Source organism: Mya arenaria, chromosome 5 (assembly GCF_026914265.1).
Source record: "Mya arenaria isolate MELC-2E11 chromosome 5, ASM2691426v1".
NCBI lineage: Eukaryota > Metazoa > Mollusca > Bivalvia > Myida > Myidae > Mya > Mya arenaria.
Genome location: NC_069126.1, coordinates 52,202,686 through 52,332,997, shown reverse-complemented (window position 1 = coordinate 52,332,997; position 130,312 = coordinate 52,202,686). Strand labels below are relative to the sequence as shown.

The following is a 130,312-nucleotide window of genomic DNA, read 5'->3' as shown; positions in this document are numbered from 1 at the left end:
CACTTCACCTGTTTTCGGTAAGTCTTCTTTTTTGCAGAAAATTAAAAAAAAGCTACTGGGATTCCTTCTTGAAACATGACCTACACTATGTAGGCTTATGTATAAACTTCCAGTAGTTATATTACAAATAGATACGTTTTAATCCTCCAGTAACAGAGAGCATAACATATTTACAAGTAGAATATAAAACACATATAAACAAATAATATGTACATAACAAACGTTAATTTCGTTCATTAATTAATTAATTTATTTATTGATTCATTCATTCATTCATTCATTCATTCATTCATTCATTCATTCATTCATTCATTCATTCATTCATTCATTCATTCATTCATTCATTCATTCATTCATTCATTCATTCATTCATTCATTCATTCATTCATTCATACATACATACAATCAATCAAACATTCAGGCAATCAAGCATGTATTCGATTGAACAATCTATGATAAATCCAATCAATTATCAAACCATCAATATATTATTGGTTTACTAAGTTCCCCGATTTTAGCTACCAATAAATCATCCATTTATACAATTTCACAAGTTTAATTTTACAATGAATGTTTAACAATGAACAATTGAAAACAATGCAAATGTAAAATTATTCTTTTAAATTCAAACAATTAAAAACAGTATCTTGTGTTCCTTTACCCCTCTAGTATATTTTGTACCTCACATCTGTGAAATCACCAGTCAGACCTATCTCACAAACTTTCAGACATGCTGACAATTTCTTCCAAGTTCAAACACCTGTCGTGGAACCTTGTATTACATATATCACAGCTGTACCAATATACCCTATCCTTTTCATGGTGAATGCTTCCTCTCTGTCCGCAAACACCGCGCTCATACTGTTCAGCTATTATTTTTAAAATATCCCTTTTGTCTAGTCTGTTTTTCCTTATTTCTCCCATTTCCTTTTTTCTGCGGCGTTTCGTTTCCTTTCTTCGGCTTTTATTCTCCTCTCCACTGTCTCTTTCTTTGCAGTTTCCTCTCGGCCATGTCCTGTTTTCTTTTTTCTTTCTCCTCCAGGAGGCGTTTTTGTTCAAGTTTCCTTTCCTTCCAAATCAAACGGTTCATATTAATAATTTGCGTATATGTTCGTACATAGAACAAAAATGAATTCAAATAATTATTTTATATTATTTTAAATATTTCTTCTAAACACTACTGTTATTAAGTACATGAACAGCATATATGCCGTCATAATTTTATATACTTGTTTATCAAAAATCGACTTAAAGTACTAAATAATTTTACCTTGAGCTCATCAACATTTCCTCCCCTGTCAGTATGCGTGCTGACCTCATGGCCTAGCTTTTCTGCCATTTTGCCTACATCGGTGGCATTCTACGGGGCACGAGGATGTGTCCTAACAATTCGGGTAATAGCCACTGCGCCACCGGATTTACCGGAAATGCTCCAAAAGTTAGACACGTCTCCGCCGCTGTCCCAGTTACACCTGCTAAATGAAAGGCTTTATTTATACTACTCTGTCTTTGAAACAATGTTTTTTGACAAAGAAAACTATATTTTATGTGAGTCATGCCAAAATATACTAAACATGATTGTAAACGGTTGGTAAAAGTATTAGACATTTGTTATCTTGGTTGAAAAATGGTTCTTCTAGTTGAGACTTATCGATTCTATTGATAGGGCACAAACCACTAAGACTGAACGCTTTTTTGATTGATGCAGGGCTGGCCTCGTTAATTGCATGGTGTAAATTTTTTGGAAACTTTGCCTTGCCCAAAGTGACAGTACTAGCCGTGTGCCCAATATTCATAATAACACCACATCATTCCTTATGGCGGCATTGATCGTGTGTAAATTTACATGGGCATCGTGATTGTCCATGATCAATAGGACTGGCCGTACGCTCCCACAGTTTGGCAAGAATATTTTCATGAACAATTGATGGAAGATGTCTGTGTTAATTAAAACAGACTCGCTGACCCCGAACAACAAAAAGTCGGGAATCCCGTCCTGATAGTGTCAATGTGGATCTGACCCCTTTAAATAATACTATATTAAAGTATAAAACAGTGAATACGTCATGATATATAAATATGCATTTTTTGTCGCGTATTATAGCTACAAAATAACACACACGTTCTATTGTGTTGCATGTGGACCCATAACAATTCACTGTGCATGTAACAACGTACACAGATAATAAAGACATTCGTACCGGAAATATAAACAAAGGCGGTAACATTCGGCCACTTGCAGACACACATAGATGCGTGGTTTTATGCCGATGCACCATTGTCTGCTGTCTGTAGGTATGCGCAATCAGTTGGGCCTATTACTTTCTGTTTCACGACCAGTCCAGCCCGCCTAATCGCATTTGAATATCTAAAGCGATCAAGTTTATGTGTACACTCTGAAATATTTATAATACGTCGAGGTGCGTTTTAAAATTCACATTTATTTGAAACTTTAGCAGAAACATGACTTAAATGTGTTAGACATACAACATAATTATGTCACCTGCTCCGACCTATCGCGAGTATCGTAATCGACCAACAGTTGCCCATACATATCGAACATAGTCATCAATAGTCTGTTAGGTTGACATCGACTTTCTCGCCTTGTCCAGAATCTCTGCCCTCTTTTTCCGTTATGTCTGGATGCCGTGCAAACATCTGTCGGAAGGACTTGTCCGATGGGCCATCCTTTATTTTGAACAATGTAGCCCGGCCTTAATAAAAAAAAAACACGCGTAATTTAAATTTCAAGTGTGCATACATGCAACTAAAATATTCGTTCTTAAGAAAACGTGTTCGCAAAGCAAGTTACTGTTTTACATGTACAGTGCATCGTTATACATGCGATGTTGGTCAAATAAAAGCATTATTCATAGTTAATTAAACTTTCGACCACTGTTATGTTCCTGAATCAACAATGATGTCCCGTACGTAACACTAAGCAATGTCTCGTGTATGCGGTAGACACTGGTTAGCAATACACATCAGGTACGTAACCAGAGCCCGCTCTTCGACATCAGGAAGCATTCTATTTTGACCGGTTTGCGTTCCATTTTTCTTTTGATCAACGCCATCCCTGAGTGTAGATCTTGGAACAACGTACTGTACTGCTGCCGCCCTCTGAATTAATACATTTCGACGCACGGCCGAAATAGCCTGAGCAAGTGCTTCGTGACTGTAGTGTTTGTAAGGTATTCTAAAACAATGTTCAATCAAACTAACGTTTGAAAATTCAACCACTCCGCACGTTATTAATTATTCATCTTGCCAGCCGCACAAATAAGTTAAAAGCCCATTAGAACATTTAAGAGAGACAATTCATGTACGTACAAAAATATAAAAATAAATTCAAATTTGAATTGTCTCCCGTTTTTACCATTTTCTTAACTTCCCGGTTTTCAGGTTTCACCATTTTCTTGTAGTTGAACTTAAAATACACATATTTAAGGTATTTAAATAATGTATCACCGATTTTTTACTTTATAATAACAATTCAATAATGTCGTCTGATACATACCCAAATCTATTGACCTAGGTTTTCTACTTTTCCTTTGGAAAACTTGGTTAAAAATAATTATCTATTAAAATACATTGTCATATATTATGCAATGGAAATGATTAGTCGAGGTGACTTGAAAAATAACTCACAAAATTATAAAGTTTTTGCAATTAAATTTAGAAATTTAGACAAGTAATAGAAAACTACAGCGACCATCCTTACAATGACTACACGATTGGCCTTGGTAGCCATCTAAGTTCCGGTAGAGAATTTACAAAAATACCTACACTGTACTGTAAACCATTTCGGCACCAAATATGTCACAGAAAATTCCACACAGCGTCAGATTTATTTCAGGCTGTCCCAGAATTAAAGCTGCACTCTCACAGATTGAACGTTTTGACATTCTTTTCATTTTTTTTTTATTGAAACGAGCAATATTTTGCAAAAATACATGGAAACAAATGATATAAGACTGCTGACTAAAATTAAAACGCAGATTTTTATATTGCAGTTCGAAAATTAATGTTTTATGCAGTTTTCTTAAACCGTTAGTAGCCATAATATATTAATTTTTGAACGGAAATATGCAAATCTGCGATCTGATCTTTTATCATTTGTTTGCAGATATTTACGCAAAAATTTTCTGTTTCCAAGACAAGAAATAAACAAGTTGTAAAAACGGTAAATCTGTGAGAGTCCAGCTTTAACGCCTACCTTTTTTAAATTTGTATATTTCCCTTATTTATTGAGCTATCTTGTTCAAATTTTTCTTTTTGGAACCATTTCCGATGGCCCGTTTATTGGTTAAAATAATATATATAATCCGTCTGATATATACATTGCAACACAAAGGTTATGGATATCAAATCGGAGTACATTTAAGACAGTAAGTATCAAAACTGTTTGTGTTTGTGTCTTGAAATAAAACATACTGTCGTTTATATTAATTAACAATATATTGCTATTTAAATCGATCGATTAAGGAAATTTTTAAGGTATCAAAATAAGGCAAAACCAAAGAAACAAAAAAAACAACAACAAAAAACAACAACAATACCAACAAAACAAATACTCATTTTAGAAGGAAATCTATATCAACATAGAAGTCCTTAATGAGTATGATATCTACTGAAATTATGGGAGTTCTCACGATGTCTACTTTCAAAAGCGAAATAGTAGATACAATCGAAACGAAAAAACAAAAACAACAGAAGATAATTAAGAAAAAACAACAATAAAAACGACAACACTATTTTACTACAAACGTTTAAGCTTTTCGAAAAAAAATAAATATCATATTATGATTTTCATTATTTTTGTGCAAGTAAAAAACAAGCGTCTCTAAACTCGCCTTAAGAATGTTAATTATGCTTATATTTGTACTGCGTCTATTACTCATCATATATGATTTATATATTGCAAATCCAATGTAGGCTAGCAGTATATTGATATCATTATATTCTTCACTGTATACTTTGTATCCTATAACAATATATTTAAGTGATTTAAATGAATGTTCAAAATTACAACTCTTGAATATACCAGTTATAACATTCCAGAAATGTTCTACATATCTACATTGAATAAAAAAGTGATCGAAATCTTCCATTTCATTACACACGGAACACATTGGATTAGATCTTATTTTCCAGGTGTATAGGTTTTTATTAGTAGCTGTTATTCTATGAATCAATTTGAACTTAAATTGTTTGATTCGATTATCAAATATTTTTTTATTCAACACAAAATAAACCGAATTCCATGCAATATGAGTATCATCAAATTCTGTTTCCCATGACCTGTGTGTGTATGGTTTTGTGAATTTCTTGCCAATAAAGAGTTGTTTTATGCATTTGTTAGTGCTATTCATGAGCTTAATTTTGTTCGGTAATACTATAGTACAGTCTGTTCTTATTGAATGATGCGTGTTTAATGTTTGTTTCCAAGTTGTTGGAATAGCTTTTTAAGCGGTGTATTTCAGATATCCAATTAGATTTTGATTTTAATCTATTTAATATAAATGCTTCATTGATCTTTCTATCTTTGAATATATCTTTAACATATATAAAATTAGATTCGATCCAGTTATTAAATACAAGGGATTTCCCCTTCTCTTTAACAAAGCGATTACTCCATACGATTTGCTTTCTTATTTCTGTAAAGGATGTTGGAAGATTAACAAAAGCAGGATTTTTTAGTTCAATAAAAGCGTCCAAAACACGTTTATAAAAAAGTGGTAGTTCTAATTTTTGACAGAGATTTTAGGCTGTCTATATTCATATTAAATATGATTAAGTTCTTGCCGTATTGATTTAGATATAATTGCGGTATTATTTTCCAGGTTGCTATTTCTGGTTTCTTAAGTGTTTTAACCCATTTAATTTGAAGAGTTTTGTAGAATGTAAAAATATCAACCATTTCTAGTCCCCCATCTAATTTATTACCGATTAGTGTTGTTCTTTTGATTTTCTCACTTTTATTGGACCAGCGAAATTAAAAAAAATAATGTGTTTAATTCTTCAAGTACCTTCTTTGGTGTGAAAAGGGATTGCATTATATATGATATTTTAGATATAAGAAGTGATTTTATTACCGTTAATTTACCATAAAATGTCAGTGTTCTTTTACTCCAATGATTAATTTTTACTTTGATTTTTTCTATCTTGTCATTCCAATTCAGTTCTTGCATCTGGCTTAGATTCGTACCGAAGTAAACACCTAGTGCTTTGATATATGTTTTTAATTGGATACCAGAAACGTTTTCAGTTTTACATCCTCTAAGTTTACCTATCCATATTGCCTCGGTTTTGGATTTATTCAAATACAAACCGGAAACGCGACTAAAATCATTAATTATTTTTAAAATAACAGAGATTTCATTTTCATTTTTTTGCAAATATTGTAGTGTCATCTGCAAGTTTTGTTATCTTAATGTATGCATTCTTTGACACTTTAATGCCTTTTATATTTTCGCTAGCCTTGATTTTTAACGAGAGAATTTCGACAACAATTATGAATAACAAAGCAGAGATTGGACATCCCTGTTTAATGCCTCTACTTAACTTAAAATATATAGATTGCCATCCGTAATTAGTAACGCGTGAATTAATGTTTTTATAGATAAGTTTTACCCATTGTTTAAAATTTTCTTTAAACCCAAATTTATCCAAACAAATCATCATGAAAGGCCATTCAACCGTATCAAATGATTTTTTAAAATCTAGAAATATTATTGCCCCTTCCAAATTGGTCTGTTCAGCATACTCTATAATATCCTGTATTTGTCTGATGTTGTTTCCAATAAATCTATTTTTAATGTACCCTTGTTGGTCTTTGCTGATATTTTTTTGTAAGACTTTTTGAAGTCGGGCTGCTAATGTTTTTGCAAGAATTTTATAGTCCATATTTAATAATGATATTGGTCTCCAATTTTCCATACTCTCCGGGTCTCCCTTTTTGTTCAGAAGTGAAAATATAGATTGTTTTTGGGAGTATGTAAGTTCTTCTTTCTCAAAACATTCATTAAAAGTATCCGTTAAAAAATTACCAATTGTATACCAGAAATGTTTATAAAATTCCGCAGTAAGTCCGTCGAGGCCAGGACTTTTGTTTAATTTCATATCATTAAGGGCGTCTGTGCACTCGTTCAGAGTGACATTGCCTTCACATAAGTCGGCATCAGTTTCTGTGAGTTTTGGCCTTATTTCAATATTTTCAAAATAATGTTCTACGTTTTTCGACACTGCTTGAGCCGAGTATAGATTTATATAAAAATTAACCTCTGCTTTAAGAATTTCATTTCAACCAGTAATTGTTTTACCGTTTATATTTAATGAAGTGACCATTTTCCTGGTTTGACGAGACTTTTCTAAATTAAGAAAATAACTTGAATTAGTTTCACCTTCTTCAATATATTCTACTCAAGATCGAATTTGAGCACCTTTTTGTTCAAATTTAGACAAGTAATAAAAAACACAAACATATATACAAAACACACTTTTATTTCTTTTGTTCTGCAAATACTGATTGTGTCAACTTTTATACATAGCAAAAGAATATTCGGGAAAATACAAAAAATATGCAATAGTTCTTTCATATACAAAAAAACGATAAGCATAAATATTTACACTTGAATTATTTACATATATAAAAACACATGAACATCTAAAAATCTACAAACATTTATTCTCAACACAAAGTGTGATTAATACTTTTTTCTTATCACACAGTCTGACACATTTTTTTTTGTTGACTAATACTCGTATTTACAAAATATTAACAGTTCCGCTTGTTTGATGTTTTTGTGTGAATGGTTAAACTCATGGGATGGCATGAAGCACATAGAAATATCGGTCAGGTTAATTATTAGCGTCATCCTTCAGTCCACGAACATTGGCTCATCGGCGACCAATGCCTCCACCTTGAACAACCACGCCCTCGGTGCCTCATGGGAATAATCTAAAATTTTAATAAGCAATAATATATATAAATGTTCATTGTAGTATAATGTAGTATGCATTACTGAACAGTTTGATAATAACACAAGAAAAGAATGGAAGATGAAGGAATACCAGTGATGCTCGTTTCTTAGCCGAACTTTGTTTTTCTATGAATGTAAATGCATTGCATATGAATTAAATAAACACTGTAGCAAAAAAAAAAAAAAAACGAACATGCATGAATCCTTAGATGTATATTTTTGAAGGAAGAAAATACTACAAAAATAATCAACAAAGAAGTTAAAAATACACACCTGAAGTTTCTGACTGGAACGGTATAGTTGACCGATTGGAAACTGTCTTTTCACTTAACGTTCTTCCGAATTCCCGTCAGACATGTCCGAATCATATTCAAACTGTGGATAATCACTGTCATTCACGATGAAATTCAGCACTTCTTGCCCTGTATATATTCGTTTACTTTTAGCGGGAGCAAAATTCAAACAAACATATCTGTTTAAAATTTAACCAAACTTTAAAGGTGGTAAAATTTTCATGTGTTCACGTATTTTTCAAGAATCAGGAAGTGATTTATGATATCATTGTTTCATTTAGCCGGCGTTTAGTCTCGATCATATAGACGCTAGACGTTCATTGCCATCCATGTTGACGAATTATCTCTAATCAGAGCGGCTGAATGATTTGGACTAGCCGATGTTTTGATAATTGCTACGATCGAAAAACGCGGTTATGTATAAGGGAAAAGGCTACAATCCACTAAACAAACTAGCGCTCGTAAAAAAACCCTCATTTTTAGATGGTGCGGGCGCAAGTGATAAAAAAAATAATGTGCTGGAAATCCGATGAACAAGTGATTAATTTGGTGAGGCCTAAAAGATTTACTGTCTTAAGTAAATTATTTGTTTTCTTTAAATGTATTAGTTCATGTTTACGACAAATGAATAAAAATGACACTTTTTAATAATGGAAACAAACCAGTTTCCTACCTTTAATAGCACTTTTGGGGGACATAAAGTTTTAATATTTTTCCCTGCCTAATCGGACGTTGCCCTTTCAACGGGTCTTGGAACCTTTCGCATTAAACAAATATCGGCTTCTCTGTTTTGAATGCCAACAATAAATCAACCGAAACGTACGAGCATTGATTACATTTAAAGTGGTCTGGTTCAGGAAACGTGCACATTTATAAACACAATAAAGGCGCATTCTTACTCAATAAAAAAGCAGTTCACAATAAAAATGTTTCAGCTAGAAGAAATTGTAGCATTATGCCATTCTCTGTTTATTTTATAATCATTGTTTACCATTCGTTAAATCCAGTATGAAGCAGGTGTGACATACTCTGCAATATTGCTTATGTTTCATAATTAACAACACAGGTATAATACAAATTTAAATTGTAGCTGCGTCTTTAACGCGTCTTATGTCATTCTGGTTGGTCACAGTCTTGCCAGTTAAATAGGTAAATAAGTACATCACCTGTTTAATCTTCCTACTCGCATGTTCAGATTACTTAGAATGTTATAGAAACGTAGAATACTCGCCACTAACAATGACTTTTTTCCTCCTCAAGGTTAAATATTAAATATACACTTACCCTTACAAAAAGGCTTCATAACGATTCTTTCTTAGATGTTATCTAAGTATTACACTTTTACTTCCTATAGTTTCTTCTTTCTATCTCACAGATGTACTTGTCAGTCAGTATGTGGATATCCCTCATTCTTGGCGTCGTTCGATCACTTGTATTAAATGTCTATTGAATTAGGAACGTTTCAAATGTGGGTTGTTTCTTCTGCTACTATCAATCTCTTGTTAAGGGAATCAAATGCCTGGCTCACTTCGAACTACTTTGTTTGAAGGTAATGCTTCTACTCTGTTCTGAAGACGTTCATGAACATCTTGGCACCACAAATTCTCCATCTCCCTCCTTTTCTTCCCAGCTGCTGACGTTACTGGATACCTGTATATCGTCCATTACAATGTTCTTCAGTAGTATACACTTTCTGAGTCTTTCATTTTCTCGTCTCTTCAAAATATATTGCTTTCGGTTGTGGTGTAGGCAAACCATCTCGAATAGTGAGTCCGTTATCACTTCCCAGTCGTCTATTGTGTCTTACGGTTTGATTTAACCTTAGGTTCATCATTTAAGCAACAATTTTGGAAATTCTTTAAAAAGTGATTATGCAGAACTTTTGACTTGCAGTCTTGAGTGCATACAGATATCAACATCAAGCCGGGCGGTTCAAATTTATAATCATTCAAGATTGAAACTCAAGATTTGTCAGGATTTCTATTAATTTATTCACGTTCTCTAGTCAATTACTTATTACATGAGTCAGCAATGGAACCAGTAGTCAGTTTTGTATTTTAATTGTTTAAGTATGCTAGTAGTATTTTTGTAGGTATATATGTAGTTAATTAAGGTATTAAATATAGTTAGAATTTTATATAATGTAGAAATTACCAGCAAAGCTCTTTTTCATGGCTGGTTTAGTTAAGTGTAGGTTACTCTGATGACTGACTACAGACGAGTGACTACTGACAACTGACAACTGACAACTGACTCCATCGCAAAAATTCATCACCTTATATAGTGGTTGCTGATGCTGGCGTTGCTGGCAACCAATCAGAATTGGGTATTTTCACCAGCAACGCTGGCTGAGTAATGCGGCTCATATTTTGTATGAAACATAAATAATATAATATTCACTTAAAAGGTGAATATAAGGTCTTGAAGTAGAGAAATTAACATATACTCTTTAACAATACAATGCAGCATTAACTTCTTTGAAGTAAAACAGTGATGCTAATAAGAAAAGTGGGCCCAGCATTACACCAGCATTCCGCAAGAACAATAGTAAAATATTGCTCTCCAGCATTAGAGATCTGGGGTGATACCTTAAATAACACACAACATATTAATATGAATTTAAAACAATACAATAAATCATACATAAATACAATATAACATCACATTTAAATGTTAGAAATGACTCGATTTACTGATTTGAATAATTTACTACGCTGTAACCTACAAAATGCAAATGGCGGACAAGTTTGACGAGTGCACAGCGTTGACTCAATGCTGGCACTCAAAACTTCGAGTTAATCTAGTAGAGGTATGGAGAAAGCATTTGCTAGACCTTTCATACAATTACTAAGGATTATAATAATGTGATGCAGCAGTGGAAATTCCATCTACTTACTTCAAACAGGTATATTGATTTATGAGTTACATAAATTTCGGACATGCATTTCGGACAAATGACAAACCATACTATTACAATATATACCGATATTTTCACTAACCATTTCATGACTTTGTGTAAGACCTGCATAAATATTAAGACTGTTATAATTCGTTATAGTAAACCCATGGGGTTCACAACGAAATCTGAAAATCTTTTCGACAAAGGCGATGCGCTTACAGAAAACGAAAACGCATAAACACAAATAGTGCATATATAATCAAAATCGCGATCGAGTAAACGATTTTGTTCGAACTTCCAAGCAGTCACATTATTCAAGGCTGGCTACAAGACTCAAGGAAAGAACCATTGTCATTACCGACTTTTCACATAAAGAACCTCGCTACACTGACATTCTCGTCTAAGAAAATCCCTCTACTTGAAGGACCTATATACGAATCAGATACGGAGTAATGACTACTTGCTATCTCAGGTTCTACTAAATGGCATTTCCTTTTTCCATTAACACTGAGACTTCGAAACTAGAGGAGATGTAATTTCCTTTAAGATGTATTGATTCAATAAGAGTTCTCAAAACCGGCAAGGCAACATGACCAGACTTAGTAAAAAGCTATGTTCTGAAACTTCTTACCGACTTCGTGATCTTTTAAATAGCTTACCTCGTTTCGTTAAAGTACAAAATAAGTACAAACTGGCTAATGTCTTCGCAATTTATAAGAAATCCGATGCTTGAATTTTCGTTCTATATCCCTTTTAACTGTTGTATGTAGGGTTCTTGAAAGAAATTTGCGTAAGTACATGTTCACTTTTAGCGTCAAAACGACTATCTAACAACATTTTAATATATATTTTTTCCTTCGGATATCACTGATAAATAGCTCTTATCGATCTATCTTTTCTTTTGCCATGCTCTAGATGAAGGTGAAGAAGTTAGAGCAGTATTTTGTGAAGCCTATTCGAAAGCGTTTATTATATTCATATACTTCGTTAAAGTGGTTACCGGTTCGTTATTGTTATGGCGTTGTGATTATCTCAAAAAACGTAAACAAAGATTTTTCTGGTCTGTTTCAATGTATGATACAGTTACAAAATCAGCTGGTTTACCTCAAGGCTCAATTCTTAAACCACTGCTCTTTCTTATCTACATCAATGACATTGTGTGCGATTTACAACTACAAATACAACTCTTCGCAGATATCACTACCTTGTACTTCATTTTCTATGACCCTGTGGTTGCTGAAAGTAACTTGCTGATGACCTTAACATTCGTATGTGGGCTATAGCTAGCTTCTTTCATCCAATTATGCGAACATCAAATCGTCACCCTTTTCTAAAAAAATAGTCATTTGCACCCCTCAATATTCATAATTAATACCCAAATATCAGAAGTTACCACTCGTACACATTTGGGAGCCACACTCACTAGCAGCTGCTTATGACACGATATATATATATAGTATTTATGCACTGTGCTGTTTGTAGAGTTGTGTGCTGTTCTATGCTTCTTGTTTGTGAATTTGTGTTCTATGTCTTTGGCGTTTGCCCATTGCCACTAAACCGGGTTTATGTTTAAACGTTTTGCTACTGAGCATGTTTCTGTAGCTTTTTGCATATATACTGACAGCAATTTCACTTTAGGTTCTCAAATGAGTTAAAAAATAATTTATTTACGTTACAGATTCCTCGAGTATTTGATGTATTGATGATAAAGAATCATTAATATGGCAGGGTGTTATTGCAGTAGTTCATACTACAGAGCTAAAACGTAAAAGGTTTTGTTATTTGTTTAGCTGTTGATTATACTTTGGGTGATTTCGATATACCTACCATTTGAATATTAGAGTATCTTAAATTGTGTAAATCTACGTTTAAAGGTATGTTTCATATTTAGCTCAAAACCCGCAATAATATTACCTCACATATGCTATTTGTTAAGTTTTAAGTATTTCATGAATACAATGTTATTGGGAGTTTCACTGACTTTAATTGTTTTGTATCCTTGCATCATTTCTAACAGAGGAGCGTTTGTATCCGTTATCTGTTTTATTTTCAGGCAAACAATATTCTTAATTCATTTTCTTGTCATGTACTGCAGTGTTCTTGGTGTGCAAAATATGGATAATACGACCTCAAAATTTGACATTTAAGTGTTATAAAACTAACCAGTGTTATATGTTTACAGAAAATGTTTTTATTTATTAGAAATACACAAATCATGCACTGAACTAAACACACATGTTAATTTGAGATATGTTGTAGTTTTGTTGCATTTAAAAGTTTTTGTGCATTTCTTTTAAGCATTCAGAAAATGAATGTTTTTTATTTAAACGTACATTTTCGTTTTATTTGATCGTAATATTTTTTTCTAGAGCGCTTTGTTTTTTACCATTTAAAAATATAATGGGTGTTTGGTGTTAGCTTTGACGGAATATGTTGTTTTGAAAAATATAATCTTGTTAAAATGAGTCAAAGAAAATATTTATATTGTTTTCGTATTATCTTCGTTTATTGTTTGTTTTTTCATGGTTGTATTTGCTTTCTGACTGCTATCGTAGCCTTATTATTCCCTACCCCATCCCCACCCCACTTGTCTGTTTTGAAGACCAAAAAAAAACACCAGAAAATTTATTCCATTAATTACAATGGCTAATTTCGATGGTTATCTTGGTATTAAAATGATTTTGTGAAGAGAAAAAAAATATTCCAAGCATATAAAACACATGTTGTTTACCATTTTTGAAAAAAAAAATACAAAAAAGATAAAATCCCAACCCATTCTAGTTGTAAAAAAAGATTTTAATTCGATTATAACCATTTATTTTACAAATAAGTTATCAGTTAACAATACCTTTTCTTTTGATACCAAATTTATACATCATCAAAGTTTAACAATATGGCCAGTAGCTCTTTTTAAGAAGATATTATTTGTATATCGGATACCTTCGATGTATTCCTATTTAGAAGTATATTAACATATCTGTCGAACTTATGGAATGTTTTAACATTTTCATTTCAATATTTTTTGCTCACTATTGTTGTATTTTAAATTCGATATGATTAATTGAAACAAAAAGAGAATATAGATCTTGTGAAGGAACGAGAACGATACTCATGATGCTTTAACACGTATATTTGATTTTCTGATTGATTTTAATATGAACTTTGGCGCTGCCTCTACGGGCTTGAAGTGCTATTGCTGTTAAATTAAAACTGAAACATGTGTTTACCGGTTCGTTATTGTTATGGCGTTGTGATTATCTCAAAAAACGTAAACAAAGATTTTTCTGGTCTGTTTCAATGTATGATACAGTTACAAAATCAGCTGGTTTACCTCAAGGCTCAATTCTTAAACCACTGCTCTTTCTTATCTACATCAATGACATTGTGTGCGATTTACAACTACAAATACAACTCTTCGCAGATATCACTACCTTGTACTTCATTTTCTATGACCCTGTGGTTGCTGAAAGTAACTTGCTGATGACCTTAACATTCGTATGTGGGCTATAGCTAGCTTCTTTCATCCAATTATGCGAACATCAAATCGTCACCCTTTTCTAAAAAAATAGTCATTTGCACCCCTCAATATTCATAATTAATACCCAAATATCAGAAGTTACCACTCGTACACATTTGGGAGCCACACTCACTAGCAGCTGCTTATGACACGATATATATATATAGTATTTATGCACTGTGCTGTTTGTAGAGTTGTGTGCTGTTCTATGCTTCTTGTTTGTGAATTTGTGTTCTATGTCTTTGGCGTTTGCCCATTGCCACTAAACCGGGTTTATGTTTAAACGTTTTGCTACTGAGCATGTTTCTGTAGCTTTTTGCATATATACTGACAGCAATTTCACTTTAGGTTCTCAAATGAGTTAAAAAATAATTTATTTACGTTACAGATTCCTCGAGTATTTGATGTATTGATGATAAAGAATCATTAATATGGCAGGGTGTTATTGCAGTAGTTCATACTACAGAGCTAAAACGTAAAAGGTTTTGTTATTTGTTTAGCTGTTGATTATACTTTGGGTGATTTCGATATACCTACCATTTGAATATTAGAGTATCTTAAATTGTGTAAATCTACGTTTAAAGGTATGTTTCATATTTAGCTCAAAACCCGCAATAATATTACCTCACATATGCTATTTGTTAAGTTTTAAGTATTTCATGAATACAATGTTATTGGGAGTTTCACTGACTTTAATTGTTTTGTATCCTTGCATCATTTCTAACAGAGGAGCGTTTGTATCCGTTATCTGTTTTATTTTCAGGCAAACAATATTCTTAATTCATTTTCTTGTCATGTACTGCAGTGTTCTTGGTGTGCAAAATATGGATAATACGACCTCAAAATTTGACATTTAAGTGTTATAAAACTAACCAGTGTTATATGTTTACAGAAAATGTTTTTATTTATTAGAAATACACAAATCATGCACTGAACTAAACACACATGTTAATTTGAGATATGTTGTAGTTTTGTTGCATTTAAAAGTTTTTGTGCATTTCTTTTAAGCATTCAGAAAATGAATGTTTTTTATTTAAACGTACATTTTCGTTTTATTTGATCGTAATATTTTTTTCTAGAGCGCTTTGTTTTTTACCATTTAAAAATATAATGGGTGTTTGGTGTTAGCTTTGACGGAATATGTTGTTTTGAAAAATATAATCTTGTTAAAATGAGTCAAAGAAAATATTTATATTGTTTTCGTATTATCTTCGTTTATTGTTTGTTTTTTCATGGTTGTATTTGCTTTCTGACTGCTATCGTAGCCTTATTATTCCCTACCCCATCCCCACCCCACTTGTCTGTTTTGAAGACCAAAAAAAAACACCAGAAAATTTATTCCATTAATTACAATGGCTAATTTCGATGGTTATCTTGGTATTAAAATGATTTTGTGAAGAGAAAAAAAATATTCCAAGCATATAAAACACATGTTGTTTACCATTTTTGAAAAAAAAAATACAAAAAAGATAAAATCCCAACCCATTCTAGTTGTAAAAAAAGATTTTAATTCGATTATAACCATTTATTTTACAAATAAGTTATCAGTTAACAATACCTTTTCTTTTGATACCAAATTTATACATCATCAAAGTTTAACAATATGGCCAGTAGCTCTTTTTAAGAAGATATTATTTGTATATCGGATACCTTCGATGTATTCCTATTTAGAAGTATATTAACATATCTGTCGAACTTATGGAATGTTTTAACATTTTCATTTCAATATTTTTTGCTCACTATTGTTGTATTTTAAATTCGATATGATTAATTGAAACAAAAAGAGAATATAGATCTTGTGAAGGAACGAGAACGATACTCATGATGCTTTAACACGTATATTTGATTTTCTGATTGATTTTAATATGAACTTTGGCGCTGCCTCTACGGGCTTGAAGTGCTATTGCTGTTAAATTAAAACTGAAACATGTGTTTACCGGTTCGTTATTGTTATGGCGTTGTGATTATCTCAAAAAACGTAAACAAAGATTTTTCTGGTCTGTTTCAATGTATGATACAGTTACAAAATCAGCTGGTTTACCTCAAGGCTCAATTCTTAAACCACTGCTCTTTCTTATCTACATCAATGACATTGTGTGCGATTTACAACTACAAATACAACTCTTCGCAGATATCACTACCTTGTACTTCATTTTCTATGACCCTGTGGTTGCTGAAAGTAACTTGCTGATGACCTTAACATTCGTATGTGGGCTATAGCTAGCTTCTTTCATCCAATTATGCGAACATCAAATCGTCACCCTTTTCTAAAAAAATAGTCATTTGCACCCCTCAATATTCATAATTAATACCCAAATATCAGAAGTTACCACTCGTACACATTTGGGAGCCACACTCACTAGCAGCTGCTTATGACACGATATATATATATAGTATTTATGCACTGTGCTGTTTGTAGAGTTGTGTGCTGTTCTATGCTTCTTGTTTGTGAATTTGTGTTCTATGTCTTTGGCGTTTGCCCATTGCCACTAAACCGGGTTTATGTTTAAACGTTTTGCTACTGAGCATGTTTCTGTAGCTTTTTGCATATATACTGACAGCAATTTCACTTTAGGTTCTCAAATGAGTTAAAAAATAATTTATTTACGTTACAGATTCCTCGAGTATTTGATGTATTGATGATAAAGAATCATTAATATGGCAGGGTGTTATTGCAGTAGTTCATACTACAGAGCTAAAACGTAAAAGGTTTTGTTATTTGTTTAGCTGTTGATTATACTTTGGGTGATTTCGATATACCTACCATTTGAATATTAGAGTATCTTAAATTGTGTAAATCTACGTTTAAAGGTATGTTTCATATTTAGCTCAAAACCCGCAATAATATTACCTCACATATGCTATTTGTTAAGTTTTAAGTATTTCATGAATACAATGTTATTGGGAGTTTCACTGACTTTAATTGTTTTGTATCCTTGCATCATTTCTAACAGAGGAGCGTTTGTATCCGTTATCTGTTTTATTTTCAGGCAAACAATATTCTTAATTCATTTTCTTGTCATGTACTGCAGTGTTCTTGGTGTGCAAAATATGGATAATACGACCTCAAAATTTGACATTTAAGTGTTATAAAACTAACCAGTGTTATATGTTTACAGAAAATGTTTTTATTTATTAGAAATACACAAATCATGCACTGAACTAAACACACATGTTAATTTGAGATATGTTGTAGTTTTGTTGCATTTAAAAGTTTTTGTGCATTTCTTTTAAGCATTCAGAAAATGAATGTTTTTTATTTAAACGTACATTTTCGTTTTATTTGATCGTAATATTTTTTTCTAGAGCGCTTTGTTTTTTACCATTTAAAAATATAATGGGTGTTTGGTGTTAGCTTTGACGGAATATGTTGTTTTGAAAAATATAATCTTGTTAAAATGAGTCAAAGAAAATATTTATATTGTTTTCGTATTATCTTCGTTTATTGTTTGTTTTTTCATGGTTGTATTTGCTTTCTGACTGCTATCGTAGCCTTATTATTCCCTACCCCATCCCCACCCCACTTGTCTGTTTTGAAGACCAAAAAAAAACACCAGAAAATTTATTCCATTAATTACAATGGCTAATTTCGATGGTTATCTTGGTATTAAAATGATTTTGTGAAGAGAAAAAAAATATTCCAAGCATATAAAACACATGTTGTTTACCATTTTTGAAAAAAAAAATACAAAAAAGATAAAATCCCAACCCATTCTAGTTGTAAAAAAAGATTTTAATTCGATTATAACCATTTATTTTACAAATAAGTTATCAGTTAACAATACCTTTTCTTTTGATACCAAATTTATACATCATCAAAGTTTAACAATATGGCCAGTAGCTCTTTTTAAGAAGATATTATTTGTATATCGGATACCTTCGATGTATTCCTATTTAGAAGTATATTAACATATCTGTCGAACTTATGGAATGTTTTAACATTTTCATTTCAATATTTTTTGCTCACTATTGTTGTATTTTAAATTCGATATGATTAATTGAAACAAAAAGAGAATATAGATCTTGTGAAGGAACGAGAACGATACTCATGATGCTTTAACACGTATATTTGATTTTCTGATTGATTTTAATATGAACTTTGGCGCTGCCTCTACGGGCTTGAAGTGCTATTGCTGTTAAATTAAAACTGAAACATACTAGGAGAAAAAGGGAAATGTTTTTCATAAATGTTAATGAAACTTGAAAGTTTTTCACCCTATTTTAAATAACAAGCAGTTCTGCTTCCGTTTAGCAAGAACGTAGTAATTGTAAATGAACTATTTTTAGCCAAGCAACATCAGCAAAACATATAAGTGAGAATACAGAATATATTCTGATTGGTTTGTTACATAAAAACATATCCCCAAACAAACTGATGCAAAATGTCAAATATAAAAACATATGTTTTGTTTTGATTTTAAATGCACATTTGTGTTTAGAGTGACAAATGAATTTGACAATAATCATGTTTGATAATCAAAATTACTATATGTCAATTCATTCATATTTAAAACAGCTTTGCTAAAATCAGGTTTATACTAAAATACATCTCTTTTAGACATTTGACTGTTAAATATGCATATACATATATATTATTTACAAATTTAAATCACCAAAAAAAAAACCTTTTTGTCTTGCCTTTTAAAAAATAAAGGTTTATTTTTACATCTGACGTGAAATACATTGTATGAATAAGCTCATGTTGAAAAGTTCTATAGTTTAAAGACCTAATATGTTTACGTAATGTGTTTTTATCATTATGGTATATCTCAAAGACCTCTCTTAACACTATTGACATCATTTAACCCCAAGTAAGAAAAAATGGATTAATTGAAATGACAATTATGCAGAACAACTGAAAGTATATTCTGAATGCAGCACCGAAAAAGTCCATATCATGGGACTTTCTTAAACACCCAGTATGTTTGAGAAGTTTAAACTTATCAAGGCGTAATTATATAAAAATGACTTTCCGTAACTCTCACAAAATATCTTAACAGACACGATGATAAAAGCAATGATAAATTGCAATATCAATCAACATTCAACAGAGCGAAAAGTATATTATAAATTTAGTATATACTAAAAATATAAAGTCCGTGATATTGCTGGACATTTCCATACATTACTTTTTAATAAAGCACAGAGTGGACATAGGGGTTTTATCCGACATTATCTGAGTTCAAATGCATACTAAAGTATGAACCTGATTTCCTATCAAATTATAACCCAGTCAAATATCTCAACTGATAGCTGAGCTTATTTAGCACTATTTTATTTGTTGAGTGTACCAGCAAATCTAGCAAGCCCCATTTCCTTTCCAAAACAATTCATATATGAAAGCAATTCAAACAGTTTAAACGGTTGGGGTATATTATTTACACAAACTGCCTTAGAGCACACTTATGTTCATTTTCAACCTAAATGCAACACACTTTAGAGTTTGACAAGAGTCTATTTAATACGTAGAGGTTGAGACAATATAAGAAGGGGTAGTATTGTCATGAAAAACAGTAAAAGGTCATTCAGCCAAGTGAAAAGCTACTTTTCTAGTCCAGTCATATATATATAAATATTTAACAGACGTGAATCTTGGATTCATTGACAGTCAAAACACCATACTTACTATATGCTGAACTGATTGCTACTCGAACAAATTGTGCAACAAAAAAACCCGAACGAAAACAGCAAAAACTGAAAGTATCGTGTTTTAAACATAAATTTAGCACAACATTAAAAGAACGGCATTGTCTATTTGTTGCTCATTTATTTCAAATTTGTTGGCAATGTCACACTTTGAATAATTTACACACATACAAGTTTGACAGGGGTTACTAACATCTTCATTCTTTTGAAATATGGGATTTTGTGCTGCATCAACTTTCAGTTTCAGAGTGTTTGACCACTTCAGGCTGCTGGCACATCAAAATCTGCAAATTACTTGCAATGCTTTTTACAGAATAAAACTACTGTCTACTACAGTGAAGGTATGCAAATTAACAATTAACAATCATTTGAGGCTTTCACAACTCTATAAGAAGTATTAAATTTGATATAATATAGATTTCATGTACTCAAACATCAAGACAAAAATGATGAAATATATTACCGGTAAGTTTGGATATTTTGAAATGAGTATTTAACAACTTCCTGATAAGACCCCACTAATTGACTACAAAGAAGCATCTTGGAGGAGTCAGAACTACACATGCTTAGAATCTCTTTTTACTTGAAGAAAATTTCGGCCCTCTGAATGCAGTATGGAATTCCAGACATGACTATTTTTGAGCAGCATTTTAAGGTCATCTTGTGCTTCAGCAACCAGGTGGCTATAAAAAGAAAGAATACGGCTGTGTTTAAGCAGACTGTTTAAATGTATTAAGAAGTAATGAGGGATTAGTAAAAAACCTTGTGGTAACCGGCAGACTTTTTATCCCATTTGCCTTAATATATTTAAAGTTACATAATTTAAAACACTGAATGAATTATTGAATATGAATTAGAGAGGTAAACTGAGTGAGTTGTAGTTTTTCTCTAAAATAGGAATTTATTTTTAAAATGTTGCCATGATTGTTGAAATAGATGTTTTTCTTCTCCAAAAGCTTAAATCAAATGTACACGAAATTAATCAATAATGAAGGTTTTTTAACTGCTAATTGAATTTGTTCTTAATGTTATGCTAAAAAACCCCACACAAAATAGTTTCACAAAACAGACACTCACTAAGAGGTTGTTGTGTCATTACAAAATAAAAAAAGAAAAGATAAACTTAAAGAATCAAGACCACTGAAACAATGCCTCAGTTTGGATACATTTTCATATAGTGATTGTGAAATACTTAAAAAATATTACCGCATGATGTCTACTCCAAATAAAGTTTGGCTCTCGGGTCAGTCATCATCTCCGTCTCCAACCTGTCGCAAACAATAACAAAGTAATATTAAGTTTTAACGGAACTGGATTACTAAATAGATGCACTATACTGGGTTGATGAAATTACTCAAACACTTATTTTCATTAGGACATTCACAACATGCTTCGTGTGGGGTTGGTGGAGCCGGGGTTTATACTAAGTTGTGTTGGGGGATGGATATGAAATGTGGGGCAGACCTTTGTTTAAAACCATCATTGAGCAATTTCGTATATATATATATTATACCAAACAAACATTGGGCAGACTCGTATATATATTATACCAAACCATCATTCGGTCGTCTCGATATATACATTTATAGTGTACAATGATAAGCAACACAACTAGTTCTCTGTTTAGATTTTAACATTAAACTGGCCGAAATATTTACAATTTTAAAGACATTTTCCAAATAACAGATTATATTTTTAAAAATAAAATCCCGAAAAACAATTATATTTGGCAAAAAATTATACAGTTCTACAATCTCCATGGTCCGCTTACGGAGTGGAACAGCGGGTTTGTTTCATTAAGAGCTTTCGTCGTTCTTGGACTACAATGTAGTTTCAGTTTATAAGTTGTACACACTTTTAGTAAAATCAACGGGCTCCAATCTGTGAAGTTCCTATAGATTTCCTATACCCGATCTCTTTTGGTACGAAGATGTTATCTGACACTCGGCCTACACGATGCAAGTAAATGACCAAGCAATAAAAATTATGGAACACAAATATCTAGCGGTGGCAATTACGTGGACATGTTAAGTTCGAAGATGTCGTTAACATCCATATGGCGTGTACCACGCCCCCGGAGTTTTATGCACTTTGCGGATGAAAGGGTTGCGTGTCTTTTCTTATAAAAAATATACTTTAATGAGACATAAAATATATACTGAAAATGTTATGTGACTTATATGTTTTTCCCTTTAAAACAACAACATCATATGAAAAACGTTGTACATTAAATGTTTATTTTTTTGATACCTTGTTATGCTGATGGTACATATTATTCCATCGACGTTGATACAATTTTCGTTGTTAACCCGCCAATTATCCAATGCTTCCCATTGCGGGTGTTCTCTCCATCGTTATAAATACATCTGACACAGTTAATATTCCTCCCAACAACATTGATCATGGTGCTGTTACAGCAGGTCTTATTATAGAAACGTATACATAGCGTATGGAATTAATCACGTCCTTAGTAGCATATCACTTACCCATATATAACTTATGATAATGTATCATGACTACACATATCTCATTCGGTTTATTTTCTTTAATAATCTCTTTATTTCCACAGGAGGATGATTTCAACATATACAATATTTGAAAAAAAATCACAATTTTACAGTTCATTCAATAGAAACAAGTCATGAGAAGCTATGTATAAATGCAATTCATGTGTTACAAATATATTTATATCTGGTAGCGTAAGCAAAAATATGGTAAAATATGATAACAAGGAATTTAATGTACAATTTGACTAGGAAAAAGCGAGATGATATCATTAGCATTACCGTATTTCCAGGACTATAAGGCGATCCGCTTATATGACGACCCCCTAACTTTGCCTAGGCGTTTTCTCTAGACTCGTTTATAACTTCAATTTTTAAAACAAATTTTAAATGTTTTTTTCATTTTTTGTTAGTAAATATATAACATACGGTAGAGACTGACCGATGTGAATACAAACCATTGCCATGAGCCTTTGTTTATTACACAGCGTTGTGCTGTGACGTCACAATTTGTACCGTTTGATCCGCAACCGACAAACACGATACATTCCAATACATGTTTTAATAAGTAAAAAAATTCGCCGTGTTTGTTTTAATTGCAGTTGACTAAATTAGGAGAAATAAAAAAACAGTGATGATTGCGGATAAATAAATGTAACGATTAATGAAATGAGTATTGAAACCTGTCAGTTAGTCTGCACGATATATGCAAAGCCTAATCGTAAGAAAAAAGTTTTATTTCGGACATGGAAAAATAACACGGTGAACAATATCCAAAATGTTTTTATTATAAAGGCAGCAAAATGTGTCTCCTGTGAGAAGTGTTTGCAAATTAGAAGATATTGAGTGTTTATCGTAGCAAAACAAAGCAGATTGTCGTCTTAATTCGATGAATGTGATCTTGTCATTTTTATTGGGGTGTCATCAACAGATAATAAATCGGTCCGCCGAATACTGTATGTTGAAGAATTCTGATTCTGACCTTATTCTTTCTTAGCTTCGTATAGTCTCGCCTATAGGTCCCATACATTCAACAGCCATTTGTATAAACATATGTACCCAGGGTTATATTTTACTGGCGGTAATCTTTATGGTAAAAATGGCGGTAAGCAATTGTATAAAACAGAATAAAGATTTAACCGAGCTATTTACCGCGGTAAATTTAGGTGGGTAAAATGATTTACCGTCTCAGTTACCGGAATCAAGATGGCCGACCAGATATAAACAACGCTCGATTTACAACTCATTTCGTTGATTTTAGAGACATATTGAAACTACGTGTATGAAAACTTTTCCATTTTATCAATTTTAATAAAAGACAGGAATACAGAGTAGGAAATCGCCATTTACCACTTTGTGAACAAATTTATGCTTTGGAATATTCAACGGAACCAATTCCTCGTAGAAAAACAGTGACCAAAAGGAATTGCGGTTTAAGAATGTAATTACTTTGTTTCGCGTTAAAATAATTCAAACATCTTTAAAATTTAGTGCAATGGTTCGAGGCCAACACTTGATTGTAGGTCTCGACCTTACTGTGCACCATTATATCCCGACATAATTTGAGTAGTTCTGTACATATTTACAATCAAATCTAACCTCTCTGTAAACATAAATGGCAGCAATGACGTCATTTTCACTCCATAGTCTATTTCTTAATTTTTCTATTTATATAGAGGCATCCATTGGGGTGATTGATTATTGTACTAGATATTGTACAATACCTTGATAAATTATATAAGGGAAATGAAGAAAAGATCAAGTAAACTTAAATATGTCTATATTGATCGATAAAGAATAAGTGGTGTAATCTTGCTTAATGATACATATATTCTCAATTTCACCAGTAATTGAGGTCAAAATATAACAAAGGAATATTTAGTACCAGCTAATACATCAAATACTTAAACAATGGCACACATTTATAATTAGAATTAAAGAATAAATTATTGATCATTGCAATAAGTTTCAATTATATGAAACTCAGTGCATAATTTCTACGACAAGTTGAAACTGACTATAAATTCATTAATAGTGAAAAACAGCTAAATGGACGATATCAATAAATTTTATTCTAAGAGAGTCTCTGTATTTTGGTTTAGCTGGTAAAATGTCAAGTTACAATTGTTTTCGGAGTAATTCGGATATATTGTGCCATTATTACTAGCATATCATTGCAATGATGCTTGCATTTTCCTGTGGTATTCGTTGACTGTTTTGTATGAGGTAAAGAGCCACACCCCTGAATTGAGAAAGAACCTACTTCTGGAAGTGTTGCATGTGTTTTATTGATCAGCCATGGAAGAAGCTTATAAATATTTTGTACTATTTTGTTGAATATTCACCATGAAACTTGTTGGACCGATTTAATGAAGTTTGTCGATAAATCTACTTTTGCAAAGAATTTTATGAAAATGAAATGTGGAAGTACATTTTAAAAAATAAAAGTGATACCTCCATTCTGACAGCTGTGCGTGAAAATAACGTCACTATATTGCTTTATGGGAAAGTTTGGTAAAATTTACCAAAGGTAAACTATTACCAATACCTTTTAAATTTACCGTTTTGGTAATTTCTTTTATACAACGCATTTACTGGCTTGGTAAAATTACCATGGAAATTACCGATGTTTTTATTTACCTTGGTAATTTTTTACCATTGTTCATACAATTGGCTGCTGGTCAAAATAGGGGCCCAATTTTCACTTCGCATAGTCGAGGAAAGACGGTTCTTGCAGCCGAGGTCACCGGAGACAACAGTGCAGAAAATTTAAATGTGTTACATACCTATATTTAAAGGAGTGATAATGTTAAAAATAGCAAAGTTATTTTCGTCAAAAGTGTAATTGCATAGTGTTTGACTTGTTCACTTATTCTGGGAGAAGGATTGTTATCGGTCCTTGGTTCATTTGAGCTCTTTTGATGTATCTTTGTCTGTAGTTTTTTTATGCGTATATTGTTCTCACAGTGTCCAAAAGTTACCAAGTATTATAATTGTATGTAACTTATGTATTTTATATCATATATTTAATATTAAGGCCAAACAAATAAAGGTCTTGCTTCTGGTCATAGGACTTTAAAGTACACCTTTGGATAGGAATGTCGAATGTTTTGTTTGCCAGCATTTGATAGCACATTTAATATAACCAATTATTAATTCAATGCTATTTGACACAACCTAAGACTTGTTTATTGTAAAAATAAACGCTGGTAATGCATTTATTAAATGCACAGCAACATGAATAATCTAGTTTGCAAATACTATGATGTAGAAATTTATGAATAGCGGGAAAATACCTTCTATTACTAAAAATAGCAACATCCCGTACTGGCGACAGAATAACATTAGATGTTTGTAGAGAATTGTAACGGAAAGTGGCGATATACGACTTTGTTGTCGGAGTGGTACTGGTAAGTGTTGAGTTAAACAGGAATCTGCATGTATTTATTGTTCTGTAATCCAACGCATTCTTGTCAAAATCCAATATGAGATGATGTTTTTCTCAGCTTCACTTTCAAACTAATATTCTTCCAAATAAACAAATACACAAAAAAGTTTCTATTGCCAATAACCCTATATTTTCCTTTTATAAAAAAGGCAAGCAATCAAAATGTTATTGAATAGAATTTAACTGTAGATAAACCCCTATTTACGAAAAACAGTTCTCCTTTCACTTCCATTAAAATTGACGGAAAGTAAACGTTTTCACCTCTTTGCCGTTATTTATTCATAAATAAAATAGAATTGAAATATCATTCCAATTTTTGATATTAAATCATTGTTGTTCGTACATGTAGTAAGCTAAAACTGCCGTAGGGATCTGCCAATTTACAGACACATAACATTTAGTTTAATTGCTGCTAATATACACAGTTGATTGTAAATCACTTGCCACTTAGGGCGTTTATTGCTCTTGACATGTGTTGTATATATGCTTTTATTGTGAATGAATAGACAAACATACAACCATTTTGATTTTCAGATTTCGGACTACCGACTCTTGCATTGAAATTCTCCTGGGTCATAATTTACGCGAACTTCTGGTCATAATTGACTTCTCACGGGAGCTCAGGTCAAAAGAAAGCCCTATTTGGGAAAAAAATATTTTCTGTTTCTAATTGGTTTCCCCAGGGTGAAACACATTGATATTGAGGCAAAACAAGTATGGTCGGTCGGTTGACCAGAAACAAGATCTTTCTGTTGGGCTAATCTGTAATGAGCTCTTTAATTGCTGTTTGTTGATATTATCATGGTTTTGTATGGAAATGTTCCGATCCGGCCATTCTATTATAATCGAAATTTTAAAGACAGCCGAATGATTTCTTGACCGGTACAGAAACTTCCGGACCGGAAAGTCTTTAATACTAAACCTTACATATTAGTCTTAGATTATAAACGTTTAAAACGTAATTCTTCTTATCCCTGAAAGTCTCAGCGTGTTGGTGTAAAACTGACAAGTTGTTAATATTTGCAGGGTTTGGCATGATTTCCACGGAAGAGCCACGGAAGAGCATATCAAAGAGAACTATCTGCTGGAGTATGGTTGTGGTGAAGAGGTTGACTGAGGAGGAAGTAGAGAGTCGTCAGATCGATATGAAGAGAACAAGACATTCTATTATTCTAACGATGGGCAAAAACTGTGGTATGTTTATTGGCCTTTGCACAAATAATACTCTATATTGATAAATACAGGGCCCATTTTATTTAAACCAACATAATTCCTGATACTATTATGCAACGGTCAATTGTAACAAGGGGCCAAAAGGTCCAGGAGTTTACCGGGTATACCGAGGGATATGGGCCGTTTTTGACCTTCGAGGTGGCTCACAGTGCCGAGTGAATGTGTTGGTTTCGCTTTCGCGCCAATATAGTGGGGAACAGCCCTAGGATGTCCCCAATGTTCGGGGACATTTGGCGGGGATTTTACAAGCAATTTGGCCACGCAGGGCAGGGATTGTACCCAACATCCCTGGAATTGGCTTGAATGAAATGCAAAGTCCTTGCTATTCCCAATACCTGGGGGTCGGTGGTTGCAATTGATTGATGCATTATATGCAGAGTGTATCTCAAAAGCTGACATGAAATGAAGGAATGGCTAATGAGAATGATATTATGGAACTTGTCATGTTATTAACTGTTTATTAAGTACTATTCTTTTGTTAAACAAATATTTTCGGGGCTACTTACTCTTAAATTTACTCTACCTGAATAATATTACTCGACCTGTTTTTTGCACGGTAAAAATATAGGCTTATTAATGAGATAGTTTGCAGTCACTCAAAGATATTACCAATCCAAAAGTTATAAGCAATAATTATCCTCTGCCAAACCAGTTCGGAAGGGGATATTGTGTTGGCGTTGTCCATCAATATTTCATTCCGTTCTTCCTTCTGTCTGTCATGTCTGTCAGGTCGGTCATTGTTTGTCTCTCTTGAACTATTTGTTTGGTAGACATAGGTCATAAAACTTAGAAATGGGTCATATGGGTCAAAACAAAGGTCATTAAACCCCTTGTGACCTTTGAGTTACTTAGGAAATTTTGTTTTATATATCTTTATATCTTTATAGTATTAAAAACAGTTGTCATATTGTATCTAAACTTGTTGTAGCTCGTTGTAAATAATTTCAATGATTTTTCAGGGTCTAACATGGTTTGGAGTTTTGGGCAAGGTCACTGATACCAGAAACTGATGTAATTGAAACACTGACTTCTCAAATTATTAGATTGATTTAAGAAATACTCAATGTCTCATTTACATTATATTATTGTACCTAAAATTTCATAATACAGATGCACTTCATTTGACTCTCTGATTATCAATTCATTTTAAATTATTCAACAGCATTCTTTTTATTTTCTAGTCTGAAGAAACCACGCCTGTTGAGATCATTGCTATGCCTAAAATGACAGATTCGACAAAAATGGTGTCGGAACAGGTGGGAGTACGAGCTGAATATTTGCATTATTGTTTGAATTTAGATTTCTTGGAGTGTTATTGTCAGCCTGAATCAGAAACAAAAAGCAGTCAGCCTTTTAAAATTTTAAAATGTATAATTTTGAAAATATATGTGTCTACCTAATTCTTTGTTTGTATATTGATAAGTAAAACATATGTTTTGTTTTATAGTCTGAAGAAACCTCCTCCGTTGAGGTCATTGCTGTGCCCAAGATGCCAGATTTGGCAGAGATGGAGTCTGAACAGGTATAAATATAAGTTGATTATTTGCATCATTGTTATAAATATACAATTCAGAAGTTGATTGTTATGTCTGAATCAATTATAAAATGGCAGTCTGCTTAAATCTTCAAATGCATAGTGTTGGAAATTTATGTGTCTACCTGTTATTTGTATTGTAAATTAATAAGTAAAAACATGTATATCTAGGAACGAGGTGTGAACGAAGAGATTAACATTCACATGATTCTTAGAGGCATCAAACAACCTTGATTAAAACTAGCAGCCAATGTTACAAATATGTGTGTATTTTACTACCTGGTAGCATAATACATATACATTTTGCACTTTGAAAAATTGAATTAACATTGTATGCTTCCAATGAATGCTGATGTAGGTTTTAAAACTTGCTCTTGTTTCAAGTCAAGGTCCGTGTTGTCATTCATGTCATTCATGTCATTACATTAATATAGGTCTAAAACATGTAAAAAAAATAGTATCTAAATACTCTTATTTCAGGCAAGAATGGTTTGGAGATTTTCCTAAAGTTAGGTTGTGCTACTCCTCATTCTCGGTTTTGGGGATTTCGTTTTCACTCAGATGATAGATTACAGCATATAATCTTTTTATGGACACATCAGTTATGACATGTTTCTCTGAAATTGACCATTTTTGAATTACTTAATCTCTGATATAAAAATAACACTATTTATCTTGTTCTGAGTCGCAAACAGTGTGAATGAAGTATTTTTATACATGAGAAAGCTATAGCTTCCTTTGTAAAAATAATGTTCAACTACATAAATTTGTTATGTTTAACAATATTTAATATTTCAACTGATTGATTGTTATATAATAAGTAACATGGGTCCTGTTTCATTAAGAATTTGTTTGTTTTTACAATGTCCATCAGTTTATCAATTTATGTACAAAAGCTGCATTCAAACAAATGGCCATTTTGAGACCATTTTATTTCCTGCCTTGAAATTAGCGGATTCATGTGAAAATGTCTGACACTGAGCGTTCTAAGATTGGTGATTAAATATAAGATGGCGGTTTTTCTTATTTACTTCAGAAATTTATGTTTTATGGCTAAAAGTTTTCTAACTTTCTAAGATTTTTTTTTCGGCCGTTTTCCGAACAATTGAGCTATATTCTTTTGTGAAATATTTTTATGACTGATTTGAAAGCATTGATGCTCAAATCAGCTGATACTGCGACAACAAAATAAAACAAAACTGTCTATATGTAAGAGCTTTAAACGAGATGGAAGACACGGTTTTTTTTTTAAAACTTAATAAACAATGCTTTCGTTTCTTGTCTGTATGATACTGCATTTGCTCATATCCATGTACCATACAAGCAAGGGAGTAAGAAATCCTGCAAATAAAATATCGCCAAAAGGCAGTGTCAACCGCTGCATGGCTTAACACATTAATTTATTTTTGTAGCAAAATATATTTATGATTGAAAAAGGGTATATATTTGTAACGAATTGCATATGTGGAATCACAAGCAGATTTAGACGGGGCGTCTATCTTTAATCTCGGTATCTTGGGTCTCCAATTGTGTTGACTAAATACAGCCGCTTGTAGTTGCATGACTTGTGAGACCATGAACATCAGGAGTTCTAGCTTCTGTTCATTCGTCAGTTCATTGTTAATCAAGTGCGAAAAATAGGAAATGTGATGCTCCTTGATCTGAGATCAAAGATAAAACCGACTTCATTGAAAACCCATCACACTTTAAAAAATAATTATAATATAGGCAGGCATTTTCTTGGTTGATCGGTCTAAAATCACTTTGCTTCTACATATTTTGCTTAATGTCAAACATAACTGTGTAACGTTCTTCATGGACGTATAGAGTAAATTTGTCCGTGGCATCATAAAGGTTAGTTTGATTTAGTTTTGTAAAGCTTGATATTTTTATAAATTGCGAAACCGTTTAAGTCGTGCAAGCTATTCGACATTGCTATGACTATTTGTGTAGAAGTAATACAATTATATGGCATGAATATACTTGTTGCACAAGGATCTTACGCCTTACCCGTCATGGTATAGTTTTAGACTCGCAAGAATATTCCCAACAATGTCGAATTACTGGCTTTTCATAACGTGCCGAATACGAATGTGACTTACATAAGCAAGATAATGATATACCTTTGAGATTGTTTTTATATAAAGAGTGGACGTACGATTTTACCGTTCATGTGATATTTACCGTGACTTATATTATACCATATATCACGTGCACTCGCACGGAAATAATATTGCGTACAACTACAAATGAATTAACTTCATAAAGTTTCGTGTTAGCCGCAAAGTTGTTGTATCAATGGTAAAAATTACAAAGTCGGAGGGTCACAATTTGTTCGACATGTAACTGGATTAATAACACAATGACATAATCGTTATTAACGGAGTGATATCGATGTCTAATGGCGCTGTCACACACTATAACGTATCGTTATAATGTTTGCCTCGACGTATGATACATACATGATATAACCTTTATAGCCATGACATGCACACCGAACCAAGGATGACACAACAAAGAGAAATGTTTTATTTATTGTGGTCCTTTGTGAATGTTACCAATATGTTGGTGAACGTTTATAAACATTACGGGTATGTTTAATATAACATGGTTTATACTCTTAAAACACGCTTATATAGCATGGTAGAGTTGTGTTATGCTGTGGCACAAAATGTTTGGGCATATGCCGACGTCAACTTTACTTACGTTATTATAAATACGTTAGCCATACGCTTAGTACGTTAGAGGTAGGTTATTCATACGTCGAGTTACCTTGGCATCAAGGTGTATCGTACAGCTAACCTATTGATGATCTAAGAGTAACTAAATTCTTACCTATATCTGACGTAAATGCAAAGCTTAATGACGTATTTAGACGTATGCCTGAAGATGGAGTAACCTATTGAACTTGTTTATTCCGTAAAACTAGCGTATTGTTTACCGTATTTTGCGGCACCTGTATACAATGGAAAATGTAAGTTACTCACCGTCACTTCTCCACCCTTCATCAATGTACATTCTCATTCATCAAGTTTGACAATGATAAATCAACGTTGTTGGCAAAGCGTCACCGCTCTGGTGTACGAGAATGTCAATGTAGAAATCGGCGCCGTATGTATGCAGACTGTCACGAGATTGTCGACAACACGCCGAGTTGGCTGCGCATAGGTTTCTCACAAGTTACTCCTACGTTTTGCTAGGTCAAGAACGCTTGAAATACGCTGGTCATACGCTGCCGCAACGCTATCATAAGTTATATACGATGTGAATTTGTCCATACCTAGGTATACGTTTCTCTAATACGTCATGATGTCGATTGGCAATCAACTGTGCCAGGTGTATTTATAACGATGATGAGATGGGAAATTGCCAACAACGGCAATGGGAAAATGGAATAATTGGCGGGTTGACAACTAAAATGTTATCAACGTTTTTTGTCATACCATGTTGTTTAAAAAGGGTAAGAGCATATAAGTCACATGTCATTTTAAATATATAATTTATTTTATTTTAAAGTATTTTTATTCTGAGAAAAGACACTCCACCCTGAAAAACCGCAAAATGCTTGAAACTCCGGGGGCATTCGCCCCCCCCCCCCTTTCTGTTGACCCATAGCCTAGCCTGGCCTGCGTCCTGAAACAACCAGGGCCCTAGCGGCTGCACGACTTATACTTTTATCACAAGATCTTATTCTCAGGATTAAAATTATAGTCGTAGAAAACCACTAGTACCAATTGTTACATTATGTTAGTAACATAATAAGTGAAAGAAAAGCAAAATGGGAATGGGAAATGAGCTAACACCATTATTATTATCATAATCGCATCCAGTTTGGACACATTCAAGAAAATACAATGAAACCAATCAGATGAAACCTTTAATGTTCACATAATTGCCACCGCTAGAAATTTGTGTGACTTTAATTTCCCAATCCTGATTTGAAGTTTGTGAAAGAGTGCTCTCGCATATTGAGTAAAGTACTGCTTGGTTCAAAGTCTTGGAGCGTGAGACGGGATGTGACTTACACCAATTTATAATAGAATATGTAGACTATTAGTACTTCAATTTCATCTTGTAGGCCGAGTATCAGACTACATCTACCTGCCAAAAGGTGATTTTTACTAGGAAATCTTAAATGTATAGGAACCTCAAAGATTGGAACACGTTAGTTTTGCCAATTGCGTGTTCAACTTATCTACTGAAACTACATGGTTGTTCAAGTTACGACTCGCCCAAACGAGGCTAAACATGTCGGACGTGTTTTTTCGAAGCTCCGAGATTGAAAATTGAAAATAAGATGTGTTTATTTGGATAACTAAGGACATTTATGTTGTATGGTGTGTTAAATAATTGCATTATCCAATAGAATCACCATGTCAAAGGCTCAAAACAAGCACAAAAAAAACAATAAAAAGAAAGAAAAAAACTGGCGCCAAACTGAACAATAGACTTGAAGCCGAAAGTGGATCGCAACCATTCAGAGGCGGTAATCACGTGGTACACTGTTTTGATACCAAGCACTAAATATGCTACGCCCAGTGAGACGGTATGTATTTTGTTTTATTTTCTCTCCATAATTAAACAATTAAATTTCCTAACATCAACCATGTTCAAGCGCCCAATTTTCCCCGTAATATGGTACCTTCATTTTGTCAGACAGTTCTGTAGTTTACTTGGAATGCGTGTCACAAGTTTTCAGTCGAGGCAAAATATGTTGCGGAAATCTTTGAACCAAGCATGAACTGTCCATTTTTTTTACATTTCGTCATTTATATACGCAATTTCAATTACAGAGCAATTTGAACATTGCATGTAGCCCTATCGATATGCCCTAAGTAAAGTTACAATAGCAACGTACGCATTTTGCGGTAATAACGCTACAACCGTTTTTCGAAACAAGCACTTACGAAATATTATTCGAACCAAGCACTATGTAATTTTTATATTGTTGCAGGGTATGTTATGCCGACATTGTGGGAAATCACACAAGACCAAAGGCGCATTAAGTATACATATAGTATTAAAGAAAACATACAGGCTCAGCACCATACAGATGCTGTGAGCTTATGTTCTTTAGCCAAAGCCACTAAAAACGCCACAGGTAAACTATCCATTTAAGATTGCCATATATCGAAGTCGTTACATTAATGTTATGCATTTAAAATATTAACTTAAATATAAATAAATATTTTAAATGTTACAATTTGCAAATACAGGATACAAATATTCTTAAAATAGTTATTAAATCATATTTCAGAGGTTGTGTCCATAGGGAGGAAATGCAGACACAGTGCACCGACTGTGACAAAGCGTTCGCCTCAAATGGGGAGTTGTTTTACCATCGGGGAATGGTACATACAGACGCCCAGATCGAATGTGAAATTTGTGGTTCTAAATACCACATTCGACGAGATCTGGTGGTGCATCTGTTATCCCACCGAGGGGAGGAAATGTAGCTGTGGTAAAGAATACGCTTCACGTTCCGGCCTGAGCTACTATAGAAGCGTCCAGAAGTGCGCAAATAAGTGATTGAGTGAACTGTTTTTTATATTTTTTAAACAGACTATTTTTACCATCTGCTTGCGATGATCGGTTTTAACCCAAATGAAAGTTATATCAATTTGTGATAATCTTCAGTTTATGTTTGCGATTTGTAATTACTATGTTAAAGATACAGTTCTCGATTTTTGTTAAATTGCTGTAATATGTTTATGGTTGTATGTATTTGCATAAGTCAAAAGTATAACTATTGTCCTTTCCGATAACTCGGTTACTTCCCCTGATTTCTAAGGGAGGCTACTCCATTTCCTACTTCCGGGAAATACATTTTGCAAGATGGCCGATGTAGACAATGAGATCACTGGATCGTGTATGAATAACAATGAGTTGACACCATTTAAGGTCGTCGATTTGAAAATATACCTTGCGAACGGGAAATTGAATGTATCAGGTCTTAAATGCGAATTGGTTGAGAGGATAAAAGGCGCATATAGTCTTTCTATAACTGAAATACGCGTGCTGAAGGAGAGAGATCGGGAAGAAAGAGAGTGATAAGCAACCGAACGCTTTATCCCACATGTGGCGAGGGTGTTCCACCGCCATCAACACTGAAGGCATGGAAGTCCACTATTGATCTGTTTCCTGCTGTAGAGGAAAAGCATATATACAACTATATTGTACTGAAAAGAGACTCGAAACGTCAATTGAAGGCGAGGACTTATTATGCGGACGGACATGTACAGAAAGTTAAGGTATGTCAAATAATGAGTTTATAATAAGTCTGAGGCTGTTTTTTCTGCCATGTTTACTTCATCCAGTTATATAATTAGCTCAAAGGGACTATTTTGACTTGGACATAAAAATAATTTGGTGTGAAAAATTTACTCAACATTTTTATGTAGGCGGGGCTAGCCACAATTAAGGGAGGGGGGTGGAGGCAAGCACATGTATGTTTCGAACCACACCGAATATATACTTATATTAATTTTTAAAAAAACAACAACGTATTTTGTACACTTTTCATATGTTCTATGATGTATGTTGTTTATTTAATGTCATTTAAATTAAAATATTATTTATAATTTATTCATCAAGTCCATCTCATAAGCGAAGAGTGCAGCCACTGTTATGTTCAAGCTTCCGTGCTGCCATCATTTTCAACTGCAGACAAAAGAAAGTCACTAGAGTACCAACCCTGGATCCTTCTGTCGAAAGTGACTGGCTGCATACACTCTGCGTTCTGCAACTGTCCAGCTGGGTAAGTTGAATTAATTTGTGATAAATCGAAGTCTCTGATCTTCATTGATGAAAGGTGTCCAACTCACATACGCTAGGCTATTTTGTCATTATTATCAAATACTTGAACTTGGGGCATTCTTCAAAACTGTTTCATATCTTCTTATCAAACTTGGTACTCTTGTTACAAGAGACAAAAATGCACATGTTATAACTGTCATAATTTTGGCTTTCATTGTTAGCTAAGTTTTGCTAAAAAAATTCTTAATGAAAGAACAGGCGAGCTTATGTATTGATTCAATGAACTTCCTTCACCGTGTTTACTTCTGGCACTGTTTATGTTTTGTATGTTCATGGTCTACCAGGAAATACTAATTGTAAATTACTATATATTCACCTCCATTTTCAAACTTTAATGTTTTGGGATATACATGTATGTAAGTATCAAGTAAAAAGGCAGACATGTAAATGATTTTTTTTTTTATTTTAATCTAGTGAAGGTGAATGCTGCAACCATATTGGGGCCCTGCTGTATGGAATTGAAGACCTGACGCGTAAGAAAACCCTTGCTCCAACATCCAAACCCTGTGCCTGGAACAACTTTAGCATGCTTTCTGCACCACGGAAACGTAAGGTGTCGCCTAGGAAATCTGAAGATCTTATGTTCTCAACGAAGAAACTGTACAACGTGTCAGTGCGTAAAGTTTCTGTAAACAAAAACCATGAACTGAACTCAATCAATGGATGCACTGTTAACATTGACAGATTTAGGCAGAAACTGGTTGGTTCGAAGTTGAATGTAGGCTGGTTAAAAACTTTGAAATTGAAACAACTGAAAATGAACCAGATCTCCCTGTGTTACATTCTGTGCAATTCAACTACCATGATAGTGTAAACTTGAGGGACAGTTCTAGTAAGAGAGTGTTTTTGGATCATTTTGACTCTTTGAAGCAAAGCGCTGAAGAAATTCAATTAACTGAAATCTTAACAAGGGGCCAAAAAGGTGGGAAATGGCAAGAGGCCAGAACATAACGCCTAGCAGCTTCAAACTTTGGCAGCATCTGTCGTAGGAAAGAATCAACTGAACCTGACGGACTCCTGCAGCAGATGTTGTATTCCAATTTCACAAGCAAGTACACAAAATATGGAATTAAACATGAGAAGGCTGCAAAGAGAATGTATGCGAAAGCAATGCAAACTGACCACAAAGGACTACCAGTTAAAGACAGTGGTCTTGTTGTATGTGCCGACAGACCCTACCTTGGTGCCAGTCCAGATGGGCTTGTGTTCTGTTCACATTGTACAGAAAGTGTGGGTCTGGTTGAGATTAAGTGTCCTGCCTCTAAAAAATGGAGAATGCAAACGCCTGAGGAATGCTGTGAAGACAATGATTTTTTTTTGTCAGTTAGAGAATGGCCAGGTGTTACTCAAGGAAACACAAAAATATTATGACCATGTCCAAGGGCAAATGGGAATCACCGGGAGGAAATGGTGTGATTTTGTAGTTTGGACATGTGTAGGTCTTTCTATACAGAGAATTGTATTTTGTGAATCATTTTGGCTGAAAATGTTGTGTCAACTTGACAGATTTTGCCTTGTATCATACATTCCTGAACTGTACGCACAACGTGTTATAAGGGGAATGAGTCTGTTCAATTGATTTGTACATCGTCTAGTTATGTGTTGTTCATACATGTACATTTGAATGATCAATAATGACAATTTATGTGAATATCTTATTTGCTTTCAGTTATTTTCATAACTATATTCAAAATGAAAATCCAAAATGACTGTATTGTTACTATGAATTTGAAACCATGAATAGAAAAGTTGTAGAATAGAAAAGTTGTAAATCTAAATAAATGACAGTATTTTGAAATTATGTGTACTTTTTGTCAATTATGTGATGCTGTAAATCTACTTCAATTTCTTTCTTGTTTTATGTTTGACCTTTTCTACTTTTCATTTCCATTTATCTAGTTTGCAGGGATGTATTTCTGAGCTTAATAAATAGACATATGTTTAACGTTTCAAGTGTGTTATTATTGCATTTTGTGTGCAGGATTGTGATAGCGTTTATATCACCTTGTTTAAAAAAGTAGCTGATTTTTACTCAAAAACAATTGAAGATGTTCATTTGAATATTGGTTTGCATTTAGCTACTGCACGGCCCATAACTCAAGACTGTCGAGTTGTTCTCCTTCTGACTTGCTAATTAAAAACAACAAATGAGTGTTACTTTCTTATGTTTGCATGGTGCAAAACTTAAAGCGGCTATACACTGTGTGATGAAATAGCGAAAAAAAAAGAAACTTGTCAAAAACTGACATAACGTTGGTATCAATGTGTACAATGCATTGAAACTAACTAACAGAAGTACCATATAGTATACAATTAATTTATGTTCGCATTTTTGTCCATATTTCTCCATTAAATTCTTTTTAATGGGTATGTATACCTAGTAGAATTCATTCTTATGCGTGATTTGCTAGTTGATGATATCATGGGATATAACCAAGTTAGGTATATTAGCTTAAACATTCATATGGTTTCGGGTAAGCCTTCGTAGCAAAGTGGATACAACACTGGACAACTATTTTGGTGACACTGGTTCGAACCATAGCTCAATTTTCTTTTACATTTTGGTATTTCTTTACAATTATGATATCAGAAGAGTAAAACATTTTATTAAATAGTTTGTCCTGAGATTTGTTACAGAAAAAAACTTTATTGGTGCCAATCTGGTGTACAGTCCCTTTAAACATTGGGACATATTTAGCATGGGGCTAGTTTTTTAATCTAATGTATCTTAAAGTTAACATTTGTCGGGCATTTCAGTTTGATCTATGGCACTCTTGCCTACTCTTATTTCCACTTAGTTCAATGATGAAACTGATATGAAAATTGTTCATGCTGAAGAATCCTTTAAGATATAAGCAATTCAATACTCATGATTTGAAGAATGTGGTAGATCAATTACACATGGCAAATACAAAAACCTCATTACAGAGCCAAACTTTATAAGTGATCTTTGACTTTTATTTTTAGAAATATTACAAATAATAAAACCACAAAATACAAAGCAGATGTTTCACAAACAAAAATTATATCAATAAATTGATCACTTAATGCATGTTTCAAATCAAATCTTGAAATCCATTCACATGAGCATATTTCCTTATCCATTTTTGTCAAACCTGAATCAAATCTGTCATCTCATAATTATATCATATAACTTGCTCGAAAAATTGATTTAAAAACAAAATTAGAATTTCATTAGAAAAAAGATCAACAAGTTGTTCTAGTTAGAAGTAAACAAGTTTTTATCCCTAAATCTAATGCTTGATATATACAAACGCTTTCATTGACACAGGAATTATTATTAAACAAGTGGTGGCCATAGATTTGTCAAATATGTGCATATTTTGAACACTTTAGAAATTCTCCTTGACTGTGTTACAGGAATATTGCCATGCGATATTCGAAAGTTCTTCCATTTGCCTTTCAACATGTATTCGTAAACTTGCAATGTCTTTTGTAAGGAGAACCTCACGTTTAGAGAATTGTTTTCCTTTCTGTTTAAATGGTGGAATAATGAGATGAATGCCTCTTGGAGTAGTAAGGTCTGTAATAATGAAACCCTTATCAACCATTATGGCGTCTCCTGCTTCAAGCAAGTCCAAGAGTCTACATTTTCCTGTGAGTTTCTTGTCACTGGTAAAGCCCACCCAACAGTCAGAAACAAAAGTTAAAACACCATTTGGGCTTATACCCACCAAAACCTTATGAGTCATGTGAGACTTGTAATCACTGTACATTAAACTTTTTAAAGAAAGAAAACTGGATGTTTCACTGTAAATTTCAGTGCAGTCGATAATAACTCTAGTGTTAAAATATTTCTCTTTTAATTGTTCAGGCATGTTATTTTATCACTACCTCACGAGATGGCCATTGAACAAGAAAGGATTATTGTACATGTAAATAGTTGATCCATCTTTCAACAATGTCACTACATTGTGAAGTGGATATGCAAAACCTAGTACCTAGATCTTCAAATAACAGACCTAGACGTAGGCGCATCAGCACCATGAAAAATTCATCCAGAACACTTAGCGTTCTTGGCCTTCCTCCATCTGAATCTTTATAGTTAAGTTAAGTTTCCGCCTTGAGGTCCGCACTTCAGTTTCATCCTTGATTTCATCAAACAAAGTTCAAACACAACTCGATTAGGGATTCCGGTGTAAAAACTGACCAAATCGTAATTGTATTTTACGTCATCATATGTGAGCATAGGTAGCTGACATTTTACACCAAGGTCTCTAGTAGAATGTTCTGTTTGTGAACTGAAGTCTGCTGTTTTTCCCAGGAAACTTTCTTCAGTTTGTACTTCCATCACTGCACAGTTGTTCGCGGTCTGTGTGTCACAACATCTGAAACATATACAAATTGATCATGTACCCATTTACCACATCTTACACGTACAGTCTGGTAACCCGAACCAAATGTTTTTTTTTTTTTGCCTTAAACATTTTGTTAAAGAATGAAGAAAAATGATCAGAAGTAATTAACTAATCAGATCGATTTTATAGCACAACAAGCAATATATATATATATTGAACAATACCTAAAGGACTGATTCTGTGGCTGTAGTACTGGTCCGATGCAGTGATCATGCAGGTGGACCGAGGTATCAATGGCATGTCCGGAGGGGGATACAAATGACAGTTGTGGCTGTATTATATCATCATTTGACAGATCTAGGTCTAAATCGTCATTGACCGTATCACCATCACCATCATCTCCTACGTCTTCATCAAGGAGCTGAAATTGCAAAAGAAACTGTATAAGATAAATGTTTGGGTACAAAATCTGCCAGGCTATATGGTACACATTTTTCCAGGCTGTTTTTGAAAACAATTCTTTAATTATTTCTAAAGTTACAAAATTTACAAATAAGTGCAGTGACATTGTTTTTTTTGCACCGTTGATATATCATAAATCATTTTGAGGTGCATGTAAGGAAGAACTTAAAATAATATAAGAAATAAAAAATACCGTTGGCTGGAATGTTTTGGTAGCACCAGTCTCAGTTGGAAACATAGATGGAAGTGTATGCTGGGAAGAAGGTCCTCTGAAACCAACAAAATGCTCACTACACAATCGTCTGTGTTCATTCCACTGGAACGATCTCATGACCGTTTTACATCGCTGCACCCACACACGTTTTAAACGTTTGTTCTGAGGAAAACGGTGCAATGACACTTTTCTCCTTTTAATAACCTTCCCTCTGTAAATTCCTTTACAAATACAACAGTACTTAGGGGTTTTCCTGCCCGTTTTCTTTATTAGTTTTGAATCTTTACTTTCCATTTTCACTTGTTGCTGTTTACTTCCAGGTTTGTGTAGTCCCCGGAAGTAAATTTCCGCTTTCTGCGCATGCCCACTTGAAGAGTATTCAGGGAAAGATAATCGAGTTATCGGAAAGGACAATACAATATTAATTACATGAATATAGCATATTCATGTTAACAATGGTTTATACACATTCTATACATACAATCATACTGTTACGTTAGTTATGTGTGTTGTTTTCACACTGCATTGTTTTGTCTTAAAAATAATGAAAATAATAAACATTAATTCGATTTGATTATTTTTTCCTCAGCCATTTCCCGAAACTAATACAATTTAGCGGAAAGTTAACCGTTAATTGACATAGTTTTGATGTTATAAAATACAATATTTTAAGGTATGCAGATCAATAAGAGACAATTCGACAGACGCATACAATGTTAAGAGCTTAAATGTATAGCAACATATATTATCTTGGTTTATTTTAAACGTTAAAATATGCGAGAATATTGTACTCAGTAGAGAAACAATGTACAGTGATGTTCAGTGCACTTCACAAAGAATAAATACTATGGTAAATCGTTATTTATTCCAAGCCTATCCGCTTTGTAGTAACCATTTTCGAGGCATTTCTACTGGCTTTCTCCCAACGCACACCCAGATTGCCCTTTAGCGAGGCGTTTTTATCTGTTGATCTGTCGTATATTTTCCGGCCTGGTAACCTTTTCCGTGCTGATAAGTCAAATGCATGATACCTGTTAATTGAAAATACATGAGTTTAGTTATGAGTTAAAATAAACGATCACAACAAAATCGTACTTAGGAATGAATTGTTGTGACGTATACAAAGAAATGGCCATTATATTGTGTGAATTAATGTATAGACGAAAATAAAATACCGCCAACATGGTGCTATCATTGCAGAAACATTTCCTGATATATTTTTAATATAACTTCAAATCCATATCTTCGATGAATGTTTTAATAGATCATGATTTTCAAATAACTCTGAGCGGAGAAATTGTGTTATATTGTTTTTAAATAAGAGTTTTACCATCAAATTAACGATGCTGGGACTGTTCAATAAAATTATTCTTGAAATTAAATGGTATAGTACATTATAAGAATACATATATAACCTTTGTAGTACTATGCTTCAGGAGTAGTGTGCGTTTCCAGCTGTTGAACGGCTTGTTTATCAGCCTGAAAAAGAAGTACATTAAGCGTATAAAATGATGAAGTGCTTGGTTCGAATAATATTTCGTAAGTGCTTCGTTCGAAAAATGGTTGTAGCGTTATTACCGCAAAATGCGTACGTTGCTATGGAAACATAACTAAGGACATATCGATAGGAGTTCGGTCAATGTTTATGAATAGTTATGTAAACGAAATTGCTTATATTACGGACGAAATTTTGAAAAAAATGGACAGTTCATGCTTGGTTCTAAGATTTCTGCAGCTATTGGCCTTGATTGAAAACTTGTAACACGCATTCCAAGTAAACTACAGAGCTGTCTGACAAAATGAAGGTACAATATTACAGGGAAAATTGGGCGCTGGAACATGGTTGATGTTAGGAAATTTAATTGTTTAAAAATGGAGAGAAAATAAACAAAAATACATACCGTCTCACTGGGCGCAGCATTTTAGTGCTTGGTATCAAAACAATGTACCACGTGATTAACGCCTCTGCCATGGCCACATTTTATGACACTCATTGTAACAATGTAGCAAGTAGCCAAACTTACCAGACAACAAGTGATTTTTCCACGAATAAAACCCAGAATGAACGGCATCCACCGATGATGACACAGTGCCTTGTCAAAACCCCAACCCCCACCACCAGACAAATAGTTGGATTTCTACAAATATAAGACTAAAAAGACACCCACCGCCGATGATGCAGTGCCCTGGTACCACCACAACCCCCATCCACCAGATCCCTGCCCATGGACTACCCGCAAAATTTTCATCAAATATGGTGTCAACTGTAAACATTAATACACACCGAGACTACGATACTAGTGCGCTGGGTGCATACGGCAACCGAACTCAGCGTGCTCAACATGACCAGTACAACACTCAATACAACACTCACCTGGGCACCGGAAGACAGCCATTATCCCCCGCACGTGACCAACCACCCCAGATAACGCCACCAGGATTCGGTCCACCCCATTTTGCCCCACCAACATACCAGCAATACCAGCAATACATCCATAGTCGGCCGCAGATGCCCCCACAGAATGACACAATCATGATTATCTCCCTAATCAACAATCCTGACAGTAAACTCTAGTCAATTAACATTGTTGTGTCGAAACTTGATTCAATGCAGGCTGAAATAAAGCACGTAAAATTCGATGTTGCTTTTCTAAGGACAGACAATACATTAATCCACTCCAAGATGAACGAGATGGAATCGCACTGCCAATACGTGAGTGATGTAGTGGACGACTTCCGGTCGCACAAAACTAATAGTTACTAGGAAATAAATGATCTTAGGCTACACAACCAGAATATGCGCCATGAAATTAAAATTATTCAATCATCCAATGCTGTCTTGCAGGAAAATGTAACAGATCTTCAATGCCGCAGTATGCGCGACAACTTAGTATTTACTGGTATCCCCGAAAATTTGCAAATTCCACGCGAAACCAATTCCAATACGAATTTTGCCACATGTGAACAAACATTGCGCAAGTTCTTAACCGAACACCTAGAAAACGACCCTACTATAAATCAAAACAGTGATATACATGTTGCCGATATTCAGTTTGCCAGAGTCCATCGCAATCTAGAAGGCCCCAACCGAACCGGCAAAACTAGAAAAATGATAGCAAAATTTAAAAAAAATACAGTGACAGAGAAATTATCCGCAAGTCCGGAATTATGTTAAATCAGAAAAGGTCTGGCCACTTTATCAACGAACACTTTCCCCCGGAAATAGACGAACGGCGCCGCAAGCTGATCCCTATTCTAAGACAGTTCAGAGACGGCACCTTTATCAAAGCTTAATGTATTTTAGTCCGTGATCAGTTATACGTAGGGAACGGAATATATTACCTTGATACAGACCGGTAAGAATACCCTAGGCCTCGGACATCACCTCGCACAGCATATGAACCACGACCGCCATCACGCCAGAACAACTAGGCGCGTGATTCTGACCGGCGGTCGCCGCAGCAAACACACATGCTAGACTTTCGAACACCAAACAGATTTGCGACTCTTGGTGACGAGCAACAAACCGATAACCCCCGCACAGAAGACCTGTATACGAACTATCCCGACGATCCCACCCTAGACAACACGGAGTTAAAACGCATCCGTGACGAAAATGAAACTCCCATCATTTCTCACAGTGAGGACGGGCATCAAAAAATATTATGGATTTAACCCAGTCTGGTCCTGATCAGTCAGCCAACAGTCCTCGTGGACAAACACAACAGGACGTACATGAAGAGCACTTAACCGTGAATAGTAACCTAAATGATACTATATACCACAGTGAAAATGTGTGTTTACAGCGTCATGGTCTCGAATTTATTTCACTGAATGTTTGCGGCTTAAAATCAAAACATATCGATCCGGAGTTTTGTAGTTTTATTGATAATTATGATATCATTGGCTTTCAGGAAACAAAACGTGATAGCTTAGACATTATAGAATTTAAAAATTTCAATTTACATTTCAAACATAGGAAAACTATTGCGTCTAGAAGATCAGGCGGTTATGCTAAGCTGTTTAAGACATTTAGATACTTTTGTTTCTGTAATTGATACACCCAGTAGATATATATAATGATTTAAACTACATAAAAAATTAACAAAGTGTGGTGATGTTTTATATGGCGTAGTCTACCTGCCGCCAGAGGGCATTATTCATTATAACGACGATGCATTTATTGAAATTCAGAATGAAATTGACTCGTTATCTCATAAAATTTCAAATGTTTGTTTGTTTGGTGACTGGAACTCGAGGACAAAACAACTACAAGACTATGTTAGGTCAGACTATGATATTGGCCGTGAAAATAATATTTTAGACGTTTATGACGAATTAATTAGTGATGAACATTTATTCTTTGAAGCTGGATTAAACTTGCAAAGAAATAATCGTGATAACATGACTTACAATCACGGCTATAAGCTGATAGCCTTTTGAATCAAAATAGATTATAATTTATATACTTAACGACAGAGTTAAAGGAGATAACTCTGGTAATGTAACATGTAAAGGTAGCAGCACAGTGGACTATTTTATGTGTTTGCCGTCTTTATTTCATAATGTTATCAGCTTAAAAGTTTTAGATTTTTGTTCACTTATTTCAGATGTACATTGCCCTATCAAAGTTGAGTTTGATTTTGGAAGAGTCATTAATACGCATTTGAACGTAAATATCCCCAAAGTGAACTACTGGGATGAAGGGAAAGGAAATATATTTGTTTCAAATACTGATGTAGACGAAATGAACGACATTTACAATAATGTATGTGCCTTAGATAAAACTAATATGTACTCAGTTGAAGCTGTTGATAGTATTGTAGAAAGTATTTGTGATGTATATCATGCGAGTTGCAATAAAAGTTTTGCTGTTAGGAAAACAAAATGTGTATATAGTGATAATAGTCAAAAGGTGCCAAAGTGGTTTAATAAGAACTGAAGTCATGCACGAAAACATTTGCATAAGGCAAAATATCTATACAAGTTACGAAAATGTGATGAGAACAAAAATGTGTTAAAACAAGCAAGCAAATGTTACAAAAAGTCACAAATAAGTTTTTACAAAACGTTTCGAATTATAATGTTACAAAGTTACACATATTGAATTGTGATATTTCCGAAGGAGAAATTCGAAATGCTGTAAAATCTTTTAAAAAGAAAGAAGCTAGGGGAATTGATAATATTTTTAATGAGCATATTAAACATTCATTGCCACTTATGAAAGATATTTATGTAAAACTTTTTAATATTGTTTTTAAGTCTGGTCTTGCGCCTCGAAATTGGACTATTGGTGTTATTAACCCTATATACAAAAATAAAGGATCAATACATAATCCTACGAATTAGAGATTAATTACTTTACTAAGCTGTATAGAAAAACTTTTTACCTCCGTCTTAAATTCGAGACTACAGATAATCAGTATCAGACTTAAGTATTTACCCTGCATTGTCAGCCAATCAGGGGCGCTAGAATTTAAAAAAAAATCAGTTTCTTTTTTGTGAAGAATCGTTACTTATTGCCGAAGACGACTCTTTATGAATAAGTGAATTGCACAGGGGAGCGAATGCAGTGTCAACGCTTATGTAAATGACATCACAATAGTTTGCAGTGAATGACAAGTTTTTTGACAGGCGCACGGAATAATTGTACAGCTGATTCAGTTTTGGAGGGACTAACACTCAATCGGTTAGACTTTATTGAGTAATCTCTTTGTGAATAAAAAAACACGGTTGCCTCACTGCGCTCCGCTCCCTTAGGTTACTTATTCGCGAAGAAAATACTTAATAAACTCTAACCTATACTCGTAACCTATATAACCTATAACCTATACTGATTCGTAAGATACAAACGTACACTCGTTGTTTATCCTATACATACTTAAATTGCTGTAAACGAGACTCGCGATGCACTAGAGTATCGATTTCGTTTGTCTGTTAACCCACTACTTAAATATGTTTGTTCAATGTTTATCGTGTGTTAAATATTTATATTTGTGAAGCCGTTGTAAATACATCCGCATTCGAAGTGTGGTATTTAGATGATTCATTTCACAAAATGAACAAACACGGAAGTTGTTGGATATTTATGATTTTAGTCAAATCAGGCAAGTCTTTTATTATAAATTGAATACAAAATAAATATTGCGTAGGCTTAACAATATAGAATAAATATTTATCAGTTTTTTAATCATTACAATTGCTCAGACCAACGCTATTATACAGCATAAGTTTCCAAGTGCTTTTTTGTTTCGTATGAAAACATGGTTATAAAACATAATGTGGTGGCAAATGCCAACGATTTGGCCTTGTCGAATTTAAAGTGACACTCTTATTCAAAATTAATACATACACATGTATAACAAACATAAATTTTGAGTGATAAATCTTTAACTACATATACTTACTAAATAATGCGTTTTTGGAAAATATTAATTACTTATACCAAGATTGTAACCGTGTATTTAATAGTTGAAAACTCAAAAATATTAAATGATTGGTGAATGCTAAAATATTTGCAATTATATATTATTGTCTCATAAGGTAGAAATACCGTGTTTTCTGCACATGTCTTTCCAATAAAACTCTCGGGGTGCTTTATAAAAACCATTGTTTTCGATATTTAATTATCCAATCTGGTATATCTAAACAATTGTATACATTGTGGTAAACTTATTTGGGAGTAAATGTGCATCTTCAAAGTTTTATCCTTATATCATTTATCTTATAACGCATACAATAAGTGTTCTACAAATTAATAAGGATTTCCTTTGACTATGATATTTGATAAGAAAGCATACATTTTAGACGGTACGCACCTCCCCAAGGTGCCCTACACTTTTGTTAACTTTGATCAAACTCTAATTTATTGTAACGAGGTTATATCTGAGACTCGAGTTATTGTTATGAAACTCATATTGTTTAACTTTGACCTCCATGTTTTACTTGAGCTTTTTTAATATATTATTTTATATAGGGGGTGCATGGTAATTGAATTCATGCTATAAATATTTATATGAAAAACTAAAGAATCAAGCTCAGTAGCCGAAAGATTAAACATGGATGGCAAAAAACATCCTTTCCGGTAGCATATATGTATTATTTCTATGTACATCATATTCTGCAAGCAGTGCCGTAGCTACACTGGGGAGCTGCCTTGGTGTTTTTTGGGGCATATAACAATTTCTATAGCTCTTAATATAATCTTTACGACTTACTTCATTTGCCTCAATGTACAAAAACCATTGACTAAGGATACTCCAGAATGTAGGAAATCGCTTCTTGCAAAAAACAATCAAGAGAGGGGGGGGTGCCCCCGGACCCCTCTAGACGGTTCTGCCTCGGTGTTTTTTTAAGTTTGGCTTCGGCACTGGCAAGCATTACATACCACAGACTACACTTTATAATATTCCTTCTAGTACAATACGTCTGTATTCCACTTGACCGACGTTATGTCGTTAAGAGTATCCTTGCGGGAGGTTCAAATGACGTCAACAACCAAAACGGTCCTTCATTAAAATATACTTTATTTCTGAGTCTTGCCATGTCATGCTAATTTATTATCAATGAAAAGGTTTTAACAATGTTAATGGTAAGAATTGCTTCCATTTAAATACAAAAATAGGATAATTATGACCAAGTGGTTAAGGTATTTGCTTGTAATCTTAAGTATCTTCTCCATTGCCCAAGCTAACCCTTAAGATTTTTCAAAGTTGAGGCCAAACTTGAGTAAAAAGGCGTACTTAAATCATTATTTGAGTAAATTACATACGACCCTGTGGTCTTATCAAAGAAGCTCAACTTTAGGCATTTTCCTTAAATGCAAACATTTTCTTGACAACTGACTTATTCCAATGGTAAGATAGTTATGCCTTATAAATGTGCTTTGGGTAAAATATTGATATTATTTTGAAAATGACAATCCAAAACATTACATATTAGTTAACAAGTTTTAATCAAATGTATGGCCCGTAGTACTGGATAAATATGGACTCGTTGGAAACAAAATGGCAAAATATTTCAATATATCTATAACAAGCGTATGTCATTGTTTCTCATATTCATCCGTCGTCCGTGTAGTTCACGCTGGATATTAAAACTGTATCGGGCAGGCCTTTTATAATCAGATGATAGCAAAGAGTGGTAGGTAGCTGGAGAAAGGTTTTTTACTGACCTAAATATATTCGTTACAGTACTAGTGCAAAGCTGCCCAAGTGCTTCTCCATACTTCTTCCGACGTCCTGGAGATCAGGTGGAAATCAAACTTACAACAACTATAAACACAAATAAAGTTAAAACTTATCAGATTTGGAACGGGAATACCCGTTACGTCTCAGTTCCATTTTATAACGGATTTATTTACGACGAAACGGAGGTTAACTGTCCTATGACAAATTGTGAGCTATCTGGAAATGTCAGCAACGGAATCTTTATCATCACCCTATTGGATCTACAGGCAACAACAGCGGGAACATTCCAATTAAAGGAAATCAACGACAACGTCATTGCATCATGCTCAACATTATTCATTATTGGTAAGAATATAAGTGTTTCCTTGTTGCACATATGTTGTATTGCGGTCGTTTATTATTACATCTATTTTTGAAGAGTTACATCAAGCAAGTGTGTTAGAAGGGTGAGATTAAATCGACACTAACAACACAAGTTGATTGAATCGTAGACATGGTATAATTGTATGTAAGTTGGTTTGTAGAAATGGTTTACAGTGTTGTGTGAACGTTCTTATATGAGGGATTCATTGTTTTATACGACTACCAAGTCCTCAAACAATTTCGTCAAGCAATGGCCCTTTCATCGGTTCGACTTTATTTGTGAAACATAGAGTAGAAGCTTTATGAACCAGTGGCATAAATATGTTTTGTATGTGATGCAATATGATAAGTTCTTTATATGTATGACAGCCACGTTTCATTTTATATCCGCTTTGCTTTTATATGTTGTAATAATTGTAATAGTGTGTTGTTTGAAAGTTCTCCACTACAGACCCCACTATATCAAAATTTCTGTTTATATTTTTTTTAAATATAAGTTTAATTTTGTAGGACCACTACACCACATACGACATAAGTATGGTTGCGTATATGTTGCAGCATGATAAATTCATTTATGTATGTCTGTCACACCCCAAACAACATGAAAAGGAAAGCATGTATGATGTAATATGATAAATGCTATGTACCACAACAGCCCCTACAACGTATGTATGGTGAACTATGATAGGTTGATTGCTTGACGGTTACAACTTCTACCACATGTACATGGTTGTGTGCAAGTTTAAATATGATAACTGCAGTGTGCGGCTGTGTGTATGACCGCCAAATCCCCTACGTCTCGTGCATTGTGGGCTTTTGATGTAATATGAACACTTAGTTGTTTGGAGGACGGCCACATCTTGTAGCACCTGTTTATGATTGTGTATGTTGCGTTATGATAAATCAGTTCTTTGTAGGGCGCCATATCTCCTACCACATGTAAATAATTTGTGTATGATTTAATATGATAAATTCAATGTTTGTTAGATCACCAAAACTCCTACCAGCTGCCAATTGTATAAACAATGGTAAATAATTACCTCGGTAAGTAAAACCACCAGTAAAGTGCGTGGTTATATTACCATGGCTTTAAATTCTTTGTATAAAAGAAATTACCAAGGCGGTAAATTTACCAGGGTAAATTTTACCAAAATGTCCCATAATGCAATAGAGTGACGTCATTTTCCCGCACAGCTGTCAGATTGGAGGTATCTTTTTATAAAAAAATGAACGTCCACATTCCATTTTTATATATTTTTTTTTCTAAAAGGCAGGTTTAATGACAAAATTCATTAAATCGGTCCAACAAGTTACATGGTAAATATTCAACAAAACAGTACAACTTATTTATTAGCTACTCCAGTGGCTGATCAATAAAACACATGCAACACTGTAAGGGGTAGGTTTATTCTGAATTCAGGGGTGTTTCTCTTTACTTCATACAAAACGGACAACGAATACCGCAGGAAAATGCGAACATAATTGCAATGATATGCAAGTCATAATGACACAATATATCTGAATAATTTAAAATCAGAAATAACTGACAAGAAATTATACTTGCTTAACAAAATGTCTTTGAAATTATTTTAATGGCATCGTCCGTTTTTCTCACGCTGACACCTAAGGAATTTATAGTCTGTTTCAACGTGTCATATAAATGATGCACTGAGTTTCATAGAATTGATTCTCATTTAAGTGATCAATAATTCATATCTTTAATCTAATATGTACCATTGTTCAGTATTCCATGTATTTGTTAATTAAAGCTGGGGGTCTATTCTTATATTTTAAACTTAATTATTGCTGAAATTAAGAATATATGTAAGCAAACACCACTGATTATTTTAGTGTCAATACAGACACATTTTATAACTCTACTTGATCTTTTCTATATCTCCATGTGAAATGTCATTTCTTGAAGAATTCCATTTATTAAATGCTGCATCCAACCACTTTGCAAATTCATAAGATTATTAAACTACATGCGGCATTTGTATAAAATATCAGTTATGTTAATTATCAATGACCAATTGATCTTGAATCTTTTTCTTTGATCTTGTTTGTAACATAGATATGTTTGTATGCTTATGTTCCTACCCATAGGCTGGCAGTAACCTCAACTTGGCACTAAAAGTGCAATCATGTATAATTAACTTAATGAAATTATTTTTGGTGTCTGCTTATTTATTTCATCATTGTTTTGTTTAAAAAAGAATGAAACATGATCTCTTCAGTTATTATCTTATCAGCACTAGTTAATAATGTTGTTTAGCTATTTGAAATCATTGTGGATGCCAAATTTAAGTGTTAGAACTACTTACACATATAGTCACCATATTTTCATTTTACATGAATATACATGGAGTGTAACTTTTATTATCTATTTTCATTAAACTATAAATGGTCTTAAATTCAAAATCAAAGTCAGTTTATATGTAGATACCATTAACCAGAATCAGCAATGTTAAACAGCATATATAATACACTAGCGGCTCCATGAAGTTCATTTTGTGATGTGGTCTTGACGGCACATTTGTCATATAACCTTGGTCCTCCATTGGCAGCAATCTAAAGAAAAGTAAAATTATTTTGTAATCATTAAAATTATATGTGGTCTGTGAAAATCAGCTTCATATCTTAAATGGCTGATTAATGAATATTTGGCGCGGATATGGAAATATGCCTTTGAGGGGGTTGGGGGAAACAAACCAGTTATACATTACACTATATCATTATCACAATTATGAAATGGTTGTGTACAATTGAACATAAACGTGTTAATCACTGTATATGTAACAGTATAATTTATAAACATTTTAACAAACTTAAAAATTCATGCTTGGGTATGTTTTCATAACACTGCTGTTGTTTTTATCAAATATACAGTAAACTTTTATATTATCAAGGCACTCTACAGTATTTGGTTAGCAACCACCCCATTGTGTGCCTCTATATAAAAGAAAACTGTAGAAATAGACTATAGACTGAGGAATTTTTCATAGAAAATGACGTCATATCTGTCATTTATTGTTCAATGTTTACAGGCGGTTCAATTTAATCGAGACCTGCAATCGAGTGTTGGTCTCGAACCATTGCATTGGTTTGAAAGATTTTGGAAATATTTAAACGCGAAACAAGGTAAACATTCTAAAACTTCAGATTTCTTGTGTCACTGTTTTTGTACATGTTTTTAATGCATTAAATTGTTCACACAGTGGTTATTGGCGAGTTCTTACCTCTGTAGTTCTGTCTATTATTGATATGGATGTAATGGAAGAGTTTTCTATTCAAGAAGTTTCAATTTGTCTTTAAAATCGACAAAATGAGTTGTAAATCGAGCGTTTGTTTATGCCTGTTTGTTTATGTCTGGTCGGCCATCTTGATTCCGGTAACTGAGACGGCAAATCAATTTACCCACCTTTTGGAGGATGCTAAATATTACCGCGGTAAATAGCTTGGTAAAATCATAATTTTGTTTTATACAATTGCTTACCACCAATTTACCAGAAAAATTAACGCCGGTAAAATATTACCCTGGGTAAATCCGTTTATACAATTGGCTGCAGTTGTGCATATTTGTCTAAATGTTGTTATGGGTTAGTTACATCACATGCACGATCGGAACACCTCCTTTCACATGACTGTATATATGTTGTAAAGCTATATGTTTAATATTTTAGGACAACCGCACCCCCTACAACATATGAAGTGTTGCATATATGCTGAAATAAGATGATTTCTTTGTTTGAAGACCGTCGTTTGAAGTACCACAATCACCTTCGCATGGTTGCGTATGTGATGTGATATAATGATTTTGTCGGCCGTAGGACCGCCATTCTCCCGAGCATATGTGAATGGTTGCGTTCATTATGTAATATGATAAGTTCGTTGTTTGTATGATGCCAAACCTCAAAATGTACATGGTTGCAAATATGCTTTTACATCAGAAATCGTTGTTTGTAGAACCACCACATCTCAAAGCATTTATATGAAGTTTTTATTTACTGTTATATGAAAACTTTGTTGATCTTTGTTGACCGTAACACCTCCTACCACATATTACGTTTGTGTATATGCGACGCTATGATTAGTTTGTTGTGTATTGCACAATCAAAATCCATATAGATTCCATGGTTGCATATAATATGATGAAATGAGGTAAATTAATTGTTTGCAGGGTCGTTTATACCTCCATCACATGTACATGATTTCGTATTTAACGTACTTGTAATATGACAACCTCGGCTTTTGTAGGACATCCACATTCATTTGAAGCTTGCTTGAAGACAACCACAGTCCTAACCTGGCAACAATTTCTCGAAACTTCTCAAGCTTAACAGGCTTATGTTGCTTATTTCAATTATCCAAAATACATACTTATAGTGCTATTTTATAAATGGAAAATGGTTTATTGTGATAATCATAACGATAGTTTCTATCTTAAGTATTAAAACAATTAAAGGAGTATATTAAACGCAAATTATTGAAAAAAGTGGGTTTAGCTTAACCCTGTTATAAGAGACCTATGGAGGTTCGAAAAATTAGGGCCAGGTGTATAAGGTTACGCTTATATCGTAATATAATAATTTCTTTATTTATTTTACATCTTACCATTTCATCAGCAAAAGTTCCATTTTCACACGACATACCGGAAACAGTTTGAGTTATTTACAAGTGCATTGCTGTATAAATGTTGTAACATTGCTTTGTTATGAATAGGACCTCCAAACACGCCTACTATTTCGTCAAACAAAGACCCATTCGTCGGTGAGACTGTCACTGTTACTTGCAAAAGCACATCCACAACCACACCATCTAACCACGGGCTTCGTATGTTATACAACTGGACAATATCTGGTCAGATTAACCCTGTCGAACCCCGTTACACATACTCTGCTTCCAGAAACCAAATCGATATCTCTAATGTGCGGAAGACGGATAATGTCATGGTCATGAAATGTTCGGCAACTGAAGATGTAAATGATGGATATACTTCTGAAACTTCTTCGTTCACGCTAAATGTCGTTTGTAAGAATGTAATTCTGTTAAAATTTGAAGTTATCTTTTATCTGTAGAATATACAAATGAAATGGGCATAATATATACGTTGCAAACGAATATAGAACTGTACGAACGTACTAACTCTTATAATTACACTTGTTTAATTTCCAAATTTAAGCATAGATAGTGTTGAAGACCTTGGTAGACCAGCAAATATATGTTTGAAGTGAAAACTGAAGCGTTTTATCTTGTTTGCGAAATGTATAAATAAATGTTTTAAAATAATATATATCTATTTGCTTAAACGCTTATATGATATTAGAAATGTAAATAACATTTCATAGATTCAGAAAATTGTTTCTGTTTAAAGTTTTCAAACAATTTAAATCTTTTAAGCTATCAACTTTAATCATTAACCTGATTTACATCGGTTCAGAAATAGATTTAATACATTCATGATTTTCTTTTATAGATGGTCCAGATGTTACAATGATAAATGCCACATCACCTTTTATCGTAACTGAAGGTTTCACGACTTCAGACGTTGCTTGCACGTCTGACTGCTGGCCTGAATGTACAAATAAGTGGTACAATGACACTAGCAATGTCATAATTACAAATAAAGGCAGGCTGTCTTTGGGTAGACCCAATAGAAGTCAAGCTGGAAATTACACATGCGTTGCTGAGAATACCATTGCACAAAACAACAAACACACGAGTGCTACGTTAGAAATAGTTGTACATTGTAATAGCCTTATTTATAACATACTAGTATTATTCTGCACGCTAAAATATCCTGTATTCGTCTGATAAAATGACATGCTTTTTAAATACATGTTTTTAACGTTTTGTGGTTATTAGCATTTCAAATCACGTATTTATTGATTATTTAGATCCACCTGATGTTCATGTTGACTCAGAGAACGCTACATCAGATGACAAAGTCATATTTCTAAAGTGCATTGCAAAAGGAGTACCCAACCATTACACCTATAACAACTGGGAACAGCGGTGGATAGGCTCAAACTTAGTTAGGAACTGGCCATCGAAAGGTTTATCCGTGTTGAATCTGAAAGATCTAACATATGAACATTCAGGAGTGTATACGTGCTCAGCAAGTAACGGTGTTCCTGGTTCTCCGAATGCAATTACAGATATGCAAGCATCAGCTTACATCTTTATTAAAGGTTGGTTCTAAAAACTTATGTTTGTTTGATAAAAAACTACAAAAACGACCAGCAAAAGTATTAGTACAGTTGCTTTAATAATTCCCTATAAAATTGTTATAAAATGGATAGATTTGCGAGGACATATTAAATTCAAAATACGTTGCACTTTTTGTTTACATAACCAGCCACAATATCAATAAAACAACCCATCTTTTCGTTTATAACAAACATAACCTAAACATTCTTGTATATAACCATTTTGGTCGAATATCCCGGATTACCCAAAAAGCCACTTTAAAAATCACGGCTTTACAGAGGAGTTCTCAGTACTTGATTATATAAGGTTGACTGTGATCGTGTATTGACCCCTTATATCGGGCAGAAAAAGAACCTGAATATTAACTTAATTAGAAGCTATTGTATTCAACTATATTTTACTCTCTTCTGTTGTGTGGGCTGTTTAGCATCAACTTAACCCATTGCAAATAAGATCTTGCCAGATAAACGTGCCTGTCAAACACCAATTGTTTTTGTAGCTCAATCACTTGTCAAATAACAGCTTTGAGAGACTACGGAATACCAATCATGTGGTACATTTTGATATCCTCACTGACTGTTGGGATTACTTATTTTAAAAATATAATACAGGGACAATTCTAAATTTGAATAAGGCCTATCTAAAGGGCTGGCACAGAGTTAATACCCTAATATGCAAAATCTTTTAAGAATCATCGTAATCATGTTTTAATTGAAGATAAAAATATGTCTTAAAAGTATGTGCTTGCTTAAGTGAATTACGTTAACTTACATTAAAATATCACTTGCTCGGTATAACTTCTATTAATGATTATTAAATACAAGGCATGAATTGAGGTTTGAACGACTGCAAACTTATTGTGTAAGGTATAACACATTATTCAAAACCTACTCATTGTTGACATTTATTTACTTACGATCCAAGTGGATAGGGTATTTCAAGCACCCATTAGTAAGTAAGAAGAGTTCGGCCTTATACTATTTATGAGAATAATTAAAAAGTATTTCAGAATATTAAGATGTCATTTAAAAATAACCTTATAAAAGACGCTTGTTAAATTGTTTCTGAACATATTTCATTTCTACATGAAGTAAAGATAATCATTGTGTTAGAAAGAAGAGAAAATAAATATAGCTTTATTAATGCAATTTGAAATGAGGTTATTTTCAATATTTGACCTTGACAAGGACGTGTCCTAAATCTTATCCTGTTGTAAAATTAAACACACGCTTTTTTTACTATATTATAAAAAGATGTAATATAATATAATATATAAAACAATATCAACTTTAGGTTCAAAATTTGTACATTTTTGGTATAATTAAAAGATTGGATACAATTAGGTTGGCTAAATTGGAAAGACCGTCAAGTCTCATTTGTGAAAGGAAAGTTAATACGTCGTTTCATAACACAAACATTTGCGTTTTTTTCAGAATTCATTCTATATCTCAAACAAAATATATTCAGTAAGCTGTACACATGCTCGAAAATTCATAACAGAAACTTCAAAATTAAGAAAGGTAAAAAAGGTACATTAAAGGTAATCCAAGCATATCATTGAAATTTTGTTTTTAAAGCTGTACACATGGACAAAAAGTAATTGCTGCACCTGAAAAAAGAGATTCATCCAACAACAACATTGTTATTTGTTTACAAAATTGTGAACATGGCCAAACTTTCTGCCCAGTAGTTTAAAAGATAAGACAGTAGGTCAAAAAGGGTGGGACCGAATTTGATCAAAGGGGCGTAATTTGCACAATCTTGGTAGATGACCACTATATGATGAACAAATTATTAAAGGTCTGGGCTTAGCGGTGTCAGACGTGAAGATTTTCGATCACAGGAAACTTCATGGCATAGCAAGTTTTGACCCCCTGATCATAATTTGTATTTCACAAGCAATAGTGTTAGACACACGAACGACGGACAGCGCACAATCCATTAAAATATATAACTGCTATAAACTATGATGATTTAACAAAACTACACAATGAACAACTTTCAGATTATTAAGTTCATCATAACGGCCAAGAATGATTTTTTTCTAGAAAATAAAGAGATATAATATTTCCTAACCTATAAAAAGAACAAATATAACCCTAATGTGACTAATTTGAAGAATTTATAAAATATAACATATAATCCCTTGTTATTAAAAATAGAAAAATAGAAAAATAAACAATGCATACTTCAACGGAAAGGGAGACCACAAAGCAAGATTTGTTGCCCTTGATTGAAGCGTAAACTTTAGATAACTATCAAGATTTTAACAAAATGTATCTATAGTGAACTTGTTACCTACAAAGTGAGGCCAATTTTGACCCCAGGGGCATAAGTTTGAACAAACTTGATAGACAACTGCAAGACAATGTTACACACCAAAAATCTAAGCTCTATGCCCCATGGTTTTTGTCAAGAAAAGTTTTGTAGTTTTTCTACCTAGAATTCATTTCTTTGAACAATTCTGAAAGAGCAGCAACCAAGGATCATTCCTATGAAGTTTCATTAAGATTGTCCTAGTGGTTAAGGAGAACATGACATTTATTATTAATTGTTGACATTGGACGACGGATTGCATACGACGGATTGCATACGACGGAGGACAGACACCGGACATGTTTGCCCAGTGCCATTAAACCGGGTTTATGTTTAAACTTTTTGCTACTGAGCTTGTTTGTGTAGCTTTTTTGCAAAAATATAGACCAATCACATTAGTTCACTTTGCGCACTCTGTGCTTGGGTTATTTAAGAACATATACAAATCATAAACATGACAAATAATGAACAAGATAATCATCATATACAACTATTTCATCTTAAAACATTGCATATTTATGAGATATTTTTTAACAGATTAACAGAATCCGGATTAAGTCTGTTTTTTTTAACAGATTATATTATAAGCTTCTTTTAAATTTCAAAAAGCACATTATTTTTGAATAATCATAAGGTCGGCATTTAATAATGCACATACTATAGCAAAGTTCTGCCTTCTTCCAGACAAAAAAGTATGATTTGAAAAAACAGTAACCTATTTGAGATAGTATATTGTTGATAATATTATACTCTTTGTATTCAATCTTATATTCAGTTATAACTATTTCGAGGCTTTTCATCTGTTTTTGTATATTTCAATGATTAAAGGTGTCATTTAACTTCGACCAAAAACGAGAAGGTACGGTTATTTAATAAGTAGTCATAGTCTTCGACTTGGTTGCAATGATTACAAACAGGTCTTGTCCAGTAATTTTGCATTTTACTGACCGTTCCAATGCGGTACCTAACAAACATTGATAAACATACCTAGTTTTTTCTTTACAGTATGTATGCACTGTACTGCTTGTGGAGTTTTTTGCTGTTTTTCCATGCTTCTTGTTTGTGATTTTTGGACGGTACTGCGAAGCAGTGCCATTCATAGGTATCATGCTACTTTTCGACAGGCATGCATCATTTGGTCCCCGGCTTCATACCTCAAACAGAAGCGTCTAGGAACCAGTTTTAAACGGAAGTGCACGGCCAAATAAAATAGACCTTTTGTCCGCTATTCATAAGTACGCGAGTCAAGTAGCGCCCAAAGGCGGCTGATTCATATAGTAAAATATATTCTTCGACTGAATTCCACAATATTTAACAGTGCATTGTTAAATAAAAACACAATGGTTACACATGAGTTGTTGGTAGATTATACCTTTCTTTTATGACACTAGTGTTTCATGAAAAACTTATTCAGATCGGCTTCTTTCAAGAAAACATCGCCATTTTGGAAATATCTCAGCAGGTCCGCGTTGTCTTTTGCTAAAAGGCTGACCCGAGAGCTGACCATATAAATGAAGAGGGAAAACGCTGACCAGAAAAATGGAAATTGAGTTATATCTGTTGAATTAATTTTAATGAGTTATTTTGATTTCCTTGTAATATTGAATGTGTATTATAACTGATTTATTATAAATATGTATAATTTATAAGAGCGTTTAGTTAAAGATAGATGACTTTTTTATCATTTGTAGATATAGAAGTATCAATCTACATCTAGGCCACACCAAGTACATTAATTAATTTCAAAACTCGGCAAACCATAAAACTTTAAAAAATATATCAAAATATTTTCATTCATTTTTTTTGGTCATCCTTTTCCTCTACTGTATATCTATTGTTCAGCCCTTAGGTCAGCCTTTTAGTATCTCTCCGTTCTCTTGCGAACTTAGCGCTGGGATCTGTCATTCTTGGCTAGGAAAACAACAAGTGGGATATAGACGCGGCTATCGCGTCAAGATAATTGACTTTCATACATAATTCGCAAACAAGTACGTAACTATGATTTTCAAGGAATTTGATTGATATGTTTCAAATGATGTATGAATACACATCGTTCCAAGCATCGTCCAATCATTGGCCGGCAAATTTCGGTGAGTGACTACTTACAATAGAATTTTCGAACGAATTTAATTTGTTCTTTATTTTGAATTTCGCTGATTTTGGTATCCTGTTCTGATATTTTGAAAATATTATGTAGAAGCACATACAGTTGAAAAATTATTTCGGTCAGTTATTAAGCTATATTATGCTATAAATATCTTAATTTGTAGTAAATTCGAAATTTTGTTGCTGTTATTATTTTCGTTCAGTCACGAAGATTTACAGAACAAATCAAGGACTATGCAAGCGACTGACTTCAACGTATATGTGTATAGTGAGTATTATTATTGCCATCTAAACGTGAAATTATTGTGCAACAGCTTTGCATAGCCTGTCGGTCTGTATTCAACTGCATTTAAACAAAATTGTGCAATATACTCGTTGTTTGCTTAATTTAACATCCATGTCTAAAAATAGACGTAGAAAGTAGGTTAAAGCATAGGTTGGGTTACGCAATAGACTGCGTAACTATTACAGTTAATTTAGGTTTGCATGGTGTTGCAGGTATTGAGTGTGTCATTATGTACCAGTCAATTGTAACCAGTTAGATGTTTTTGTGTATCAATGACTAGGTAAAGCCCTGGGGCTGTATTTATTAAGCAACTTTGATTGAAGATTATTATAAGTAAAGCAAGTGGTCGAAAATAGCACCAGCCCACAAGCCCTGCACTGGTAAAATGACTTCCGGGCTTGCTCAAATTCTGAATTTTAAATAACACGGCTTATCAAAAATATGATTCCATGCAATAGTATAAGAATTCAGGCTTGTTCATCCAAAAGTCTTATTTCAATGACAAGGATAAGGCTAAGATCAATACTGAATACTGGCCCTGGTCTCAACATTTATCAATGTATACATAGCAACACTATTAATTCAACCGTTACTTTATCATTTTGAATTATCATTTTGAATTATTGATTGAAGTTGTTTTAAAAAAAATCCAGCATCTGTAGCACAGTATTGACGCACTACAAATGAACCTGATTCTTCAATTTCCATAAAAAAAAATCAATTGATAAAATAGACGTTGCCATTTTAAAATGAAACATATGTATTTGCAGATGAATTCCATCAATGAAGCCTTTGAAAAAAGCGGGCCATACCCCAGTCTTTGCATGTGGGAATGTGGTGTACCACAGGAGGTCAGATGGCATTCCATGATGGAATAAATCTCTTACCAAATATTCAGCAGGTCAAAAATGCTCTTTACCATCCACAGACAGTATTTGGCAAACTAGGAACAAGAAATTCCACTTAATGTAATAGCGGTTTGGTTGTGCATGAACAGCAAATGTATCCGGTGCTGGTTTGTTAACATGCAGGGGCTGCCACTATCTTCCTTTAGGATAACAAGGATGTCAGTTTCCAGCAAAATAATCCAGGTATGGAATCTTTCATATATCAATTGATACATTTTTTCAATCCATTTTACCTTCAAAATATAAATTTAACTACTGAAAAATATCTAACTATCAACTTGCTGATATATCAGTTTCTAAGAGTTTGCTCTAATCTCTTTCACACTGACACAGCCACGAGTTACATGTAATAAAATTAACTTTGCTTTTGTATAGTGCTAGTACATATTTTTTTTCTCTGTTAATGTAAATCACTGTCACTGTCTGAGTTTATTAAGCATTTTCTTCTTGTCTTCTAATGCAGGAAGACACCCAGGTCTTACTGTGAAGGAACGCAATGAGGTTGTGACCATAAGGCTCAAAGCTGTGGAGAAAGATGTCTGGCCAGGAGACATACTGATGTTATGCTTTACTGATGTTGTTGCCAACACCTACAAACCATTCACTACAACTACCACAATGAACAATGTACTGATAATGCAGGTGAATATAATTCTAGAATAACCATCAGATATCTAGAAAATTTCAGCTGAGTGTCATTCATTTGGTCCAAAAGCCTATGATCTTTTGTCAGATCATACCTAAAACAACAAGCATCAATGCTGTTTGAAAACTTTTTTTCATTTTTGTTTCATTCAGCTTAAGATTTGTGTTTGTCTAGATGATACATCATGACAAATGCCCATAATTAAAGAAAAAAACAACACTTGTTTCCAAATACAATACATTCTTTATTTTGTCTCTAATTTCAGCTGTATTTCTTATTTATTGATTCAAATATGTTTGTTGATTTGGTATTTTATAGTATTTAAGGTTTGAATTTATAATTAGCGTATGTGAACATTTGCAGAAAATCTGAGCTACCTTTGTGAAAGAGGCCAAGAGAAGATTGGATGGTGGAGTTTCAGATGACACAATGCCGACTGTTTCCACCCAGCTGATTTTGCTTCCTACTGGCAGCAGAAGGAAGTCTTCACTTTTATTTCAAACAATTCAGTTTTAATGCCACCATTTTGTCAAGATAACATGTAACTGAACAGATTGAAATTACACCACCTTCCTTCATTAACACAAACCATCTGTGTACCTTGACCATCAGCTTGAACAGTATACTACTTCAACTACCATTTCCTCATATTCAAGCATTACTAGAAAGGTCTGAAAGGCAATCATGCTATCTTCAGTGATAAATGAAGAATGATAAACTCCTCTGTAATAAATTCTGCTGCAACTTGAGATCACCAGTATGTACAGACATTGCCAAATTTATTGCATTTATTACTTGTGTCTTATCAGTGCTCTATGCATAGATATTGTACTTGAAGTTAACTATGATTTTATTAAGAAACGATTTTTCACTCTGTATTGATGTTCACATACTTCCTACAATAATTTCTGTTGCTATACCAGTGCCACTAACAGATAATCTAGATGAATTTGTTTTTATTTATTTCTACTACTGTTGTCTATGATCATTTTCATATCATATAGTTAGTACACTTCATTATATACAAGGCAGTCAATGTCTTATTTCCTATAATAACTCGGCAAATAAGCCTTTTGACATTTGTGCTTTCAATTTTCTATATAGTTTTCATTAACATTTCTAACATTGAAGTCTGATCACTGTTAAAAACAGGCTCTACTTCATGGATGCCTAGAAATGTCTTCCAAATTGATAATTAATTAAAATAACAATAACCTAATGCCCTTATGGAAACATATTTCAAACATTTCTCAACGGCTATGAAATTATTTTTGGACAAACCTTTTTGCAGTTTACAGCCTTTAAAAAATTAAGATTTTATCCCAACCAAATGCACTGCTTAACCTATAAATAAATTATTTTTGACATATTGTAATCATTTTTGCATGTTTTTTCTGCTACAATGTTATCACGTTTTTATGTGTATCATTTAGATTCATTGTTTTCACATTATTACTTCACTCATGATTCATTGCTAATCTCATTTTATGTAAATTTCTTCTTGTTCAATTGTAAATAATGACAAATGCTGCTCAAAAGAGTGTGATAATGGATATACTCTTCCTGTCATTCATGTTATTTGATAATTGTCAGCTGCGGCATCTTCCATGAATTGCATTAATTTCACTATCACTTGTACATTATCATTTCGCATTTCATTATAGATTCATATAACACTACAGACTGGTTAATTGTAATGGTAAACTATTTTTAAAAGAAATCCATCCTTTGATATAGCCTTCATCTTACACCATTATTTCCTAGAGCTTTACCTTGCATTTCTGTCATTCAGGCATGGTTGAAATACATTTCAAGGGACTAGACACCAGATGATACCATTGCAAGATGAAAAAAACCTGTCCAAAACTTTAATGGAATTTATATCTTAGTGTACATTTTAATTGAGTTTTTGGACGAGTACATCCCAGTTATTTTAAAAAATAGCTTGTGTGTCTTGTAAAAAAACACAAGACCCCCACATGCTATTCTTTAGTGTATACACACAGCTGAGACAGGGATATAAATATTTATTTTTACATTTAAAAAATTGCATTTTTGACCTCATACTAGCCCTAATTCATAAGTTCAGTCTTGTTTTAAAGAAAAATTGAACTTGCTGATTTTGGTACTTTTGGTTCATCCCCAATTGATCCAATAAAATAATGATAATTATGGAGAAATAAAGACATACTTTATATGTAATGTTAATTGGGCTCAATTTCAGACCTATTCAGATTATGAAATAAAATACTGCATTATAACTTTTATTAAATCATAGCAACTATAAAAACACACAAAAGAGAATGTTCCTTTTCATATAGCTTGTTCTTATTTATCTGAAATTGAACTGCTGGTGTTTAGGCATTGGTCTATGACAGGTGTGGTTGACTGTTGATATGTAAATTTAACCAGCTACGATAACAACATCATATGCATACACCACTGTCAGCATTTTAACTGCTACAGCTAATGAAGAACCTCCAATAGCTATACTCTTATATTAGCTGCCATTTATAAATAATATTTAAATCTATTTTGTATTACAGTTTTCCTTTGAGATTCATAAAAAACATTTACAACCTATCAATAAAATTTATATCCGTATGTACTTCAGTGTTCATGTTTTGTGGTTTCCTTCTTACCAAAGCCAAAATAGTTGTTATCATAGCCTATTAGTTGTTACTCAATTTTTTTAACATTGCCATGCTTGAGCTAGGCCTGCTTCCATTTTCCGACTCCTTGCTGCTGTATTACTATTACCCACTGTGCCCTTTTGTTAGGCAGAGCTTCCATCAATAATTATGAATTCTATTTGATATTCAAAATCATTTTTAAATGTCAATTCCAAAAAAGTTTAAAAATAATACAGAAACATAATTGTGATACTTATTTGAGATAAAAGCAACCCTTACCATTTGTGTTGGTATTGAGAGTAGTTACAACACATGCACAATAATATTTGAACATTGACCCTTGCAAATGCCCCATTAGCGCTCTTTCAATGCACATCAAAAGATCACAGTCTGACCTTGCACCCTGCCCTTTTAAATCATAGCTCGGGTCCTGAATTTCTACTTAAGAAACTTTCTTCTACAAAAAAAAAACAGACTAGGAGAGTTGTACTGTCTGATTCAATCTCCTCTTTCCACACATCTGACATTCATACAACCAGATGTAACTCTCCTGCTGCCAGCTTTAAGCAGTACCGTCCCTCAGCACTTTCAGTGCTTTGATTGTTATATGTCGTTGTCGTTGGCGTTAACCAAGTGCGTATGGAGTTTATTTCCTATTAAAGTTGTTCGCTTAATTTTATCTCTTTTGTCATTCCAAATGAAATTAAAGATTTAATATATACTGTTTTAATAACATGATTGGGAGTTAAAATAATTTGCGCTAGATACGTACGTTTGGGCAGCAGCAATGCTTTTATAACAGAAATTTTGCCAAAAAGGCAAGTTTCGTTTCTTCTTGCTTATTTGCGTTTGACATTTATCATTTTTAAAGCCAATATTAGATTAATGCATTCAGTTTAATTGTTACCAAAATAAATGCCTATGGATTGTATATATTTTAACGTGAAATTGATATTGTACATTTTATCCATGCCATTGTTTTAAAGTACCTATAGACCTTGTGTTTAAGTATGTTGAGCTTCAGCCCGGAAAAAATTGCCGAATCTATCAATAATCTCCTGAGCTAATTGGATTTTAGCTTCATTTTTAAAAAAATGGGTTGTGTCGTCTGCGTCATTTTAAAATGAGTATTATCTACATTCAGAGCTTTAATTAATCAGCATTGAACGTATTACTTATTACAGAGCTCATTTTTCAATTATATGGGTAAGAGTTTTTGAAAACACAACCACAACCTTTATAATACATTTAAAAAATCAAGAACATCGGAATCCATCAGAAGGTTGTACACATAATGTCGAGATATATTTGTTTTGTAATTTGTAAAAAAGCTTATATTAAGCTTTGTTATTAATAATGTAAATACGTTTTATTTCAAAGTATATAACTATGTGGTTCTTTTATTCAGATGTGCCAGTGGTGTTGTCACCTCCTCTATCAAAAGAAAGAGTATATGTAGTTCCAAGTAAACTTGGCGATACAATATCTGTAAACATAACGGTATTTTCCAATGATGGTGGCATTGAAGTTTCTGTTGAAAGAAATGATGACAGTGTTAATCCTAAACCTATAAGAGCAGTGGTCTCGGAGACAAAAGTGATGCTTCCAGTGTTTGGTAAATTGATTGAAGAAGATGGTTATTCAATCCATGTTATCCTTTTCACAGAAAACGCAAATGATATGTCCGATTACACAGTACGAATTAAAAATGATTTCAAACAAACAATGCTGCTCATTGATGTTAAACCTGAAGGTTGGTATTACTTATTCTTAATTTCAAAAGCAATAATCATGCAAAACTAATCAGTAATACCGTGTGTTCGTTTGTTAACGTAATACAAATGATTTATAATCTTAGCATAAATTATTACAACATAAAGTTTATCTTCTGAATGATAGAAGTTAAATAATTTTTGTCTTAATTATGACAAAGTTATATAATACAATTGGGCATGACGTTTTTAAGGAAAGGGGGGGGGGGCGCGATTGTATAGGAGGCACTTTATGTTTGCACGTTTGGTTTGTGAATCAAACTGCTCCCAAAATGTAATAAATATAATTCTGAAAATTGGTGTAATAACAAGCAAAATGTGTTGTATTGCTGTCTCACTCAAACTCATATTAGAGCTTCGAGCTTTTCAAAATGAAACGTTACCATTTCGGTTATGTTGAAATCCTTGGAGCTAACTACTCTCACATCTCTTGGTTGATATAACACGTTTTTTTCATGTGCAATAGTAAAGTTATGTTCATACACATTGAAATGATTTTATGCTTTTTGTACAAAATGAGATGTATGTGTTGATTTGATTTTACGGAATCATTATGCAATTCATTTTAGGGCCGCCGACCATTCCGACTCAATTTGCACTCAATAATGTCGATCAGAATGCCATAGAAGCTTCATGGTTAGCAGAGTTTAATGGAGGATTTCGACAAACCTTTGTGATACAGATAAGCATTGATGAAATTCACTGGAGTAACGCATCAATTCGAACTGAAGACACCGATAGGTCAAACGATATATACAGGCTAACAATAAGCAACCTCGACCACTCAACAACGTATTTTCTTCGACTGTATGCCTTTAATGAGCTGGGCCTCAGTGGTTTCACTAGTGTTTTACAAGCCACAACCAGTGACACTCAAGGTTTGTCTTAATAATATTAATATATTCTGTCCTGAAATATTGGTATCTTTCTAAACCTTGTGTAATAATTAAAACATATCCATCCTGCAGCTAATGCAATGCCGGCATGCTTTTCATAAAACCAATCATATTTAGAAAGATTCATATTTCATTTTGATGAGTAATATGCATAATTTCTTGTATTTTACCCAGTGATGTTGAAAAAGTAGGTTGTCTACACAGATTGAAATCAATCATTCAAAGCAAGATTCATGTCGTAATTAATCGAAAGGCTTCCACTCTGTTTCCAATTCCGTTTTTGCAATACTGCACCTACTCATATACAAATTTTACTGATTACTGATTTGTTCCATATGATCTATTTGATTACGGGAATTTCAAATATATGAGCTTTACAAACACATTTCATCTTTTAAATGCATATCAAGCAAAAGTGAATTACATTACAAAACACGTCTAACATGTAGATATGCTTTACTATAATACATAGTGCATACAGTTTTTTATTCAACGTATGATTTAATTTTGTATAGAAATGCTTTTATACCCAAATCTAGTCTGAGTCAAGAGAAAACTCTTGAACATAATTCAAAAGTTTGGTTTACACTAGGTGATTCACTGTGTGGCTTCTATGTTGGGAGGAAAGCATCCGTTTTTTAACTATAGAGTGAAAAGTATTTCGGAACCATTTTATGTCTTAAGCCATGTCAGTTTATAGATTCAGATATACTTTTATTCCAGATCATGCATCAAAAGGGGCATTGATAGGAGGCATCGTTGGTGGTTGCACTTCAATGATTATAGCTGTCTTGGTTGCATCTCTACTTCTTTGGAGAAGGCGTCGAGGTATGATTTACATATATTTAATAACACTTGTAACAGGAAATTTGATCATATCTGCTCTGCTTTACTTAGCACAAAACACGCTTACTAATACATGTAATTTGCACTTAAAATGTACAAGTTAAGGTCGAAACCAATAGTATACAGTAACGCCAGAACAAGCACCTTTTGCTCATTTGAGTTGTAATAGGCATGAACATGTATGACTGACGAGAGCACCAAGAGCAACATGTAAACTATGCTAGGATTTCACTATACTTACAAGTACATACCATAATTTGCATTTATTTCTTATTTATTTTTCATATGAGTACATATCACCATACTGCTCTTGATAACAAAAGCTATATAACAATTATATCCATTGTGTAAAGATGCAAAGGATATGTATAATTGTATTTCATTTTAGTGTCATTGAACACACTATTTTCACTCGGTGCTTCGACAATAGGGATAACGAGTGAAAAAAGCACACACTTAAATCAATTTTTTTTCTGTTTCTTTTATGTTTTGTTTCGCATTAACTTGTATATTAATATATTTCAATGCCCTATTTTCAAATAGCCCATGGGACACCCCTTACGCAAAGCTTTGATTACTTAAGACGTAGGCTCGTCAAGAAGTTATCGAAATGTTTTAAAGATTCAATGCAAACATATCATTAATATGCATCAATACATTTTTATTATCGTTCTTAATAATAACAGTTAACGTACTAATCATTTGAAATCAAACGAATGAATAAGAGTGTATGAATACATTGACCAAATAACAGTTGTCGACGTTTAGTGAGAATATATTAATTTGATGTGTAAACATATCATTAGTGGTGTGAACTCTCTGGAAAGTTCTTATTACAAAGTCAGACAGTTGGATCTGATATTACAGACATGCTTTAACATCGAACTTATTAAGTTTTAATCTTATTCACGTAACTACAATTGATTTTAAAAGTAGTCCTGAAAGTTGATATTTTGACTTTTTAGATTGCTTCTCGATATTGCAATGATAGCATTACATATTTCACCGAAAAGCATGAAAGGAAAACATGTATGCATAACTAATTATCACGCACACACCCATACCAAAACACTCGAACACCTAAGTGCACATATAAACAAACACACACACTCACACACACACCCATGCATGCTGAAATACACCATACATACGTTTGCATTCTCAAACGTAAGTGTAACGTGCGATCGATGTCCCTATGATAGCTTATTGTATATAAAGTGAATTTAAAAGGTTAATTTCCAATGAATGAATAAATTCCTACGATCGATGTTATAACGTGTTGGATATTTGTTATGGCTATTTGTGTCTTTAATAGTTTATTAATAATTGAAATTTAAGAATTTCACATGTTTTACTTTTTGACTTATAATTGACCTTGTTCAATGCCATTTGTTTCAATCCTTTACTTAAAAGGTATCATACTTATATGCATCAAAGGACAATCTTTCATTGTTATTAGTGGATGAGTGTATGTAATATTTATTGAAATAATAAGAGAGTAACTCATGTTCTTGCATGTGTTTCTATTCACTATTCATCATTAATCTTCACGTTTACTCAGTATAGTGAGAAAGTATTATGAAAATAAATGACGTTTAAAAGCGCCGTCGCTATAGGATGCTGGTCCAGACTCTGTATACGCGGGTGGGGATATTCCTAATTGTGCCTGAACTGTTTTTATACAATAGTTTGCCTTCCCTTGTCCATACGTTTTCATATTCGAATAGTTGTCTTTTTGCATGACTTTGCCCCAACAACATGTCCAGCTTTAATAAATTTTCATTTATTAAATAAGGTAATTACTAGTCATTAATTTCCCTATACATTTCTATGCAAACATGCAACACTTCAGCTTAGAATGAAAAATGCCAATTCTAGCGTTTAACGTATATAACAACCACACATGTTTGAAATTGTGGCTACTGAGCTTGTTTCTATAGTTTTTCACATATGTACTGGATTAGATACTGTGTTTAGAATTTAGTTATAACAAACCTAAATGTACATATTAATTTGTCCCTTTGAATTTTGTTTCTCTGCTCAAAAGGATGTGTCTTTTACTTCTTTATATATGTGTCTCAAAATAGTTGACTTAGCGTTATCACTGGGGCGCCCGAGTCTGTTGAACATATGTTTATCCTTTACTGCCACACCCAGGTCCTTGTTCTAATAGTGAATAGTTTTAATAACCGCAATTTCATCTGCTCGATCTGACATGATCGGATGACATGGAGTTAAATAATTAAGAGAAATAAACCGAAGGTATGAACTGTTTAAATGCTCACTAAATTTCTAACGATCTCGTGATTGACGCAACATTTATCAACTAAGTAACATTCATACGACAAACCGTCACGGGCGTATATGGTTTTCAATGTTTCAATTCATCAAGCAAAAAAGTTAGCGATTAAAATGTTTTAGATGCCTCTTTCACATACAAAACAACGGGTTCAACTTTTCGAATACTCCCAGATTCACTTATGTTAATCACATGTTTATGTTTTAAAATATTATTATTAAATAATTTGTGAAACTCCTGAGTGACCCTGTTTTTTTGCGTATTATCTTAGCTATTCCGAAGGAGGTTGAAAATCCTATGTGTGTTGAAGCCGAATCTACTATCACACAAACACCATCATTTGCACACGCAACTAGCCGTGGAGAAACACGAACCGAACGAACAACGATTGACGATTTATATGCTGTTGTTGATAAGAATGCGAAAACATCTGGTAATACTCCAAAATTCGTTGTATTGCATTATAAAAATAGTTTGATGAAAAGGGCCCAAAAATAAAAAAAATTAACATGAGAACAGTCGTTTCTCACATCTTATTCCGAAACGATTATTAGCGAATTATATCCTTTATAGACATAAAATAAACATACTTGTCTTTGTTTCGGGACGAAATATCTCCATTTATTTCACCTAATGTTTTGAAATTACGTCATCGAGTGTCTCTGTCATGAGCGCGCTGACGTTTCATTTAAAAAAATCAATGAAATATCATTTTTATTTCACTGATAAATCTCAATAAATCACTGAAATGCACATAATGAATGGGTTGTGTTTTTCTCAGGTATATACACCAACTGCAGCGGAGAGCCAAATGATAAAAGACAAGGAAGTACGGTAAGCAAAGAAACAAAACATTTTCTCCCACCTCAGATAAGTAGATCCAATAATTTAACCATGCTAGAAATTCTTATCTTGCCCACTGGCGAAGATAAAATGCTCGTATGGAACTCCTTTTCTATTGGTCAATACATTGTAATTACTTCCCTTGTTGAAGGCTGTCGGCTGTAGCATCATGGAAATCAGGCCTTGTGGCAATATTTAAAACGCTAATTAAGTATTTCTTGCTTCAAATGTCACCATAAATCAGTTTTCACGCACCTTTCAAGAAATAATGCTTGACTCTCCTTAGAACTATTTAAAGACCGATTTGACTATTAACATAATCCGAATCACTGCGCGCATATCCATGACAACCACGAAGTATCGCATATCCATACGCAATTATTTTCACTATGCACAAGAGAGCTGCAGCAAAAATACATTTTTACTTAATTTTGTTTCACTGAGGTGGGTGAGAAATTATCTACCATAGCCGCTTGTGTACGATAGGTTCATCCCGACCCTCGCGCAGGGTGTTTTGCGGAAACTCGGTAAACTTCGTTTCCGCAAAACACCCTACGCTCGGGTCGAAATGAACCTATCTTACACTCTCTGCCATGGAAGATACTTATAATATTTCAAACGGCTGAAATGACTCATCAAAATTGTTTCATATGAACATTTCCGTGTTATGACAAAATTAATCATCCGCTTGTACGAATATTGATACATTTATATGAATGTTATTTGAAAAGTGTCTCTTTGTAATAAGAACATGTGTGTTTCATTAAATTTAGAATTTGAAATACGCAACACATGTTTGTGTCTGTCAGCAGGTATACAACGCCATATAAAAGATATCAACATAATATTGTTCTTATTGTTACTATCGTTAAATTAAAATATAAAAAATAAGTACTAAAAACATTTTTTCATCCGCGATGCGGCTCTTATAGCATGTCATCAGAGCTCGATACATGCATGAATCTTTAGTCATGATATCAAAATGGATAGTATTGATTTGATTTTAACACAAGGGAGATCAATTATTGAAAAAAATGATTATTTAAAAAGTAAACATGATCACATAGATATTGACCGAGATAAGTTTATACACAATTGTCTGCATAAAGAAGTTCCTATATAGACTTATTTTCATCTTTCGATTGTTAACATCAAATTAGGTTTAAGTATAAGATATGTAATTGAAACTTCACAGCAAATTAAAAAGTATATGAAAATGAACAAATTCTTTTAATTTTGGGTGAATAAAATTATCATGCCCTATATTTATACATTTATTCCACAGGGTTTTGTTTATCAGTTACCAGTTAAACCGAAAGGTGAAAAAGAGCACTTCAAATAGATACATATTTCCAACTAAACATTCATATAAAACACACAATAGTTTGCTTTTAAAACTAGGACTTTCCGTTGGTATTTAATTATATATAGAATACTTTGTACATGTTCGAATTGATATTTCATCAAAAGTTCAGTGTTAAAATTGATAGATTATGGTAACGGAACATGCAAAACACATATTTGATTACCAATACTTGCTTTAATTTTTTTATTCTACCGAAAACAAAATGGTCGTTAGGGTAGGGACAGAAATCTTGCTTCTGTAAAATATAATTGTATGAAGCGCTACGGTTTAATAAAGTCTTACAATACAAATAGAGTAAGCTGGAATTATGACGTTAAAGTTTCCTGTTATAATTGTTATCTTTTTATAAAAACGCCAATGTGTGAATTATTGTTCAGATAGTTTCTTTTTGTAGTTCACGGTTCTTTTGGACTAAATACAATTTGTACAAACTATATTTTTTTTAATTTTATATCATTTTAGAAGTTGATAAATCATGCTGGACTTGTGTATGCCGACGTAGTGTTCGACAAACCCGCACTAGAGCAGGAACAGTTCACAATACATGGATTAGAAGACAGAACTGAGTACGCTCAAGTAGACCTTGCCATATAAACAAAGTCCCTACACACGAGTGAAGAGGAGAATTGCGTTCAGCCAATCGAGTTTTATAAACATTGAAGCTTTTATTAAAGTATCAAATACTCAATTAATATTTTATGCCTGGTAACCCTACATTTTTGGGTATGTTTGCAACGGCGTTTATTAAAAGAACAAGAATTAAGAAAATGATTAAGAAAGAAAAATAACATATTAAGTCCTATTTGAGTTGAAAAAATACAGAACAAAACTACAATGTGCATCATCCCTATCAATAATATAGGTTCAGTCTTATAAGCTACATACGTGTACGAAACCATTGAACAATACGATTTCAATTGATACCTGTACTATTTTGGATCTCCATGCATTAAAATTTAACTTATTCACATGACACGACGAAATGACAAGCATATCATAAATTGGATATCTAGAATGAATTCATTGCAAGATAAACGTCTTATTGCTTTGTTTCAATAAATAGTACTGCTGGTAAAGTAAACAGAACAAAATGCTGTATTTGGTATCATTGGTTGTCAAGGATATGCTAATAAAGTTTATATTGTAGTAATAACTGACGAGTTAAACATCACATGTTTCCTAGTTATCATCCAACTTGTTACTCTGTTCTGTCATTGATTCTTGCTTTGATGATGAATGACTAATACAAGTAAAATGACAATTATTGATCACTTAGTAATAGCTCTGTGCTTGATTGTATAATATATTCAAAATGCCTTCCTGTATGCATCTTAACATATGACCAAGAAAGAACGGTTTTAAGTTTTATGTTGCAAATATCTGTACATCCAATAACAATTTATCCTAGAACCAATAGTCCGCGTGATAAACGTTATTTTATTGTGTTTCTTCTGGTTACCTATTTGCTATTGACAATGAGTACATTTTATGTGTATATGGCCATGTTATATATTGTTTAGGCAGTAATACTTTAAACTGCATCATCATGGTTGCCCCTCTGTGTTTAAACATTTAATATCAGTTGATTAAACTCGACAATTATGTGAAGGAAGCACTATGTATTCGTCATGCTTTTTTAAATAATTTATCTTAAAAGTATTCATCCCCTAGTATGCAACTGTTACTTTGCTGTCACAAGCGTGCACAATTTTATACAATTGTATTGTTTTCTAAGTGCGCTATTGTTGTTATACAATATGTATGCTATTACCATGTACATACGCTGTGATTTGATATACATTAAGATGTTGAAGAAATAATATACTATTTTTTGTCGAATACAAACTTTTTCTTTAATTTATTTAGAGCATAGTGATTACATTGTTTTTTTTTGTTGGTGGTCATACGCTTTAAAAAAAGACCAGCACTGGATTCATTTTCCTTAAATAATTATGTTTATCCTTTGCATCATTTTTTGTTGATCGCTTATGAACTAAATTCATGTTTTGTATATTAGAGTGATGTATGCATATCATTTGACTTTTGTTTTCGTTATAGATTTGTGGAACGCCTCAACTGCATGATTCATTCTATTTTCATAGAACGCACTTAATCTTAATTGTATCCAATTATAACTTTTGTATATGTAAGCAAAATTATGATATATAAAGCAAAAATATCTATACATAAAGATAAAACGCCATTATATAAAGCTAACCGTCATAATATAAAGCTATCATTACAGAAAGCTAAAACTTTACTATATAATGATCAAATGTCATTATATGAAGGAAATGCCTTATTACAATGTATATTAAGTTGAACATTTAGGTGAAACTTCATTACATAAGCTCTTTTATAATATAAAGTCAAACTCGTCTTATGTAAAGTAAAAACATCGTTACATAAAGTCAAAACATCATTATGTTGAGCTTAAACATCATTATATAATGTCAAAACATCATAATGTAGAGCTCTCACGTGAGATTGTTATATGATCCAGTCATGTATTGAGTGTGCGAATATTATATACAGTTAATTTGTTATTTCATGTTGTCAAACTTTCATTATATAAAGACAATTTACTATTACATGTATATTAATTAGATTAAATTTACTGAGTGAAAATGTCATGGTCACTGGAAATTTAAACAACAGCAATTGTGGAGGAGGGGAGGAACCTGCTTAAGTTGGTGGGGATTGATTCCCTATTTTGAAACTCATAATATATTGAACAATTTATATTTATGCTCAACTCTGTACCTTTGACTGACGTTATGCTTCACAATTAAGTATTCTGCTATACTGCCCTGACAGAAGAGCAATACAAGTCATTGTTTAATCTTGTTCACGTTTTTATTCAAATGCCAAACAGAATTGATAGTCAGTAACAGTCACATCCACGTACTTAAAATTACCTGACCCTGAAATGTCTCATTTCTGTAAACATGTGATATTCAATCAGGGCTCAGTGAAATAAAAGACACTGTAAGTATTTCATTTAAACCAACCACCACACCCTCTTTTTCCACGTTCTTCCTCTATAACTTTCTCATTCTGTTCTCGAGGAGAATCAACGACTTTTGTATTCGAATAATAAAAATAAACTTATTTTTAACATTGTTAATAACAAAAAATATAACTTTTAAATAATACATTGTCTGTGTATGACGTCTGTATAAAATAAACTTATTTTTAACATTGTTAATAACAAAAAATATAACTTTTAAATAATACATTGTCTGTGTATGACGTCTGTATAAAATAATTTCTCTTTTAATATTTAATAATATTAAATAATATATTGGATAATGTAAAATGATTTACAGTTAACTTAAATACAACTATTACTTAAATAATTTCAACAATATCAATATCATTGTGTCATCTGCACTGTAAGCTGTTCCAATGTCCGTTACTAATATGTACTTTTGCTTTTGGGAGAAAATTTAAAGATATGTTTTTCTTTCGTTCTAGTTTTTTTTCTCTAGACTGTACATGTGTTTCTGTTTGTCTTTTATAGGTATGTATACGCTGATAAATCAAAAATCTACCTTGAACTTTTGAAAGAAGAATATAAATTCATTTTTCTTTTGTAAACGTTTCCGATACATTGATTGAACAAACTGGACATAGTGACAATCGGGGATAAGGTGTGATATAGAAGTGCTTTGCTGTCAGTTCCCTAAAGTGCCTAAACATCGTCATTGGTTACAGTTAATAATAAGGTGTGATTTAGAAGTGCTTTGCAGTTGTTTCCGACAATATTTATGTATCAGTAGCACAGTATTTTTGTCATATTTTAAAACATTGCAATAGATAAGCATAACCTCGATTATATCTTATCTTCAGTGAGTTTTTCTTGAGTCTGCGAAGAAATTTAGATCTTCAAAAGACTAGATGAGCTATTGGTGACCGGTCAGAAAAGCATTACAAATCCTTATTTTCGGAACCACCTGATAGTTTACAAACTACACACTAATGTTTCATTGGTAAACCCCTACCAATATTTTCCAATTAATGGACTAATGTTCGAGTGTGTACAAATGATTTGAAATGGATAATTCCTTTAGATCAACATATTATTGAAGCACACATGCTTTTTAGTGTTTATGAACTCAATTTGTTATGCCCTAGAAGAGGTATTTAACTTAATATTCACAGGACAGAACTTATTTTATGACCCGCTTAAAAGCAGACCCCCAATATATTTTCACCTTTCCAGTTAACCCTAAGTAACATACAGCTGGCATACCTCCATACTAAGCTTAGTTTGTCAAATTATTTCAAAAAGTTGAAATAGTTCTTAGCCTATTACTGGTTTTAATACGGCTCATTCATTAAACCACTGAGCAATCGATAACCTTTCCCATACTTGCATAAACATTGTGAGACATACCTAAGCAGGTTCGTACTTGTATGAACATTGTGTGATATGCCTAAGCAGGTTCGTACTTGTATAAACATTGTGAGACATGCCTAAGCAGGTTCGTACTTGTATAAACACTGTGAGACATGCCTAAGCAGGTTCGTACTTGTTTAAACATTGTGAGACATGCCTAAGCATGTTCGTACTTGTTGAAACATTGTGAGACATGCCTAAGCAGGTTCGTACTTGTTTAAACATTGTGAGACATGCCTAAGCAGGTTCGTACTTGTATAAACATTGTGAGACATGCCTAAGCAGGTTCGTACTTGTTTAAACATTGTGAGACATTCCTAAGCTTGTTCGTACTTGTTTAAACATTGTGAGACATGCCTAAGCAGGTTCGTACTTGTTTAAACCTAGTGAGACATGCCTAAGCTGGTTCTTACTTGTTAAAACATTGTGAGACATGCCTAAGCAGGTTCGTACTTGTTTAAACATTGTGAGACATGCCTAAGCATGTTCGTACTTGTTGAAACATTGTGAGACATGCCTAAGCAGGTTCGTACTTGTTTAAACATTGTGAGACATGCCTAAGCAGGTTCGTACTTGTATAAACATTGTGAGACATGCCTAAGCAGGTTCGTACTTGTTTAAACATTGTGAGACATTCCTAAGCTTGTTCGTACTTGTTTAAACATTGTGAGACATGCCTAAGCAGGTTTGTACTTGTTTAAACCTAGTGAGACATGCCTAAGCTGGTTCTTACTTGTTAAAACATTGTGAGACATGCCTAAGCAGGTTCGTACTTGTTAAAACCTTGTGATACATGCCTAAGCAGGTCCGTACTTGCTTAAACCTAGTGAGACATGCCTAAGCAGGGTTTATAATTAATGGAAAACAGGCGAGATATAAAAAACGTTTCATATAATAACGCAATCGTGGTTTAACTTTAGAGGTAAAGTTGGCATAATGAGGTTTATGATTTCAGAAAAACATTGGCTGTAATGCAAGCGACACAACTTTTGGCAATTTTGGTTTTCCTAAAACTAAAAAGCGACGCGCGCAATTTAGCACAAATTAAACCAACACTACTTTAAAAAAAATTCATTACTATAATTGCAGATTTAAAATAAAAAAAGTAGGACAGATTTAACTTATCTAATCAAATAAGTCCTCGCGTATAGAACAAGCTATTAATTTGTGGGAATATAAAAGTAGATAGCGATCTAATTGCATGCACTGCTGGTTTAGCTATTATAGTACCGGTCACACCAATTGTCGAAGAAGTTGCTGGTGCTTTTACTGCATAAATTTCTGTTTTGCTAAAAATACTCATTTTGAAGGGAAAAAGGCACCATGAAAAGCCCAACACAGACATTTTAAATAATCTAATTCATACACACAGACAATGATGTTGGCGATAAAAAAATAATTAAACCAGTTTTTAATTCAGTAAAAGAATTTGAAAAAAAAGCTATTTTTTGTGCCAATTGCAAGATATAACAAAAGAATATAATCTTAATGGATATGGAGAACATAGTATATTAAATATTATATAAGCCTTTTTATAGAAGGCAGAAGTCGCAAAACATATTGCTTTGATTGAAACTTCTTCTTAACAAAATAAAACACTTTTTTTGCAATTTAAATAACAAAGAAAAGCGAAGAAAAAAATGAAAAGATAACAGAAGATGCACATTTAGGAGTATGGACGAGATAAAAAGTGTTGCGTCATCAGATTGTGCAATGATACACAGATTAATTAATTGATTTCGTAGAAAAGAGGGAAGAAATCAAACACCTGTTATGACAAATGGAAGAGATACTGAAAACAACAGAAGAGAACATAGAAGCAAGTATGCTACTAGCGAAGATTTAGATATAAAGTGGGGATTAATTCGAATGAGCTGCCATGGTACAATCATATATATTTTTTCTAAAAATGGTAGAAAAAGATGAAGATTTATATATAGGGACGCCCAAGAGTAATATATATGTATTCAATAAATTCGTTATTGACACCGATACAAGTATCTAGAGATAATACATATGCTCAATATAAAGTTAATATAATGAGTGAAAACTTTCTTAAAATACAGTTCGAGGAAACTTTTCAACCACTTTCTATTATTATTAATGGTAAAATTAGGCACTATATCCATGGTATGAAAATATATATATAGCACTTAAAAATACATGTATTTAACCAAATAAACAAAGAGAACTAGTTAGTTAATTTCAATCAAACAATCATGAAAACAACACAGTTGAAACATTAAATGATATGAATGACAGAATGATTGATTGGATTTCAGAGGGATCTGGTTGGGTATTGAAAAGTGTTGATTAACATACCACAACAATTGGTAATTATAAATCATTCAGATACTTTTTCTATCCACCATTACCAGAAGGTATCAAAGAATAAATAAATGATAAATTAATATTTTGAATTAAAATGACAGCAGTTTTCGCTGGTGACATTTAGCAAACATGTAACCCATGCAAGTACACCAAGAGAGAATAAAAAGGGCAAAAACGCTCAAACAATGCCATTTACTTTATGATATGTATATAAATTAGTTTGTTCTTATGACGAGTAATACACCTGTGAAAGTATACCGCCAGACTAACTGAATATATCGTTTTATGCAGAACCAGTTAAAAGAAGAAATGTTTTGCGCTAAAAGAATGAAATACAGTTTGAAAAAAATGACTGATAATAACTAGAGAATAATGAATTTAAAAAGGCTGCATCTTCTTATATTTGTAGATAGAAATACACAGAATCAGACTCCAAAAATGTAAGAAACAATTGTCATGTAACAGGAATATACAGAAGGTCTGCGCACAATGTATGTAGCAGATAAAATAGATTAACTTTAAATGATTTCAGTAATGTTTTACAATTTGTGCGGATATAATAGTAACTTTATCACGCACGAAAAAGGTACAATACTGAAGAAATATGAAGAATACAGGAAGAAAATTAAAAACGCAAATTTACACAGAAAACATATGGTATAATAACAGTAACAAAGATAAAAGAGAAAAAAAAGAAAAAAGAGAGAACTAACAAGAAAAAAAACAATAAGAGTAAATGCAATTCTAAACAAAACGAAAAAGAACATTGCATTTATGGTAGGTAATTGACTATGTATTGGCAGTTAGCTATTTCTGAATCAATTTCTTGCATATCAAGTAAATAATTGACATTTAGAGGCATTTAGTTCTACAAAACAATGCTTTCAATAAAAACTTTGAATTAATAAATAGAAAAGGAGTTTACCCATATATTTATATGAATGAGATTCAGAGGTTTATTAATACTTCCTTACAAGACAACTTTATACATTTGATATATTTAGTAATGTTCCTGTATTTTTATCAGCTTGTTTGAAGTCGTTGTCTTTCATCGCTTAATATTCTAGGCATATTATTTTTGAATACTCAACTTTAGGGTAAAAGTTACCATTTCCAATCTTATGACTAGCTGACTGTGAAGAAAAATGGATATTTTTAAAAATTTGTTCAAACCTATCAAGGCTGTGTGCGTTTCGTGTTTGCCCTGTACTTTATTTGTAGATAAATACAAATTTAGGGGCTTTTAACACCCGCGGCTATGTTAAATGTTGTCCATATTTGTCCGCTGCTTTCCATTATTCCACCATTTCGCGTAGGTATGCCCACTTTTATGGTTTCATGTAATGTTCGATAACCGTTATAATTAAATAGCAGTCTACGAATCCGAAGTACCAGGTTAGTACAACAACGTGACCAATATATGCAGTTACAGCTTTGTAAATAAGTGTTTCGTCATATGTAAGGTGTAAACTGATTTGTGTTTGATTTGGTGGAAGCATGTTTGTTTCTAGTCCTTCAAAAATGTTTAGTGGTATAATTGCATAAACATAGTTTATAACGTTGTCTTAGATAAGGAGTGCTATTAATCCTTTGTTGTGGCCGTCGTCACCGTCTGCTTCCTTGTCGGTGTCTATAAAAATATTCACTCGCACCAGTTGAGCTTAAGTAGCTGTTAGACACTTATAGCAAGATGTTTACATTCGTTGTTCTAAATAATATATTTCCGCCAAATATAATTTTACCATTTTGTTTTACCTGTTATGAATTAATCAAAGATGCTGCATCTTTTATTCATGCAATTTTAGCGCCATTACTATCATTCACGCCATCTGCTGATTTATTAACTTGAAAGTAGCCATCATACCAATCAAATTTTGAGCTTTTAACATTCAAAGTAAAAGTACAATCGCTCTCCTTATCTGCTGGGTGATTTAGTGGTATATCTAGTTCAACTGGTATATGTTCATAACGATTGCAGTATTCAACAATTCGAAACATTATATTGATGATATTTATTGTTTTCTTTTGATAATCTATTCATTCGTTTACTATTTGTATTTGCTTTTAATCTCCTTTGCCCGGAACCGGAAATAAGTTGGTTTATTCTTATATTCCCGCGTGTTATAATTTTAAAATTGTGTAATATTTCTTTCATGTTAGATTTTTCTATTATTATTAACTTTTTAAATTGCATTCAATACTTGCGTTGCTTTAAGTGACCCCACTTTTTCCACCGCCTTATTCACGACATATTTCCCCATTTTATCACCTGCACTTTTAGCTCCTGTTTTAGTGTTTGTTTCCGAGCTATTTCTAGTGCCTTTGTTGCAGCTGTTTTAGTACTGCTTGGTGCTATTTTATCCAATATTCGCTCAAACAGCAAATAGTCCAGGGGCCGTATACTATATACATCTTAGATCTGATTTGATATCATCCTTTTTCTTAATCTTACGAAAGGTTAATGTCGATCTTATTTATAAGTTGTATTCAAAACTAATCTTGTTCTAAATCTCAAGAAAAGGATAAAGTCAATTCTAAGATCAAATCAACGAATTCAAAGTCAAGCAAAGGCAAGTGCGCGCCGGAATGTCTTTTCAATAATAGCTCGGAAGTGACGAAAGGTTTCCCCGGTATGTTTAAAATAGCACGCGCGAACCTAATCGAAGACTGCAGATTATCGTAATGGCCGCCCCGATCGCTCTTGCGGTGATGAAGGATCGCAATCCTAATTTTTCACCGGCTGATTGCATTCTGCTCTGTGAGGTTATAGGTACACGATCACTTGTTGATAAAAAACGAAGCAACTACGCCGTGTATAAGGCGCAATCAGTTGCTTGAAATTATTATTTGAGCTTAACGGTACTCCACATCTTGATTAACAGTTTACATTTTCAATATCAGACATGTTGTGTTGTGCTAAGGGGAGTTATATTGTGTGTCTTTGGTCACTTAACATTTTTATAATGCCTAATCGCAATACCCACGGTAAACAACAGACATAACAAAGAAGAGGGACAACTTGGCCTAAGCACATTGGGCCAATATATGATTATATAAGAGATGATACCAAGACAGGCTATTATATAATGGTAATATCATAAATGAGTTTCATAAATATTTCAAATTTCGTCATTTCGGTCTTGAAATCTCAAAGCATGCTTTCTTTTATGCGTGTTCCATACCAATATTAAATTCTTTGATCAATCTGAGGGTAAACATTAAATAATATTTTTAAATCAAAAAGTGAATATATATCTCATAATCTTATTATATTAAGATACTGTGATATTGGTGATTGTTTTCATAGAAAACATAGTGTTGTTTTTGTTGAACCATTTACAAATAAAATGTCTTAACAGGAGCAGCAGCATGACGTAAACACCCACTGAACCCTGTGGCGTAATTGTATCAATGCTTATTTTCCATATTATGTATCTAAATGAGAAAAATGATATTAACTTGACAACGTATATTCTAATATGTGATATTACTTATATGTCAAAAAGTGCTGACTGAATAAATGTGCCTTAAACACAAGGTGTACCACTGCAATTCAACAAACATTGTCAGACCATTCAAAAATTCTGCCAAGAAAGATTGAATAATTAAAAGAAGTAACAGTTTTATTATGTGCCATTATATTTCAGTGTTGGGTCATCAGCATCCAGTGGAAGCTTACCAACAAGCCAACCAACATCTGCTTTTAATATCAATTCGTAAAAATTACAGTCAACAGAAAACATTTCACTTTTGGAATACAATTACAACCGAGAAGGTCAGACAAAAATGGTAAAAAATCAATCAGTCCTCAACATGATCCTTTCACAGAAATGACCAGAAACTACACACATTATAAGTTTCTTTTACCAAAACATGGCAAAAGAAGATTTTAACAGAATTATTTATAAAGGCTTGAAACATTGAAATGAGTAAGGATATGTAAGTTTTGATGCACTTGCATGCAACTTAATGCAATACATGTTTCATGTAAAATGCATATACATGCTACATTTCAGACTGCCCCAAATAACAAATGTGATTGAATATGCTGTTACTCCACAAAGTTCTGAATCACAGACGTTTACTGCCACTGACACACCTTTCACCAATCAACTACCAGAATTCCAGCCGGTCTTAAATGTGGACACTTTCGTTTCCACCAATGACACTTCATGCACTAATTAATGTTCACAGTGTGAACTATGCTGGGAAATTATCAACTTACAAAAAAAAGTTGGAGTTAGAGGTGTCACTGCTGGACAACAAATAAAGACAAATTAAACTTTAACTGAATGTTGTTTATACCCTGATCAACATCAGTTCTTAGAAATACAATATTGATATTGACATGCGTTATTTGCATACCAGTATTTTTTATTTTCAGCTATTTAAACACAAAATGTTTTACTGATATCTGCAGAAGTATTTACTTGTCCATGTGCAATTTTCAAGTTAATAATTACCAGGCATATTTTACAGTGTATTGTATTACCATCATTTGTGTTGTATTCTATTTTATTTAACATGTTTTATGTATATGAGTCATAACTGTATTTAAAATGTACTTTTAAATGATATTCTACAGCTATCAAAACTGTCCAAGTCAAATTCTTGCATGAAGTCCAATGTTTAAAATAATTATTGATAAGAACGTATTTCAAATGTTACTGCCTTTAGAAGTGTAGTGGTACCTCATTCAGACGTTTTGGATGCAAATGGCTGTTATATTGTCATTGGTAAAACTTATTCATTTAACACCACTTTCAGGAACAAATAACAAAATGAAGTTTGTGAAACAATTGAAGATATTAGCTCAGAAAGGATGTTGAATTGGTGCAATTGAAAATGTATAACAATATCAAATGCCTTATCGTAGACATAGACTTGAATACATGACGGCATTGTTTCATCAAAAGAGTCCCTTTAACAACTTGAATGGCGTTTAAGAACATACTGATATATGTAGCAGCAATATATGCCCTGAGTCGCAAACTGGGCTTTTGGACTTGTGGCCTTGGATCACCATTGTTGTTATTATCATTGTCATCGTCTTGGTTGCCAGCGAATGGGATCCCTCTTGCTTTAAACTGGTTTTGCAATACAGCACAAGCGATGACTACTCTGTGATGAAATTGATTAGATATTTAAAACATAAGAAAATATTTTCTATGTATAATTACAATTTGAATCTTGTTTTAACATACTAATTGAAAGATTAAACCTTTAACAACATTCAGTTACTTCGCCCTGATTTTTCATGAACAAGCATCTCAGGACACTCAGATAATAGATATAAATCAAGTCTACATATATTATGAAATATTTTCAATTCCAAATGTTTCTATTTCTTAAGATTTATGGTTTTATTGTTTTTATTCTTTTTTTTTATGGATTATGTCATAGAATAATTTATGATGTCATAACAACCATTTGCATTGCATTGCATTACCCCATCTGTAAATACTTTTCAACAAAAAACGTTTTCCATATTTACATCGCATACTTGAAACTAAATTGTACATATAACTCAACTTTTAAAGATAATGTTTTAAGAAATACAACCCCCACTTGGCTGATCGCTCAAAACCTTATTTAAATCAACAACGTGACTAACGACATTGTTCTTACTCTTTAAACATGAACTGTTTGATTATGTGTTAAAATAATCAAATTATAAAAGATCTACAAATCATAAATGTTTCCACTAATCTTTCAGAGTGGTTGCAATTTGAATGTTAACAGCCATGTTGTTATTCACGTTGTAAACTTAAAGCTGCACTCTCACAGATTGAACGTTTTGACAACTTTTTTATTTCTTGTCTTGGACGGAGCCAATGTTTGCGAATATCCATGGAAACCAGTTTTATAAGACTGCTGACAAAAAATCAGATCGCAGCCTTTTATATATAAGTTCAAAAAATTGATGTTTATGCATTTTTCTTTAACCGTTAGTAACGGTTTAGGCCATTAAATATTATTTTTCAAACGGAAATATGAAAATCTATGATCTGTTTTTTTGTCAGCAATCTTATATCAATGGTTTGCAGATATTAACACAAAGATTTGCTCTTTCCAAGACAAAAACAGTTGTTAAAATGGTCAATCTGCGAGAGTGTAGCTTTGAACAAAATTTTGACCGATCGGCACAATATGTTAGTGTTTGATGCCTGATGACCCCTATCATTGTGGTGTCAACGATCAATAGCTTTGTCCATCGTGTATTTGTTTTGTTAGTCAATGTTGTTGCTATTTAAAGTTGTTTGCTGGATTCGGTTTATCTGGTGTGTTTGATGGTCGTTTGATGCTGTTTATAAAATTTAGTTGTTCATTTCATATATTTATAACTAGTAAGATGCCATTATCTAACAACAATGCTAAAATAAAGTCAGGTATCAACACAATCAACTATTAGCTTTAGATATTCAAATTTAAGTCGTTGTCATTTGTGATAGTTCGGATTCCTTAATATACATTTCATGTAGAGAATTTAATAGTCAAACAGTTTGAATCATAAGTGTGCTTCTTACTTGCAAGTTTTTTTCTGGTGAAAGAGTAATCTTTGTATGGAGCACATCAAATTTCATCTTCAGCTGTCCAATTGCTTTCACAACCCTGGATCTGGTTGTTTTGTGGCTTCTGCAAGGCATTTAAAAGTTACATGGAACTTTGTTATGTTAATAAGGAATGTGCTTATGTCGGGTATTAAGTAATGAATAAAATATAGAAATTATAGAAATTTACAAAGCATTTTGTTTTATCAATCATGTCTGATATTCCTTTTCATGATGAATACAGTTTAATCATTGTATACATTTCTACATGTACATTTTAAGCTTTCATTCTATGATGATATAGGACTACAGTGCAATTTAGAGCGAGTGACTGTAACTTATTTTGAATATCACTTAAAAACTGTGATTGTTTATATGTTGATATTTAATAATACTGTGATCATATACAACTGTTTACCATACTTATCTTTTAGCCAAATGAAAAATAAATGTTCATATGTAAAATAAATACAATTAAGCATTTACTGCATACCTATTGTAAGCTTCTTGGGTTAAACCATTGGGGTTCAGATATGGGGTAAGCATACATCGCTTACTAGGTAGCCGCTATCACCCATTAGATCGAACTGTTCAGGGCCTTCAAGCCCATTTTCCAAGATCTGGGAAAGACCACTTTTCTCAAAATTCTGGCATCATTTACAGATCTTGGCCAGCGCGCTACAATGTCGATGATTTTGTCATCCCTATCAAAAGCCTACTGCACATTAATGCTATGAAACTGCTTTCTGTTCACATAGATATACTCGTCTTCTGATGGTGTCCTAATTCACATTTTACTGGTTAAAAATATGTGAAATGAATTTAAAAAAACCCCATCAAACGACCATCAAACACAACAGAGAAACGTGAACCAGCAAACAACTTCAAAAACCAACAACATTGAGTTACAAAACAAATACATAATGGACAAAGCTATTGAACATTGACACCACGATGATAGGGGTAATCAGGCATCAAACACTGAAATATTTTGCCGATCGATCAGAAGTTGGTTTAAGTTAACAATGTAATTCACAACATGGTTGTTAACATTCAAATTGTAACCACTCTGAAAGATTAGTGGAAACATTTTCGATCTGTATATCTTTTATTATTTGATTATTTTAACACATAATCAAACAGTAAATGTTTAAAGATTAACAACGATGTCATGTTGTTGATTTAAACAAGGTTTTGAGCGATCAGCCATGTGGAGGTTGTATTTCTTAAAACATAATCTTTATAAAGTTGAGTTATAGTATGTGTACAATTTGATGCTTGTTCATGAAAGTAGGGCGCAGTAACTGAATGTTGTTAAAGGTTAAATCTTTCAGTCATTATGTTAAAACAAGATGCAAATTCAAATTATACATAGCAAATATTTTCTTATGTTTTAAATATAACCCCTAACAATTTAAGGGAACTTTCAACTTTAAAGTACTAGTTATGTCACACAAGTACTTTCCTTATACATCTTTTCTTCCCTCTTTCTCTTTCTATTCCCTATTTCCCCGTGGTACAGGTCAGGTAGTATGTAGATATCCCTCATTCAGAGAGCTGTTTGATCCCGGTAATACATGATTTTAAATGTCTATTGAAATAGGCACATATAGAATGAGGGTCGGTTTGTTCTGTTTTTATCAAGCTCAATCAAAAGGTACTTAAAATTTAACTCATTTTGAATTAATTTGTTGGCTGTCTATGCTTTAGCTCCTTTCCGGTGATGTTCATAAAAATCCAGGTCCTATATCATCTCTGTCGATCTCCTCTTCCGAAGCTTCTAGTGCAGTTCAAGGTAGTTTAAGTACATAACAATGTGCAGAGTTTTTACGGGAAAGAAGACATTTCGTATGCTGACTTACATAACTTTGATATCTTAGCTTTTATTGAAACATGGCTCACGCCTAATGAATCTTCTGAGTTGCATTTTCCTGCCTTTTATACACCTTTTAGAAGAGACAGACCTACTGACCCACATGGAGGTGTCATTGTCTTCATCCAATCTGACATATTTTTATAAGAGCGACGTGATCTTGAAGTTAATGATGAAGAAAGTTTTTGGCTCGAATTACGCATTAAAACTTAACGTCTTCTTTTGGGTACTTTTTACAGACCTCCTAATTCCAGTTCGTATGTTTTTTAATTCATTACCAACTCAATATCACTGGCGGTTGATACTGATATTAAAGACATAGTCATTACAGGTGATTTCAATCTTGATATGAATAAATCATTATCTTGACAAAAGATTGAGACCGTATGTCAACAGTTCAGTCTCCCACAAGTCATTCGAAACGCTACTCATTTTACCGAAAATTCAAAATCTCTTCTCGATTTATTCTTAGTTTCATCATCAGATATTGTTTTAAAATGTTGTGTAGGGGAGCCATTTCTGGATCAGTTAGTTCGTAGACACTGCCCTATTTATTGCGTATTTAAATTTAACAAAACGGTCGGATCAACATTTGAACGGAAAGTCTGGAAATATTCACAAGGGGACTATGTCGAACTTCGATCGCTTGTGTTATCTTTTAACTGGAGTTCATGTCTCCACATACGTATCGATATATACGCTAATAATTTCTCTAATCAACTTATGACATTTTGTGAAATATGTATACCGTCAAAGTTAATTATGATTCGCACTCAGGACCCTCCCTGGTTTCATAATGAAATTCGTAAGTTAAAAGCCAGATTCTCGAATAATGAACACGACTGGCGGGCTTAAAGGATGATACGCTATCATGCCAACCATAATATAAAAACTGCCAAGCAAACACATTATGAAAAAAATGCTTTGATACTACGAGATAATACCCTCTCCTTAACAAACTTTTGGAAAACCATTAAAAAAAATTACTAGTCCTACGTCGACATCACAGCACATTCCCCCTCTCATCCACAACCGCACCGCACCGTCTACGAATCAAACATTGACAAGGCAAATCTTCTGAACAACTTTTTCCAATCACATACACTTCTAACTATAACTAACATACCTCTTCCCACTGTCTCTGATGCCCTTCCATGCAGGATTTCGATATTTCCAATCAAGATGTTCTTGACTCAATAAAGGTTCTGAAGACTGGTAAAGCAACAGGACCGGACTCTATAAACAGTTATGTTCTAAGGGAGAGAGCGACCGAAATTTCACAGCCCCTTCGAGACCTTTTTAATTATACTCTTCGTTCTGGTAAGGTACCTAGCCAGTGGAAACTGGCTCATGTATGCGCGATTTGTAAGAAGTCAGATCCACAGACGTCTGTAATTACCGTCCAATATCCCTTTTGAGTGTTATAAGTAAGGTTCTAGAAAGAAATTTGCATAAATACATGTTCAATATCTTCTGTCAAAGCGACTTCCTTACACCATTTCAGTCAGGTTTTGTTCCTTAAGATTCCACTGTTAATCAGCTTGTATCTATTTATCACTCATTCTGCCTCGCTCTAGATGAGGGTAAAGAAATACGAGCAGTATTCTGTGACATCTCAAAAGCCTTTGATCGCGTATGACATGAAGCCCTCATTTTCAAACTTAGAAAAAGTGGTATTTCTGGTCCCCTATTATTATGGCTTACAGATGATCTCAGTGATAGAAAACAGTGCGTTGTCATGTCTGGTACCATGTCTGATACTGTTTCAATATCTGCCGGAGTTCAATCATTGGACCCTTACTCTTTCTTGTCTACGTAAATGATATCGTTCATGAAATAAATTCATCTATACGTCTTTTTGCAGATGATACTACCATGTATATCATTGTCGATGACCCCTTGTTTGATGCTCAGCAATTAAATGATGACATGGAAAAGACCCATATGTGGGCAGAAAGGTGGGTTGTATCATTCAACCCGGCGAAAACTGAATCACTTCTTATCTCTCGATAAACAAACAGGCCCATCCACCCATCGTTATAGATAATGTTCAAATAGTGGAATTTACTTCTCATAAACATCTTGGCGTCACACTATCCAATAACTGCTCATGACATGAACATAATTAGTCCGTAAATACCAAGGCCTGGCAACGTATCTACCTCATGCGATCATTCAGATATGTCCTTGATCGCAGATCACTAGAAGTACTTTATTAAACATTTATTCGGCCACTTTTAGAATATGCCGATGTTGTTTGGGACAATCTTACGCAAGCTGATGAAGAAGATCTAGAGAAGGTTCAGCATGAGGCAGCGCGAATCATCTCCTGGGCAACACGACTCGTTTCCATTTCTAATCTTTATATTGAAACAGGACTTGAACCTCTGAACGATAGAAGAAGGAAACATAAACTCAAATCCTTTTACAAGATGTTTCATCACCTTACACCAGCCGATCTAACTTCACTTATTCCGTCCCGAGTTGGTGATACAACCTCCTACAATCTTCGGAATTCTGTTAACCTTTGTAATATTACTTGTTAAACTCAACTGTTATCGAACTCATTTCTACCAACTACAATATCGTCGTGGAATGCACTTACGGAAACTGTTCGTTGCTCTCAATCCTTGCCCTCCTTCAAGTTTAACCTTAACAAGAATAAACAAAAGTTCCACAATTCTACTATGAGGGTGAACGCAAATTGTCTAACATGCAAGGCTGTGGATGCACTGTAGTAATCTTAATGAACATTTTTATCAATAGCATAAATTGCCAATGTGGTGAAATTGATGACACCTACCATTTCTTTTTCACCTGTCCCTTATATCATGCACAAAGGCCTCACCTATCCGACCAATTGCCTGCTATAAGGCCTATGTCACTTCAAGTTCTATTGATTGGATCCAAAAACGATACGATATTTAACCACGTTCAACACTACATTCGCCAAACTAAACGTGTTAATCTCCTTAAGATAAATAAGAACAACTTCGACTCTACAGCTGACCTGACCTATCCATGCACCCCCCATGCGCATTTTTGACCTTCATCTTCCACATTATCCATCAAATTATAACGATTATATAAATATACAAACAATAACAACATTTACACCATTTCAAGCAGCTTGAAAGAGTGACAGAAGCGAGGCATAGTATAAGCTACCATAGCATGATAACAATCTGGTACACTGCATCGGGTTCAGTGGGTTTTACGTCAACCTGCTGCTCCTGTTAATACATTTTATTTGTAAGCTGTTAAAGAAAAACAACACTATGTTCTCAATGAACACGATCGCCAATATCACATTATCTTAATATAATAAGATTATGAGATAAATATTAACTTTTTGACTTAATAATACGATTTAATGTTTACCCTCAGATTGATCAAAGCATTTAATATTGGTACGGAACACACATGAAAGAAAGCAGGATTTGAGATTTCAAGACAGAAATGAAGAATTTTGAAAATATTTATGAAAGTCATATTATGGTACGCAATGATATCATTATGTCATAACCTGTCTTGGTAGCATCTCTTAAATACTTACTATACTTGGCCCGGTGTGTTTGGGCCAAGTCGTACTACTTTTTTAGGTCTGCTGTTGACCGTGGGTATTGCGATTGGGCATTATAGTCATCCTTTATATTTGCTCAAAGCTCTTGTTTCACCGTAGATGTTAAATTTGAATGGCTTATTTTGAAAAAATAATACAGTTAAATAGTAACATGATTAACAATACATGAATACAAATCGCCTGTTATAACAAAACAATATAAAAGGATATGTGCGTAGAGTTTGTATTCATCGATAAAATGTTTATCACTGATACTCGTTACGCTTTACGTGTGCCTTGTGGTCTGTAATGAAAATCGCATTCTCAATATACTAACTTACAAATATTATAAGAAAACCGATGCGGTGCTGAGCGAACCCCCTCCAAAAATTCCCAATGTGGGTATACAAAAAAATCTTGTTTAGTGACCAAAAACACACAATAAAACTCCCCTTTGTACAACACAACATATCTGATGTTGAAAATGTAAACTGTTCATCAAGATGTGGAGTACCGTTAAGTCAAATAGAATGTAAACAAATGTTCCAAAGCACAAATAATACTTACAAGGAACTGATTTCGCCTTATACATGGCGTAGTTGCATAGTTTTTTATCAACTAGTGACCGTGCACCTATAACCGCACAGAGGAGAATGCAATCAGCCGGTGAAAAGTTAGGATTGCGATCCTTCTTCTCCAAAAAAAAGCGATCGAAGCGGCCATTACGATCGTCTGCAGTCTTCGATAAGGTTCGCGAGTGCTATTTTTTAACATACTGGGGAAACCTTTCGTCACTTCCGTAGCTATTAATAGAAACAAATTCGGCGCGCACTTGCCTTTGCTTAACAACGAATTCTTAGATTCGATCCTAGAATTGAGGTTATCCTTTCGGGAGATTTAGAACAAGATTAGTTTTAAATACAACTAATTAAAAAGATCGACATTAACCTTTCGTAAGATTAAGAAATAAGGATGATATCAAATCGTAAGAAGAGATCTAAGATATATATTGAATACAGTCATGAAGTTCAATTATAAAAGCGTAGCTTCTTGTAAGATTGGCAGTACTTCAGTCATAAGTAACATCACTATATTTTCCATCGACAAAAATCGAATAAAAACTTAACCACGTACAATGTGTCGATATAACTAGTTATGTGTGGCAATTCAGATCCATACTCATTTTGGTAAAAGTATTTTTTTCAACGAACGTTGTGCAAAATTTCGTCTCAAGGTTTCACTTCGATGGTCTAATATTAACCCGATTTTAAAGTATTAGCCATGTCATACAACTCGGGTAACATCGACATAAATCAGCACTCGCCGTAACAGATTGCGACGAACATCGGACGCATTCGGCCTGAACTGGATGTTCCAATTTCTAGTAACAGAAGGTTTCCGCCGCTAGTCATAGGTCAATAATGCAATTTCTACATCGTAGTATTTAGAAACTCGGTGATGTTTTCTCAGGAATATTAGTTTAAAATAAGTAAAAAATAAAAGAGCACACTGACAGCTGATTACGATTCATCTGACAATTTGAGTCATGGATAATTAGTGAAATCTATGCGTAAGAGATTTTCTATCGAAAAAAAAAACTGTCAACAAACAGCATGGAACAAGAATACTCAGATTTTCGTAATAAATGGTAATAAATGTAAGTAGACCTTGAGCAGTTTCGTATGTATTTGCTTTTCAAAAACGTTTGTGTTTTTTATTTATGTTTTGAATTCCTAAATACTTTTTATTAGCTAATTGTTAAGACAATATGCATATGCTCCATGTACTTATGAACACGATACATATTTTTACATGTTCTTTTGTATATGATTTATTTGTACGAGTATGTACACTTTACCTTGATTAGTTTATCTCAGAAAAATATTAATTTTTAAATTTAGTTTATAATCAGTTATTTTGGTACGCGACTTATTTCTTACATACCATCATACATGTACATACCCGTTATTTGTTTACAAAATTGGTATTTTCATAGGTAACCTGTTAGGAGGCGTTGTGATTTGGGGTTCGAACGCACGACCGCTGGAAACTAGCAAAACTCGTATGCTTGGTGTATGTCTCGCCAATTCTGTAAAAACCCCGGACTGTCTGGAATCATGATCAACTGTATGCACAACAATTACATAGTTATGCCTACCACCCCTTACACTCAAACAGATACTTAGTGCAAAATGTATAATACTTGTGCATTTGGATTTTTACGGGGGTAGGTTCTGCTTTTTGGATTATCAGAAGTCTGTAGTTTGTTTCAGTCAGGAAAATGACTGAATAATACAAAGTCAACAACAGGTTATGAATAAATCCAGCCGGCATTTTATACTTTATTGGATCCTTTAGAGCGGATTTGACAGCCATGTCTGTCTTCAAGGCAGCCGTTTCTGATAATGATGATGTGAGTATTTTTTTTTTAAAACATAATTGACTTGTTTTTTGTTTTTATAAAAACACTGTTTTAAATAATCAAGTGGCATTGATGATGATGATGATGATGATGATGATGATGATGATGATGCTACTACTGCTGCTGCTGCTGCTGCTGCTGCTGCTGCTGCTGCTGCTGATGATGATGATGATGATGATGATGATAGTAGTAGCATAGGACTGCTAATGGAGGTGGTTCCAGCGGTTCCACTCAATAATCGGGGTCAGTAGGTCACCCTTGACGTCATCGCGATCAATGTATTTAGGTCATCTACAAGGTCATTCTAACCCGATCACCATCGGTTTTGGGTTCAACCCCAGGTCAAGGGTTGGTCAAGGTCGTGATGTGTCTTTACGAGGTCAACAGATTCTGGCACATGTCACCCAGTCAAGGTCAGTCATTATTGTCTTCTAAAAGTTCAAGGTTAAGCGAGTCATGACGTGTCGTATTTGGTGTATATAAGACCATCATTTTAGTAGCTTGCACACAGTATGGCACAAACTCAGCTTGAGTTTACTGAGGAAACCTTAAATTATTTTCAAGAAAAAGGATTTACATCTGTGCAGTGGTCACCTGTTTTACAACACATCACTTGTACAGTCGACGAAAAACTTACACTTATCGTTAAAAAGACAGAACACTCCTGCTACATTTTATTGAAGAAGGGATCACTTCAGACAAAACTCAGTTAAAAACAGTTTAAATCTCTTTGCGATCTGAAAGAACGTGTTCTTTTGTTGAATTCCTTTCTTGATGGGCGGTGAACCTATGGATGTTGCTGACTGTATATCAGAAAAAAATTACAAGTACTACGAAGTTCGTCTCTCCACGTTCGATACCTGGTATCAACTAGCGAAAGCAGGCTTTTTCTATACCAGTTTTGGTGATAAAGTCGTTTGTTTCTCCTGCGACGTTAAACTACACAGTTGGGAGAAAACTGACAATCCCTGGGTCGAGCATTGTAAACATTCACCGTCCTGCGAGTTTCTTAAAATTGTTGGATATTCGTCTGGTGAACACGTTCTTGACACACCAAACTCCATTGGATTTACTACCAACACATCATCCGGATTTACATTTGGTAAAAATCAGTGGCCAAATAATCCTCTGTTCAACACGTTTTCAAAATGAATGAGAACACATCCCACATGATGATTATGAATTCATACTTTGACTTTCTTTGTGCCAAAGGACTCTATGAATGTCTTGAAAATGTTGTAAAACAACAATGCAATGGGTGTGAGGTTGACCACCCTTCACAAGTTCAACACTCCTGCATGATGAACGATGACCAGAAACATATTGACATGTATTTTGGTCATTTGTTGACCACTGTTAACGAAGATGATATCCTCCTATCCTGAAACGAGATAGTGGATTCCCTTAACATCTGTCCTGAAGTGTTAGCTCTTCAGAAACTGAAAGTATATGATAAAGATATGTTAGCCACTATGAAAACTGAACAATGGAAAACAAAAATGAAGAAAATGATTCTAAATATTATACATTTGGAGAGAAGATTGTTCCAAACAGCTATTTGAAGTACCATACTTGCACAACACATTTTGTTATTTTGATGTTACTGATACATGGACATATGTATTTCTTGTATAATACTTACAGTGTTTAAAACTATTGAACATGTATTTGAATTTTGTTTAAACGTAGCTTTATCACTGTTTACCTATAGATACATGTGCTGATACAAATTTGAGTGTCTTTGTGTAAATAAAACATTTGTATAAAATGTCCATGCGTTTGTTTTTATATGATGTTATTACATTGTACTATATTTAACTGTATTACATCGGTACATACTTAATCTTGGAGTATAACATAGTTACTCATTGTGTCAATTGGTCAAGATTTTCAACCATCAAATATTCAAGTCCTATTGATTTAACCTAGATGGAGACTGATTATTCAGGGTCATTACCGCGCGAGCCAATTTTAATCTCTTTATCTCAAATCACACCATGTAGTACTCATAACCTTGTACACTTAATAAATCTGATGTGGTTAGTAGGTTGTTGTTAGCGGGAAACAACAAGGTGACCTGAAAGGCGACCCGTATGTAACCACATTGACCATCAATATCATGTTAGATTGAAATGATCACAAGTCATAACCTTCTACAATTCGTGGAATCATTGGCATGGTTAGTAGGTTATATTTAACGGAAAAACAACAAGGTGACATGAACTATTTTACATAGGAGGTCACATTGACCATTACTATGTAGTCAGTTTGAAATGTCAAGTAGACATCCGATAAAATAGGTTGCTTATTCATTTTCATTTTAGTTATGGATAGACGGGAGAAGGAATCAATTCTTCAACAGTATTATTTTGACAACAATAACACAGCATCATACAGTGGTCCACAAAAGTTGTTTAGATTTTTAGAAAAAAAGTTTCCCGGAGTGTTTTCTCTGTACTTCATTAGAAAATGGTTAAAGAACCAAGACAGTTATTCTGTATCAAAAAACCCACGACATAAATTCAAAACTGCGAGAGTATTAGTATCCTCTATTGATGAACAATGTGATGCTGATTTGGCGTCGGTGGAAAACTTTAAAAAAATATAATGACGGTGTACGTTTTTTGTTGTGTGTCATCGACATATTTACTCGATTTCTGCGGGTAAAACCTCTCCATGATAAAACAGCCAAATCATTTTTACATGTAATCAAACAAGTCTTCGCAGAACGAAAACCTTTAAAATTGAGAACAGACAAAGGTTCAGAATTCAACAACAAGTATTTGAGGAAATATTTGAAAGAAAACGATGTGTATTATTTTACAACACAAAATACACCGAAGGAAAATTATGTTGAACGTGCTTAGAAAACAATCAAAGTTAGGTTATACAGGTTGATGAGACATAACAGATCATATCGATATATTGATGATCTACAAAATATTGCTAACAATTACAATGCTACACCCCATAGAAGTTTGAACAATATAGCTCCTCAAAATGTAAACAAGCAAAACGAAGCAGACATCTTTGCTTACGTTTACCGCAGACATCCAAGGAAAAATCAACGAAAGGTACCGTTTCAGTTTAAGAAGAAAGATCTTGTTCGTATTTCTCATTTGAAACATCCGTTTCGAAGATCATACCAAGAACAATTTACCACCGAAGTGTTTAAAGTCATTGGTCATCAATATAAAGATGGCGTTCCTATGTATTCGCTAAAAGACTTCAACAACGAGCCAATATCAGGATTATTTTACAACGCTGAACTACAAAAAGTTGAGAAGGGTGAAAATAGTTTATGGTTTATTGATAAAATTTTAAAAACCCGCAAGCGACGGAGGAAACTTGAATATTTAGTGTCTTGGGAAGGTTTTCCTTCTTCATTTAATTCTTGGATTGCAAAGGAGGAAATAAAAGAAAAATGATTGTTTACCTTAAAAATGATGAGAGTAATAACTATTTCCCTGACAATAAACCCTGGAATTTTAAAGTGCATTTAAATTCTCCGCTAACATTTGAAGGAAATTGGAAAGTGGCATTAACCCAGTTTTATGCATCTGGTTTAAAAACACATATTACAAATCTAAATATTTTTTGCAATACTTGTGACACAAGTATTCTTGATGGTTATCCTCGACAAATTTTACGTCGCATTACTACCGAAAATGATAGTTTGTGGAATATAAACGTTAATATACCACTTTATATGCAATTGTGTTTGAAAGAAAGTTACGAATTTGACATTCGGTTAAAGGATGTGCATGGTCGCGAGGCTTGATTCTTACAAGAGCCAGTGTTGCTGACACTACATTTCGTTAGAGAAACATGAATTCTGTTTTGTACGTGTCAGATCCTAAAAAATGGATGGATTATTTTAAGAAAAAAACACCCAATATTTTAAAAATTGATGGTTCTAAGATACAATTAACTTCACCCATTCAAAGTGTGGTGAATAGAGCTAAATCGGAGTTAGAACGTATACATTCTGAGTCACCATCAACATCTATCATTACTGCATCAGCTACCAACAGAACTAGAACAAAGCAATTCTACAAACGTAAAAGTTCTCATAAACCGAAACCTAAAGCACCTAACAAACAAAGAAAACAGCAGAAAAAGAGAGAAGATCACAGACGAAAAGTAAAAAAAAATCTTATCAAAACGGCTAAAAAGGTTAGGAAAAACAATACAAAAGAAATCAAAGGAAAGGACATAAAAACTAAGGACATTTTCGAGTAAACATGTCAGTGTTGAACAGTGACGCTTTTCATGAAGGCATACCTAATGCTTTACAACTATTCGACCTCCCCCCCACACAAGTGGCTGTAAACAACGTCACTTACCAAGAAATTCGACCATCATCTCAAGTAACCGAAGGAAGCCCAATCGAATTTAGAATAAATTCTAGCAATTCGGTTGAATATATTGATCTAAAAGGTTCTCAGCTTTATTTAAAGTTAAAAGTGGTGAATGCTGATGGAACTACACTTAAAGCAAACGAAAAAGTTTGACCTATCAACTTGTTTTTACAATCTCTGTTTTCATCTTCAGAAGTTACTCTGCAAAACAAAACGTCAGTGACATGTAATAATAACCCATACACAGCCATCATTAAAACGTTACTGAACTTAGACCATGCAAATACAGCAACACAGACATCAACACAAGTATTTCATCCAGATGATTATGACCACACAGAAGACGCCAATCCAGCAGGTGGAAACAATGGGTTAACAGTGAGATCACAGTTTATAGCTGGTTCGAAAACATTGGACATGCAAGGATCGTTATTCCATGACTTTTTCCAACTACCTCGATAAATGCTCAACCAGGTAGATGTCAAACTTAAACTATATAGGACTTCGCCAGCATTTTCTCTTCTATCGGGAGAAGCAACCCCTGCCTACAAAATAGACATTCTTGATCTTATGTTACTAACTAGGAAAGTGCTAGTGACCCCCTCAGTGATTTATGCACATAACAAAATGTTACAACACACAAACGCAAACTATTTTTACCCTAAAACAGACACACGTATACAGAGTATACCTACTGGCAGTACAACCTTTCACTGGTTAAATCTATTTCAGGGTCAAAACCCCAGTAAAGTGGTGGTACGCTTTGTTAAATCATCTGGTACATCTGGAAATTATGTAACAAATGCGTTTGACTTTTTAAACTGTAATATCAGTTCTATTTGCTTATATGCAGATGGAATGCCAGTGATGGGAAATCCTTTAAAACTAGACTTTAACAATAACGCTTCCATTGTCAGGGACTATAGTAATCTGTTTGTCTTAACTAACAAATGGAATCAAAATCAAGGTATCAGTATTACCAGAGAACAATTTGTCAGAGGGTCAACTTTGTTTGGTTTTGACTTGAATTCATATTTTCAAGATATTCTTCCGTTAATAAAAAAATGGTAACATAAAACTAGAAGTTCAGTTTGGAACACCACTCACAGAAACTATGGCACGTATTGTGTAAAGTGAATCGTTGGGTTATTTTGAAATAACTAAGGACAGGGATATTTTTATGTAATTTGTGTATAGTTATCTGTGTATATATGTTTAATAGGCAGATGTTTTAACTTTTTAAATAACATGCAAATGCTTCTATTTAAATACGTTATGTTAATAAAAATGGTTTTGAAATGTACATACATTTATCAATGTTGTATATTGAATTGAAAACTATAAATATTTTGTTTTAAATAAATGTATAAACCATAACATTGTGTTGTTGTATTTGTAGAAAATGTTTAATGTGTGAGAAAAAATCATTTAGTGCTGAACTACCATCATGGAAAGCTTAAGATTTATTTCACCAGCTATTTGTATTGTAGCTGGGAGTTCATCATCCGGAAAATCAACTTTGGTTTTTGAGATTTTAAAACATAGCAAAGACATGTTTACTGAACAACCAGTACAGATTTTTTACGCTTATGGATCATGGCAAAATAAATTTACAGAGATGCAAGATACTATTTTAAACATCGAATTCTTTGATGGATTACCCTCTAAGGAAAACTTAGAATCATGGTCTTTAGGTGACAAACATCAAATTTTAGTGTTGGATGATCTTATGAGTGTTGCAGAAAAAGATGCAAATACGTTGGATTTATTCACCAAACACAGTCACCATATAAAATTTTCAGTGTTTTTCATCGTACAAAACTTATTTTCTGATGGAAAATACTTCCGAAGCATTTCCCTGCAGGCACACTATTTTATTTCGTTAAAAAATAGACGAGATGAGCAGCAAATACACACATTTGCGCAACAATTGTTTCCTTGCAACACATCTTATTTTATAGATGCTTACAAAAAAGCGACAAAAGAAAAATACTCATACATGCTTATTGATATTAGTCCACACAGTAACCCAGATTATTCATTACGAAGTCATATTTTGCCGGGACAACTAGTCAGTGTTTTTATCCCCAAAAAATGAGCACGATTGTTAAGAAAGAAAAGTATTTTATTTTAATGTGACTTACCACAACAAGAAAACAACAACTCGCATTAGTACAAAGCATGACAGATCAACAGCTCCAAGTACTTGTACAGATAGTATACAATGTCATTTACGGATTCCGACCTCTACCTGAAAAGGATAAAAAATAGTTACAACGATATAAAGCAGCTATTCGATTATTTATCACCAAAAGCGTTTCCACAAAAAGGATAAAGGAACTATTTAAAAAATATTTCAATCATTTTATGTTAGTAGTAAAACCTATTTTCAAGGAATTATAATGGCAGAGGAAATAACTCTAGTTAATAAACACAAATATGAACAGTTATTACAGGATGTGAAACGATTAAAATCTGAATTTTCTTCAACAGAAATAATGTTAGACAACAACGTGATACCTAGAGAAAATCTCCAAACACCCATCATTAAAACCACAGAAAAACCACAGTATTTTGTAGAAAAAACGTTTTGAACAATTACTTACACCCAAACATTCTAATCCAAAACCACAAGGTCAACACTTATTGACGCAAGTTGTTAAGAGTAAGCGGTCAACTCAACCTGATAAGAGAGAGAAAAAATCAACACAAGTTCAAGGACAACCAATTAATCATGTGAAACGTAATGGGCGGCAAACTCATGGTCGACCCACCAAAATACGTCCCAGAAAAGGTCAGGGTTTAAACTGTAACAGTGAAGACAAATCGTTAAAGACATGTCAAGGTCAAACCCTATAAAAAAAAGATTAAATGGGTTAATTATGTAGTATAAATTGGAGCGTTTGAGAGATTGAAATCATTCTATCAGTAACACATTACATACAGCAACATAGATAACTCTTCAACTTGGAGTAGCGCTGATGAAGAAGAAATGAGTAGATGGGCTAATGAAATGGAAATACGAAAATATAAATGTGACCTATGTGAGAAAATGTTTCAACACAAAAACACACTGAACAGACATTTGCTATCACACACGTATTTTGTAAAATGTCATATATGTGGAAATAAATTTAGAAGAAAAGACTCCCTGATAAAACATTTGAAAAATGTGCATGGGTTTAACACGAAGAGATTTCAATGTAATCATTGTCCTTCTGAGTTTGACAATTATGACGATTTGTACAATCATGTAGTTATTTCTCATCCAATGTCCTCGTCAAACTCCGAGCCTTCAAACAACACTCGTCAACCTTCATCTTCAGGAGAGCCAGAAACACCACCCGTTTCAAACAATGCTACCATTACTAGCGCATTAAATAACAGCGTGGAAACTGCAACAATTCAACCACAAGAATCAGAACAAAACGATTTACTTGGATTTTTAGCTAATACCAGTTTACTCATTCGTGAATATCTATGGTCAAAAGTATCTCAACACCCTATAAAGTGGTATTTAACTGTACAAATAGAATTAGAACGCTTGACTTCAGATGGAGATAACACTACATCAACACCACACTTTAGAAGTAGGGCATATGTGCTTCTAAATCACGATACGTAGAATGAACATGATTTAAATGAAGCTTTGCAGAAGATTATGAAAAATTTGGAAGAGTTCATGCGAAACGGATCAGAATGGGTCTTGAAAAAAGTCATTCATCTCGAAATCCATACTGTAAAATATACACCTTTGAAAGCAAGCAGCTATATTCTACTTCCAAAAACATTACAAAACAAATGTTCGATACTGAATTTTAAACAATGAGGACCAGAAATGTTTGCAGTGGAGTGTGTTGGCTGCTCTTCATCCTGGTGGCACAACAAATGTTAGCGATTATATGCCGTATGAACATGAACTTGAACATGAAAGACATTCCATCACCAGTATCCATCTCCAAAATGGATAAATTTGAACATCAAAACCCACATATTTCAGTTAACGTTTTTGGATTTGAAGATAAAGAAATATTTCCCATGAGAATAACAAAACAAAAGGGAAGGTTTTATCACGTGAACTTGTTATTTTTACAAGCTGGTGACAATAGACATTATTGTCTCATTCAAAATTTAAATACATTTTTACACAGAACTAAATCTTCAAGACGCACAACATTCTATTGTCCCTATTGCTTACATGGATTTATACGACAAGATTTACTTGACAACCACATCGAATACTGTTCTACCAACGGACCACAAAAAGTTGAATTACCACAACCTGGGAAGACTATTTTACAATTTAAAGATTATGAAAAGACACTGCGTGTACCATTCATAATCTATGCTGACTTTGAGTGTTTAAAACACCTATACAGGAAAGACACCATGTGGCAAAACAAACTCCATGTGCGTTTGCTTACAAAGTAGTGTGTAAAGATCAACAGTATACCCAACCCATCGTAACTTATGTTGGAGAAGATGCTAGCGAACAATTTCTACACTGCATGATTCAAGAACAGGGACACATTCAGACCATATTAAAAAGCATTCAACCATTGAATTTATCACCCGAAGAGGAACAGGAGTATGATAGCACACCCCAATGTTGTATCTGTGAACAATTATTTTCGTTGTATGACGAGAAATATGGGACAGTTGTCCGTCATCACAACCATTTAACAGGAAAGTTTATCGGTACAGCGCATAATGTTTGTAACATAAACTGCAAACAAGCAGAATTTATTCCTGTTGTGTTTCACAATTTGAGAGGTTATGATTCACATCTCATCATGCAATCTGTGGGGCTGCTCAAAGACAGTAATATCAAATGTATTGCCAACAACATGGAAAAGTATATTTCATTCTCATTGGGATCATTGAAATTTATTGATAGTTTACAATTCATGAACTCAAGCCTTGAGAAGTTAGTGGAAAATCTAAAATTGAGTGGTGATCAATGTTTCAAAATATTTTTTGAAGATTTTCCAAACAGAGAACATGCAGATTTATTACTGAGGAAAGGTGTGTTTCCTTATCAGTATATTGATTCAATGCAGCGATTAAAAGAGACTCATTTACCCTCATGTGATTCCTTTTATTCAAACTTAACAAAACAAACAATATCAGAAGATGATTATCAACACGCATGGAATGTGTTTAACACTTTACACATGAACAATATAGAGGACTATATGATCACGTATGTGAAAACTGATGTGAGTTTACTTGCCTGTGTTTTTGAAGAATTTAGAAATGTATGTTTATGAAAAATACAATTTAGACCCCGTACATTATTACAGTGCACCGGGGTTATCATGGAGTGCGTGTTTAAAAATGACAGGTGTAAAACTGGAATTGTTGACGGATATTGACATGGTGTTATTTATTGAGAAAGGTGTACGTGGCGGAGTATCTCAAGTCTCCAATCGTTTAAAAACAGCCAACAACCCATACTTAAAAGATTATGATTGCACAAAACCCACTTCCTACCTCTGTTATGAGGATGCTAACAATCTATACGGATGGGCTATGAGTCAACATCTACCACATTCTGAGTTTCGATGGCTCAATGAACAAGAAATAAATGACTTCGATATGCAATCCGTCAAAGAAGATAGTAACACTGGTTACATATTAGAAGTGTCGTTAGAATACCCAGCATCTCTTCATGGTATCACCAACGATTATCCTCTCTGTCCAGAAAAAATGCATATAGAAGATGACAATTTATCTCCATATTCCAAAACGCTGTGGAAACATTTACATGAAACAGACGATCAAGCTTACTTTTACCCAAAACGAACCAAAGTAGACAAACTGGTGTTAACGGTGGACGATAAAGACAATTATATTGTACATTATCGCACTTTACAACTTAACCTCCAACTGGGTATGAAAATCAAGCACGTGCATAGAGTTCTACAATTCCACCAAGAACGGAATGCAGAAAATAAGCCAAAACGGAGTTCGAGAAAGACTTCTACAAGCTGTTGAATAATGCCATTTTTGGTAAGTGTGTGTGTGTGTGTGTTTTTTCCCAACTCTATGTAATTATTTCATATATTATGAAAATAAGGTAACTATGATGTATAATATTTCCTTTAAATAACGCTTATTTTACCTATTTAATTAAGTAAATTTTGTATTATAGTATATTACACTAGCTCATAAATGCTGAACAATCCTCTTTTCGGGAATAACAAATTTTCTATAGTTATCCATTATAATTTCTATAAATTAATGTGTATTTTATGTATACACGTTGTCTTTCTCTCTACTTATAATGATCAATTGTGTATTTTCAGGGAAGACGTTACAAAAATGTCGCAAATACGTAGACGTGAAACTGGCTCACACTGAGAAAAAACTTCAAAAATATGTGGCTAGACCCACGTTTCAACGGATGAAAATATTTAGATCTTGTGGGTGTCGAAAACAATTACACCAAAGTAAACTCCGTACAACCAGTCTACTGTGGAATGGTGATTTTAGATTTAGCCAAATTCCTCATGTACAATTATTATTTCAACCACTTGAAACCAACATACAGGAACAACTTAACTTTATTAGCAACGGATACTGATAGCTTCATGTATTATGTGGAAACACAGGATGTATATAGAGATATGCTACAGAAAATATATCTCTATCAACAAATCATCCATTGTTTACAAATGACAGAAAAAAAGAAAATTGGTGTTTTTAAAGATGAACTTGGTGGGGTTCCTATGAAAGAATTTGTGGCGTTACGTCCAAAAATGTATAGCTCCATTTATGACAAAAACGATAAAGAAATTAATGAAAAAAGTTGTAAAGGCATTTCGCGCTCTGTTGTGAAAAGAGAACTAATGCATGAACATTACAAAGATACATTATTAAGAAGCACCCAAACAAAACACACAATGTTTGGACTACATAGTGATCATCATATCATGTACTGTGATAAAATCACAAATATATCTCTCAGTGCCTTTGATGATAAAAGATATTGGTTTGATGATGGGATAGGAAGTGTAGCGTATGGGCATTATGCATTGCCTTAAACTCTGTTTCCATAATGGCTTAAGACTCGATGTAAATAACTTTGATTTGTTGTTACTTTTTATTCTAAACTATTAATGTGTCTTGTACATAACATTTTTTGTTCATAATATAAATGAGGTTTAATTACTAGTTGTAGTTTATTTATTACATTTGTGATTATAAATTACTAGATGCATGTTTATGATTTGTTTTGATTGTAACGATTTATAGTTTCAATATGTAATGAATTATTGACATGCTTGTCATTATTTGTGTATAAATTTATTGATAAATGTAAAATAAACCTAGTTAAAGAAAGAAAATGTGTCTGTTGTCATTTTATGTTGTTGACATGTATAGGTTGTAAATCCCTTTAAACCGAGTTAAGTACAGCAAATGCTTGAAGAACAATATGCGACGATATACAGTGATTAAACACTCACGCTTCACTGCTGGATCGAGAGAAAGCAAAACTGTACTAAACGCTGAATTCTGGTGAAACTTTTACCAATACTTTATCTCTATACACTCACTGTTTGTAGCAAGTAGATACCGCTTTCTGACACTAAGTACACCGTTCGGCTAGCGGTAAGATAAACCCTTGTATCGCAGCAAGGTGTTTCAGTTTATAGTCGATTGGGTGGTATTAGTATACAAACATAACCCCCTTATATAAACACAAACGCAGGTCAGTAAGGTGAACGTTATCATTGTTTCATATCCACATCATAGAGAAATCTTAATTGATGGAAATATGTCAAATTCCACATTAACCCATATGATTGAATTGTGGAGATCCTTATTCAGCACCATTATATGGTATCAAATTCAACTAATTAATTCGTTTTATCGCAGTTTTATGACTGGTCTTTAATGCAATTATGATGCAACTTCGAAATTCAACATATTTCTTTCAACATATTTCTTTCAACTCGAAACGATCTCCCTCTTCAGTATTGAAGTATTGAAGTATATAATATAAAGATGACCACGTTTATGTGTTTCAGTGCTGTTATTGGAACAATAACCAGATTTTCTGCTTAACATTTGAAACATGAACGCTGTTAAAAACGCACACACATACACACAAACATAATATAAAGAAGACCATGATATTAAAACAAAAACAACTTTTAAATTAATTGAATTTATTAATTAACAAATACATTTGATATATGAGTTACAAAATAAACACTTACATTTGCTTTACATGCATATTATGCTAAAATATATGTTTACAAAATGCAGTATTAATATTTCATAGTGCATATACATTACAGTAATTATATTTCATAGCTTAAACTATTTACATTCACTAAACAGATCAAACTATTTACATTCACTAAAAAGATCAAACTATTTACATTGTGTCAAACAGATTTGCATACATCACTGCATCAACCATAAAATCATCATTTTTTGTGGGTGTAATGGGTGAATATGATCTCAAAGATAACGGTGTTGAAAGAAGTTTTTCAAGAACCGAATTTGATTTTGACGTGGACGTTGACAACTCCTGCGCACCAACCACAGACATAGGACGTGTAGGACATGGCAGAGACTGCAACACTGATGTTGCGAGTGATGATGATATTAGCTCCAGTGCGCCAACCACGGGTGCAGGACGTGAAGGACATGGCAGAGACTGCAACACTGATGATGCGGGTGATGATGATATTAGCTCCTGTGCGTAAACCATGGGTGTAGGACATGGCAGAGACTTCAACACTGATGTTGCGGGTGATGATGATATTAGCTTATGCGCTAACCACAGGCACAGAACGTGTAGGACATGGCAGAGATTGCAACACTGATGTTGGGGTTGATGATGATTGTAGCTCATGTGCAGCAGCTATGGGCGCTACTGCCCACGTGTTGCTGTCTCTGACAAACCTAGACTTCAGTGTATCACCCACTCTGGGTTTTTTTTCGCGGGAGGTTCATCATCATTTTCTTTATCCGCGACGAGACCTCGCTTTGCTTTAAGCTTTGGCTTCTGTAAATAACATTATTCTGCTATTGCATTAATTAATACTATTCTATTTGTTTAAATAGTTTATCTATTTAAATGCATGAATCATACCATTTCGGTTATACGATACACTAGGAATAGCTGATGAAACGATTTAAATGTGAATATAGTTATAGCTAAAATCAAACCCACCATAAGGTTTTGGGTTCCTTGCCAAATAACGTCCCTATCTTGAAGTATTTGGGAAAACACTTCAAAGGACATTGACAGTTTTCCCTTTGTTTTGTCGTCAATGAAAACCCACGGTTCTCTATCATATCAAACCACTGACACAGTATACTGGTTATTACAACCGAATGTTTTACTGACTCTTGGTACTTTAGGTGATTTTACGTGTAAGTTTGGTCTCTGAACAGATTCAGAATGATTTTATTTTTAACATTGAAGGGCTTATATATAGGATTCGGACCCCGCACATCCAAATTCGCGCTATATGGTTTTATTGGTTGTTGCAAAGTTTTATGTCACGTGACACGAATATAAATTAGGTGTTTGACCAAAGGAAATTTTCCGTAGCATCTTCAATTCTTTATTAATATGTCTATTATTTGTGTCATGGTCATCACAACTTCGTTAAGTGGTCATCATCTATGTCCTGACTAATTTCATGCTGTTAGAGAAAACCACACAAAATTAAAAAAGAAAGAGCGCGAAAGAGACATTATACAACAACTGTTTTCGTTATTAGACTGACCTTGAAAAGGAATGGGAGGTGAAAAGTTTCAATCATAAAGTTAATAACTAATATAAGCTTTAAACAATTAAAAGACTCAACAACCAAATTGTGTGTTTTCATAAATACATCACGTATTAACTGTTCAATATGTTTTAAGCTTAAAATTACGTTAATACACAACTAGCCCCGGTAGCCAGTCTATTATTTTCTCCGCAGAACTTATGATGTCGACTGACTCTAGCCTGAACGATTGGCATGATGCCAATAATTTGTCTATGTAACTGACCAGTTGACCTCTTTTACACACTCGCTCACAACGTAGTATACGGAGAGTCGATAATTTCTTGAGAATATACAAGTGTTTCATCTTTGGGTGCAACTTCTGTGTGAATAATGTATTCTAAGGTTTTGGTTGTCTTGTGCGTGATCTTGTGTGTCATAATAGCTCAAGAGTTTGGAATGTATTGTAAAGATGGTGGTGTGACATATATGGTTGATTGTGATTTCACTGAAACTGGGATGTACCGCTTGGAACAGTTGGACAGCACTGTTACTTCCGTTAGATTTAACAAGCTAAGTGATAGCACTGTTCTTCTCCCGAACCATGTGCAGGAACTTATAATAATGAACTCAGCATTTGATAATTATCCTTCTTGTGAACATGTTCTAACTGCTGTAGGTGTGACTGTCAAAATCGAAGACCTAGATGTGGAAACATATTGCGTAAGTGTAGATTTCTGAAACATTTTTTAACAATCATATTTATAATACTCATTAAGTATCTAGTACAAATGTATAAAGCTTCTTTAGTATATCATTTACATTGAAGGGAAAGACTTCCTACAGTTATATGCAAGTTTAACATTAAAATAAGTTTTCAAACTAATACTTTCTTGATTTAATGGGCTTGTAAAATTATGTAGCCAATGCATAATCGGTATTGATATAGGTAAAAATATGGATCACTTAAAAAAGTGGGTCACATGGGGTCAAAAACTTAACTTAATCAGAATATTTTCCTTAATGAAATCTTGGACTTATTTGAAACTGGGTCACATACGATCTATTTTATGGTGGTGATTGGTCTGATTAAGTTCAAACATGGTCAGAATGTTCTTTTGGGTTAAATTTCGACTGCGTTTTAAAAGTGTGTTATATGGGTCAAAAACAAGGTCACTAGGTCATATCTTACAGAAATCTTGGGAACACTCTAGAGGCAATACATCTGCTCTAATGTCCACGAAACTTAATCAGAATGCCTCAATGAACTCTTGGAATAGTTTGAAACTATTAGGTCATGTGGGGTCAAAAATGAGGTCACTGGGTCATATCTTAAAAAAAACCTTGTGGACACTCTAGAGACTATATTTTTGCAATATATCTGGACCAATCTTCATGAAACTTGATCAGAAAGTTTGCCTTGATGAAATCTTAGATTAGTTTGGAACTGGGTAACATGGAGTCATAAACTAGGTTTCTTGGTCAATTCGAAATGTTACATTATGTACAATATTATTTTTTTTCAAACAGTTGCAATCAAACTCAAACTCATATATTTTTATATATTCTATCAACAATTGATTTCCATTCCTTGACTTAGCCCAATCAGGCGGGGGATATCAATTCAACAAATTTGCTTGTTAAACTGAAATTGTATGGTGTTTTTATACAGTACTTAGATGATACCATTTTTGAGTTGCTAGTTTAAACATGTAAATATTATAGCCAATGCTATAAAAACTTGTAAATGACATTTTTCTGCATGATAAAATGAATTTTCTTTGACTTGATTGGTCAACAGTCAAAAGTGCAAGATCATTAAAGATGTTCTGAGTTTGAAATATTAAAAAATATCTGCTGTCAACCTTAAGAATATTTTAAAGATCTTTCCAAATTATATAGGTCACTTTTTCAAAGAAAATATTTTCTTGGATGAAATGTTTATATTAAAAACATTTATAATAAAGCGATTTTAATAGGCTTCTTTTTTCAGGTGCATTTGTCATTCCTACCTGTGGGACACACACATGAAGACATCGACAGTAAACTTGCTTCAATTGCTGATTCACTGCGGACTAAAAATGTTGAATCTGTAGGAAGTCTTTTGAAAGTACTTGAAAAACCTGAGGAAATAAGATCTCTTTTTGATGTTAAAGTATGGATCACTCCTTATCTGAATAAAATTGTGCAAATTACCAATCCACTTCATTTTAAGATCAAGCGCATTGAAGACACAGTTAAAGGATACTACAAAGGCAATCATAATGATGTTTGGAAAATATTGCCGCAAAATCTTTTAAATACCTTACCCAATTCGAAACCTTCAGAAGTAATTCCTTCGTTTGATAAAATTAATATAGAAAATCATGAAAAACTAGTGTCTTCCAATCAATTTATGTTTTCTCAGGACTCAAGTATAGCTGACTGGCAAAATTTTTATGAAACCATAAAACAGAAAAAATACAAATCATCTCCAAAATGGATTCTTCCAAATCTCCCCCGTCAGAGTGATTTACCAGAAACTTCCCCAATAGTTGTGCCAGAACAAATATCATCTCTGATGGAAAAAGAAAAAAAACAACTGAATGTAAAAGTGATACAAAAACGAAAACCGACTAAAGGCCAACCAAGTCTTCCGTTGTCAACCCCCAAAAAAGGAAATTACCAACAAAAACAAGATCAATAACTACATTTGTTACCATTCTATTGACAGATGAGGAGAAAAAACACACTTGGCTCAAAATATTTTATGAAATGTGTTTTTCCATGTTATTTATGTCGCTGCTGCTATGTCTGTTGATGGTTTTTGTTCTTCTACTCAAGTCTTTGGTTATCGAAATGCTTGAATTCATTGCTTTTTTAATACGAAATCTTCTACTGATGCACATTGGAAGGCTGCTGATGCCAATCAGTTCTATGAAAGCCCTTGTCTCTCTGTGCATCCCTAAACTATTTATGTTAGAGACAAGAAATCTTGATGCTATGTTTGTGTAAGGTGAAACTGTTTAATGTTGATATGTTAGGTATTTTTCATCATTAACACAGTTCTGATGAGAATTATTTTGTGCTTCAAGTTATATGCTCATTTTGAGCAACAGCCTCTGTAGTATCTATGTAATTATTAATTTATCTTTTTAACTTTATATTTATCATTACAATTTTCTGATGAGAACTATTGGATGAATTTAATTGATGATTCCAAACATAATATGTTTTGTGAAATGTGAAACTTATAAATGTTGAGGTTCAGGTAATTTTTATCATTAACTCAGTTCTGATGAGAATTATTTTGTGCTTCAAGTTATATATCTATGGAATGATTAATTCATTTTTATACTATTATTTTTTAGCATGGCATAGTTCTGATGAAAACTAATAGGAGTATTTAACTAATGATTCCAAAGATCATGCTCCATTTCTTCATATATATATTATTGTACTTAGGTTAAATAATGACCCAGCCAGATTTAAAAAAGGATTGTACTCATAGAATTTATAAGACTGTTAAAGTGAGTGAAATAAGGCCTTAAAAAATAATTTGGTTCGGGTTACCCGACCCTACCTACGGAATAGGCGCCGACCCTACCGTTTTTATAGTCAGTTTAAAAAAAAATAATGAAAAACTTAAAAAAAAAAAAGATTTTTAAATATAGAGTTTAAAACCTTAAATGCTTATACAGGAGATAACTTTAACACTTTTCTCCAATGATGAAAATGACATTCTTATATAAAGCCTAATAAAAAAAAAAAAAATAAAAAAATAAAAAGCCTACCTACCCTACCTATTTTTGAAAAGGATGTAACCCTAACCACACAATTTTTTTAGGCCTAAGATACATTGAAAGTAATACTAACATTAAATTTTCAAATTCAAATTTTGATTTTTTGCATAAATTTTGACCATAGTTTGGGGACATTTTCTGTCTGGACATTGTTTGTCTTGTTTTGAATTTAATGATTTCAAATTTGTTAGACCTACTGAAATTAAATAATTATGGATTTTCATTAGCTTTACATTTTGACCACTAAACTTTGTTCGGTCGACCGAACATTTTGTTTCATTTTTAAGTTTTAAATTTAGTTTGACCATTTTGAATTTCAAATTGTAAAATACATCAAAATCCTTATTCTGAATATTTAAGCATTTTGACCACATCCAATTGTTCGGACGACCGAACATTTTCTCTTGGACATTTTTTGTCTAGTTTTTAGCTTTTATTGTTAAGCATTTTGCCACATCCAATTGTTCGGACGACCGAACATTTTCTCTTATAAAAATTGTTAACTTTATAATTTTTACGCTTGAAATTTGGTAGGTCAATCAAACATTTTGAAAATTAGAATATTGTTTTTCAATGGTTTTACATTTGACCACTTAACTTTGTTCGGATGACCGAACATTTTGTATCAATTTCAAGTTTTGATTTTAGTTTGACCATTTTAAAATTGTGAATTACATCGAAATCCTTATTTGCAATTTTCAAGCATTTTGACCACATCCAATTGTTCGGACGTCCGAACATTTTCTCTTTGGACATTTTTTGTCAAGTTTTTAGCTTTTATGGTAAAGCATTTTAGCAAATCCAATTGTTCGGACGACCGAACATTTTCTCTTTGGACATTATTTGTCAAGTTTTTAGCTTTTATGGTAAAGCATTTTAGCACATTCAATTATTCGGACGTCCGAACATTTTCTCTTTTGAATATTGTATACTTGAACATTTGAAAAATACATTTTGACCACTAAACTTTGTTCGGTCGACCGAACATTTTGTATCAATTTTAAGTTTCGATTTAAGTTTGACCATTTTCAAATTGTTAGATACATCAAAAGTATCAATTTAAAAACTTTTGACCACATCCAATTGTTCGGACGACCGAACATTTTGTATCAATTTCAAGGTTCGATTTTAATTTGACTATTTTCAATTTGTTATCATTACTGAACATTTTGTGAATTGATAGTTTTGAATAGTTTAAATTCTGTCTTTTATTTTTTTTTCATTTGTTCGGTCGACCGAACATTTTCTTATATCTGACTCTTTTGGATAGAATAATGCTATAAAATAAAAAAAATAACTTTTTTTGTTGTTGTGTTGGTTCTATTTTTGAGTAAAATATGCTTAAAAAGGGCATGCATTATGCAGAAAACCTGTCTGTGAATTGGGATCGATTGGACGATCCCTTTTTAAATTGGACGAGCTTTGTTATGTTTATTTTTAGTATTTTAAAACACCTTGAACTGTTATACAGGTACCAAACCAGGAACCTCAACACAGCCAATCAACACCAAGAACAAGCATATCTACCCGTGAGACATCAGACACCACCTCCAAACAGATCATATCTACCCGTAGGACATCGGGTACTACCTACAAACCAACGATCTCGACCGATTTTAGTTCTGTCACCAACAATTCTACCGAGGATTCAAATAATATTTTTATACATGGTACAACTTTTACAATTACAGCTTTATAGGAATAGGTGCTTTAATAATGGCAATTGTTATATTAGCGCTGTGCTTCTTCAAGTACAAAAAGCAAAGTTTTCAAATAAATGACTATATGTGCTGTTTGAAACAGAAACGCACGATTACTTACAACTCATACAAAGCATAATTTATCGTTCAACTGTGGAAACTCTTCAAAATCCTGTCGATGAAGATATTGCCAACTAACCATTTTCTTTTTTCAGCGCAAGTGAAAATGTTAAAAATTATCATACCAATCGCTATCATCATCGTCATCATTATCATCGTGGGTGTGGTCATTTTCATTAAATGCAGAAGACAACGTAGAGCAATCTATCGTCCTGATATAGCTAATGTGGCGTTCGATGAAAGTTCGACGGAAAATTCTGTTTTTGAATTATCTGATGTGCAAACTGCATCTGTGAAACCATTAATCAAATTAGAATAAAGTTTTTTTGGTTTCATTTCAGGTGTCATCCTTACATTTATCACTGTTTTAGTGGGGATAGCAACTACAATTTTGAGAGATTTTACGAACATTATTCTGGTAACTGTAGAAAGATATTTGTTTCAAAAACTAATGCAGAGCAACTTTTTAAAATATAATGTGAAAACTACTCGAAAATTCGATAACTCTAAAACAATGACAACTATAATCAACATTGGTAAAATATTTAAACGGATCAATAGGCGATATCCAGTTCGAGAGAGGCATCAAACGGAATTTTATGGAATTAATCACTAAATCATCGACTTCTCCATCATATACACATCCACACACCTAACCATCTGTGTTGCGTGTTTGAATTCGGAGTATTATCATTTCATGTGTACTATGGTTTTATAGTTTTGTTATATTAAGAGTTTCACCTTTTTATGCTTTTCTTGAAATAGAGTGTATACATGTATATAACGATATATAAAGGGTATTAGGTAGATCACAATCATGTGTATATTCCGATTGAAACTGTTTTAATATAGATTAGTGTTTTATATTGTTACTGTTTTTTATATTTACTGTTTTGTTTGATCCGAATCATTTTATGTACACCGTGATTATGTAGTTGTAGTATTACTAGATCTCAATCATTTTAAAACCATGTGTATATTCGAACTGAAACTGTGATTTTCTTTATAGATTAGTGTTTTATATTGTTACTATTTTATATATATTTACTGTTTTGTTTGATCCGAATCATTTTATGTACACCGTGATTATGTAGTTGTAGTATTTACTAGATCTCAATCATTTTGAAATCATGTGTTTATTCCAATTGAAACTGTGATTATGTAGCGATGTTTAATTAAAAGTTAAAACTATTACTTGTGTAATAGTGAGCCACTTAATTATATTTGTGTTCAAAGAAAGTTGGTTTCCCGCTTAAATATTTCAGAACATGAAAGTTGTTATAAAAACCTTAAATTGATTTGTATGACCATGTTAAGGTCATCATGTTCTCGAACCATAAGCTTACCATGAAGACCTAGTTACCACAATTTGAACTATGTGACATACACGTATACTTACTAAGTGAAGGTAATCCAACGTTTTTCCCTCCAAAAACTAACACATGAGATGACATAAGTGAAAATGAATGAACTGATAACAACGCACTCATCTAGGATACAAAGTTGTTTCCAACTGATAATCAAAGAAGTCATTAAGCAAACGGAACCTACTAACCACTTAAAATAACCATTAGAGGTTACATCCGTAAATGAGATAGTAGTGTGAGCAACAAACTGATCCAACACTTAAATCATGTAAATCCTGTTTCAAGTGAAGTTTGTTCAAAATGTGACTTTTTCAACCTTCATCAATCAGGTGATGGCCAGATAGAATGATTAATAAGATATTCAAGTATATGAACTAAGACGGTAGATGTCCTTATGACTTTTCATTCAATAACATAGTTTGCATTGTAAAAGATTATCGCATTGACAACAAAGACAATATAATGTTTCATAATAAACCTTTATTGTTTAAAAACAAGTAGTGCAGATTCATTCAAAAGCATATATAAAGTATTATCCCTTAGATAATGCATACATAGCTCATACAGAGTGTTCGTCTTCCTCTAAATCTTTATCATTCAAATATCTAGTTGAATGTTTCCTGTATTTCAAGCCAGGATTTGGTAATACATAGCCAATACAAATACTTAACAAAACCAACCATAAATCTTTATCAGGGTGATGCATAGTCAAATTAATAATGGCGGCTAATATTATGCCATAAACTGCTAATATTTGAAACAGAAAAGTTATTTTGTTTTCAGCGATTCTATTGCAACACATGTGTCTGTTTGTTGATGTTGAATCTACTTCAACATTCATGGTATTGGCAGCTGTATCTGTCATATTGCTAGTTCATTAAAAGGTTGATCCTGTTGTGCTGATCCCTTCTTCATTAAAATGTAGCAGGAGTGTTCTGTCTTTTTAACGATAAGTGTAAGTTTTTTCGTCTACTTTACAAGTGATGTGTTGTAAAACAGGTGACCACTGCACAGATGTAAATCCTTTTTCTTGAAAATAATTTATGGTTTCCTCAGTAAACTCAAGCTGAGTTTGTGTCATACTGTGTGCAAGCTACTAAAACGATGGTCTTATATACACCAACTATGACACGCTTAACCTTTAGAAGACAATAATGACTGACCTTGACTGGGTGACATGTGCCAGAATCTGTTGACCTCGTATAGACACATCCCGACCTTGACCAACCCTTGACCTGGGGTTGAACCCAAAACCGATGGTAATCGGGATAGAATGACTTTGTAGATGACCGAAATACATTGACCGCAATGACGTCAAGGGTGATCTACTGACCCCGATTATTGAGTGGAACCGCTGGAACCACCTCCATTAGCAGTCCTATGCTACTACTGATGATTTAAATGATTTCACCAGCTGGCCTTATATTTTTAAATATTTTAATCTAATTTATCATAATTTAAAAAACAACAATTTATTTTTAAACAGTTAAAGTTTTGTTCCGAAAAGTCATAAGATCAGTCAAAATGATTTTTAAATCAGTAATAGTTTTGGTTTGAACTTAAGTTTTCTGTTTACTGAAGTTTATTTTACCAGAAACTACTGTGTTTATTTTTTAAACTCTGATAATGCGATAATTCTTCAAACATAGACATAATATATACTTATCGCTCTTTGTAGCCCTTGAAAATTTGGGTAGGGCTTATTGGAACACAAATTACTGTTTTTATTCACAGTAAAATTTGGATTAAAGTCCCATAGTGTACCATGATTATAACTATGTAGATGGATAAAGCTTATATAAAAGATGTGTATTACAAGGCTAACACCTTAAGATCATATTTTATTATTGTTGGTTACCAGAAAACACGCTTTTACCCACTCGCGAATTATTGTGAGCAGTCCCGAAAGACGACTACGAAATTAAACGGAGACAATCGCGTGATTGTTATGAATATTCAAGGAGGTCAGCATATAACTATAAAGATGGACGTTTGTGAAAAGAGAAACTAAGACAGGCCGAGATTGTCTGAATCGACCAGAAAGCGAAGCAGTAAGGACAATGTAAAAGAGATGTTGTCTTCAAGGGTATATTTAGGCATTCATTTTAATAGATGGAAAGCGTTGAAACGGAAATGAATAATGAACAGCGAGGTAGCAAAACTTCTAGATAGGTTTGTGAGTTAACTCACAGGAATTTGACTCAGTGTTTGGTCTTAAATGGTATACTCAAGTCATTATATGACCAAATACAAACAAAAAAACAATTTCGGACAAAGACCTGGTCACTAATAGTAAATTCTCTTTTGTACGTACTTGTAAACATTTAAGGAGTTTCCGGGTTTTAGTCAACCCGACCCCCTCCTCCGATTTCCCCACCCCTATCCAACCACCAACAAATACGGCATACAACCCACGAACACAATGAAGTATAAAATCCCGGCGTACAAACTACCTCGAATACTCTATTGTATATACTTTTGACAATGTACGGGGTGTCCAGGTTTTGATACACCCCCGCCCCCTCCTCCGACTTACCCATCACCAAAAAAAAGGCATACAACCCACAAACACAATGAAGTATTTATTCCCGGCATACAAACCACCTCGAATACTCTATTGTAATACCTTATGAAAGTTTACGGGGTTTCCGAGGTTTCCGTGGTTTTCGGGTTTTCGGTAATTCCATCAATCGATTTAAGACCAAACACGATGTTTAATTCCTGGGTTTTAACTTAAAAAGTTTAAGTCATCGGTTTTGTAAAACTTAGTAAGTTATTTATTTGTGGCTTTCTTTCGACAAAGTTAACTTTCGGGCATACATACCCCATTCCCCAAAATGTTGGTTAAAGTTTCTCTCCATAATCCAAAATAATTTCAAAAACCTTTCAAACAAGAGCTGTCACAGAGGCAGATTGATCGACTATTTCACCGCTTTAAGTATTAAGGATAGCAATTACTGTCGGATCCAGGGGGCACACCTGACGCCTCCTCCCAAAAATATCGTCTAAGTATACTTTCTATTTCAATATAAGCTACAATTATGAGCGATCAGGGGATAATTTTTTATCATTTTGACATATATTTCATATATCCCTGTCTGCTATAGTATTAACATTGTCAAAAGACTCGTTGACGACCCGTTGGTTGGACTTTTTTCAATATAGTAAATGCATCATTTTGGATTAGAAATTGAATTTTCGGGGGCGTCGGGGATAACCCCAAACCCACCTGACAACACTTCCAATTAATATATTTTTTTGTTCTGAGGGAGGGGCGCAAGTCAAAAGGTTACGACCTAAGTTACGCCTCTCTTTATGTCTTATAGTGGATTCAGAATTTCTAAGTCCAATGTTAAAGCGCAATATTTTGCAAGTTAAAGTTTTAGTCAAATAGTCAAGCTTAAAATAATTGCAACAGCAAGTCAAATGAAAAGAACAAATTTATATATTTATTGGTATTTCTATGTTTAATTTGTTTTGTTATATGTTTATAATATGAGTTGCATTCAATGTATTTTTGTCTTGTTTACCCGTCAACTTGCGCAATTCCTATTTTTGCAAAAGTAATGCTGAAGTCCTTACTGAAGACCCCGACCCCATCCCCCAAACGTAAAAATACAGCCCTTCCATTCTTCTTTATCATGCCCATGTATAATCACTTTAAAAAATCATTATGATTGTTTATGGCAATAATGTTAGAACCTGGCTTAAAATAGAAATTTATACATATAAAAACATGAAATTAGTTCACATGTAATTGTACATTAAAGGTAGTTCATAGTATTATAATGGTTGTCTAAGAAATTAATGTATTTCTGTTTTTGAGCAATTGACAACACACTTTAAGACTCTGGTGATGAAGCTGGTGATGATCCATATTTTAAACCAAGTTTCTTGTTTACTGTAATTACAATTATTGCAAAAATATAACTTTTTAATTATAAAAATAAACGGTAGCATATTACTAATTCCCACATTCCCAAAAACGACCCAATTTTGTCACATTTGTCAATAATAAAGAAGAACAGAGCCCTTGTATGAATTTGGACAGGTGTTTAATAAATGGACCAAGTATTTTGAAATAGTTTAACCACATTTGTTACAATATTTAAACAATAAAACAAATGGAAGAGTCCCTTTAAGCTATATCTCAAAATTCATTATCTAATTGTTTTGACTTGATACATTTAGGTAATATTACATAATAAAAAAACGGCAAAGTCTGAACTTTTTTAGTTTGAACCCATTTGCAACACAGTCCTACGCGTTTGCAAGAATGAAAAATACAGCCCTTCCGTTCTTCTTTATCATGCCCATGTATAAGCACTTAAAAAAAATTATGATTGTTTATGTCAATAATGTTAGAACCTGGCTTAAAATAGATATTTATACGTATAAAAAACAAATATGAAACTAGTTAACATGTAATAGTACATTAAAGGTAGTGCATAGTATTATAATAGTTGTTTAAGAAATTAATGTATTTCTGTTTTTTAGCAACACACTTTAAGACTTTGGTGAGGAGGCTGGTGATGATCCAGATTTTGAACCCAGTTTCTTATTTACTGTAATTACAGTTATTGCAAAAATAACCCAAAACGACCCAATTTTGTCCATTTTGTCAATAATAAAAAAGAGACCTTGTATGAATTTGGACAGATTTTTCATCAATTGACCAAGTGTTTTGAAATAGTTTAACTACATTTGTTATAATATTCAAACAATAGAACAAATGGAATAGTGCCTTGAACCCATTTGCAACACAGTCCTACGCATTTGTACAAAAACTTCAGTTTTCCCTTAAAACGCCTTGTCAGTTCGGTATTAGAATAACAGAGAGCTCATGAAACTAGCAGGTAACTTTTAGGAACCACTATCGAATTACAAATCACTGTCTTGACTGAAAAGAACATAGTGTAAATTACATATTCTTGAACCTTAAAGCTAGGGTCAGATTATATATCCTAGATTTCATTATTATATACTGAACAAAGAATAACACAAACACACGTACGAACGCACGCGCGCACGAACGCACCACATACTCATGCATGCACACACACACACATACACTCCTTATATTTTGCCATTCCGTCAGTTGCAACCTTTGCTCGGTCATTTATTCCATTCAAACTTCACAGATTTGATTAGCAACTTGGATAGGCGTTTAAGCATATTATATCTATTTTTTAACCATGATGTCTAGATGTAATTCAACGTTAGCCATACGCCTCAGCCATACAACCTATATTGTCAGTCCATGCAATTGAAGATATGCAATTATTAAGTACTAGGCTGATTTTTTACTTTCGCATGTGTTTAAAGTCCGCCAACGGTCACACCCAAACACACACTCCCAATTTGGCCTCAGAAGTTGGTAATATCTGTGTCCCTATATTATATAACATTTTATGTATATATATCTTATTATCAATCAGCATTTGACCAAATGTCACGTTTCTTTGACGGTTCTTGTTTAATTTTAAATAAACAGTTATTTCCCAAACGTGATTTTTATTTGAACTCCAGAGTACATTACTCCCTAACAAAATCAACTTTCAAGTAAACTTCATTTTTTATATACATAAAAAGGTTAACAAAACATTGAATATATTACGAAGGTTTTAAAACAGGTAATTGGAAAACGTATTATAAAGTTATGCATAAGCATAGGCTCTGATATATAATATCTGTAAAAAGCTGCTCTCTCACATAGTCAACCGGATTAACTGATTCACATCTTTTTTATATTTTGTCTTGAAATGAAACATTTTTTTTCGCGATAATTTCTGGAAAACAGTGATATAAGACTACTGACAAAAGATCAGATCGTTTTTGTTTTTTTATTTACTTTTGAAAGTTTATATTCTATGGTTAAAAGTGTTACTTGAAGAAAACTGAAACCTTCAGCAGTTTTCTCCACAATTTAGATCAATTTTATTGTTTATCAGTGCAGCTTTAATGTGACGTTTTAAAATTAAACAACACAAAACTGTGTTCCCGATTACTATTATGAGTGAAATGAAAATACCAAGGCTGAAACAAGATAAGACCAGCAATGACCCTAATTTGTGATGGTCAAGTTACATACATAAATATTAAATAATTATTTGCAATGCTGATAAGCTCTTGGTGAATTTCAGTAGGTATCTGGTACATATGCGTAAGACTGAACAGCTTAAAGATGTATCATAACAGATTGAGAGTTATGACTTTTCTTTTAATTTTTATTTCAAGATCAGTTGATTTTGACATCAATGCCTTCATTTGTGTCAAATAATACAAATCACCATAACACCAATCTCAAGTGCTTAGAAAACTGCATAAAAACTCATTTTTTGTAAGCATAAGAAAGGCTTTTTAGACATTAAATATCGATTTTCAAATGCAAATAGAAATAACTGCACTTCGCTGTGTCGTTAGCAGCCTTATGTTACTGGTTTCAGGAAATAAAATAAAAAAATGACTAATGAATTCCAACAGTTTTTGCATTTCTATCTAAAAAGACTTTGTCTTTCTCATTATTTTTTTCCCAATTTAGATCTAACTTTCTGTGGAGAAATATACTGAGGATGTAGTTTCACTTTCCGAGTTGGCAACAATGACTTTAATTGCCTTCCCATTAACAATTCTGCTAGGGAGTAGCCAATATTAAGAGGTTGTTTGGGGAACTTGTTTTGTGTTCAAATTCTAAAATGTTTAAAATTCTCCTGATGAATAGCATGGCCCATTATCAGATATCACAATTTCTGGAATGCCAAATTCTGCAAATATGGCTTTCATACTGCTGACGTACCATTTTTCAAACTTTGCATTTTTTATCTCATTGAAATGTGAGTAGTGATATACAACTAGTATATATTTTTGATTATCTATTAAGAACAGATCTGTGGCTACCATTTGCCCTGGATATTCTGGGATATCATGGTTCTTTTGCCTTTGGGTCTCTATGGTCTAAGCATATTGGACAGCTCAAAACTAATCTTTTAATTTCCTCTGAAATTCGAAGCCAAAACGTGACATCTCGTGTTCTTTTCAAGCACTTGTTAATACAAAAAATGACCTACATGAACATGTTTACAAGAACTTGGTATAACAACTTTGTTTCCCTTCATAATAATTCCATCAACTACTGTAAGTTCATCTCTTTGATTCCGATAAACAATTATTTCTAACCTACACTTTAATGTCATAACGCTGAATTTGTAAAAGCAAACGTTGCACCCTTGCTGGAGAATTATTCAAGTTTTTCTTGAATACCGGTATAAGAATCGTATGGTCAGTTTGAACTAATACCTGAAGTCGATAAACCCAGTCATGGTTACGTGTGAGGCCAAAAAAATATACCTAAGCATTCCAGCTGTATCATTGCATACTTCTTTTGACTTCTTTTGACTTGATGTCAATGATTCCGATGCATATATATATATGCTATAGGCTGACCTTCTTGCAACAATGCAGAACCTAGTCCTAGTTATGAAGAATTTGCTAATTCATGTTATCTTTAAAACCGTTTTTGGCGGACACGTGTTGACTGACTCCGAGTGTATTGAATGTGACTTAAATTTCTTCAAATATTTACATTTTCAAATCATTTGGAAGGAGAGAATAGCATATACTAGTCGCTTTTATGTTTAATAATGTTTTTCTTTATGTGTTTCCAGTTTTAGTACAATGATTCTTTTTATTATGAAACTCTATGATCACACAGTTTTAAACCTTTTATTATATAAGGCAGACTGTGTGTGATGTGTATAAGTATCTTCCATGGCCGAGAGTGTAAGATAGGTTCATTCCGACCCAAGCGTAGGGTGTTTTTCGGAAACGAGGTTAACCGAGTTTCCGCATAACACCCTGCGCGAGGGTCGGGATGAACCTATATTACACGAGCGGCTATGATAGATGCTTTTTCTCCCACCTCAGTTAAACAAAATTAAGTAAAAATGTATTTTTTTTGCCGGAACTCTTTTGTGCTTAGTGAAAATAATTGCGTACGGATATGCAATAATTCGTGGTTGTCATGGATATTCGCGCAGTAATTCAGAGTATGTAAATGGTCTGATCGGTCTTTAAATAGTTCTAAGAAGGGTGAAGCATTATTTCTTGAAAGGTGCGTGGAAACTGTTTTCTGGTGACATTTGAAGCGAGAAATAATTAACTCGCGTTCTAAGTATTGCCACCAGACAAGATTTCCATGATGCGCTACAGACGACAGTCTTCAACAAGGGAGGTAATTACAATGTGGTGACCATTAAAAGCAGTTCCATACGGGCATTTTATCTTCGCCCGTGGGCAAGATAAGAATTTCTAGCATGGTTAAATTAATGGATCTACTTATCTGAGGTGGGATAATTTGGTTTCTAACGATGTCTGCATCGTATCTTTGAAACGTATTTGCATATGGTGCTCTGAATTGTTTCCCTGCGTCTGCAGATAGAGTAGGGATCTCTTATCATTGAAGTACTTGGGGTTTACCTTTTCGTTTTTTTATTATTATTTGTTTTATTGATAAGTTTCCTCAAGTTAATGCATACTTTGATAAGATTTATCTTTTGCGTATTTTATATTTTGCCATTCCGTCAGTTGCAACCTTTGCTCGGTCATTTATTCCATTCAAACTTCACAGATTTGATTAGCAACTTGGATAGGCGTTTAAGCATATTATATCTATTTTTTAACCATGATGTCTAGATGTAATTCAACGTTAGCCATACGCCTCAGCCATACAACCTATATTGTCAGTCCATGCAATTGAAGATATGCAATTATTAAGTACTAGGCTGATTTTTTACTTTCGCATGTGTTTAAAGTCCGCCAACGGTCACACCCAAACACACACTCCCAATTTGGCCTCAGAAGTTGGTAATATCTGTGTCCCTATATTATATAACATTTTATGTATATATATCTTATTATCAATCAGCATTTGACCAAATGTCACGTTTCTTTGACGGTTCTTGTTTAATTTTAAATAAACAGTTATTTCCCAAACGTGATTTTTATTTGAACTCCAGAGTACATTACTCCCTAACAAAATCAACTTTCAAGTAAACTTCATTTTTTATATACATAAAAAGGTTAACAAAACATTGAATATATTACGAAGGTTTTAAAACAGGTAATTGGAAAACGTATTATAAAGTTATGCATAAGCATAGGCTCTGATATATAATATCTGTAAAAAGCTGCTCTCTCACATAGTCAACCGGATTAACTGATTCACATCTTTTTTATATTTTGTCTTGAAATGAAACATTTTTTTTCGCGATAATTTCTGGAAAACAGTGATATAAGACTACTGACAAAAGATCAGATCGTTTTGTTTTTTTATTTACTTTTGAAAGTTTATATTCTATGGTTAAAAGTGTTACTTGAAGAAAACTGAAACCTTCAGCAGTTTTCTCCACAATTTAGATCAATTTTATTGTTTATCAGTGCAGCTTTAATGTGACGTTTTAAAATTAAACAACACAAAACTGTGTTCCCGATTACTATTATGAGTGAAATGAAAATACCAAGGCTGAAACAAGATAAGACCAGCAATGACCCTAATTTGTGATGGTCAAGTTACATACATAAATATTAAATAATTATTTGCAATGCTGATAAGCTCTTGGTGAATTTCAGTAGGTATCTGGTACATATGCGTAAGACTGAACAGCTTAAAGATGTATCATAACAGATTGAGAGTTATGACTTTTCTTTTAATTTTTATTTCAAGATCAGTTGATTTTGACATCAATGCCTTCATTTGTGTCAAATAATACAAATCACCATAACACCAATCTCAAGTGCTTAGAAAACTGCATAAAAACTCATTTTTTGTAAGCATAAGAAAGGCTTTTTAGACATTAAATATCGATTTTCAAATGCAAATAGAAATAACTGCACTTCGCTGTGTCGTTAGCAGCCTTATGTTACTGGTTTCAGGAAATAAAATAAAAAAATGACTAATGAATTCCAACAGTTTTTGCATTTCTATCTAAAAAGACTTTGTCTTTCTCATTATTTTTTTCCCAATTTAGATCTAACTTTCTGTGGAGAAATATACTGAGGATGTAGTTTCACTTTCCGAGTTGGCAACAATGACTTTAATTGCCTTCCCATTAACAATTCTGCTAGGGAGTAGCCAATATTAAGAGGTTGTTTGGGGAACTTGTTTTGTGTTCAAATTCTAAAATGTTTAAAATTCTCCTGATGAATAGCATGGCCCATTATCAGATATCACAATTTCTGGAATGCCAAATTCTGCAAATATGGCTTTCATACTGCTGACGTACCATTTTTCAAACTTTGCATTTTTTATCTCATTGAAATGTGAGTAGTGATATACAACTAGTATATATTTTTGATTATCTATTAAGAACAGATCTGTGGCTACCATTTGCCCTGGATATTCTGGGATATCATGGTTCTTTTGCCTTTGGGTCTCTATGGTCTAAGCATATTGGACAGCTCAAAACTAATCTTTTAATTTCCTCTGAAATTCGAAGCCAAAACGTGACATCTCGTGTTCTTTTCAAGCACTTGTTAATACAAAAAATGACCTACATGAACATGTTTACAAGAACTTGGTATAACAACTTTGTTTCCCTTCATAATAATTCCATCAACTACTGTAAGTTCATCTCTTTGATTCCGATAAACAATTATTTCTAACCTACACTTTAATGTCATAACGCTGAATTTGTAAAAGCAAACGTTGCACCCTTGCTGGAGAATTATTCAAGTTTTTCTTGAATACCGGTATAAGAATCGTATGGTCAGTTTGAACTAATACCTGAAGTCGATAAACCCAGTCATGGTTACGTGTGAGGCCAAAAAAATATACCTAAGCATTCCAGCTGTATCATTGCATACTTCTTTTGACTTCTTTTGACTTGATGTCAATGATTCCGATGCATATATATATATGCTATAGGCTGACCTTCTTGCAACAATGCAGAACCTAGTCCTAGTTATGAAGAATTTGCTAATTCATGTTATCTTTAAAACCGTTTTTGGCGGACACGTGTTGACTGACTCCGAGTGTATTGAATGTGACTTAAATTTCTTCAAATATTTACATTTTCAAATCATTTGGAAGGAGAGAATAGCATATACTAGTCGCTTTTATGTTTAATAATGTTTTTCTTTATGTGTTTCCAGTTTTAGTACAATGATTCTTTTTATTATGAAACTCTATGATCACACAGTTTTAAACCTTTTATTATATAAGGCAGACTGTGTGTGATGTGTATAAGTATCTTCCATGGCCGAGAGTGTAAGATAGGTTCATTCCGACCCAAGCGTAGGGTGTTTTTCGGAAACGAGGTTAACCGAGTTTCCGCATAACACCCTGCGCGAGGGTCGGGATGAACCTATATTACACGAGCGGCTATGATAGATGCTTTTTCTCCCACCTCAGTTAAACAAAATTAAGTAAAAATGTATTTTTTTTGCCGGAACTCTTTTGTGCTTAGTGAAAATAATTGCGTACGGATATGCAATAATTCGTGGTTGTCATGGATATTCGCGCAGTAATTCAGAGTATGTAAATGGTCTGATCGGTCTTTAAATAGTTCTAAGAAGGGTGAAGCATTATTTCTTGAAAGGTGCGTGGAAACTGTTTTCTGGTGACATTTGAAGCGAGAAATAATTAACTCGCGTTCTAAGTATTGCCACCAGACAAGATTTCCATGATGCGCTACAGACGACAGTCTTCAACAAGGGAGGTAATTACAATGTGGTGACCATTAAAAGCAGTTCCATACGGGCATTTTATCTTCGCCCGTGGGCAAGATAAGAATTTCTAGCATGGTTAAATTAATGGATCTACTTATCTGAGGTGGGATAATTTGGTTTCTAACGATGTCTGCATCGTATCTTTGAAACGTATTTGCATATGGTGCTCTGAATTGTTTCCCTGCGTCTGCAGATAGAGTAGGGATCTCTTATCATTGAAGTACTTGGGGTTTACCTTTTCGTTTTTTTATTATTATTTGTTTTATTGATAAGTTTCCTCAAGTTAATGCATACTTTGATAAGATTTATCTTTTGCGTTTTATCTTTATTAAGAATTGTTAGGATAAGAGTGAGGGGTGCCACATACACTGGTTTAAACCCCCAGTAAATTTACATTTTACTGACCGTTCCAAGGCGGTACCTAACAATTCTTGATAAACATACCAATTTATATATATATATATATATATATATATATATATATATATATATATATATATATATATATATATATATATATATATACGAGTATTTATGCACTGGGCTGTTTGTAGAGTTGTGTGCTGTTCTATTTTTCTTGTTTGTGAATTTGTGTTCTATGTCTTTGGCGTTGCCCATTGCCACTAAACCGGGTTTATGTTTAAACTTTTTGCTACTGAGCATGTTTCTGTAGCTTTTTAGCATATATACTGTTCGACGACTGTCTGTTTGTTATATCAAACGTTCGTTTGGGTCGTAGTAGCCTAGTTAAAGACCTGGTCTGGTGATAATTTCTTTCACCTTGTCAAATGACTCATCTTCTTAACAGTTGACAGTGGGAGTTGCGTCCCTTGTAAAATGGCGGCAATTATTTTTACCTGTTCAAATATTTGATAAATATTTCGACAATGGGAGTGGATTTAATGACCTACCGTGTTAGAATCGGCTCATTCTTTATGCCAGGGATATTTAAATGCCGGATTTCTGGAATTAAAGTGAATGTAGACAATACAAAGTAAACTCTAAGAATAGTGATATTAGCGTGTGCTTTACTCGTGACGACGTGCGGCGATGTGGAGCGAAACCCCGGCTCTGGGTCAGAGCAATTGTTGGAGAACCCCACCTCTAAGAGAACCACCCGACAACAGAAGCTTTCTTTTGCCCAGGTTGCTAATTCACTCCCCCCCCCCTCCCATGAATCAGGATCAGGGTGCGAGGCCCAAAACACAGTACGCGGGTACTCGTGAGGATAGTGTAAGTGTCGGTAGTGATAAAAGCAATGCCGAGGTATAAGCCTTTTTAAGAGACTTTAACATAAGGACATTAGAGATGGTATTTTTGTCTTTAAATACCAAAATTGATGACATTCATACTACAGTTGCAGACTTGAAATCGAAAATGATCAATTAAAATCAGAAAATGCATCCCTATGGAAAGATATTGATTTCCTCAAATCCAAGACAGACAATTGTAAAGCTCAAATAAAGCGTAACAACCTGAAATCCAATGGTAAACAAGGTAAAATCAATGAACCATAGAATTTAACAGAATATAAGGTGCGCTCATTCATCAAAAATGACTTAAATTTGCCACATCTCGAAATTGTTGACATAGAGCGGGCAGATCGTATGAAATCGAATGCTAGTGCCGATAAATGCACTATTATTGTTAAATTTACAAAGTTCAAGAATAGAGATGGAATTCTGAATAAAGCCAAGCGTTATTTACAAAACACGTCATATATCGTTCACGAGGATTTTACTGAGAGGACAAGGGCCAACCGCATGGAATTAGGCAAACGATTAATATCCGAGCGTGAACAAGGCAGTTTTGCCTCAATGAACTATGGCAAGTTGATAATCGGGTACACTATTTACGGTTACAATGATCGGGATCATCTATATATGAAATTGGACCAGCACGCGGTAAGCCGTGAACAAAATGGCACCAAAGACGAGCACGTGATCGCTAGGAGCGAAACGACAATAGACGAGCTCAACGGGGACGAAATTTCATTGGACGACGATGACACTCCGACTGAAACCGAGGACACTCCGAGGATCGACTAGGGAAGCGGCCGAGCGTGAATACATGTGACCTTGTTTATAAACTTGATATTGCCACGTGGAATGTAGCTGGTCTACGCAAATACTATGATGATCAAGAGATTAAACGTTATATGCAACAGTTTAATAAATTCGGCGTAGCGGAAACTTGGTGTGATAACGAAAGCGAATTTGATTCATTTCTATTATCATATAAACATTTCGGATATATTAGAAAGAAACCTGTGAATGCAATTAGAAATAGCGGCGGTGTAAGTGTTTTTGTAAAATGTGAATATATTCAATCAGGATTTATAAGCCGCATATGTCAAGATTATGTAAATTGTGTTGTACTTTATATTAAGTCATCTTTGTATGATTTTGCACGTAACATTATACTTTATGTAGCATATGTATGTATTCCCTGAAGGTTCTACTATATACCAAGAAGACAATAACGGCATTTTTTCTAATAGTGAATAATATTTCAATGATTAAGAATACATATAACAATTGTCTCATATATATGGCTGGTGATTTTAATGCTCAAACCAAAAATCTATTAGATTATATACCAAACGACAATCCAAATTATGTATATATTGCAGAGGTAGATTATAACTCGGATTACTTTAGTATGCGCAGAAACAATAAGGGTTCTGAACGATATAATACATTTGGTAAAGCATTAAATAACTGAATTATGTTGCACTATGGATGTACATATTATAAATGGTAGACTACATAATGATATAGAGGGAAATATCACATGTTGTGCTAATAGGGGTCGAAGTGTAGTAGATTATCATATAGCTTCATCAGAGTTGTTTCATTACATAAGCTACTTTAATGTTGATGATATAGATAACTCTGATCACTTTCCTATTGTAACTCAACTCTCTATTCCTATGCAAGGCAATAACGGTACTAGTAATATACAAAGGGACCGCGAACCTAATATACAAACGTTTGATAGTTTTAAATGGAGTGAACGCATGGCAGATAAGTTTCTATCTAATTTTTCGTCTATGATTGATTTACACAGTCTTTCAATTTTAGATTTAGTCGAAATTGATATTAATAGATAGTGGTATTTCTATGCTATTGGATATTCATAAATGAGCGGCGGGTGTCATGCAGAAAGAAAATCGCTTAATAAACAGCCTGGGGCAGTGAGCTCAATTTAGCCAAATGAGTGGGTTAAATATTTTAAATCTTTACTTTTTAAAGACAATCAAGAGTCTGTTGCTTGCTTGGGTATTTCTAATACGGCTGAACATATCGAAATTGAAACTTTATTAAACACACTTATCACAAATGAGGAAATCGAAAAAAGTATAAATAAATTAAAAGCTGGAAAGGCACATGGTATTGATGGTATAGGCGCTGAATTCTATAAAAAATACCATTACATTGATAACGCCTATATTGAATATAATACTTAATAAAATCCTTTCATCGGGTGAATTTCCGGACAGTTGGAGTACTAGTCTAATTACACATATCCATAAGTATGGTGCTTAAAGTGACCCAGCCAACTATCGTGGTATTTCATTAATTACTGTTATATATAAGATATTTTCAAGTATTGTAACAGAAGGAATCACAGAATGGTCAGAGCAATACAGTGTTTTAAATGAATTGCAAGCTGGTTTTAGGGCAGGTTATTCTGTTGTTGATAATTTGTTTATATTACAATGCCTAATACAAAAATATTTGTCAAAACCTGGCGGAAATTTTACGTGTTGATTTTCAAAAGGCCTTTGATTCCTTAGGTCATTGCAAACTTTTTACTAATATGATAAACAAAGGA

At 33.4% G+C, this 130,312-nt stretch overlaps 2 protein-coding genes and 2 long non-coding RNA genes across 6 annotated transcripts; 2 read left to right on the top strand and 2 right to left on the bottom strand.

Moving 5' to 3' along the window:
• Positions 1–39,938: 39,938 nt before the first annotated feature.
• Positions 39,939–41,154, bottom strand: LOC128235783 (uncharacterized). The gene is made up of 3 exons (XM_052950580.1): positions 40,847–41,154; positions 40,416–40,612; positions 39,939–40,221 (listed from the first exon to the last, which is right to left on the bottom strand). The coding sequence occupies exons 1-3, from the start codon at positions 40,982–40,984 to the stop codon at positions 39,939–39,941; spliced, it is 618 nt and encodes a 205-aa protein (XP_052806540.1). The 5' UTR covers positions 40,985–41,154.
• A 5,594-nt stretch (positions 41,155–46,748) lies between these two features.
• Positions 46,749–76,381, top strand: LOC128233735 (uncharacterized). Of its 3 annotated transcripts, none has more exons than XM_052947557.1 (11): positions 46,753–46,974; positions 49,060–49,401; positions 54,142–54,450; positions 54,896–55,168; positions 55,317–55,610; positions 66,191–66,277; positions 66,866–67,174; positions 67,916–68,020; positions 70,609–70,770; positions 71,119–71,171; positions 73,009–76,381. In XM_052947557.1, the coding sequence occupies exons 1-11, from the start codon at positions 46,926–46,928 to the stop codon at positions 73,138–73,140; spliced, it is 2,115 nt and encodes a 704-aa protein (XP_052803517.1). In that variant the 5' UTR covers positions 46,753–46,925; the 3' UTR covers positions 73,141–76,381. The 3 variants fall into 3 exon arrangements, with proteins under 3 accessions (XP_052803518.1, XP_052803517.1, XP_052803516.1); XM_052947556.1 differs by having other exon boundaries at positions 65,933–66,277; XM_052947558.1 differs by lacking the exons at positions 54,142–54,450; positions 54,896–55,168 and having other exon boundaries at positions 46,749–46,974; positions 65,933–66,277.
• Positions 55,619–65,925, top strand: LOC128233736 (uncharacterized). The gene is made up of 4 exons (XR_008260763.1): positions 55,619–60,319; positions 61,108–61,428; positions 61,709–61,887; positions 62,255–65,925. It is a non-coding gene; the product is annotated as an uncharacterized LOC128233736 (long non-coding RNA).
• An 18,457-nt stretch (positions 76,382–94,838) lies between the features above and the next one.
• Positions 94,839–114,844, bottom strand: LOC128233444 (uncharacterized). The gene is made up of 3 exons (XR_008260688.1): positions 114,784–114,844; positions 100,193–100,299; positions 94,839–95,126 (listed from the first exon to the last, which is right to left on the bottom strand). It is a non-coding gene; the product is annotated as an uncharacterized LOC128233444 (long non-coding RNA).
• Between the last annotated feature and the right edge of the window lie 15,468 nt (positions 114,845–130,312).

Excerpts from the sequence above, each read along its gene's own strand:
- LOC128235783 (XM_052950580.1), bottom strand. The coding sequence starts at position 40,984 with ATGAGATCGTTCCAGTGGAATGAACACAGACGATTGTGTAGTGAGCAT. Across the intron at positions 40,613-40,846 it reads CCAAAACATTCCAGCCAACG|CTCCTTGATGAAGACGTAGG; the intron begins GTATTTTTTATT and ends TTGCAATTTCAG. Across the intron at positions 40,222-40,415 it reads CCACAGAATCAGTCCTTTAG|ATGTTGTGACACACAGACCG; the intron begins GTATTGTTCAAT and ends TATATGTTTCAG.
- LOC128233735 (XM_052947556.1), top strand. The coding sequence starts at position 46,926 with ATGAACAAACACGGAAGTTGTTGGATATTTATGATTTTAGTCAAATCA. Across the intron at positions 46,975-49,059 it reads TATGATTTTAGTCAAATCAG|TACTAGTGCAAAGCTGCCCA; the intron begins GCAAGTCTTTTA and ends TATTCGTTACAG. Across the intron at positions 55,169-55,316 it reads GTTAGAAATAGTTGTACATT|ATCCACCTGATGTTCATGTT; the intron begins GTAATAGCCTTA and ends TTGATTATTTAG.